Raw genomic sequence first — 134,742 nt, forward strand, 5'->3', positions numbered from 1 at the left:
CAGGATGGAGTTGGGGGTTCCGTGTGCTCCTGCAGACAGTGCCCCAACCTCCCACTCCGCCCCCTCCAGAACGCATGGCCCAGCTCTGCGCCCCTGGCTTTGCGCCGGGGGAGCCCAGTAAAGGATTGGAAGGAAGAGACCAGGGAATTCATTCCCGGACCCCCCTCCCCCCTGCCCCACCACCAGAGGGGCTTTTGGACTGTCTGCTTTGTTCAAGGCCCCTGCTCTGTGCAATTCTTTCTACTTTCTGGTTCCTATAACCCCTCTCCTGTCAACCCTCTGGGCCTGCAAGTCGCAGTCCCAGAGCTTCTGGCCCAGGTTACTGCACCACAGGCTGGCGGGCTCGCCCAGCGCTCCGCACACATGTTTTGGATTTAATCCCTTTTGTCATTAAGCTTTCTTCGAATTATCCTGGTCCAGGGGTGCCATCTGCTCCCTCCTGGGTCCCTGACTGCCGTGGAGAGGCCACGGCAGGTCATGTAGGGTTCCGCAGGCTGCAGCGAGGAAGTGGGGTTTTTCCCAGGAGTGTGTGGAAGTCGTTAAAGGATTTGAAGCAGAGAGTAGCCAAACCTTCTGAGCTTCTGAGCCTGGAATCCGTAGGCCTGGGTCTGGGGTTGGGGTCCCAGCAGGAAACCCAAAGGGACCGGGATTTCCTGGCCCCAGAAAGTGCCTGCCTCTGCTCCCGCAGGGCTGTATGTGCTGGCAGCCCCCGTGTACCCCCAAGGGTGCTTCTCAGATGTTCCTGGGACCAAGAGTCTGTACAAAATGAGGGCAGCCCATGATCTCAGGCAGAGGGTTTGATGAGTCCTACCTGGATTCTCAGCTAAGTCTTCCCCATGTCAAGTCAGGACTCTCGGGTGGCAAGCGACAGAAACTCAAGACAAACAGCCGAAGAAAAACAAAACAAAACACAAAGTTAGGAAGAGAGGATGTATTGGCTCTCACAAAAAAGCTAAGGACGCCCTGGCCGCAGGCAAGGCTGGATCCAGGAGCTGACGGCAATAGCTCGGGGTTGGGGCGCCTGGCCGGCTCAGTGAGTGATCTCACGGTTCATGGGTTCGAGCCCACATCGGGCTCCACGCCGGCAGTGTGGAGCCTGCTTGGGGGATTCTCTCTCTCCTCCTCTCTCTGCCCCTCCCCTGCTCTCTCTCTCTGTTTCCCTCTCTCAAAATAAATAAACTTTAAAAAAAAAAAATTTAAAAAGCCTCTGTCCTTAAGGGCACCTCCCCCTCTGAATGCCACCAACTTCATTTACAGCTTAAAGTGTAGGCCGCATCTCAAATTTCTCCAGCAAAAGTTCCAGAGTCCATTTTCATCGGCTCTAGTGGACTCACAAGCCCATCTCTGAACCACCACCCGGCCAGTGGTATTGGATCCGCTTTTTAGCCGGGCCTGGATCACGAGGACCCCGGGGACCAGAAGGTAGGTCACGTCCCCCGGACCTCGTAGACCAAGAGCTGGGGAGAAGAGGCTCCCCAAAGGAAAATGAAGGGGCAGCTTCCAAAAATAAGATTGGACAGGGCATTTGGAAGGTATAAACCACAGAGGGCCGCCACCTCCCCCGGTACCACCTAATGCTTCGTATTTCACACTGTTGTTTTTGATCTTCATCAATGCAACCTTTATCTTGACGCCATTATGCCCCAGCACCTGCAACCGAGCTCATTAAAGTTTTCCCAAATGGTTGAATGAATGACAGAGATTGATGCCCTCTCCTGGGGTCTCCTAACTGCAGCCCGGATCGATTTTCTAGGGCTGCCGTAACAAAGTAGCACACACTGGGCGGCTTAAAACCTCCAAAATTTCATCTCTCGCACTTCTGGAGGCTCAGAGGTTGAAAATCAAAGTGTTGGCAAGGGCCAGGCTCCCTCGGAAGGCTCTAGGAAGGATCCTTCCTCGCCTCGTCCAGGGTCTGGTGGCTCCAGACAACCCTTGGCATGCAACCGCATGATTCTGACCTCTTACCTTGATTATATCCGCGAAGACTACCGTTGACCCTTGAACAGCTCAGGGGGCAGCCAGGGTCACCCCACCCACCCCCCCGCCATGCGGTTGAAAAAACATCAGTATAACTTTTAACCACCCCCCCCCCAATAAACTCAGCTACTAATAACCTATCGTTGACCCGAAAGTTTACCGACCAGATAAACAGATTAACACCGTGTTGGTGTTATATGTATTACATACTATGTTCTTACATAAGGGAAGCTAGAGAAAAGAAAATGTTGTGAAGAGAATTGCAGAGAAGAGAAAATACATTTACAGTACGGTCCTGTATCTGCCTAGAAGTGGACCCACATGGGTTCAAACCCATGCTGTTCAAGGGTCCACCGTATTTCCAAAGGGGGACACACGTACAGGCACCGGAAGTTACGATTGGAACCTACCCTTTTGGGGGGACACCGTCCTACCCACGACACAGCCCCTCTACACCGACCTGCATTAGGGTTGGCTAGAAGATGCCGCGGTGACATAGCTCCAACTCTTGGAGGACGTCACGCGAAAGTAGGTCTGGCTGCTTTCCTTTCGTGGTTCTACCACACCAGCCTGGGGCTACCAGGATAACCACAACGGGTTCTTGCGGGAGAGAGTGAAAGGGGTACACAGGGATTTCATGTGTTCGCCCCCAAGTCCATGACCGCTAGAGGCGACCTGCGCTCTCCTGGCGCCCTGCGCTCTGGTCTCTGCAGGGCACTGCCACTTGTCTCTCACGGGCAGCGGCTTCTGCCAAGCGGCAGAAACATCGAGCACCTAGGCTGGACCCCAGCGCCCTTGGAATGCCAGAGCCACACAGGTCATGAAGAGGCACCGCGAAAGCTTCCCTCTGCCGGAGGAGTCCCAAAGCTCTGCTGTTTAGGCCCCAGCGTCTCCCAGAGCCTTGCGGGAAAAGGTTAAACCTTGAATGGGGCGAGCGACGTAAATGAGCAGAACTGAGCCGAGTCACGTGCGAGGCAGCAGAGAACGGTGGGGACTGTGGCAAACCGAAGCGCGTGCCTCATCTCAACCGGGCGGCTGCTATTTAGCGCCATGTGAAAACTGGCACCCAGGGTTGCCAGATCTTCGGGAATTTTTAAAAGAAACACCAGAAAGTCACATTTTTTTTACGTGAAGTTTCCCCCGTTTCAAAATGCTGCTGAGGCTGGATTCAGCCCACAGGCCACGGGTTTGCAAGCCCTGCTTTAGTGAGACAACTTTTTCCGTCTTGCCAGCTCTCCGCTTGACTCCCTGGCCGTTCGCGGGACATGGACGTGTGTCAGATGGGGCAGAGCCAGGAACAATCCCCCTCCCCCACCGCCCTGGGATTCACCCTCCCCCAAATAGCCAGGGCCTCTCCCTGGGTCCGGCTCCCTCCTGCGGGACAAAGCCCCTCTCAAGGGACCCCCTTCAGACCGAGTGCTGGCAGACCAGCAGCACAGGCCTGCCAGGCAAGCCTGAACATGCCGGGAGCCCACTGAGACCCAAGCTGCGGGGGCTTTTCCGGTTCTCAAGAGAAAGTCCAGACTTGTCACCGTGGCCTCCGAAGGCCCTCACTGGCAGACTGTTCCTGGCCCTTTCAGCCCGTGACTTTGTTCTTTACGTGGGTCCCTACTGACTGACCCCTAGTCCCATCTCTTCACCCTGCCCCCCAACCTTTTTTTAGACAGCGCCGGCTTTCTTCTCCAGGACGCCTTGCTCTCTTCCATCTCTGGACCTTTGCGTGTGTCATTCCCTAGACTGTGCCTGAACCAGCCCTCCCACTCCAGCCCCCCCCCCCCCCCCGCAACACTCCTGTGTCTCTGTAGGTAGCTCTTCAGGTCTCAGCTCAGAAGCCCCTTCACCCAGGAAGCCCTCCCTGACCACCTCCACTAGTTTAGGGGCTGAGGGCAGGTGTTCCCACAGTCTGCTGGAGTTCTCCTTCGCACCCAATTCTCTTTCCTGAGAGAGGGAGGTGACCTTCCTCGGGGACAGGGACCACAACTGCTGTGTTTCCGAGTGTATATACCTCTAGCACCCAGCATCATGCCTGAGGCCAGGCAAATGCTTAAATATTTGCCTTAGAAAGAAAGGAAGGAAAGGGAGGGAGGGAGGGAGGAAGGAAGGAAGGAGAGGAGGGACCCTCCACTTCTGTTTCCATCCCTCTGTCTCTTTTCTTTTCTGTCCGGCTCTCTCACTGCTCTCTGTCCTCACCTCTAAAGTTCTAAAATCTCTTCCTCTGACAATCTCTCAATCTGAAGATGTTTCGGGGTTTTCCTCCCCATCTCGGACGGAAGGCAGCCTTGCCCTCGCCCCCACCCCGGGCGTTCCTCCAAGAACCGCTGCTCTCCAACCTCTGGACGTCACGAGTCCAGAGTGGTCGCGCCAGATGTCCCCCCGCAGGGGGTCCTTAGTCTTGGCGCCCGCCCGGATGGGGGTAGGGGTGGAGAGGTCGCGCACTGCCGGTGCCCGCCAAGGCCGGGAGCGGCTGGCGGCGGGGCGAGGAGGCGGAGAGAGGAGAAAAGAGGAGGAGGGCGAGCGGGGGGGTGGGGTGGGGCGGAGAGGGCCGGGCCTGAGCGCGCCCCCCTCCCAGCACAGCCAGCGCCCTCCCAGCCCAGCAGGCCACATCTGGCGGCTGCCCCCTCCCTTGTTTCCGCTGCATCCAGACTTCCTCCGGCGGTGGCTGGAGGCTGCGCATCTGGGGCTTTAAACATACAAAGGGACTGCCGGGGCCGGCGGGAACGGGCGGCGGCGCGGGGCTGGGGCGCGGGGGCCGGACCATGCGCCGCTGAGCCGGGCGAAGCCCAGGCCACCGAGTCGAGCGGCCCCTCGGAGCGCAGCGCCGCGCGGCGGAGCAGGCGCCAGCCAGGCGGCGACGCGACCACCCGCACCGAGCCAGCGACCCCCGGGCGACGCGCGGGGCCCGGGAGCGCGATGACCGAGGCGCGAGGGGCCCGGGGCGCACTCGCCGGCCCGCTGCGGGCGCTCTGCGTCCTGGGCTGCCTGTTGGGCCGCGCCGCCGCCGCGCCGTCGCCCATCATCAAGTTCCCTGGAGATGTGGCCCCCAAAACGGACAAAGAGCTGGCCGTGGTGAGTCGCTGCGCTGGCCTCCAGGAGTCAAGTTCAGAGAAACTTCGGAGGCCGAGGATTTGGGGGGGGTGAGGGGGGGGGGTCTCCGGGTCTCCGGAAAAGCCACCCCCGCGGTGGGCACACGGCTTGGGGAGGAGCTTCAGGAAACAACTTGGGGGGTCTTTGGCTAGCTGAAAGAGGGAATCTCTTTTGCAAACCGTGGGGGATCCTCCGTAATTGGAGAAGGCCTTTGATAAACAACTTGGCAACTTTTAGGACACAGCATGGGGGGGGGGGCGAGAAACCAGCGGGGGTAGGGCAGGGAATGCTTTGGCAAACAGCTGGAAGGGACCCCTTTTGTAAATAGCAGGGCCATTGTGTAGTATCTGGGGGATTTGGCAAGGGGGCAGCTTTGTAAACAACTTTTGGACACATCTGGGGGGTTGGCTAACAGGCCCCTGGCAAGAGTCGGAGACCTTTGGCCAAAGGCCTAAAAGGGGTCTCTTCTGAAAATGGAGAATCTTTCGAAACCTCTGTAGGACTTCGGGAAGAGGGTCCATTGGCACACAATTTGGGTTAACTTTTGCACACATGTGGAGAGGAATTCAGGGTAAAGCAGAGCTTGGCCAACGTCGAGGAACCTTTGGCATACAACTGGAGAGAGGCCTTGGAGGGGATCTTTTGGCAGATATTTGGGGCAGGAGGGAAGCAGAGAGCGCATCGTTTTCACCTGGCTCAATGGACAAGTTGGTCAGGAAGGTCAAGGGTTGCACCTCGGAAAGTTTCCTCGAACTTCTCCAGAGAGGGTTGAGGACCCGAGGAGAGATCTGGCCGCCCGGCGCAGGGAGGGGCGGCGCGGGAGGGCCCGGGCGCGTGGGGCGGGGGCGGACTGAGCCTTGAGCGCCAGGAGCCCCGGCCGGCCGGCCGGAGAGCCGCCAGGCAGCCCTCCCTCCTGGCGGGGCTCCGAGCTGTGGCTCAGACGTTGTTTTGCCAGCGCGCTCACTCACTCGCTTGCCTGGCTGGAAGGGCTCCCTGACCGACCGCGGCAGCGTTACACGTTACACAAGGGGGCTGGGGGCCCCCGAGGGGCACCTCTCCTCACCTTGAGAGCCCCTGGGGCTGAGGACCCCTCCGGATGTTCCTTCCCGCTTTCCAGACATCTGCTCCTTTATTGCTTCACCTACCCCAGAAATCTCATTCTCCTTCATCCTGGTCCCCCATCCTGCCCAGGACAGGACTTTGGTCCCCTCTGGTCACCCTAGGTGCCCCTTCTCAGGATGTGATAACACCACTCCCATTTCCTACATATAGACCTCTGTCCCAGCTGGGTAAGTGGGTTGGGAGACCTTATATTTTTAGGGGGCTACTTTTTTTACAAGGGTCTGGAGCTGGCCGGCATGTTGATGTGGCTGTTGGTTGGGGGTGAAGGTGAGCTTTGTAGCACTGAAAAAGCTACCTGGGTCCCCACACCTCCTACAGCACCTGGAAGGAAGTCCGTGTTGCCCAGAGGCAATGCAGTGGGAGGCCTGAGAAGCCTCCTCTAGACTTAGACTGGTTAGGTTCACATCAGAGAGACTCTAACAACTGACCTGCTTGGGCAAGTGACTTAAGTTCTCAATCTCACCTGCTTCCGCAGACAAGATAATAGTGATGCCTGTCTCAGGGCTAAGGGGGAAGTCCTCCTAGACACCTTGAAGGGTACCTGGCACGCGGTAAACATTCAATAAGGGATAACTTTTGTTATCATTCTCGTTATCACTAATATTATACCCTCTATTTCCCTTTCCTAACTGCTCCCCAAACAAGGTTAGGGCCCCCGTAATAAGGTCTCTTGGTTGTCTTTACAACACAGATCACATATTTAATATTGCACCCACTATGGTCTGTCAGCCTCCCCACACTGGGATTTGAAGCCTGGAGACTAGAAACATCCGTCGTGTTCACCAGTTTATCCCCAATAATACTGGCACAGGGCTGGGCACATGGCAGCCGTCAAAAAAACATTTGGTGAGGAGACAAATGAGCTGGTTGGTCCCTGCGACTCCCCAGGGGTCTGTTTGGTTTAGGCCTCGGTTAGGGCAGAGCTGGCTGCTCAGATCCGGAAAGACAAGATGATTTTCTCTTTTGGAAATGACAGATCTAGGATTTGTACCCAGGTCTGTCTGCGACTGGAATCCATGCACATAAGCCATGAAACTCCTTATAAGAAAAGCGAAAGAACAATTTCTATGTCATCAGCCGTTAGGTGAATTAAAAGAGATGACAGAGGAGAAGAAGAGGGGCAGAGAGTTAGAGTTCCTAGTGTGGACCCAGGAGCCGGATTGCTTGGATCCGAATCTAGCTCCTCCGTTCATGAGCTGTGGGATCTTAGGCAAGTTTCTTAACCTCTCCGAGCTTTAGTTTCTTCATCTGGATGGTGGGGATAGTAACAATAACCATATAGGGCATATAGTAAGCACTCAACACGTGCTGCAAGCCATGCTTTACGATGTGACTCAACCAGTGGGTCACAGAGCTGGCTGGGGAACCCGGGATTCTACCCAGTGCTGTTGGATTCCCTGACTACTTTGGTCAGTATTGTGCCACCCTAACGTGGCTGCTTGTCTCCGGGTGTTCCTGTCTTTCAGCAATATCTGAACACCTTCTACGGCTGCCCCAAGGAGAGCTGTAACCTGTTCGTGCTCAAGGACACACTAAAGAAGATGCAGAAGTTCTTTGGGCTGCCCCAGACGGGTGACCTTGACCAGAGCACGATTGAGACCATGCGGAAGCCTCGCTGTGGCAACCCTGATGTGGCCAACTACAACTTCTTCCCCCGCAAGCCCAAGTGGGACAAGAACCAGATCACATACAGGTGCCAAGGCAGGGCCCCTGGGCCGTGGGGACAGTGGGTCTCCGGGCCTTGCTTCTCCCTTCTTGGGGACCCAGGGGGTATCCAGCGAGGGGCCTGGAATTCTTACGAAATGGAGTCAGATGGACCACAGCTTGAATCTCACAATAATAGCCTTGGGGCATCAGCCAACTTAGTTTCTAGTGCTCTGAGCCTTGGCTTTCCAGTCTACAAAATGGGGCTAAAACACAACCTTCCTAGTAGGTTGTTGGGAACTAAGCTTGGTCATAAATAAAGGGGATTTCACAACGTCCAGCATACGGTAAGAGCGTAGTGAATGCTAGTCGTTCGTCACATCGTATACACTGTTATTACAATAATACGCTATTATTATTAAGTGGGGTCGTTGGAGCAGGTGGAGGGAATTTGATGATTGGTTGCTAATTGAGTTTTATATGATATTAAAGAACTGTTATAACTGATCATGAACTGGGCTGCGAGCGCTGCTCTGTCTGGCTCGTGCTGGATTCCAAGGGGGAGATCTCTGCCTTGTGCCCCTTAACGCGTTATTCATGCCTCCTCGCCCGCCAGCCAGAGGTGAGGAGTGAGACTTCTGAGCCAGGGCATGGAGGCATGGGCTGGGCTAGGGCTCCACAGAACCCCAAGGCATTCTGGGTGGGCTGTTCTCCCAGCAGGCTCTGCTCAACACGCACACACATATACCTGCCCGTGCATCCAGGATCATACACGCTCGTATGTGCGTGCAGAAGTCTGTGCACCCCTCACCTGCTCAAGCACACACTCGCACACCTGTACTCATGCGTGCACATCCACACACATTCAGGCATGGTCACTCACACAATTGCATCTACACACTTGCACCTATACGTCCGTGCTCGTGTGCATATGCACACTGACATTCCTTGGTACACACAGGCACACTCACACGTGTTTCTATCTCCTCCAGGATCATTGGCTACACGCCTGATCTGGACCCCGAGACAGTGGATGATGCCTTTGCTCGTGCCTTCCAAGTCTGGAGTGATGTAACCCCGCTAAGGTTTTCTCGTATCCACGATGGAGAGGCGGACATCATGATCAACTTTGGCCGCTGGGGTAGGCAGAAGAGGGGTCAGCGGGGGGCCAGGGTGGAGACCAGGGGGGGCAGTCTGGCCATTAGAGGGGCACCGGAGTCCTGAGCATAGCTTAGACAGGAGAGTAGAAGATGTAGACACTGGAGAGCCACGCTGATGTGGGGGCAGGTGACATGACAGGGGGGTGTGCCCTGAAAGCAAGTGGTCTACCTGCATTGCCCAACATGGTGGCCACTGGGTACATAGGGCCGTTTAAATGTAAATAAAACTTAAAATTCAGCTTCTCGGCCACACTGGCAACATTTCAGGTGCTTAGTGGCCACAGGACATTAGTGGCTACTGAATTGAACAGCACAAAGAATATCCCCATCATCACAGAAAGTTCCATTGGCTAATGTTGGGGGGACACTGAGCAACTCTGGATGTGAGGGTGGCTCGGAAACAACGGAGCAGTGTAGACGCCAGAGTCAGCGGAATAGAACCCGGGATCAAGGACACCATGTGGGTTGGCCTTGTGAACACTGGCGGTAGTGTAGACGTGCAGGGAGGGAGCGTGGACATTGTGAGCGGCGTTGTGACGTGGGTGAAGGCACCGGCGCAGGCAGCAGTGTTGACGTGTGGGTGGATGGTGCGGACCTGGGCAGCAAAGTAGGCATGGGGGCTACTGTTGTGGATATTGGTGATGGTGTGACCTGAGGGTAAGCCCTAGGGCCAAAATGGCAGGGAACGTGCGGTAGGTGATATAGCCAATGGTGTAGAGGTGGGGACAGTGAGTGAGTGGGGAGGACGCCCGTGTGGCATGTTAGTCTGTGTGTAGGTGTAACGTCGTTAGTGAAGGTCGGTGGTAGAGATACTGGGGGCCACATAGACTTGAGGGGTACTGAAGACCGTGGGATGGTGACGATCAAGTTAGGAGCCCTCTGCGGAGATGCCGTGTTCCCGGTGCCGGATGACCGTACCGGGACAGGGAAGGGGACAGACGTTAGGGCAGCTATAGGACGGTGGTCTGGGCGTGGCTGGGTGTGGCCGGGGCAGCTAGAAGCTGAGACCCACTGTGTTGCAGAGCACGGAGATGGATACCCCTTTGATGGCAAGGACGGGCTCCTGGCTCACGCCTTTGCCCCGGGCCCTGGCGTCGGGGGAGACTCCCACTTTGACGACGATGAGCTGTGGACCCTGGGAGAAGGGCAAGGTGAGAAAGTGAACATCCGCACGCCCGGGTCTCCTCCCCAGTCCTCCGCGAGCCTCGCCGTCCCTAGCAACCAGGACCGTGGCTTCCTGGGCCGCCGTGGGCACCTCCATCTGCTCCGATGGGACCGGAGAGACGGCAGGGGGAGGGAGGTCACGTAGCCCGGTGAGTCAGAGTCCCGGTCTCCAAAGAAGGGCCCGGAGAGGCTCACACTCCATCCACCCCCTGCTGCCCTCAGTGGTCCGCGTGAAGTACGGGAACGCCGACGGGGAGTACTGCAAGTTCCCCTTCCTGTTCAACGGCAAGGAATACACCAGCTGCACGGACACGGGCCGCAGCGACGGCTTCCTCTGGTGCTCCACCACCTACAACTTTGAAAAGGATGGCAAATACGGCTTCTGCCCCCACGAAGGTGAGCGTCCACCTGGCCCCGGGGTTTCCACCGCAGCCTCCACCTTCCCAGGCTCCCCACTACCCCCTGCGCTCCCCCCCCACCGCCAGGCCGGACGCGGCCAGTGTGCCCCACTTCATTCGTTCGTTCAGGCCCTACCAGCCTCGTCTGAGCCATTGCTGTGTCCTTCTCATCGGCACGATTACGTACGTAATCCTTGCAGGAAATCAGTTGTTTTGTTTTGCCCTTAGCAGAAATACTTGTGAAATCACAGGTTTGACGTGCTAGTTATTTTTTTTTTTCTAATGTGCATAAGAATGAATTTAGAATTACTAAGATGCCCAGTGGTCCTCCGGCCAGAACTGGGGATTCAGGGACACGAGGAGAGGCTGGGGGGGGTGGGGGTGGATCGGAAGCCTAGCAGTGGGATTCAGAGGCGGGACTCAGACACCGAGGCCGGTACCCAATCTGGCTTGGGGACACCAGCCCTGGGAATTTCAGCCATCGTTTCCAGTTCTGATGCTGACTCTTCCAGTGTGTGTGTGTGTGTGTGTGTGTGTGTGTGTGTGAGTGCACACGTCTGGGTGTGGGACTGTTCCATGTGCCTCTCGGGATCTCTGTCTTCCCTTTCTTGTGTCTGCATCTCTGTGTCTCGGCAAAGGCATTAGGCTTGACTCAGTATCTTCGTGTTTTTGCTGATGCTTGTGACAAAATGTTTAGCTATTTTGAAGCCATATAGAGCAAGGAGTTTCCTTAAGGGGTAAGGGTATTGACATAACACACCCAACCCTTTTTTAGTAGATCCTTCACGATGACACACACTTCATAACCAGAAATCACAAAAAGAGTGTGTATACATCTTAATTCTAGATCATATCATCTTAGTGATCTGGAGATCAAAAGCCCAGAAAACTGGAAGGGAAATGGGAGAAAATGCAAAACTTACTTTTTTTAATACTTGGGAGAAAATGCAGAACTTACTTTTTTTATTACTTGTTTCTTCCTCATCCCTTGAAGGCTCTTTGATCTATATATATATGCCTCTGTCTTTTTGGCTGTAATTTTACATGTTTGTGACTTCTCCGACCCCATTGCAACTGAACACCAGCCATCTTAACAGAGGGAAAGAAACCAAGAACTAGTTAATGGCGTTCCTGTTTACACTTTTAATACCAAAGCTCACGCGATAGTTTGTATTAAGTAAGAGTTCACGTCATTGACCATTAATAAGTCAAATTTTTAAACAAAGATATTTTATGTCTCTTGCATTTCCCAGTAGGGATTCGAGCAGAGATAACCTTGCCATGTGTCAGTCCCTGTGATTAGAAGAGAATGCCTTGATCATGGAAGTGGAAACAGCTGTAATTCATAAGTTTGGTTTTTCCCTGCATCGGACATTAGCCATTTACTTGGTGTTTAGCCAGATTCAAGTACATACAACACGCACGTGTCCGGTCTTGGGATAGAGGTTCTGGTTACTCAGCCACTCCTGACTGCTGAGTCAACGATTGCTTTTCTTCATCCTCGTTGGGGGCAGGATCTGAAAGGGGATGGGGGCTTCCTGGGTGGTAGAAATGCAGCTGTTGGGAGACCAGAGACAGAGGCTGGCCTCCCTCAAGGTTAACACGTTGCCTTTCCCTCTCTGAGGCCACCAAGGCGTCTGGCTTCAGTTTTGGCTCTTCCCCTGGTGTCCTTGTTTCTGGTATTGCGGGGGGAAGGTCTCTTGGTTGGGGAGAGGGGAGTAGTGAGGATATGGGACCCTGATCCTGTGGTCCCTGGCCCCCTTTTTGGCCATGGTGGAGTTAATGAGGGCTGATGAGGTCACCTCTGGCGCCGTTGTGCACAGATGGTCCTTGTTACGAACTTGTGGTTTTGCTAGTTGGCAATTTCAGAGATACACCATTTTGTAGCTTTGGGGGTGGATGAAGGCATGGGGGAGCAGGGGGAAAACCCAAGACAGACAAGCCCAGACTCTGACTCCCACTCTCCCCAAATTCTCCAGGCATAACCTCTGTCTTGGGGAGGTCAGAGTGGGAGCTCGGAGGGCATATTAGAAGGTGTCTGGAGACGCCACCTCTTTTCCATTCTCCCCCTCCTTTCCTCCTCTCTCTCCTACAGAGACCACAGGAGGGCCGTCCAGGAAAGCGCCTGGGGTTGAAAGGGAGGTGAAGCTTTCTCTCTCTCTCTCTGTGTGTGTGTGTGTGTGTGTGTGTGTGGCAAAGGGTGTGAGCAAGAGAGAGATGACCATGAGCAGTTCCAGAACCAGCCTTCTCAGAACCTCAGTTTTCCTTTCTCTCGAATGCAAAGATTTGTGGTCCTGCCGACCACCATGGATGATATTTTTAGCAATCTGCGTGGCTTGGGCACAGACCAGGCAGAGTGGACAGTCACCTTGGGGTTGGGTCAGGGGCAGGGCTCTGGCGGCCCCATGCTGTGTGCCAGGTTTTAACCATTTCATTGGTGGGAGGAGGGGTGGCCCATAAGGTCCCAGGGGAGGGATCAAGGTGGCTGGGGAGACAGGAGTACCCTCCAGGGGACCAGAGGAGCAGCAGTTCAGCTACCAGCATAGACGGGTTTTAACATCTTAACAATGCTGTATCTTCGCTGGTGTGAATTGGCAGGTTGGCCCCCAGCCAGCCCTGCGCCCACGCAGGTGCTGAGCTCATTCCCCGTTGGGCGGTGGGTGGCCTCTCACATTCATGCTCTCTCCGTCTCTCCCTCACCTCCAGCCCTGTTCACCATGGGTGGCAATGCTGACGGACAGCCCTGCAAGTTCCCATTCCGCTTCCAGGGAACATCCTACGACAGCTGCACCACTGAGGGCCGCACCGACGGCTACCGCTGGTGCGGGACCACGGAAGACTACGACCGAGACAAGAAGTATGGCTTCTGCCCCGAGACCGGTGGGTGTCTCCACCTCTGATGGAAATGTCTGTCCTCTGGTAGAAAAGCTACCAGAGCCCCCTCCCCCTGTCCGGGGCAACTCATCAGAGTCCTTAGCAGCTGGTACAGCATGAGCACCAAAATCCGAACAGATGCTGATCAGAACAATAGCCAGTTAAGCCGAAATGGTGATCCCTAATGTCAGGCCAGCTCAGGACCCTCTGTGAATGGCCCATCCACTCTCAGCTTCCTTGTAATCGTTTCTCTCTCTCTCTCTCTCTCTCTCTCTCTGTCTCATCTTGAAGTATGTCTTCCCTGCCTTTCTTTGCTCTAGTCCGTGTCTCTGTCTTTTGGCTTCTGTTTTTCAGTAAGGACTCCCTTCCTCCCTCCCTCCCTCCCTCCCTCTCTTCCTCCCTCCCTTCCTTCCTGATTTTTACTGAGCACCTGCCTTCTGCAGGAGACACAGGTAGGTCTTCCACAGGAGCCCGCATGATGGAGCTCACTGTCTAAGTATGCTGGCCCCGTTGGCTGTGCCCAGCACCCTTTGCCTCTGGTCCCCTCCAGCCCCATCCACGGGAGGCTAATAAAGCTCTGGAATCTGGCTGCGTGGGTTTGACGCTTCCAGCAGTATCTGCTCAGGCAAGTTTCTTAATTTCTCTGAGCTCCAGTTTCCCATCCACGAAATGGGGGTGACTTACAGTCCCTACTGCACAGGATTATAGAGACATGCTTGCTCCAGTGCCCAGGGCTGAAGCGGGTGCTCCATAAGCGTGATTTGTTAATGTCCACATCGTGTGGTTCCCTGGTGGTGGCTTCAGATGCCTTACTGCCCCCTCACCCATGTCCCTTGCTCCACAGCTATGTCCACTGTTGGCGGGAACTCAGAAGGTGCCCCCTGTGTCTTCCCCTTCACCTTCTTGGGCAACAAGCATGAGAGCTGTACGAGCGCGGGCCGCAGCGATGGGAAGATGTGGTGTGCGACCACAGCCAACTATGACGATGACCGCAAGTGGGGCTTCTGCCCTGACCAAGGTACAGCGCTCTGCCCGTTGGGCAGAAACACCAGATGCTGCCCCGCCCCTGCACTGGAAACCTTCCTGGGCCCCCACCCACCTCTGGCATAGACATCACCCCCAGACACCCACCTGTGCTTGGCAGACACACTGTTTTGGCTGAGGCCCTGCCCATCCGTGGAGATGGCGCTCTTCTCCTCCGCCTTGACCGCGCCACAGGTGGGGCTGTGACTATGCGAAACATCCCAGTGCCGAGCGCAGGGTACCCCGTTCCAGAGAATGATTCCCCTGCAAGACATTCCCCTCCAGTGGGGAGCTGCCTGCAAGGAGTTGGGTGGGCAGGAAAAGAGAGGAAAAACAGGAGGAGCGTCATCCTTTCTCCAACACCACCCTCCAGGTAGCACAAGAGAGTCCCCAGAGCCCCCCGTGTCCCCTTGGCACCCTCTTTTGCCAAGTTGTGAATGGGTGGGGGGACCTTGACAGTGCTGCCCCCCAGGGCTCACAGGCTGGGGCAAGAGCATGACCAGGAGATAGGCCATGACCTTACTATGTGGTCAGTGCAGTGAGCAAGGTGTTTGGGGGCACTATGCCCACTCTAGTCTGCAGGGCCCAGTGGATTGGGCTTAAAGCTCCCCGATGGCGCCAGATGGCCAAGTGAGAGGTCTGGTCCGGGGCTGGCCAGAATTAGATCAGCCTCTTTTTATGTTACTTTTCTTCTTTTTTACTCACAATGGGGTGGTATTTGGGTAACGGCTAACCGACAGAGACTGGCCGAAAGACGTTTTCTTAACCCCTGCCAATGCCACTCTAGGACATATCCTGATACTACCTGCCCTGCTCCAGCTTCTACGTAAAGGTGGGATTCTCCATCTGCTGGAATGGCTTAAGACCCCAGAGCTATTGTGGCACACTTGCGTTCCCTAAGACTGTCATAACAAAGTGCCACAAACTGGGTGTTCTAAAACAACAGAAATGTATTCTCTACAAGTCTAAAGTCAAGGCATTGGTACGGCCACCTTCCCTCTGAAGGCTGCATAGCCCCAGTCTCTGCCTCTGTTTTTACGTGGCCTTCTATGTATCTTCTCCTCTTATAAGGACACAGGTCACACTGGATTAAGGGCCCATCCTGCTCCAGTGTGACCTCCTTTTAACTTACATCTTAATTTATCTGCAAAGATGCTATTTCCATATAAGGTCACACACAGTCACGGGAGCTCAGTCTTAGGAACTGAACCTATCCTTTGGGGAGACCCCCCTCATCCTACAGCCTGCCCTCTGTCTGTGGCTAAGCCTGGGCAATCATTCCAAGTGGGAATGGTTGTCATTACTTCCCCTGGGGCAGGAAGGGTGAGCCCACTCTCTTTCCTCTTCAGAGACCCTGTAATGCAAGTTTTTTTTTTTTTTTATCAAATGGGACCCCAAGTAGAGGATTTGCAGCTGCTATTTGTTCTTTATAGCACACAGCAGCTGCCCACCATGGGAAGGGACAAAGGGACTTTGGCTGACCCGACTTGGAAGCAATGGGCATAGTATCTCAGTCCCAGAGCATTCGGGAGAAGGAAAAATCAATATGTGCCATTTGCAAGGCTCTCGGCCCTACCATGGGGATGTCCTCAGAACCCTCATCCTCCCTTGTCTCTCTCCCCTTGTCTCTCTGCCCCCCTCCCCTCCTGTGGCCCTTAGGGTACAGCTTGTTCCTGGTTGCAGCCCATGAGTTTGGCCATGCAATGGGGCTGGAGCACTCTCAGGACCCTGGGGCCCTGATGGCACCCATTTATACCTACACCAAGAACTTCCGCCTGTCCCACGACGACATCAAGGGCATTCAAGAGCTCTATGGTAACCCTCCGTGTGGGGCTTCGGGATGGGGGTCTGGGGAGGTCACGCAGCCCAGGATGGAGGCCAGGGCTTGGGGACCAGCAAGGTCCCGTCTCTCCAGGACCGCAGGAGACCAAAGGCAGGAGACAGGAGCGCTGATCAGTCCTGGGGGTATCAGAGCAGCCCTCCAAGGGGACCCCTGGATAGTCCCTTTCCTTTCCAAATAGCACCAGTATTCATGCCCCTCTTGGCTCCCCAGAGCCACTCTGTGAGGTCGGCAGGGGAGAAACTGGCTCTCCATTTTCTAGGTGAGTAAACTGAGGCCTGAGGAAGGTAACCCTTTTGGCCCAGGGTCACCAGGAAAGCAACCCAGTTAGGTTTAGAATCCAGGAGAAGGAGCTACATACAGAGCCGAATGTGCCAGCGTATGGAAGATCCTGATGAGACCGGGAGGGGACCCAAGGTGTCTGGTTTTCATACCCAATTCTTTTATCTTGATGTGTAATAGGTGTAATTCAACCAGAGCTTGAAAACAGTGATTTATTTATTAATGCTTATGATGAGGTTAGAGTAGGTCCAGTAAGAAAAAAAAAAAAAAAGGTATCAAATGGTCCCGGTGCCCGGACCAAGTCAAAGGGAGAGATAACAAGTTCAAGTGCTTCTGCCCCTCACCAACAGCAAGAGATGGAGCAGGTCTTTACCTCCTTGGACTCACTTTTCTCTTCTCTAAACTGTGACGGGTTGCCACGAGGAACAAAGGGATGAATGCTTGAGAAGGTTCCACACCCCTGATGCTGGACACACTGGTGGCCGCTGTTGGCCTTGACTCTCTTTTGGGCTTAAGAACCTGAGCTCTGGGTTTGAATCCTTGGGAAGGTCGCTCCACCTTTCTGGGCCTCAGTTTCCCCGTCTGTAAAATGGCAATAATAACAGTGCCTCCTTGCAAGGGCCATGGTGAAGACAGGTTCGGGAGATGTCAGTGAATAACATTTGTTAAGTACCAACCAGCTGGTTGGGACCCTGGTCTCTCTTCACTGATCTGCCACGTCCAGACATCATCTCTGTGTCTTGCCCGGCCTCACTCCAAGGCCAGAATACTATTTCTTCTGACCCTTAGCAGGTTGGGTGGGCAGCTTTGGGGGCTCAGCCCGGTGGGGAGAGCCCCTGGAGCTGGCGAGAGTCTGAGGGCACGTCCTCCTCCAGGGGCCTCCCCTGACATTGACACTGGCACCGGCCCCACCCCAACTCTCGGCCCCGTCACTCCTGAGATCTGCAAACAGGACATTGTTTTTGATGGCATCTCTCAGATCCGGGGCGAGATCTTCTTCTTCAAGGACAGGTGAGTACAGGAGCTTGCTTCTCGTCCTTGCCTTCTGCCCATTTCCCGTTACCCCTGTGCCCCCAACCTCTGCTTCACAGAATGGCCCGTACAGACAGCTTGTCCTATGTATTGGACAGCCTCCAGATGTCAGTGGCTTACCGCAATGGGCATTTCTATTACTCTTTCCTAGTCTATGGGTCTTGTCTAGGTGTCTTGGCTTTGGGCTGCGGTTTGGGTTCGGGGATCTTCTGCGTATCACTCACTCTCCCGGGATTAGCAGCTGCTCGTGGCAGATGACAAACACAAGAGGCCAAATCAAACCACACAAACGCATTTAAAGCCTCCACTCACATCATGTCTGAGAATGTTCCATTGACTGAAGCAAATCACATGGCCAGGCCCAACACCCACTATAGACGGTGGTACTGAGAGGTCACATGGCAAATGCACATGGATGTGTAATTCTGAAATAGAGGTGGAGGGAAGAATTGGAAACAGTAATCCAGGCTCCCGCAGGCTTTCTCCTGGAATCGCCTTGACCTCAAATAGCCAAATCATTCTTTCTATGGGGATCAAGTAACCGCAGGGGAGACGTGGTATCCTTTATGCTGTAGATAAAGGCCTCCGCTCAATCGATCAAGAGCTGAGATTCACCCAGCTGCCCTAGCCCTCCTGGAGAATGGCAGACAGTATCTAGGACTGCATTAAAAAATATTTGCATCGTCCATCTGTACATACACATATACATACACCCATCCATCATTCATCTACCTGTCCATCATCTATCCATCCATCATCCTTTATCTATTACCAGTCAGTCATCATCCATCCATCATCCATCCATTCAACAGTCTGTCGACCCATCCGTGCATCCATCCATCCATAGAATGTGGTAGGTGACAGAATGAGCTTTGGAGCCAGATTCCCTGGGTTGGAATCTTGGACCTGCTCCTAACGGTTGCATGATTATAGGCAATTTAATTATGTATATGTGGTATGAAGTCCAGACATAGGGCTGCTTCCAGGGGCAGGACTCAATGATATCTTTGTCCACAGCCATCCTCCGTGTTGATTTCATCTCAAGGCTGGGTCCCTCATGGTCACACAATGGCTGCCAGTGGCAACAGGCTTCCTTGCCCACATCCGGCAGGAGAGAGAGAGAGACAGAGAAGTCCCCAGATAGGAAATACAAGTCTATCCAATCTTGTCAGGCTCACATGAATCATATAGCAACTACTGAACCAATAATAATTGCCAGGAAATGCTAAGCTCTGATAAGCTTAGACCAGTGGTTCTCAAAGGTTGGCACATATCAGGATCATCTGGAAGGCTTGTTAGAACAGATTGCCGGGCCCCAAGCCCAGGGAATCTGGCCCATAGGTCTCGAGTGGGACCCAATAATTTGTGTTTCCCAGTCCCCAGATGATGCTCATGCTGTTGGTCTGGGGAGCACACTTTGAGACCGGTGGCTTAAGCTAATCGGAATGGGGTTTGGGTCCACCGGTGGGCAAACTTGGATCATGAATACCGGAGTTGTGTGAGGAAGGATGCAATCTTGTGACATTATGAAGGTTTCGTTTTATAAGACACACAACGTGCCTGGCACTTAGTAGGTCCTCCAGAAGTAATAGTTGTCACTCTTGCCAAGGTGCACAAGTCCATTGCCTTTCAATTCAAGACATTCTGTGAATACCATAAGCCCCTGCCTCAATTGGCTTCTGATCTAATAAAAGATATTTGAAGATGTTTTTAAATAAAAGATATTTAAATAAAAGATATTTAAAAACAACAACAACAACAACAACAACAACAACAACAATCAAACTACTATTCCAGGCACCCAGTGTTGATGATTTTGAGAGACTCAGAGGGACAAGAATATGGTATGGACAGAGGTAGTTAGGGAGGGCTTCCTGGAGGAGGAAGCAAGACAGGGAGCAAAAAAGTGGTTTCTCTGCCCTGGCATCTTGCAGAGGGGGCTCTGCCCATTCTCTAGTCTTTCCAACCTTCCTTTTGATCTTGGCTCCTCCAAGGGCGTCATCTCTGGGAGTTTTTGAGTGGGCTTGGGGAGCTAATATGACCTGTGGTAATAGCTGCAGAGTGACCCAAGGTGTGGTTTTCTGTGTCCCCTGCCCCAATTCCAGGTTCATTTGGCGAACAGTGACACCACGTAGCAAGCCCATGGGGCCCCTGCTGGTGGCCACATTCTGGCCTGAGCTCCCGGAAAAGATTGATGCTGTATACGAGGCCCCACAGGAGGAGAAGGCTGTGTTCTTTGCAGGTGTGTGGGAAGGGGCCTGCCTCGCCCTCGGCGCCACGGGGGTCTGCACCGTGGTTCCTGTGCACCTGTGGGTGCTCCCTCTCTTTTATGGTTCCGTTCTCTCAACCATGACTTCCAAAAGCATGGGATTCATCTGGGAGATTGGCTCAGACACCCAGCATCAAATACATTAGCCCACGTGTGAACATTTCATTACTTTTTAATTTTCAATCCTTCTGATCCGTTTTCTAGAAGGAAAATTACAGTTCAGTGCTGGTGCCTCCAACGCTTTCCTAAAGCTAGAGCCTTTGACTGTTTTGAGTTAGAATTTTTTAAAAGGTGATTTCATTTTTAACATTCAAAACTTAGTTCAAGAAAATACATGTATTTTCTATGGATTTCAGGATGAATTCCCTGAAAGCCAAATACTAAGCAAACAATAGTAGAAAAAGTCTCTGTAAGTGGTTAAGAATCATCAAGGGAGCGTCACACGGCTGACATCGGGGAAACCCTGCTCCTTCGACATTCATTTGAACCTACAGCGTGCCAGGGATCCAGCCCGGCCCTCACGGAGCTCACAAGCTAGCAGGGTGGCGGGGGGTGCGGGGAGAGAAAAGCGGGCTGTCAGGAGGAAATGCAGTAAGGCTATGATCATAGGGGAGGGAGGACTGATAGGAAACTGCCCTGGTCCGAGGGGTGGGCACAGGGACTGCCTCCCGGAGGAGCTGAAGTCTTAGCAGCACAAAGGTACAGATTCCGCCAGCCAGCTCCCTGTCTCCTCCGTCCCAGAGTGCTCGTGGGCTGTGATGCAATATTAGGAAAAGGTCTTCATGGTAAATGTGGCACTTAGCGTGCGTGGCCTGGTGAGGGAGCAAGGCATGCACCTCCCCCCCCCCCCCCGCCCCTCCTCCACTCTCCTCCTCGGCCAGGCAACTTCTATAAGCAATTTGTGAAACCGTATATGTGAGTCTTGATTCTGGGCACTGAGCCCGAAGTGAGCAGGACCTGTGTCCCTGATGAAAATGGGCACGGTGGGGTCCCCGGCAGACAGAGGACGGGAGGGACAGGCCAGCCTGAGGGATTTCAGCACCAGTCACCAACGCACACTTTGCTTCCGCCGCAGGGAATGAATACTGGGTCTATTCAGCCAGCACCCTGGAGCGAGGGTACCCCAAGCCGCTGACCAGCCTGGGGCTGCCCCCTGACGTCCAGCGGGTAGATGCTGCGTTTAACTGGAGCAAGAACAGGAAGACCTACATCTTTGCTGGAGACAAGTTCTGGAGGTAAGGGGGGTGGGGCAGAGTAGAAAGGAGAACAGCACAGCCATCTGTGTGGACGAAGAGAAGACACTCTGTGGTTTCCTGTTTCCTGGGTCAGAGTCGGAGGTTTGGGGCCACGGGTGCCCCCTCCCTCGCCTCTCCTCTCCCAGAGCTGCAGGCCCTGCGAGAAGTCCCTGAAGGATGAAGCATCCTTGTGTACATTGCTGCTAGGGGTCTGGTCAGAACCTCCTTTCCTCCTCAGAAGTCTTTCGATTGGGCCCATGTCTGTCTGGTGTGGGGCCTCCGATTTGGGAGTGACTCACTGAAGAAGAGGGCAATAAAAATAAAGGCAGCAGCTGCTACTAATAACACTGGATGCCAGACATTATTCCAAGGGGCTTTATGAGATAAGTATTGTTATTATTCCCATTTTACAGATAAGGAACCGGGGGTCCAGAGAGGTTAAGTATCTGGTTTAAAGTCACACAGCCATGTCGTGGCAGGTTGGGATTCGAACCTGGGAATTCTGGCTCCTAGAGACCATGCTATTTATTCTTCCCTATTCTCTATAGTACCTGGGATAGTGGGGTCCTCAGAAATGGGGGTGGTGAAGGTGGGGGTGGCAGAGGGCAAAATATGATGAAGACAGAGATAGGTCCACCAGTTGCCCGCAGAAGCATCCAGATCAGGCCCCACGGGAAGCAGCAGGCACCCTGTGAAATGTCTGCCACGGGGCCAGTGTCTGTGGGTGCAGGCTGGCAGTGGGCCAGTTCAGAAGGAGGTTACTTACCGCTCTGGGTCATCAAAAGGAAAGGGTTCAATTCCAAGAGGCCATGGTCAGGGCCATGGGTCAGGGAGCCCAGTATCCGTGAATGGTCAGTGAAAGGCCACCCAGACTTCCGGAATTTGATTAGAAAGCTTCACATTTCCCAGACAGGGAAGCTGTGGTCCAAAGAAATTAAATACCTTGTCTACGTTATTTAAATGCAAGTGTGTTGGCCACAGAACCAGGATTGTAACTGCTTCTCCTGGCCCCAAACCCCAAGCCCCTCCACTCTACCCTCCGCGTCATTCAGTCAGTGGAAGGGGTGGTTGGGGCGAGGGGTGGTTGACACCTTCCTCCTGTGGCTGCTCCCGCATCCGGGCCCTTTGCCGGCCATCCCTGAAACAGTCCTGCTTCCCTCCCAGGCCTCCCCCTCTTCTCCCCCTTCCCTGCCCTTCCCACCCGCCCTGCCCCCAGCTGCCCTGCATTCAGAAGCTGTTTGCCTGTGTCAGGGAGGAAGTCCAGACATATTGCTAAGATACTTAGCGACTTAAGCTGATGGATATCTCAAGCCTCAAGAAAGAACACAGTCAGCCAGGAAACCTCGGAGCAGGCTTTCTGCCCGTAGGCTCCCAAACACTCCTCTGCACAAGCACGTACTACAAATAGCATCTCAGCGCGGTAGGCACCCTGAATCTCTAAATCTTAGAATGCGGACAGTGAGCAGCACAGACAACACAGAAAAGTGAATCTTCGAACCATAAAGCAGCACTTGTGTCTACAAACCATGGTGTTGGAAGGACTTTTGTGCTCCGCCTCCAGGGCCCCCTGTGTACGTGAACATATAGGACAGATGTAGCCACGTGTGAACGCGAGTGTGCCCAAGCGTGCATGCGTACACACACACACGGACACGCGGGCTGTGGCGGCACCTGGCTGGGATTCGGGCAGAGTTATCTGCTTCCCAGTCCCTTTCTGCAACGAGCCCACCTTCCGAAGCTAGGGTCCAGAATGCACAGGCTGCTCTGGAAGGTCAGTGAAACTGACTTAAAAGCAGCAGAGCTAAAGGCCTTTCTGGAAGCTCTGGACTGGGTTTCCAGAAGACGTAGTCAATGAGCTTGAGACGTTGTTTCTGGAGCCGAGGCTTCAGAGGCCTCAGGGGCCTCCCTGCTGGAGAAGGAAGGAGAGCCCCAGATGACAGAGGACAGGCATCTGCCTCCAGCCTGGCATGCCCTTGTCTGTGCCAGGGCGTTCTCAGCCCCTGCTTCTGGAAACTTCCACCAAGTGCACAAATGTATACTCAGTATCTCCTATGTGCCAGGCACTTAGCTGGGTGCTGGAAGACAGTGGTTAAGAAATAGTCACGCTTTTCCTTGTGGAGCTTACGGTCGAATGAGGGAACTAGATATAAACATGTTTGAAAAGAACAACGATGGCTTCCATGACAGGCTTATCCCAGGCCTGAGGTTGTGCATTTCACGTTTATTTATCTTTTTGAATGTTCACTTATTTTTGAGAGAGAGGGAGAGACCAGGGGAGAGACAGAGGATCCAAAGTAGGCTCTCTGTTGACAGCAGAGAGCCCGATGCGGGGCTCGAACTCACAAACCATGAGATCCTGACCTGAGCCGTAGTCGGACACTTAACTAACTGAGCCACCCGGTGCCCCTCACCTTTATTTCTTTTTAAAGGTAGATCCTATTTTAGCCCCTTTCTCCAGGTGTGGAAACTGAGGCTGAAGTACCTCAAGGGTACCCCCATGGAAAAGCTGAGACAGAAATGTCTGTGTTCTTAACACCTGCTCTGCACTGCCAGTTTCCACAGTGGTGGGGAGGCATGGAGTGTCACAGAGAAAGAAACCTTTTCAGGCAGTGTAGGAACCTGCAGACAGAGAGGAAGACGAAGAGCTTTGGGCCCCTTCAGAGCCAGCACCTTCTGATGCCCTGATGCCTTGTTCTTCCTGGCCGAAAAGAACTTGGAAGCAAATTGGTTCACTTCTCCGAGCCTCGGTTTCCACATCTATAAAATGGGCTTGCTTCCTGCCCTGCCTACCCTCTGTGGGTAGACTGAGAGAGAAATGAGGGCGAGTTCAAGCATAGGACCCAGAGTCGGAGCCGTTACCACTCTGGGAGAATGTAGTGTTGGGGGCCTCAGAGGGGGTGGTGTGGATGAGGTGCTGGGACTTTGGGCTGAAGACTTGGTTTTGGTAGACCAGGTCACGAGGAAGCATATTAGGTTTTGCAGGAAGTCTTATGATGCAGCTGGGGTTAAGAAGGGCTTTCCCGACGGTTCCCAGGGTGGTGGGCAGAGGGGGAGGTGGAAATGGTGGTTGGTGTGAGGGATGGAAAGGGAAACCCACAGGGAAAGCTATTGTTGGTGTCTAGGATCGGCTGGTCGGGCTGGCCTCGGGGAAGAGGGTCCGCTCTGAGGCACCACAGAGGAAAGCTCGGCTGTCCCCAAAATGGCATTTGAGCACAGATCTGTCTAGAAAATCAACTCCACAAGGGCAAGACTTTTATCTTGATTGCTGCAGTATCCACAGGCAGGCAGAGTAGGAGGTCATCAAATATTTAGAGAATAATGAGTAGGTTGAGTGTAAGTAGAAAACCAAAGGAATCAAAGTGGCCCCGGCATTTAAAAAAAAATCCCCAAAAAAGGAAAACGATGGAGGTATCGCTAGCCAGGAAGAAGACTATGCCAACTAATTCTCAAAGTATTTATCTGGATAAAAGGCACGGCCCAGGATAACTATGTGCCCTGTAAGCTACATCAGGGACGGAGGGGGCGGGAGGCCCGCCCTGTGACTAACAGGGCTTGGATTCGCGTGCCACTCATGTAACCTGGCTGTCCCAGATGAGATCATCTCCCAGGATGCGGACAGTCACCTCCACCTGGAGAAGCAGTGGTTTGTCAAAGCCTCTCAGTGAAAGAACGTGGAGGCGGGACCCCATCCCTGGACTCTCAGTCCAGTGCGCCCCACACTGCAGCAGGGATCAGAGTGTGTAAAGGAACTAACATTTCCCAAATACCAAACAGCAGACAGGGAGATAGGCATTTTGCATATGTTATTTCATTTCCTACATACGTTAATTAAGATGCTCGATACAACCCCATTTTATAGTTAGTAAAGCGGAGGTTCAGAGAGCACCTTGCAGCTGGGGGTCAGGCAGGCCTGGGTTGGATTACCACTTGGGAGCTGGGTGCACTTTCTAAGCCTCTGGTCTATAAAATGAGTATTCCGGTAATAACCGTGTCCTGGGATTCTCACAAAGATTGACAGGAAATATATGGAAAGTGGTTAAGGCACTGCTTACACATTAGCAGTAATCACAAGATTGCTTTTATGGGACTTTTAAAGGTCACATAACTAATGAGTAGTGGGGTTGGGATCCAGACCCAGTCTGGCTCCCTGGCCTTTGACTCCAGCCGGCCGCCTCCCTGCAGGGCTAGGTCTGGTTTTCCAGGCTCAGCCAGGAGCCAGCCGCTGGGCCTTCCCATCCAGGTTGGGGGGGGGGGGGCGGCCTTAAGGGACGCCCCCGGTTCCTCATCTGCTGTTTGCTTGCAGGTACAATGAAGTAAAGAAGAAGATGGACCCTGGCTTCCCCAAGCTCATCGCGGATGCCTGGAACGCCATCCCCGATAACCTGGACGCCGTGGTCGACCTGCAGGGCGGTGGTGAGCGGCCCAGCCCCCTGTCCGCTTTCTAGGACCTGCCTCCCCGCCCCCAGTCCCGGGGCCCAGCTCCTCACAAGCACACACTCCCTCATTGTGCAGAGCAGCAAGCGGAGCCCGGGGAAAACAAACCAGCCCCTTCAGCCCAGGGCTGGGAAGGCATCCAGACCCCTGACCTCTGCTCACTCAGCTGGCTCCAGGCAGTAAGACCCAGAAAGGCCCCTCACAGCTGCAGGGCCTGGAGCCAGGGAAGGGGAGGGCAGGAGGCCTGCTGGAACAAGAAACATGGGCTCTGTGCCCTGGATTCATTCCGGGGTTTGGTCCAGGCCCTTTCAGGTTCCACAGGAGGCCTTGTGACTGCCTCCCATTAGCAGAAGGATGGCTCCATTGGAGACAGGACAGACTTTTGTCCTGCCCTCTTGCTGATGTGGCAAAGTTCTCCCACTCAACTCAATCTGCCCCCGGTCCCTTGCTGAATAAAATACAACCCCGTATCAGCAAGGGATAGAATTTGGAGTTTGAAAACCATATTCTGAGGAGGCTTCTGTGAGGTCTGCAGGGTCCTGGAAATGAGTCCAGTTGGCTTTTTACAGGAGGTTTCAATTAAACTCCACAAAGATTTCTTTGGAGCCCCTATCATATGCTAAGCACATGGCCCTAAGCTCCGGTGGTGAAAGATCTCACATGTCCAAGGAAGAGCAGCACATAATCTAGGGATTAGGTTAAGGATTGTCTTCGAGAGTAAACATCTATTGAACACCTACTGTGTGCCGGCCTTTTGAAAGAAGGAAATGAGATCACGTACGTCAGGAATCGCACATTTTACAGCCCGTAGGGGCCAGGCCAATAGCATGAATGAATGAAGCAGGCAAGGCAGACGGTGGGGAAGGGTGAGGTCTGTGGTGAACCAGAAGGCACTTGGCTGATTTACAACCACCTCCTTCTGATGGCTGCTGCAAGAATGGGGGCCCAGTGTCGTTCAGATAGTCTAGCTGTTTTAAAAGGGAGCAAGAAGTGCGTATTTTCATGTGAAGTTTCCAGATGTTTGTACGCTGGCAACTCATTCAGAACAAAACAAAACACAGAATCTGTGTAAGCCAAATAGCCAGCTGTCGGCCTGAAAGGCCTGGGAGCCTCCTCATTTGCCCCCTCTGGGAAGTGCTTAGTTTGTGCCTGTGCTCAGTGGAGCGGGGTTATTTATATTAATAATAGCATGTATTAGCCGATTTAATCCTCGCCCAGAGGTCTAAGAGGTCCGTATCTTCACCCCCATTTTACAGATGAAGAAACAGGGACTCAAGAGAGCTTAGTTCCCCAGCCATTCCCCTTCCTCCGGCCTCAGAGGTTGGGGCGGGGTAGGGGTGGGTCTTCTCTGGTTTAAAGGCTTCTTCCCTACGGGAGGCTCCCAGGACCCTTTCATGTGCTACAATGTCCAAGGATGGGGTGGTCACCACCTCCCTTTGTCTCGTCCCAGGTCACAGCTACTTCTTCAAGGGCGCGTATTACCTGAAGTTGGAGAACCAGAGTCTGAAGAGCGTGAAATTTGGAAGCATCAAATCCGACTGGCTGGGCTGCTGAGCCGTCTCTGGCTCCTCCAGGCCCCGCGCATCCGTGTCTTCTGCAAAACCAGGCCCTGAGCGCCAGGGAAGGACCCGGATGGGCCTGGCAGCCTTCAGCTCTGTAGTTAATCAGCGTTCTCACCCCTACCTGGTAATTTAAGATTCTGAAGGGTGGCTCTGCCCTGTGCCCCAGGAACGGTGCTGCTTGTACCCCTGCCAGGTGCCCTCATCCCCCTTCCATACCCCACCAGCCCTCCAGAGCCACCCCCAAAGAGATGCTTTGATATTCTCAATGCAGCCCTGCCTTGGGCTGCCCTGGTGCTGCCACGCTTCGGGCTCTTTCTCCCTCCACAACTTTCTGTGGCTTACAGCACCCTCGGAGCCAACAGAGAGAGACTGTCTCAAGAGGGCACTGGTGGCCCGACAGCCCAGCCTGGCATGGGGCAGTGGGACAGGGGCATGGTCACGTGGCCACCCTGCACGCCTGGCTTCTCACTGCTGGACGCCTTAGGACCTCTTCTACGTTAGCAGTTTGCTTTGTATGCACTTTGTTCTTTTCTCTCGATCGACTTGATTGTTCCACTTTGAATTTCTTGACAGAAGGACTTCAGGTTGTCTGAAGTCACTCCATGATGCATCTCAGCCCACATAGTGATGGTTCTCTTGTTCACTCTGTTTAGTACGTCCCTGACCCCATCACTTCCTCCACTGGCTGGAGGAAAACCAAGCCATGGCTCCCGCTCAGCCCTCCCCCACCTTCCTTCAACAGTTCCCCATGGGAAATGTCAACAAGTATGAATAAAGACACCAATGGAGTGGCAGTGTTTGCAGGGGGTTTTTTTTGTTGTTGTTTTTTGTTTAATCTGCAGAGCCTAGAGAGGGGCTACAGCCCCCGGCAGAAGAAGAAACTTAAAAAGTCTATAAATCTCTGCTCCCTACAGGGCCCGGGAGACATTTGCGGCAAAGGTCAGAGCTGCCAAAATAAAGAGCAGGAGACCCTCCAAGTGGGTGAGCTGGAGTCCCTCTGTCCTGAAGGAAGAGCCTTTGAAATAACACTGGTTCTGTCACTGTGCTGGCAGGGTCTCATTCAAGGTCCCCTTCCTTTCTGAGGCTCAGTTTACTACTACTGAACCCCCAAAACGCCCCTCCATTAATAGAGTGCTTACTATGTGCCAGGCACTTGACATGCAGCATTTCATTTAACCTTTACAACAGCGTAAAGAGGGGGAGGCTATGATTAACTCAATTTTTACTGATGAGGAAACAGGCCCAGAGAAAAGCAACTTGCCCAGGGTACCATAGCTATCAGGTAACAACCCAAGTCAAGGCCAAAGATGACCTAGAGAAAGAGCTCAAGCCCCAGCCCAGAATCTCCGTCAGCAGCATTACCCTCTACTGCCCCCAAAGCCACCCTAAGTAAACATAACTAAGGGAGAAATAAAGTGGGCCTTCAAAACACAGCTTCTATTAATGTTTAAGCTCTTTATCTCTCCTTCCCACCAAGTTGCCCACCCCTAATCCCCTTCTATATAGGAAGCTTGGAGTTGCTGGGAAACGAATTGAAAGCCTGGGATTATTTCGGAGGCCTTTTCTGGCTCTGACAGACTGGTTGCTTCAGGCCTCTCATGGTGAGGCTGGTGATTGGACAGGACTCTCTAGAGGTGACCTTTGTGGAGTCATCTTTTCTCCTATGGCCTGCCCAATGGCTCAGGCCCTTGAGGGTCCTGAAGAGATAGCCTTTTGTGCAAGTTCCTGGCTAAAGAGACACAAGGGACTGCCAGCCCCTACTTGAAGACCCCCGAGGCTAAGGAAGCTTACATCATGACTATAATACACTATTATTAGCATGCTCTGTTACACTGAGAACATTCCACTGCTCCACAATGTAATACCTAAAAGGGGCCATTTCTTGACTGCTTTCCTATGGACACTACATGTTTCATTTTGTTTTAATTGTTACTACAACTTTATGGAGTAGAAATTAATTTTTTCCCATTCTTAGATGAGGGTACAAGCTCAGAGGTTAAGTGATGAGCTGAAGGCCACACATCTATCCGGTAGGGTTGGAAGATTCTGAGATTATGCAGTAGCTAAGTGTGAAGCACCAGCTGTCCCAGGGTCCTGATTCGGATTCTCACCAGGCCCTCCAGCCTGGTGTGAGTCGTTGACCAGTAATTATAAATTACCATCTCCAGTATTTGCTTGTCTGCACCCAAGGCTTGACCACCTGGCCTCAGGTCCTGGGAAACTGTCTATCTTCCCCAGCCCCACCACTACTCATATAGTTCCAGATAGGCCCTTGAACTTCCTCAGGGTAAAACAGAGCCATGGCCCAAGTGATTTCCCTTTTGGGGGCCAGGTTCCTCATCAAGCGTGGAAGGCAATAGTTGGCAATCATTGTCTTTTTCTATTAACAGCATTGGGAAAGCTCGATTTTCTTTTGGAGAACCATCTTCCACTGTTGGTCCATGTTTTGAGGGGAAGATTCCACTCCAGGTACCAATATCTCTGTTGTCATGACTCTTTCAGCTGTAACTGGCAAACATCCACCTCAAACTGGTTTAAGCAAAACCGAAACATATACCAGAAATTAAACACATAAAACAAAACCTACCCTGGATATACTAACTCACTTAAATGGTACATCCTAGGGATGGCTGGATTTGGGTTCTGTTTATCTGAGTTCTGTTTATCCCATTTTACAGAAGGGGCCAACTGAGGCTCCTGGAGCCAGCGATTTGGCCAACAGGCCCCGTAAAAGAGATTGGTACTCCAGGTGGGCGTGACCCTCAAACAGAGAACCCTGCCTAAACTGTCTCTCATTGGGGTGCCCTGCTCTGAAGGAGAAACTTTCGGGGCGGGGGGGGGGGGGGGGTGGGGAAGAGTTGTATGACCAAAGAGGAAGAGCCAGATACCTAAAGGGGTGGGGCTAGCGCTCAGGGGGCGGAGCCAGAGCTGGGGCGTTCGGAGCCAGAGGCGAGGCCGGACGGCCTCTAGGTGACTCGCGCCTGCGCGGTGGCCCCGCAACAGCGCCGCGGGCTGGGACTCCGGTGAAGCTCCCCCTAGGAGGTCTCAACCGGTGCTCGCTCCGGCGTTTCGCGACGGTCGCTGGGTCCGGCCCGACGCCCTGCTGAGCCATGAGCAAGTGCGCGGAGGCGGCGGCGGTGGCGGCCACGGTGCCGGGCGCGGGCATGGGGAAAGCCGGGCTGCGGCCGTCCATGGTGCCCCGCCAGGCGTCCTTCTTCCCGCCGCCGGTGCCCAACCCGTTCGTGCAGCAGACACGGATGGGCGCGGCGAGTCGCCTCCAGGTGAGGGAGCCGGCGGAGCAAGGGGCGAGGAGGAGGAACAAGGGGAGAGGCGTGGGTCTGACGGTGAAGGCAGAGGTAGGTGAGGGGCTTGAGACCGAGAGGAAGCAGATCGGGGGAGGGGCGTGGATCTGACAGGGGAGGCGGAGCCAGGAGAGAGAGGTGAGGGTTGTGGGTCTGAGAGAGGAGGCAGATCCAGGGGAGCGGTGTGGGTCTGAGAGGGGAGGCAGATCCAGGGGAGGGATGTGGGTCTGAGAGGGGAGGCAGATCCAGGGGAGGGGTGTGGGTCTGAGAGGGGAGGCGGATCCAGGGGAGGGATGTGGGTCTGAGAGGGGAGGCGGATCCAGGGGAGGGATGTGGGTGTGAGAGGGGAGGCAGATCCAGGGGAGGGATGTGGGTGTGAGAGGGGAGGCAGATCCAGGGGAGGGGTGTGGGTCTGAGAGGGGAGGCAGATCCAGGGGAGGGATGTGGGTGTGAGAGGGGAGGCAGATCCAGGGGAGGGGTGTGGGTGTGAGAGGGGAGGCAGATCCAGGGGAGGGGTGTGGGTGTGAGAGGGGAGGCAGATCCAGGGGAGGGGTGTGGGTCTGAGAGAGGAGGCAGATCCAGGGGAAGGGTAGAGATCTGACAAAGGAGGAGGAGCCAGGTGAGAGAGGTGAGGGATGTGGGTCTGAGAGAGGAGGCAGATCCAGGGGAGGGGCGTGGGTCTGAGAGGGGAGGCAGATCCAGGGGAGGGATGTGGGTCACAGAGAAGAGGCAGGTCTAGGAGAGGGATGTGGGTCTGAGAGGGGAGACAGATTCAGGGAAGGGCCCTTGATATGACAGGGTCAGTTGTCGAAGGGAGTGTGGGTGTGGCAGGGGTGGAGGGTTGCGAGTCTGAGAAGCAAAGGCTCTGAGGAAGAACGAGATGTGGGATCTAGGAACTGAGGGCTTTTGAAGGGACCACGAGTCTGGAAGGGGCGGAGGTGTAGGTGTGAGAATTGAGGACAAGTGGAGGATGGTCTGAAGGTGTGTGAGAAGAGCAAATGCAAAGAACATGTGGGTCTGAGAGGTGAGTCCTAAACAAGAGAAGACTGAGCAGGCCAGTGGCACAGGAAACATTCCGTGCTGAGAAGGGAGATGAATCTGTGACAAGAACTTCAACTCGAGTTTGTTAGTGTGGAGTTGGGGGGGTGGGCAATCTATAGGAGAGTGGGCTTGGGGAAGTTTTTTTTTTTTGCCTTAGGGAAGGAGAGGAGGCAGTCTGGGATGTGAAGAGTGAGGGAGAACGCAGAGAACCCGGGTCTGGAATTAGAACAAGGAAAGAAGTAAGGCTGGGATGATCTAGCTGAACAGGGGCATCAAGGGGAGGAAATCCGAATCTAGGAAAAGGGATAACGTGGGTCAGCTTAACGTGTTTCAAAAGTCATCACCCTGGATCATTCTTCACTCAATCACTTCTAGAGTCAACGCTTCTTGAAACTTTTTTCCACTGTTAAGAATTGCTGAACACAAAAAGGAAGTTTCCTTTTCTTTCCTTTTTCTTGTAAAGCGCTGCTTTTACCATTAGCAGTTACAACTCCCTCTTTGGACTTCCTCTTTGGTAAAGTTAGCGATCAAAGAACAAGATAGAATGTGCAAGCTACATTTGTCCTGTGTGTTCTGCATGAAAAAAGAAGGGGGGGGGTTCATGTTTTCCTGTCCATCTCACACGTTTCTTTACTGCAACTTTGAAATCGTGCAATATTTGCATAGCCCTCTTACATGTGCTGAGACCATTGTCCTCCACAGTGGAGGCAGGTTAGAGTAATGGGCATCTGTTGAAGAAGGGTGCGAGAGAGGAAGAGGAAGACAATGTAGTAATACCTCTTTGTAAAGAAGCTAAATGTTTAAAAATTCGACCCTAGTGTCTTTAAATGGACAGATAGTCCCTTTGTATCTTAAAATTTCTGAAACACTTCTAAATACATTGACTATCACACAGGATTAATTTTAGTCTGATTTGGTCAAATCAGTCATTCTTCAATGAAAGTATGTCTATTTGGCTTTATATTTTGGAGAGAGGGTCAAAGTGGTATATATTTATATTTATTTATATTTATATTACATCTAGAGTAAATTGTTTTGTTTGTTTTTCTTTTTTATACATGACCTGTTATTGTTTGGAGAGCACTTTCAAATAACTCTACAAGAGCTGTAGTATAATGGAAAGATCACTAGTCTTAGAAAACCTGCTCAGGCCCTGCCATTTATTACTTGTATGACTTTGGCCAAGTTACTTAACCTCTCTGAACTTCACTTTCCTCATTGATTAAATTGGGATAGTCTTACATCAAAGGAGGGTTAAAATTAAGTGGGATAATGTGTGAAAGAATCTGGACTGTTTGCTGATCTTAATATTGATAGCTATGCTATTTGTTGTCTACAAATTTTATACTCTACTTAAAATTTACTACTTGTATTGAACGGAGTTGAATATAGTCTAGGTTTTTTGTTTTGTTTTGCTTTTGCTATTTAAATTAAAAATATAGACCAGAGATACCAGAGAGGTTTCAATGTCTTCAACAGTCTGGGCAAAGGGAAGATTTAACTAGACTTGGTTGAAAAACAATGTTATCTATATTACCAAGTTTAAAAGGTGGATATACTTTCATTTACGTATGACTTACTATGATCAATTCAGACTCAACTTAACCTTGAATAATGATCAATATCTCGCTTAAGGACTGTTGTCACTTGTGTATCTCACTGTAAGACTTAGCTTTGCCCTTCCTCTTCTCTTTCTGACAATTTAAGGGTCTGCCGCTTAGTGGCATGGAAATAAGTTGCCTGGCTTTCATTTCCTCAACAGAATATGGAATTGAAATGAGTGTTTGGTAATAACTGTGGGGTACTTACCATACCAACAATATTTTTTGAATGTCTATTATGTACCAGGCACAACTCTAATTTCTGGAGATACAACAGTGCACAAGAGAAATAAGGACCCTGCCTGTCTAAAGCTTATGTTTCACTGAAAAAGTTAAACAAATACAAAAAATATGAAATTCCATGTTTTAGTAGTCCTATGAAGAATATCCAGAGGAGATAACCCTGAGAGTGTTGAAAGAAGGCCTCCCTCCAGAGATGATGTACCAAATGGAAATATGGTGGAGAATCCTTTTAATTTGTCAAAAGGTTCCTCAGAAATGGTTTATTTACTGTTAAATACCATTATTTGTTGCAGACCTGGAAATGGCACATAAAAAAGTTGCCCAATGTTTGACAACTTAATTAAATTTTGTATTAGCTACTAATTGTGAATGTGAGTAAATTGTATGAATATACTATAACTTCATTCTAACTGTCTGTTCAGGGTCTATGCTATGGTACTTTTTTGCAGTAAAGGTTATTTCTAGGTCATTTGCAAGACTGTTTGCAAGGCTTATTTGACCTGCCTTGGAGGTCACCCAGTGCAAACAGTCTTTTCTCCAGTGGTGTTTGTCAAAAACAATCAGAGGCAGTTGCTTAACATGACAGCTGCCTGAGGCAGTGAATAAAGATTGGAACGAACAATAGGCTTAACCAAAAACCTTACAAGAAAAAGCTAGGGAATGAGATGTCCTTAGGGGACTTTAAAAAGATTTGACATATTCATAGGAATCTAGAAGGGCATCCACTTATATCGGTCTGTGTGTATACCCAAGGCTATACATCTGACCTGAAAACAAAACAAAACAAAACAACAGAATACCCTAAGCTCTCACCTCTAGCTAATCTTTAGGCTTTGTACAAACAGGAAGTAAAAGCTAAGGCAGAGCTGTGAACTTCTTCTTGGCTGTGTGTTGAAGATATGCTCCAACATACACACAAGAGACTCTTTGCGAACACTGGGAAACTTATTGGTTCTAGGCATGTAAGGAAATCTTATTTAATCATTAGCTGACTACTAAGCTAACTGGTCAGAGACTTCAGTAGCCACACATGACACATGACAAAAAATACAGGTTTTATAGAATTAGTTCATAAAAGTCACTGAACAAACAAATAACAACAACAACAAACAGCAACAACAATAAACCCTGGTGATGGAAGAGAATATGATTTTCAGAGTTGTCATATTACTTAAAATGGTTTTTAACAAAAACAATTGCAAGATATGCAAAGAACAATAAAGTATGTCCCATAAATAGGAAAAATAGGAGTCAATACAAACTATCCTTGAGGAAGCCCAGATATTGGACCTACTATCCAAGAACTTTAAATTAGATACTTTAAATATGTTCAGATAACTAAAGGAAACCATGTCTAAAAAACTAAAGGAAAATATGAGACAATGTATCACCAAATAGAGACAGAGATAGAAATTATAAAAAAGAACCAAGGGACACCTGGGTGACTCAGTTAGTTAACCATCCAGCTTCGGCTCAGGTCATGATCTCGCAATCTATGAGTCGAGCCCCACATTGGGCTCTGTGCTGACAGCTCAGAACCTGGAGCATGCTTCGGATTCTGTGTCTCCTTCTCTCTCTGCACCTCCCCCACTAGCTCTCTCTCTCTTTCTCTCTGTCTCTCTCTCTCTCAAAAATAAATAAACGTTAAAAAAAATTTTTTTTAAAGAACCAAATAGAAATTGTGGAATTAAAAAGTACAATAGGTGACATGAAAAATTCACTAGAGGGACTCAACAGCAGACTTGAACAAACAGAAGAATCAGCAAATTTAAAGATAGAGCAATTGAGATTAACTAGTATGAGGAATATAAAGAAAAAAGGATACAGAAAAGTGAGCAGAAAAAAGATACAGAAAAGAGACCCATAGAACATCATCACGTGTATCAACATAAGCATAATGGGAGCCACAGAAGGAGGCAAAGAATAATTGAAGAAAAAATGGCTGAAAACTTTCCAGATTCAGTGAAAAAAACATTAATTTACACATCCAAGAAGCTTAATGACTTCCAAGCATAATAAACTCAAAGATAAACTATACCCAGACACATCATAATCAAACTGTTAAAAGCCAAAGAAGAAGAGAGAATCTTGAAAGCAGACTCATCATATACAAAGAGATCTTGAATAAGATTAATGTCTGATTGTTCATCAGGAACCATGGAGGCCAGAAGGCACTAGGATGATATACTCAAAGTGTTGAAAGTAGAAGGTTGTCAACCAAGAATTATAGAGTCAGAAAAACTCTCCTTCAAAAGTAAAAGAGAAATTAAACAAAAACTGAGAGAATTTGTCCCGAGCACACATTCCCTGAAAGAGATACTACAGGGAGAACTTTGGTTGAAATAATACTAGAGAGCAACTCCAATCCAAATGAAGAAATAAAAAAAATACTGGTAAAGATAACTACATGTATAAATATAAAAGACAATATAAAAATATTTTTTACTTGTAAATCCTTTTGTTTTCTATGTGATTTAAAAGACAACTACATAAAGCAATTAGAAATATGTGTTGATAAACATATAGTGTATAAAGATATAATTTGTATGACAATATAAGCAAACAGGAGGAAGGAGGAGATAGAGATACAGAAGCACAATTTTTGTATACTATTACAATTAAGTTAGTATTAATCCAAACTAGGTTAGTGAAGATGGGAATTTTCTTAGCAACCACTAAGAAAATAATTTTAAATGAAGTGACAAGGGAATTAAAATGGTACACTATAAAAATATCTGTTTAACATAAAATAACTTTATGGAGAAATATAGAAATGAAAATATATAAGATATGTAGAAAGCAAATAGTAAAAGAGCAGATTAAGTCTTATCAGTAATTATATTAAGTATAAATGGATTAAACACACTAATTAAAAGGCAGAGATTGGAAGAATGGATTAAAAATATATAATCCAACTCTATGCTATCTAAAAAGACACACTTCAGATTCAAAGACCCAAATAGGCTGAAAATAAAAGGACAGAGAAAGATATACCATGCAAACAGTAACCAAGAGACAATTGGAGGGGCTATATTAATATTAAATAAAATAGACTTTAAGACAGAAATTGTTACTAGAGATAAAGGAGGACACTTTATAATAAGAGGGTTGATTCATCTAGAAAATATAACAATTAGAACCATATATGCACCTAACAATAGAGCCCCAAATACACAAAGCAAAACAGATTGAAGGGAGAAATAGACAATTCAACAATGGTAGTTATAGACTTCAAGTCCCTACTTTCAATAGTAGAACAGTGAAACAGAGTATAAACAAGGAAAAAACTTGAACAACACATTAGCTAGCCCTAAGATATATACCTGTATATATACATGTCTATATATATACATATGTATATATATGTATATATATAGACACTCCATCCAGAGGCAGCAGAAAATGCATTTTTCTCAAGTGCTCATGGAACATTCTCTAGGACAGAGAATTACAGTAGGCCATAAAACATGTTTCAGTAAGTGTAAAAGAATTACAAGAATATAATGTATGTTCTTCAACCACAATGTATCTAAATTAGAAAAAAATAACAGAGGGGCACCTGGGTGGCTCAGTCAGTTAAGTGTCCGACTTCAGCTCAGGTCATGATCTCACAGTTTGTGGGTTTGAGCCCCATATCGGACTCTGTGCTGTCAGCTCAGAGCCTGGAGCCTGCTTCAGATTCTGTGTCTCCCTCTCTCTCTCTGCCCCTCCGCCACTCACACTCTCTCTGTCTGTGTCTTTCTCTCTCACAAATAAATAAACATTAAAAAAATTTTTTAAAAAAGAAAAAAATAACAGAAAAAAACTGGGAAATTCACAAATATGTGGAAGTTAAATTACTCCTAAAAAATCAATGATTCAGAGACGAAATCATAAAAATTAGTAAATACTTTGAGATAAATGAAAATGAAGACACTATACAAAAACATATGTGGTTAGCATCATCTTAATACCAAAATCTGGGGGAAAAAAATGTTATAAGAAAAGGAAGTTACACACCAATTTCCCTCATGATCCTGATATAAGAACTCTTAAACTATTAGCAGGTCAAATATAGCAATGTGTGGAAAGGATAATATATCCTGTCCATGTTTGGTTTATCCCAGGAATACAAGGTTGGTTTAACCTACAAAAATTTATATTTCAATGGAATTTATCTTATTAGCCAAACATATGATAAGAAGTATATGATCATTTCAATGGATGCAGAAATTTTGATAACTCATTTGACAAAATTCAACATCCACTGATGTTTAAATAAATTTTCAGGAAAATAGAAATAAGAGGGAACTCTCTCAATGTAATAATAGGTATCTATGAAACCCCTGTAGCTAGCATCATAATGGTGAAATAGTGAGCCTGTTCCCCCAAAGTTTGGGAGCAAGACAAATATCTTGTTCAACACTTCAATGTTGAAGTGGGGGTCCTAATCAGCGCAATAAAATAGGAGGAGAAAGAAACAAAAGACATACAGATTAAAAAGGAAAGAGAAATAAGCCAGTCAGAGAAAGGCAAATACCATATGATTTCACTTATATGTGGAATCTAAGAAACAAACAAACAAAATGAGCAAAGGGGAAAAAGAGACAAACCAAGAAACAGACTCATAACCATAGAGAACAAACTGATGGTTACCAGAGGGGAAGTGAGTGGGGAGGGTGGATAAGATAGGTGATGGGGATTAAGACACCTGTCTTGATGAGCATCAGGTGATGTATGGAATTGTTCAATCACTATATTGCACACCTGATACTAATGTAATACTGTATGTTCATTATATTGGAATTTTAAAGTTTTAAAAATTAAAAATAAAAAAAGCAGAAAAGGTATAACTGTACTTATTCACAGATGTCATGTTTGTATACGTAGAATATCCTAAAGAATCTGCAAAATGACTAACAACCAGAATTAATATGTGAAGTTGACTAGGTTGTAGGGTATAAGCGTAAAACTTAAAATCAGTTATAGGTCTATATACTAGTAGCAAACAATTGCCAAATAAAATTAAATGATTTTATTTATAATAGCAATAAAATAACGTTAAATAACTAGGAATGTATTTAACCAAAAATATGTAAAACCAGTACACTGAAAACAACAAAACACCATTGTGAGAAATTAATGAAACTTAACATAAGTGGAGAGAGATATATCATGTTTATAAATTGGAAGAATCAATATTATTATGGTGATAATTCCTTCCAAATCGATCTATAGATTCAATAAACCCTATAGATTCATTGAAATCTCAAGAGACTTTTTTGTTTGTGTGGAAACTGAAAAATTAATTCTGAAATGTATGTATGGATGAAATGCAAAGGATCTAGATTAACCCCAAAAAAGTTTGAAGAAAAACCTGCAGAACATTTACTACCTGATTTCAAGACTTACTAAAAAGAGTGACAGAAGTGGAGAGGATGAGGTATTGACAGAATAGATGAATCAATCATATCAACCAATAAATGAACCATAATAGAGAGCCCACACATATGTGTTCAACTGATTTTTAACAGAGTTGCCAAGAAAGTCATTATGGAGTATCAGGTCTTTTCAACAAATAGTGTTGGAACAACTAGATAAAGCTGTGGACAAAAACAAACCATGATCCCTACCTCACACCACACACAGAAAGTAATTTAAGATGGGTCATAAATCAAAACCATACAGCTTCTAGAAAAGAATGTAAAATATCATCATGACCTTGAGATAAGTAAAGATTTCTTAGAAAGGACACAGAAAACTAAAACTAAAACTTGATAAATTAGTCTGCGTCAGAATTAAAATTCTTCTCATCAGAAGATAATCATTAAGAAAATGAAAAAGCAAGCCATAGAATGGAAGAAAATATTTCAATATTTTAATACATATAATGACAAAGGTCTTGTATGTGGAACATATAAAGAACTCCTACAAATTGATAAGAGAATGACTAACAACCCAATAAACATAGGCCAAAGATTTGAACAGACACTTAACATAAAAAGAGGAATGACCAGTAAGCACATGAAGAATGTGCTCAACATCATGGTTCATCAAGGAAATGTGAATTAAAACCACATTGAGATATTATTTTACGCCCCCTTGAATGCCCACAAAGACTGACAGCACCGAATATTGGTGAGGATATGAAGCAACAGAAACTTCCATATTTTGTCAGTGGAGACATAAAATCATACAACCCGTTTGGGAAACTGTTTGGCAGTGTCTTATAAATTTATCCATTCTGACCCAATGGCTTCACTCCTGGTGAAGTGAAAATGTATGAGCACCAGAGATTTGAGATTTAATGTCCATGGGAGCTATATTCATAATAGCTAAAAACTTGTAATAGGCCAAATGTCCATGAGCAAATGAATGGATAAATGAATCATGATATATTCATACAGTGGAATAATACTCTGCAATTTAAAAGACTTTACCATGTTATGTATTGACATTATGTCTTTTCGGTACATAATGACGACAGGTAGAATCTCAAAAATATGAAGGGAAAGAAGCCAGACAGAAAAGAATGCATACTGTGTGATCTCTATGTGACAATCTAGGACAGGCAAGACTAGGGTGAAAAAGAGCCTGTCAGTGGTTACTGAGGACCAGGGAGGGTATACTAACTGCTGAGTGGCACAAAGGAACTTTTTTGGGTGATTGGAGTGTTTTATATCCCAGTTGTGGTGGTGTTTGCATAAGGATATATTTGAAAAACTCACGCTGTCTACACTTAAAATAGGTGCATTTTATTTTATGTAAATTATGCCTTAGTAAAGTTGATTTTTTAATATTTATCTTAGTTTCGAGAAAGAGTGAGGGAGAGAGAAAATCCCAAGCAGGCTCTGTGCTGTCAGCACAGAGCCCCATGTGGGACTCGATCTCATGAACCATGCGATCATGACTTGAGCCAAAATGAAGAGTTAGACGCTTAACTGACTGAGCCACCAGGCACCCCAGAAGTTTTTTTTAAATGTTCATTCGTTTTTGAGAGAGAGAGAGAGCATGAGGGGCAGAAAGGGGTTCAGAGGATCCGAAGCAGGATCTGACAGCTGTGAACCTGATGTGGGGCTCAAACTCACAAACTGTGAGATCATTACCTGAGCCGAACAAAGTCGGGTGCTCAATCAACTGAGCCACCCAGGAACCCTGATTTTTTTTTTTAAAAAGAATACCACCGGGGCACCTGGGTGGCTCAGTCGATTAAACGTCCGACTTCGGCTTAGGTCATGATCTCACGGTCTGTGAGTTCGAGCCCCGCGTCGGGCTCTGTGCTGACAGCTCAGAGCCTGGAGCCTGTTTCAGATTCTGTGTCTCCCTCTCTCTCTGACTGTCCCCCGTTCATGCTCTGTCTCTCTCTGTCTCAAAAATAAATAAACATTTAAAAAAAATTAAAAAGAATACTAAGACCAAATGTTGGTAAGGATGTACAAATGACTGAAATTCCCATACATTGCCAGTAATACTTTAAAATGATACAACCACTGTGGAAAGTGGTTTGGCAATTTCTGATGAAGTTAAACTATCTATGACCCAGCAGTTCCACTCCTAGGTAGTTACTTAAGAGAAATGAAAACCCACATCCACAAAAAGTCTCCTAGAAGAATGTTCATAGTGGCTTTAGTCATAAGAGCCCACAACTGGAAACGACCGAAAGATTCATCAACATAATAATAGATAAACAGATTGTCATGCAGGCAATACACTGGAACTATATTCTGCAATAAAAAAAAAATGAATTACTGATTTGCAAAATCACATAGTTGAATTTCAAAACACATTATGTTAACTGGGAGAGGGTAGACGCATAAGAATGCATGATGTATGATTCATTTATATGACGTTCAAGAACAGACAAAACTAATCCATGGTGATGGAAATCCAGAATTGGTTGCCTAAAAGGGTAGGGATTCACTGGAAGAGGCCCAAGATGACTCTCTGGATGGTAGACATGTTCTGTGTCTTGATTGGTGTTGCAAGGGTACATATTTATCAAACCTCACTGAATTATGTACTTAAGATCCGTGCATTTTCCTCATATGTAATTTTGACTTCAAACATGCACACAGGCACACAGATAACTTGATAGAGATTGAATTGTATGTTAAATCTTTCGATAGAAAAGTGGAACAATTTTGGTGTCTCTCATAAATTGTTTGATGATGCTCAGATTTCCATCAAGGGGCAATAGAGGCAGAAGGACAGCACTGTGTGAGTAGTGTATTTGGCTAATAGAAGAAAGGTGATCTGGAATGCATAAGGGCTGTGTATTTAAAAGTCAAGATGGTATAGGATGAAGAGCAAGGGCTTTGTAACCAAGCTGGGTTCAAACCCTGGTGCTGCTACTTGGTGACTGTCATCTTAAAGTAGCTTCACTTAGCTTCCTCTTTGCCATCCCTTCCTGGAGGTAAAACAAGCTAAGGTCATAGGAATCAAATAGGTCACCACCTGCCAAGTGCTTAGAGTGCCTGCTTCCTAGTAAGCCCTCATGTGTTGTTGGTTATTTTTAGTTTTCATTCTTCTTCCTTATTTTTTTATTGTTATTTGTACTTTTCCCTTCTCTGTCTCCTTATTGTTATTAATTATAAAGGACTGGCAGGTATAAAAATCATGCATTTACTCCTTTACACTCTAACACCTTCATTAACACTCTTCCTTCCACTCAGCTCTCAAAAAGCGATTTCCCCTCTCACCTTGCTAGCTTCTGCTTGTCTTTCTTTCTTTTTTTAAAGTTTATTATTTTGAGAGTGAGAGAGAGAGAGAGAGACAGAGAGAGAGTCCATGAGCTGGGAAAGGCAGAGAAAGAGGAAGAGAAAGAGAGGGAGAATCCAAGCAGGCTCTTGCACTGCCAGCACCGAGCCCGATGCGGGACTGAAACCCGTGAACCGTGAGATCATGGCCTGAGCCAAACGAAGTCAAGACCCGGATGCTTAACTGACTGAGCCACCCAGGCACCCCTGTGCTTGTCTTTCGAGACCATTCAGCCTTCAACTCCTCCAGGAAGCTTTCCCTGACTGCTAAGTCAGATACTTTGTTTCTATCACCTTCCTTGATAAATAGATCAAGTTGTCATTATAGTACCTGGTTTTATTCACTGTTGCTTTTGCCAGATGTAGTTTCTTTTCCCTTGTGCTTAGATTTTCATGTCTGGTGCATGTTAATGTTCAGTTTATCCTTTAGTGAACACATGAATAACACAAAACTTTCCTCTGACGTGTTTCAGTCTGATAGCCAGAACATTACAGTATTGTCCACTCATCTTTTTTTTTTTTTAATCAATTTTGACTTGTAGATTTTCTTTCTTGGAATTATCCTGCTTCCAATCCGTGTCTTACTGGTTGCATTAATTATATTATTGGCATGGCCATTTGCTGCAATTTCAACAGCATGCTGTCCTGAAAAGCTGACCCATCCAATAACTGGTTGGAGGAGGTAAGAAAGAATAATGTCTAAATGTTAGCTACATCAAGATTAAAGAAGCAATTACTGTGGTTTAGTCATCAGTCAGTGGTTTTATCTAATGTTGCCTACTCACTATTAACCATTTATTTTCTTTTTCTCAGATGAAACGGTTCTCAAATTCATCACATATAGAAACTTTTGCCCAAGCGCCTTCTGATAATTGTCTGTTGAAGTTGTAATTTCCCAATATTAAAATATTGTTTTCCGAGTCATTGCCAAAAAGTGAGAGGTCCCTGATTCTGGGAAACCCAACTAGTATACTTGAAACCTTTACAGCTGAAAACTATGTGTCTTTCCTCTGCTGTCCCCCAGTCATGACATTTACTTTTGTCCCTCTGTAGTAACTACATTCTTTCTGCCGTGGTGCAAGTATGAGCTATAGTGTATTTTTGAATATTTATCTAATCAGCAGGGTATTTGAGAATAAACTCATCACCAATTGATAGTTACTGGTAAAAGTTCATTCCCACTGGACAGAGCCAACTTGTTGCCGTAAGTATGTCCTGAGAGTGAAGGTTTGTAAGGTGGACTCCTTGGAATAGAAAGCCGGAGGTGAGGTGCAGGGCACCATTGAACTCTCCAAAATTGTCCACCTTGCTTAAAATTTGTATGCTGCATAGGGTCTATTCCTTTCTTCCAAATCTCAAATGAGAATGTCCTCCAAAAATTTTGAAAATCACTGTTCTAGAAACTTTTAAAGAAATACGCAATTTACTATTCAGCTCATGTTCTAGTGAATAATGTCAACATTCAGCACAAGACTGGTTTCCAGTGGAAGTGAATAGAAGGCTGGCAGTGTCCCCAGAGAATAACACCACCTCAATCCTTGCAAATCATAATCCTTTGCTTTATGATTCAAGGCCGTGTGTCCCTAAAAAATACTTTAAGAGAGATTTTTTTTCATGACTCGCCAATTCCTTTCAATTATCTCTTTGGTTTCTGTTGTTAACAGCTTATGAAGCCCTATCATGATGGAAGGAGTAATCTAAGAATCCAGAAAACAGATTAAATAACTGTTAGAAAAGAACGTTCTGGGGGCCTGGGTGGCTCGGTCTGTTGAGCACCAACTTCGATTCAGTTATGGTCTCAGTTTGTGAGTTCAAGCCCCACGTCAAGCTCTGTGCTGACACCTCAGCCTGGAGCCTGCTTCAGATCCTCTCTCTCTCTCTCTCTCTCTCTCTCTCTCTGTCCCTCCCCCGCTCATGCTGCCTCTCTGTCTCTCTGTCTCTCTCTCTCTCAAAAATAAAATAAATATTAAAAAAAAGAAAGTTCCATTTTTTCCAATTAAGTATTTCTACTTCCTCTCAAACAGGTAACATTGAAATTAATTATGCAGCCCCAAACTTTTAGCCCTTTTAAAATCCTTTAAAAAAGTATTTAACAGCTCTGAATATGGGATATTTTAGAATGCGGTTGTCAAAATCTACACCGCTTTAAATCAAAAATAAGTGTGGAAATTCGGTAAGGGGGTGAGCTTTTTATCCTTATGTAAAATAGACTCTGAACTCTAAACAGCAAGAAGGAGAGAGACGGTCATTTCCCTGTGCCCTCTGGAAAAGTACATTGGCTTTCTGTGTCTCACTTCTCCTTACTGTGGAATAAAAGTCAGAGAAACTTCCTCAGTGACTAGTTGCTTAATAGCCCCTCGCTGTATTGTACTGAGAGAATTAGACAGGAAGTCTACTTTTTAAAGCTCTCATTAGATGTGTTACAGGAAAGACACAGGTTTTGTTTTTCATGAAAACTGCATGCCTCTTCACATACTCAGATATCCGTCCTGTGTTTGCATTTCTAGGAATGTGTTTCTGTTTCCCAACTCAGCTGAGCTTATCAAGGACAGGGACTGGATAGTCTTAGTCTTCTGTGTCCGGCAGAGGTCCTGGCACAGTTTGATGAATTAATTAGTCTTTAATGGCATAAATTTTTAAAAATTTTTTTTAATGTTTGTTTATTTTTGAGAGAGACAGAGACAGAATGCGAGTGGGTTAGGGGCAGAGAGAGAGGGAGACACAGAATCTGAAATGGGCTCCAAGCTCTGAGCTGTCAGCACAGAGCCCGACGCGGGGCTGGAACCCACGAACCGTGAGATCATGACCTGAGCCGAAGTCGGACGCTCATCCGACTGAGCCACCCAGGCGCCCCTGACATAAATTCTTTTTAAAAAAGTAAGCAGTTAAATTTCTGAAATTGTGTAAGTGCATCTACTTCCAGGAAAGCGAGCTGGTGACTTTAGCTTTTAAGATTTTTGATGATGTCTAAGAGCTATAATGACATAGGTAATAAGGCTTTAAAAAATTATTCCTAAAATAACTGAGGACTGATGCAGCATGAGTGTTCTAAAAGTGTCTGGGGAGATAGCATCATTGTTACACAAATGTACATTCCCAAGGTCACTCCTGTGAAGAACAATACTGATTTGGATTTCTCAGTGGGGGACGTGTGTTGAAGATTCATTTTTATCCGTCTGTAGTCATAGAATCATGGAGCCACTTAGTAGCCATATGTCCTTGGGAAATTGTACTTCTCTGTGCCTCAGTTTTCTGATCTGCAAAATGAGGATGCTAAAAAATAAAATCCATTTCATACAATTGGGCTGAAGATTAAATAAATTAATAAATGTAAGGTATTTAGAATAGTACGTGGCAAAAAGAACCCCATGTAACTGTTAGCTGTATTCTTCTTAGCTACTATCTTAAAATGAAGTGTTCTGACATGTTTGGGTTTTTGTATTGTGTTTTAGAGTAAAGCCCTGCTGTTAGTTGAGATTAACAAAGCTCATTGTGTCTTTTTTTTTTTTTTTTTAATATTTATTTCCAAAGGAAAATTACTCAACCAGTTTTGAAGTTTCTGGGTCATGCCATGTTCTTATCCATGGGATTCATGGTCACCGTGAAAGGAAAGGTGGCGGGTCCTGCGGAGGCACCAATATTTGTCGCTGCCCCTCATTCAACATTCTTTGATGGAATTGCCTGTGTCGTAGCCGGGTTACCTTCCATGGTGTCTCGAAACGAGAACGCACAGGTCCCTCTGATTGGCAGTAAGTACTTGTAAGACAATATAGATATTTTCATGCTTGGGGTTCACATTTGCAAAAAATCATATATAGTTTATCGATAGGCTTTTTAAAAACTTTAAAATAGTGAAACACTTCAAAGTGATTTATTCACTTTTTAAAAAATGTTTATTTATTTTTGAGAGAGAGAGAAATAGAGCAGGGGAGGGACAGAGAGAGGGAGACAGAGGATCCGAAGTGGGGTCTGTACTGACAGCGGAGAGCCCAATGCGGGGCTCGAACTCACGAACGTCGAGATCATGACCTGAAGCCAGATGCTGAACCGACTGAGCCACCCAGCTGCCCCTATTTTCTTACTTTTAATGAGGAACTATATTTTCAGAATGAGTTTGTGATAAAGTTTAGAGACTCCCCTACCTGTACCCTTATAATTCTTATTAAATTCGTATCTTTATCAGGGTCCAGTCACTTCCTTTTGTTCTTATATTGCTAGAAAGACCGAGTTTCAAGTACCAAACATGCTTGATTTTCTGGAGGGAGAATTGAACCAAAGAACTGGTGAAAACACTGTGTTATGTGCTATTTCACGAATTTCTCTTGAGAGTATTAGGCTCACACTCACACAGAGTCTTTCCTCTTAACTCCATTTTCTTATTATTGCCCCAGAATCTCCATGAGGGACCTGAAACTCTTTGAAAATTATGATGTAGAACAATAAGTACTTCCTGCCGTATAAAATAATGAAGCAAATGAAATGCTTATCCCACCAGGTGCTGTGGTCTCTCCCTAGGGTGTGAGTCCCTAAGTGACTGGTCCCGGTTGCCCCAAGGTTATTGCAAGCCGCAAGTGGTGACAGAGTGGGTGTGGAGGTTGCCTGAGGTTGCCTTGGCGCTTTGGAGAAACAGTCGTGTCCTCAGCTTTGTCATTCAGCTCAGAAAAATTCTCTTTGTCTCTCTTTCCTTCGCTCATTCTTTTTTTTTTCCTCAGTGTAGCCGCAGTGCTTTGTATCATATGGCATTTTCCTGGAAAGCTGTTTAACAATGGAGTTTTGGCAAATTGAGGTTTATTTTGCGTGCCTGAGGAAGCTACCTACTCAGAAGACTGTCGTGCTGAAAATTTTAGTAAAATTAATAATTGCCCCTTATTCGTATGTACTGTGAATTCACATAATCAGTTTTCTTTTTTTTTTCAAAATTTGTTTAATGTTTATTTATTTTTGAGAGAGAGACAGAGAGACAGAGTGTGAGTGGGTAGGAGCAGAGAGAGAGGGAGACACAGAATCCAAAGCAGGCTCCAGGCTCCGAGCTGTCAGCACAGAGCCTGATGCGGGGCTCAAACCCACAAGCTGTGAGATCATGACCTGAGCCGAAGTCTGACGCTTAACTGACTGAGCCACCCAGGCGCCTCTGGAAGCTAAATTCTTATAAACTTTAAATTGGAGGTTTTTTTTAAAAAGTTCTCTTTGATTTGCTGTATTTTAATTTTACATAACACTTGTTTTATGATTCATACAGTATCATTGCTGTGATAGCTTTAGCCAAAAAAAAAAAAAAGACTCAGTTGTGACCTTTTGTTTGTTTTCAAGGACTTTTACGAGCTGTGCAACCAGTGCTGGTGTCCCGTGTAGATCCGGATTCTCGAAAAAACACAATAAATGAAATAATAAGGCGAGCAACATCAGGAGGACAGTGGCCGCAGGTAAAACACAGGGGACGTTCATTTAGAATACTGTGAGTTTGTTTCTTGTTTGTGTGCTTGGAAATCGTTTGGCTCCACAGATGGCAGTATCTGGGGACACCTATGCTAGGTGTCTTCAGCATAATAGAAGCAGAATAAATGAGTGAGTATTCAGAAGTCTTCTTCCCCAGGAGATATCCCGTGGGATTAAATATATCATTCTTTCTTATTCTCCGGACTCTTTGAACCAATTTTTACTTTGTGTCATAAAAAAATACGTTCTCTGAATTTATTTATAATCTTAAAGACAGCCTATCAAAGCTCAATTATACTCAACAGTATGTTTAAACAGTATGTTTAGTATACTAAACAGTATACGTTTATTGGGGGAAAAGAGCGATTATGATCTTAGTCTTATCCAAAGTATATTTAGACAGAGCTTTTCAGATCAAGGGGTATATAAGGAATCACCTATAGAACTTTTCCAGACTCTCCCATCTCACGACCTCCAACCCCTGGAATGCCTTTGGAAGGTAAGGGGAGGGGCAGCAGTTACTGGATAATTCCGATAAGTATCGCTCTACCTTGGCCCTGTGATCTGGCCACCCATGATGATGCGTAGATGTTAAAATACTAAGAGGAGTATTACCCAGCAGGAGGTTTCAGAAACCCAGGGATGTGAGGAATGATTTAAAAAGTGACCAGGAAGAAGTGACACTTGGAATAAGGGTTTGACTCTTCTCTTTGGATCCAACGACTATATCTAGGATTGTGGGCAAAAGTTAACAAATAGGTAAGATTTCAGCTCATTTCACCCACCTCAAGGAACTCTCTGTCCAGAGGCAGAATGATCTGATCTGAAATCCTTTTCTTTTCTTTTTTTTTTTTTTTAATTTTTTTTCAACGTTTTTTATTTATTTTTGGGACAGAGAGAGACAGAGCATGAACGGGGGAGGGTCAGAGAGAGAGGGAGACACAGAATCGGAAACAGGCTCCAGGCTCCGAGCCATCAGCCCAGAGCCTGACGCGGGGCTCGAACTCACGGACCGCGAAATCGTGACCTGGCTGAAGTCGGACGCTTAACCGACTGCGCCACCCAGGCGCCCCTGAAATCCTTTTCTAGAATTTTCAGGCACTGGCTAAGCAACAACTTGAGCGGGGGGAGGGGAGTGTTGTAGAAAGAATTCAAGCACTGGAAAGGCTATATGGCTTTTAATGCCCCTTCCAGATCTGAGAGTTTATGATTTACTCTGTATCCGTTCATTGTTAATGGAGTAGCTGTAGAATTTCCGTTGAATGAACCACGTTTGATAGTGTATCTTGTTGTAATAGGAAACCTGTTTTGTTTGTTTTTAAATTGGGGGATGAAATTGCACACACTTACAATTTTTATTTCATAAATAGCCTGTCATTGTGGCACATTAGGCTGATTAAGTTTTCCCTTTCTAATTATTTAACGATACAAATACTAACTAAGTACACGCACTAACTGCTGTGGGTGCAGGATTTTTCTTTTTTGTTATTTTATGTACTTGGCAATTTACTCGTTGCCCGATCCTGAAATCCTTAGCAAATCCAGCCTGTTCCGTTAATGGGGAAACTAACTGTGCTCTGTGTCTTTCACTTGAAGAACACAGAGGCCTATGTTAAATGCTAAAAACACTTTCTCAAACAAGGTACTAAACTCTATTCCATATGTCTACTAATTCAAGGGAGCATAAAGCATACTGCAAGTATTTCCTCCTTTTTGCTTCCTCCGTATATCCTTAAACTATGTGTTGTAGGAGTGAATATCATTTAACAGGGAAAACAGAAACAAGGAAGTAGGAACGATTTGGTTAAGGATGTATAGCAGTAGAGGAAAGAATCTAATGTGCTCTTTGACCAGGTCTCAGGGTCTATATCTTCTTTTAAGTTTATTTCAGATCATTAGCATCATCATTAAGAAACATTTGCTAAGTGTATTTTCTATTCAAAGCTTTAATCCGTTTTCTAATTACCTTAATGGTCAGACGACAGTTCTTTTAGAGGAAAACTGAATAATCTGATTCTAGTTTTCGGTAGAATCAAGTGTTAGCCTTTTATTTCATTTTCGTCTTCTAAGAATTGGCAGCTATTTGTGAAGTCGTAAGAAACTGAGTAAAGAGGTAACCGATTCATTAGACTGAAATATTAAATCTACGTATTCCTTTTCTCCCAAGATACTAGTTTTCCCAGAAGGTACTTGTACTAATCGTTCCTGTTTGATTACTTTTAAACCAGGTGAGATCAATTAAATTATGTACTATAACAAACTGTGGAAGATTTCTCAAATGATTTGATACTAATACACAAAACAATCTGTTAGTTTGTTCTGGGCATTTCTTTTCCGATAAAAAGTTTTTAACACAGTGAATCTGCAGAACTCCTTTACTTTCTCTTTTGGTATCACAACCCCTTCTTCCTTGGATAGTTGTGTGTGTGTGTGTGTGCACGCGTGTGTGTGTGTGCATGCACACGCACACACATGCACACACATATCCATGCACACGCAGAAACCACTGGCAGATTCTTCTTTTCCTTCAAGGCTACCCTCACAGACACCCCAGGTCCTGTGTTTTCTAATAGAAAACAAGTGATCATTGTAATGCCTTCAGATGCCTTCTATACTTCACTCTTTTCTTTTAATATTATAAAGTCATAAATTTCATAGCGATGTATAATTTCATACGTAATTTCATAGTAACTGATAATACTTTAACATGTGTTTGTATTGGCTGCTGGAATGCTCAGAGCCCAAGTTAGAACTCACTTCTAGCCAGTGGGGCTCGTTCTTGCTACAAGTATTTGCTTTGATTTAGATTTTCTTCTCCCCATTTTCTCTTTGTCTTGACTTTGCCATTATTTTTATTTTTTTAATCCTGTTGTATAATAAGTATTTAGAAAATGAAAACACGTGGGGATGTACATAAATCTTTTCAGTGACTTAGGCATAACATTTAATGTCTTGGTTTCCTAATTCTGAATTTTAGAACTCTCTCATTTTGGTAAAGCACTGGGGATTCTACCAACATTTCACAGTTTGTGTGTATTCTTAAAGCAGTAAAGTATATGTGTACCGTTTATTATTAATTCTCTTTATGGTAATCCTCATGTCATATATGAAGATGTAATGTCTCAATGTGGTTTTAGGGGCCTTCATTCCAGGGGTTCCCGTGCAGCCGATCCTCCTTAGGTACCCGAACAAGCTGGTAAGCATAGTGTTTGACCGTGGGAAAACATCTCAGACATTCCGAACAGCACAAATCCTCTGGGACCCCTTTTAGAATTTGAAGAAAGCTCTGAATAGACAGAGGTTGGAAGCACATGGGTAGACCCCATTCCCCCTGCCACATTTCATTTCTAGAAGTTTGCCAAGAGAGGCACGTGTTTGTGGACACCAATATTACACGATGTCTCTGGTATTCCTAAGCTCCAGGAAGGCATTTCCCCAGTTTCTCCTCTGTTGTTACTGTGATGGTCCAATGAAGTCTCAGATTCAGGCTCTTATTGGCCTGGGTAGCAGGAAACGTGCATAGATTTGTGATTTGCACTGAGCCTACAAAGAGACTTTTCCTGATTCAGCGGTCATTACTGGAGGGATAGCTGGTGTCGCAGATAAATCTGGGACTGGCTTGGGGTTTCATTACTGGCTCAGTACTTCCTAGCTGTGGGACTCTTGGCAAGTAACGTGAATAAGAAGATACATGAAAAGAAGCTGTCATCCTATAGAAGGTGCATGGTTGGCTCAGGAAACAGGGACTTCCACTCCAGCTGGGCACACCGCTGTCTTCTGGATATTATTGTGCCACCGTTTTCCTAAAGAAAGAATTTTTGGAATCTGTTTTGTCTTGAGAGGAGCTTTCTCTACTAGAGACTTTCCATGAACAAGCAGAATGTAATGATTCATTATCTATGTCACTTAAGATCAAGAGTTCTCGATCAATTCAACTTCCTTTCAGTGGCTGTCTTCTCACCTTTGGACATCCCCTAGTTAAAAAATTAATATCTATCAAGATTTACTTAATTGTACTTCTGCCTATTTGGCATTTATGTAAATCCTTTCACTATGTACTACTCTAATCTTTTCTCCCAAGCATGTACCCCCCCTCTTTTTTTTTGAGAACTGATATATTCTGGGCTTTATAAACAAATTAATTATCCAGATGTGTTCACATTAGGAGAAAAAATAGCTAACCGTGCTCAGAATTCTATTAAGAATTAAAAGCAACTTAATTTCATGAAAAGATAGGTGGCTACGTATAGAAAACAGATTTTTGCCATGTAGAGATATAATCCAAGAACTCATAGAGCAATTTGCTGTTGTTTAATAGGCTTGTTTTACTTTTCAACATACTGCTTTTAATTCAGCAGGGATGTATATGAGTACCAATATGAAAATAAGATTTTGATTTTATTTAGCTTTTTTTTTTTTTTCTCTGAACTAACAGTCTAAACACCTTTGTTATTGTAGGATACCGTGACGTGGACATGGCAGGGATATACATTGTAAGTTGCTTCTCTCTATTATTGGTTTATATAAATTTTGTTCAGGGAAGAAAAAGAAAAATTATTTATTCCTTTTTTTTTTTAAGCCTTGTTTTTGTAAAAGTAAAGATTTCTAATCAAATCCTAGAATCTTGTAAAGGAGAAAGTCTGTAGAGAGCATCACTGTCTTTCCTGTTAGCCCCCAGCGCCGGCCACGTGCAGAATTCTAGCTGTCTGCCGTGTTCTTGCGGGTCTCACGTGTGTAGCTACCAATCCTTAAGAAACAGTCCAGTGACCCAGTTTGCACCCTACTTAGCTTTAATCTTGTAGTTTTATTCCCTTTGCAGATTTAGCATGTTATCTGGTGTCTCCATTGTTGTTTTACTATATCGGTTTAAGCAGTCCGGAGTCATTGCGTCATATGGCCTAAAATAGCTGTGATATGTCTGATCTGAGTTGAGAAAATAGCTAAGCTTTCAGTTCCGTTCTTGGATTTTAAAAGCAGAGGGATCAGCAGTTTCTATAAACATTTAAGACAGGAGAGGAATACAGCTCGCCATTAAGCAAGCTGCACTGAAACAGGCCTCTAAAAAGAACAGAGCATGTACAATCGTACTTTCTCTCAAGACGTTTTTGTCGAGTTCCCCCTGGATAAGTCTGAGCTGGTTTATATTTGGTGAGAGCCATGTAAAATGCCTGGATGTGAGGACTTTGCCTGGGGCTTACCCAGCAATGCCTTTTGATACTATTACATAGAGAGTTTACATAACGTTGTCGATGCACAGACAACCACTTGGACCTATTTAAAAGGGAATCTTCATTCGCCTTCAAGTATCTTGTGACTTCCTTGCATACCTCTTAGATAATCCAAACAATGTATGAAAGTCAGATTTTTTTTTATGGTGCATACCAATTTTCTCCATTTTGTATGTGTGAATTGCATCAAAATAATAAATTTAAATCAGAATAGGTAACTGATGGGCCATTCACATGTGTTAGTGTTTATTAACATGTGAAACATGTATGTTCCTATTACGCTTCAGTCCTTCATAGTTGAAGTTAAGTAAACGACACTCAAAATAAAGACCACAAATTGTAAAGAATATCTAGGCATTATGTGGTCTTTAACTCTTCAGGAAATCAGTTTATTTATTTGGCTAGAATACGTGTTTTGTGCCACTGTTGATCTCGTGTTCTTGGTTTTCAGCTTTTTATACGAGAGCAAGTGAGAAGAAACAAATAGTATGAGAGTATTTTAGAAAAAGGAGTGCCTACAAACTGGATATAGTGTGTCTTTATAGTTCCTGAGTTGTGTCATCCTTAGGGCCCTGACAATTTAAATGCCTTGCAGAGATAGTGACTTCAGATGCACAGTGCGCTCAGTATGGCTTTTTCAAACGTTTTCAGCAGTCCAGGTAGGCATGAAGGTCAAGTAGGAGAAGGCCTTCTTGGAAGGGGGATCAGGATAGAAAATGGAGTGTTCTGGTTAAGCCAGCCTTCTAACAAGTGTGACAAAGGGAAGAAGAAAATAGGAGAGAGAATTCAGAAAAGAGAGGAAAACACTTTTTGAGGAGTTAAAGATTTCTTAGGAGTGATAAACACAAAATCTTTAAAAGGCACAGCTTTGTTTTGTCCAAATGCCACATTGTGCTTGGCCTGTGGTCACTCTCATTTCTGCCTGAATCTTCCAGTGGGCTTCATACGATATTTAGCACTGAATCTGTTACTCTTAAGTCAGTTTTCTCAGTTGCTCCTGCTCCCAGGGCTAGTCTAGACTCAGATTCTAAGGAAGAGATTCTATACCAAGACAGACAGCCTAAGGGAGAGAGTTAATAAACTTGGGGAATACACTCAGAGAAAGGGCAGCTATGGAAAAGCCATTTTGTGTGGGTCTGAGAAGTGTTGTTTGGACAACAGGTTCAATGAGATCTTATGCCTGGTTTGTTTCGTTTTCCTTCCTTCCTTCCTTCCTTCCTTCCTTCCTTCCTTCCTTCCTTCCTTCCAGCATTCAGAATTTTCAGAACAGATTTGTCTGTGTGAATCACCAAATTCAAAAGTTCAATTTAAATAACTCAGGGACAATTTACTTTATAGTCAACAATGTGGATTGATTTTATTTGCTTGGGGTTAATAGTAAAATATTTTTTTCCTCTCAGATGCGAAGTTTGACAACCAATACTTAACAACTTATAATTATATACGGAATTGGTACATCTATTTCTTAAATTCCTTCTTTTAACTAAGTTCCTTGTTTAAATTTCTAAATTTCTTGTCTTAAGTAAGCCCCTTTAAATAATTTTTATAGCTAAATCATATTTTAGCTTCTTAAACACAAAAAAAGGTTGGTTGATTTCTTTCATGTAGTATGATCCACTCTGCCAGATTTCTGGGTCATCTGTCTAAATGAGGTGAAATAAAAATCCCATAGAAATCCTATCCAGAGAATCTAAATATATATTAGAAAGGTACATAGAAACAACTATTTCAGAAATTATCTTTGAGAGGGTTGGTTTTAACCACTTTAAAGAAAGCCTTTATCTGGTTTTGCAATGAAATTTGAAACATTTCGGAAAATTTCTCCTTAAATAAAATATTGATTATTAATTGGGACAATTATGATAAAGTTTCTGCTTTTAGGGAAAGGCCCACTGGTTTTTTTTTTTTTTGTTTTTTTTTTAATATCAGAGAAGGGTTTCGAAATGTAATGTTCACTTCAGGAGTTTTCCTATAAGCACATGTATGTACCTTAAAATGTGGCCTCGGTAGTTTCTCTAGGCTCGTAGGCCTACGAGCCTGAGTTGTCAAGGAGACTTCACATTTGGGGTTTAGTCTGCCGAGCTGCAGCTCTGACTCACAAGTACATATTTGGTGTTGTACTTGGTGATTTAACTTTGGAATATCAAGGATACTTGCTTACGCCCAAGGAGTGTTACAGCTGCCGTGTGGCATTTATAAGCACAAAATATATATATGAAGCGTGACGTGGCAGTGTTTGCCTATAAAGAAAGGATCGTCGGGTAATATAGATGATGCTTGTATTACCGTATAAAGATGGCCTGTTCTTTTTTCTCCTCAGCATTCAGCTCTGTATGCTCACTTTCTGCCAGCTCTTCACAAAGGTGGAAGTTGAGGTAAGTCATTCACAAACAGTCTTGGAACTGGAGATTTGGCCTCTCCTTTTATTTTGCACTTGTAGTCTCGAGAGCCCCACTGTACAAAGGTTGGCGGTTAAATCCGCCATCTTTAAAATAGGCGCTGGTCTTTTACAAACTGTCCACCTGGCTGTCAGATCCAGCCCTTGGAATCCTATCAGGAGAAACCTCTGGCTTCTGGGAACTTTCATAGGCGACCACCCTGGCTGACCAGATTTGCATAACTGGTTTCCATCATCCTCCTTTCAATGCTGACCTCTGCCCGGTTGAACGGTGTGGTATGCTTCACATCTTGACAAAAGGGGCTACGTACAGCAGCCGATGGAGCCCCACGGCTCCTGGAAGAGTACGTTCTGTCAGAGCGGAGAGGTGCTACTTGGACTCTGGGGAGAGGCACAGACGTCAGAAGCCCTCACTTTGGACTCACTCTGCACCTGGAAAGCCTGCGGAAATCCTCTCTGGGAGGCAGCTCACGTCAGCATTCTTTTGGTCTGGTTTGGCCGTCTTTGGGCTTGAGTTGCAGAGACAGGCAGGGAGTGCGGGAGCAATTAGATGGTTCTGAAAATCCTGGCCCCAGATTTTTAAGACTCTGAACGAAGGTTCCAGAACCGTTCTTAGATGCGAGCAATGATGAGGAATGGACTCATCAATGCAGAGTCAGTAGAGTTGGCTCTAGTGATGCCCTCAGGGGGCCTCTGAAGAGAGAAGGGTCCGAAGAGTGAGTCAGGCTCTTGCCTTCATCTTCCAGTTGCATCCGTAGATTGTGCAATGAGAACTCTAAGTTTGCATATGTTAATTCGGAGTCCTGAGTGGGGGCCCATGCTCCCAGTGACAGGACACGGAATTTAAGTCACAAGAATACTGGTTTTTTGTTGTTGTATAGCTTAGTCATTTAGCCACGTAGAGGTCAGAAATACCAAATGATGTAGGGGGCAAACTGCATTTCAAAATGAGTTTCACTTTGGTGAAATTTTTCTGGAGACTTACAGGTTGTCTGCTTGCCAGGAAACGATCTATTTATTAATTGTATGCCACACTTCCCCACCTCTAAAACCAGTTCAGTCTCTCTCAATGTGATCAAAAAAACACTACTTCTTAGAATATACTTAGATGTTTCTAGAGAAAAACAGTAATCTGTGCTCTAGTAAGTTTGAGAAATACCAGTGTAAATAAAATCAATCAGATTTCTTTTTCTCAAGACCTGTCAGTGCCTTTGAGATGGTGTGACCACCATATGCCTTTTTCTCTGGATACCCCCTGGAAGCGGTGTTCCATAGGATATATTTTAGGAAGCCCTGTCAGGAAGAAATATTATATTATTTCTAAGTACTCCAAGCGTGTTCTTCCATCTTCCATAGAGCTGTGCAGATAGACTAGCTCTGTTTGCTTTCTCTAAAAAAAGGAAGGAAGGAAGGAAGGAAGGAAGGAAGGAAGGAAGGAAGGAAGGGAGAGAGGGAGGGAGGAAGGAAGGGAAACTCATACTTAAAACACCCACCCTGTCTTCTCTGCAAAATTGGAAGATATTGTTTATATAATATATATGCTGCCCCTTCCTCTAAATTTACCCTTCCCCAGCTAAAACGAGATCTAGCAACAGATGTGGAAATGTACCTAGAACTGTCTAGCACATGTCTCAGTGGTCAAACTATTACAACAGAGGTATGCAAAGGCCTCATTTTTTTGTCCTGACCATTATTACCACATTTCCTTTCTGTGTCATAGCCTTTTTCCTTTTCTATCTTTCTTTCTTCCTTTCTTCCTTTCTTCCTTTCTTTCTTTCTCTCTCCCTTCTGCTCTCCCTCCCTTCCACTCTCCCTTCCTTCCCTTCCCTTCCCTTCCCTCCTTCCTTTTTCTTTCTTTCTTTCTTTCTTTCTTTCTTTCTTTCTTTCTTTCTTTCTTTCTTCTTTCTTTCTTTCTTTCTTTCTTTCTTTCTTTCTTTCTTTCTTTCTCCCTCCCTTCCACTCTCCCTTCCTTCCCTTCCTTCCCTTCCTTCCTTTCTTTCTTTCTTTTGTTCTTTCTTTCTTTCTTTCTTTCTCCTTTCCACTCTCCCTTCCTTTCCTTCCCTTCCCTCCTTCCTTTTTCTTTCTTTCTTTCTTTCTTTCTTTCTTTCTTTCTTTCTTTCCTCTCTCTTTCTCTCTTTCTCCCTCTTTCCCTCCCTCCCTTCCCCCTTTATTCCCTCCTTCTTTCTTTTCCATTACAGTGTTTGCATTCTCCAGCCAGTTCTTAGACCTGTTTGAATAATATTTGCTGGCAAAGAGAGAATATATCCTTTGATAACTTCACAAACAAAATGGCTAGCACCTGGTTTAGAATAGCTGAATTGGTAAGATTCAATGTGTTCGAATTGTGGTGCAGGGCAAGAGGATGGGACTCTGTGGCCTTCACATGTAGTCTTCTTGTTTTAATTATGTTTATTTTAGATTCATGATGCTACCTTTCACCTTGGGGACTTCTCACCACTTTATGACTTTTGAATATTTTAATTCCCCCCGGTTGGGCACAATTGAAAAATGTATCCCACAGCCCGTCTGGTGCTCTCTGTGTCCACACCCTGGCTCAGGGCCCTGGAGAGTTGGGCGCTGTGTCAAAACTCCGGCTTCTGCACCACATCTGGGGATGCCCGACTTGAGCTGCCACACATGTAGCTTAGTTAGAAGGCTCGGCGTGTTTAGTTGTGCCAACTACAGTCGTGTTGGTTGTTCAGAAGCACCCCCTCCCAGCGTCCATGTTCATTACAACTGATGGAAATCCTAGTTATTATTTTTTACATATGTTTTTAGAACTTTAGAACTTCTAGTAACCAGTTAAGCTTAATTAAGATGTACTGTTCAAGAATGTGGTCTTAAGTTTTGCGGTTTTTATTTTTATTTATTTTTTATTTTTTTAATGTTTATTTATTTTTGAGAGAGAGAGAGAGAGAGAGAGAGAGAGAGAGAACAAGCAGGGGAAGGGCGGAGAGAGGAGGGGACAGAAGATCCAAAGCGGGCTCTACAGTGACAGCAGCAAGCTCGATGTGGGGTGGGGCTTGAACTCGTGAACCGTGAGATCATGACCTGACCTGAAGTCAGAAGCTTAACCGACTGAGCCACCAGGCACCCCAAGTTTTGCAGTTTTTAAAATGAACTTGAGTGGATCGTTTGGTATCCTTTAGACCTGTTAGACCTCACCTTTTGGTGAGTCATAGGACATCTCTGGATGCTGAAGGCTGTATTCTTTCCTTTTACAACTCACTCCTCACTGATGATGATTTTCCAACTCTGTAGTTACCAAAACCATTGGATAGCTAACACCTAGGGAGTGTAATGTCTCCTCCCCTCACTCCCTCTCTGCTTTCTCAAGCAGAGAACTTGTTTTTGAAAAGGCCATTATTTCCTTGACTCTTGAGTCTTAAAAATACAATCAGGTCCAAACCTCACACCCTCTATAATTGGTCTTCCGGCATCCTTGAACAATGATGCCATGTGTGTCCGCAGAAGGTTCTCCTGAAAGTTATTCTCTGGATCATAGTGGCATAGTGGATGTGTTTAAACTGTCTTTGAGTGGTTACTTTTATTGGCCAGCTACCTCACACGTATGTCTTTATAAGCATCTGGCTTAGGGGCATAGGGAAGAAGATAGCTAGTAGGAAACATCCCCAAATGTGACATAAATCAACAGCCTGCTAGTGAATCTCATGAAAGAGAATCCAAGCAAAGCCAGATTATAGGGCCCTATGTGGACAGCAGCTGTTTTATGAATGGAAACAGGGCATTCACAGTGATCATCAGTCTGTTTCCTCCTTCATAGGTTACATCTCTATTTGTATTCAGAGCTATCCATTATAATACAGGTACAGAAAAATGATTTGTAAGCAGACAGAAACATTTTGTTTTAGTAAATTCTTTTGCAAAGCTTAAAGCAAGCTTCTAGCGGCTAAAATTGGACTTAGAGTACTTTATGGTGGGCAGTCCATTGTCACAAGTAAGAGAAGGCCTTTTTTTTTAATTAAAAAAACAATTCTGATTTTGGAAAGGATTGTAATAGTGAGTGTTATGACCAATCCCTATAGATACATACAACTTTTTATTTATTTAAAAAAATTTTTTTTTAATCTTTATTTATTTTTGAGAGAGAGAGAGACAGAGCGTGAGCAGGGGAGGAACAGAGAGAGAAGGAGGCACAGAATCCATAGCAGGCTCCAGGCTCCGAGCTGTCAGCACAGAGCCCGACACGGGGCTTGAACCCACGAACTGAGACATCATGACCTGAGCCAAAGTCAGACGCTTAACCAACTGAACCACCCAGGCGCCCCAATACAACTTTTCAAATCTCCAAAGAGTTTATTACTTAGGGAAGGTTCAGGTATGTTTATGTAGTTTATTTAATTATCTAAACACACTCATATGACTTGTAGTTTTGAATCTAAAACAAACAAGCCTTTTAGAAAACCTCTATCATGCAAATATACACACACACATAAAACCTATATATGTGCTTGTTTTAACAAAGCTAATTTCTTCTGGAACTCGGTAGAATTCTGAAATTTCTAAGTAGTAGCAGAGAAGTAGAATGTTGTATGTGTTGCCTAGGTGACACAGTCAGTTAAGCGTCCGACTTCGGCTCAGATCATGATCTCACGGTCCGTGGGTTTGAGCCCGGCGTCGGGCTCTGTGCTGACAGCTCAGAGCCTGGAGCCTGCTTCTGATTCTGTGTCTCCCTCTCTCTTTGCCCCTCCCCTGCTCACACACTGCCTCTCTCTCTCTCTCTCAAAAATAAATAAACATTATTTTTTAAAAAAAGAAATAGAATGTTATATAAAGAATATTAGCTGGGGTTTTCTTCCAATTCTGCTGCTACCAACCTGTATGTGCTCGAGTGAATGACTTAAGCCTCTCCTAGCCTGTGTTCTCAGTGGTAAAATGGGGATAATGGCACCTCTTTTATAGGGTGGTTAGCATTTAATAAGGTTACTTACGTACTAGCACGTGGTAGGTGTTCAATAAACATTCACTTGTATTTCCTTATCCTCTAAATGTCTCTGTTCTTCAGGGAAGAAAGCAGCGAATGTTAGTTCGTAAATGCCTTCCTTGATTCGCATTTGCTCTTTCTTGAAGACTTAAAAGAAGAATCACGAGAAGAGCCAGAACTCCACGTTTGTTGAGAGTGATTCGTTAAAGTCCTTTCCTGTTACTTGGAAGAAGAAAAGACTGATTGTAGTATCGTCACCCATCAGTCTTTCTCTTTTTCACGATGGTCCATTTGGTAGAAAGGAATGTGCCCCGCGTGGTCAGGAAACAATGAATAAGGCAGTTTTGCTGGGCCTGAGTAGCCATGTAAAGGGTTGGCTCTGGATATCGGATCGCCTTCAAAATGGGCTGAAGAATTCTGACTTTATCTTGTGTACAGCCTAAGGCCCCGGAGGAGGTAGGGCACTCCCAGACCAGCAGGACAAATGAGGTGTTAGCATGGGAAATATGTCGGTTAGCCTCCCCTTAGATGGGGCAGGGTGGTGCCGAGCCTGCAGGGGGGAGGAACAGAGCACATTGAAGCGAGGCCCCGAGCCAGTCTCGGGAGCAATGGGAAAGAACTGGGAAAGCTCACTTGGGCTGTTGTGGGGAGGCAGTGCCTGCCGTCTCCCCACCGAGGTTCCATAGCTGGATCTGTGAGATAATCTCATGGCGGGCAGATTAATAGGGGAAAGGATACACACATCTATTCATTTTTAATATGTGTGCAAGGCGTCATGGGGAATAAAAAGTGGATACCACAAAAAGGAGTGAGGAAGGGGAGGGAGGGGGTAGGCCATGCAGGGGAGAGTCAGTGGTTTTTAGGAAAGACTGGTGGGCCCTGGGAAGAATAGACCGGGAGCTATGATAGCGTGTGATCATGTTTGTCTGTGTGTGATGTCAAATTCCAGTCGTGTCACCTGTGGTAAGAGTCCATCTTTCCTGTTGGATGAAACTCCCCAGGAGGGACTTTAGGACAGATGAGGGACAACTGAGTTCCTTTCGGAGTAGCTGACTTTAGGGAGGTAAGGGAAGTTCAGAGAAAACGTCTCCCCACGTTGGCTATTTTCCAAGCGCCTTCAGCTCAAAATAATCAGTATACCAAAGCGGTATGTTTTGGGGTCGCATGTCCTTAACTCTTTCACTCTCTTCCTTCTAAAGTTGAGCGTGAAGTACCATTGGGATGAAAAGCAGGACTGCAACCTGAGAAGCACAGACCGTGTTTGAAACATTTAGATATGACGGCAGCAGGTGCAGCACAGATATCCAAGCCGCAGTGAGGTTCATGTTAAGTAACTTGATCCTCACCTGTCACACAGACACTAAGGAAACAGACTCAGTATTGAGATCACATTTGGGGGCACACTTGCATGATTAAAAGGAAAAGGGAAGACCTTCAGCAAAACAAAACTATTTCTGAGTCTGGAGGCGGTATGGTCACCTGGGGAAAATCACATAATTTTCAAGCAGCTGTAAGGACCCTATGGAACTTCCCATGGATCGGAGGAGCCTCAGCCCGTAAGATTGTGCACCTTTCTTTAGCATCCCGCAGTGGTCTCTAACAGGGATGGGAAGGCAGGAGCAGGAGAGGCGATCATGGGTATGTGGTTGGCGCCATGGGTGTGGCAGAAGGGGGAGATTCTGGATGACAGAAAGTCCACATGGAGGTGTCTGACTCCTGAAGGGCAGTGGGGACAGGCAGGCAGCTGTTGCCAGGAAGGGAGGGACGAGCATGTCCTGAGGGTCACTAGCAGGTTCTTACAGTCTGTGCCGGACCAGGTTAGAGAAGTAAAAGCTAATAGGCGACGAAGGGAAATTCTCATGGAAGAACTTGCCAGAGAAGGTTAGCGTCCTATGTTTGTCACCCTGGCTGAGGCACAACTGAGAGCACCTGTGACCAGGTGGAGAGCCGTGAGATCAACATGTCTGACGAACCGTCCATGTGGATACTCGGGATGGTGAGAGAAGGTGAAGGTAGAAAAGAAAATTTGGGGTCCTGAAGACCCTGCAGTATTGAGCTGTGTATTAGGGGACAGTAGCAGACAACGACAATCACGTTTTCCTGTCTTCAGCCAGTCTCCCTACCCGCATAGAGGACACGTATATGCTGTGAGCCTTGAATGTCTACATGCAAAATGGAAATGTGTTAAAGAGGGCTAGGTCCGCTCCAAGGAGAAGTGACTTCTTACGAGAATTTCCATTGAATTGCTTCTCAGGAGGCATGGGAGGCCTCCAAGGCCCGTGAGGGTCAAATACAGGCTTTTAATTATTTTGTACTCCCAGTGGGATTTTCTTCATTGAGAATAAAATGCCATGCCAATATGAGAGTTATTAAAAATTCTTTCACGGAAAATATTACCTGCAGTAAAAGGAATTAAACCCACAGTTCGTCGTATTATGTTTGGTTAACAGTGTAGCCATAATTTGTTTTTCAGGGTTCTCAAGGATGTGCTTTTATGACCTACAGATTAAGCGTGTGTCAAATGATCGTGTGGCTTTTTTTTTTTTTAACAAGTGAAGAATTATATGGCAATTTAAAACGTTTTTGTATTCTTTCGTTAGAGGTTTTATGAACATTGATTTTTAACGTCCTGTTTGCTTCCTTGGATTTCCTACTAAGCACGCATGAGAAATTCAAATCTAGAACAGGATGGAGGGACACTTGAGAAAGATTTATCTGCAAAGATCGGATGTTGCTCTGGATACATAAGTGATGTGGGGACCTCTGGTGGCTTAGCGTGTTTTTCCATCTTAAAGAATAACGATCCTAAGTGGAAAGCTAGCCATCGAATTCCAGTTGGAGAGGGCTTTCGAGAACGTCGAGTCGAACTTCCTCACTTGACAAGAGGGGGAACTGAGTCTCATCAGGGCTGAATGACTTTCCTGGGACCTCACGGCGGACACAAGACGGCAAGCAGCCGAAACAGTGTTCTTTGCACAGCATGCCACCATCCCCTGGGAGAGGCTGTGTCACCTAGCAGTCAATGACGGTCAATGTCACCTAGCGCACGGTCCTACCATTCCTTCCAGTTTGTCCTCCCGTACCACTTGCATCCATGCTCGCCTCTGCACCCTCACTCCCTCTGTTCGTGGTCTTTCCTTCTCTCACGGGGTGATTCCAGACCCCCCAGGGCTTCTCCCTGCTCTTAGCCTTTTCCTCTTTGGTTTGTCCACTCCTACCAACCGATGTTTCTGCTCAAAAGCTTGGACCTGGTCACGCCAGCCCCTGGCTTACACTTCATTTCTGAATCACCCTTGCCCAAAGGCTTCTTGATGCGATGAACAGGATTTGAAAACAGGTCGACATGAGTCCAAAAGTGGTGTTCTTTATACAGTCTTCTTTCTCTTTCAAATCGTGATCCTGCCACTGGTGTGTGGTCTTAACCTCTTCAAGCTACTTTCTTCGCCCGTCAAGTGCAAGTGGTAGAACTGACCTCAAGGAATTGTGGAGAGTTAATCTTATAAAGCCCCTAATATACAGTACCCGGCACGTACCCAGCCTATGGTACGTGCTTAATGGATGGGAGCTCTCGTTGGTAGACTGCACTCATCTGTCATAACTTTTACCCCACCGCATGGAGAGCTCCTTGAGGGCAGGGGCTTTCCTGTCCTGTCTTCTGGGTTTAGTGCAATGCCTGGCATACAGGAGGTGCCTCAGCAATATTTATTGAATGAAAATGGGCCATGAAGTCTTAAGCACGTCTTTTAATGTGAGTCCCAATCCTGTGACTAAAATCAAGAGGACTGGTGGAATGAAAATAATGCATATAAAACCCCTAGCACGGTGCCTGGTTCATAGTTATAATTCAATGAACAGTAGCTATTGGCGAGATCATGTTTATCCTTAAAAAGCCAAGATCAAGTATTAGCTCTTCCCTAAAGCTTCTTTGGCTGCCTTTCCCTGCCCCCTGCCAAATTAATCATTTCCTATCCCTTGCTCTCATACTCCAGGAAGGATGGTTGAGTGGGGAAAACAAGGGTTTTAGAATCTGATAGGACTTGGGCTGAGTCCCGGTCATGTGACCTTTATAACTTGAACCTAAGTTAGTTGGTCTATCCTAGTAAAATACAGATCTTTTTTGGAGCAGGAATAGAGTCCTGTTAATCTTGCCTGGTATGTAGTAGGTGCTCAAAAAATATGCAATGAGTTCAATATAGCACCAAAATCTTGTTAAATGTTAGAAAACTGTAAATAAAACAAGAACAGTACAAATGAGACATTACGGAATATCAAGTAGAGAAAAAAGGTACAATTTAAAATGATAACACATGATACTCTGCAAAAGCTAGAAAGCCGATGCTAAGGGTTAAAAGAGAGCAGAAGAAATGCAAAGCGTGACATTTGAACAAATGATAAAAATACGGCTGACACAGGCGTGGGTAGAGAAGATAAATCATAAGAAACAGGTTGCTTCTGGTACTAACATTTTCACACAAAGGGCTGGAAGTGGTAGGAAGTACAGCTTGGAGAATAAGGTCTCAGAACCTACAGCTTTACAACTTCCAGAATATTCCAGGCACTGGCTTCTTTCATCCTCATCGCACTGAAGTGAGTGGGTGATCACAGCCCTCTTGTTAGGGTCCAGGCAACAGTGAAGAAAACTCCAGAGACCTACCAGTTAACACACAGAAAGACGCAGGGCTGGACTACGGATCCGCTGAGTCTGCACACAGTGTTGTTCCCTGTCTAGCATGTAACCCATGTGCCAGGAAGGTGGGGGATTTAATATAATGACAGACAGCTTATAAATTAATGTATGTAGCATTTAATGCTTAGGCCTAACAGTTGTAATGGAAAGGTATGTTTGTCTTTCAGTTTATGCCTGTTCAAGTACCAAATGATGAAGAAAAAAACGATCCCATCCTTTTTGCCTGTAGAGTCCGGAGTCTAATGGCAGAGTGAGTTTCTATATATCATCATAATCAATAAATAGTTTTTAAATGATTGGTAAATATATGGTTTTTATATAGTTTTAGGATTTGTTTTTTTGTTTGTTTGTTTTTTGTTTTTTTAATTCCGAGGGTCTCATTTCTTAACTCATTCTGGTTAGAAATTTTAAATGTGCCCAGGAATGTGGTAAAACAATCTACGAATATTTTCCCCAGATGCAGCCCCAAACTAATGGATATGTGTCTTTGCCAGAAAGGGAGCAGGGAGGATTCAATAACCAGAAGAGACCAGCCAGTGACTTCCACGGGGTGGATTCTCCTAAGCTGGCCTGTGGCTGTCTGACAAAGCCTTGTGACGGTCTGAGCCCTTCATGGTCCGCTTCCTATGGCCCAGCCTCCCCAGAGCTGCCAACGCTGGGTGTTTCAAAGGCATTAATGAATACAGCAACAAAAAGGAGGAAGTTTGCAAGGGAACGTAATGGAGGCACAGAAACGGGGGGGAGTCACCCCCATTCGGAATGGCTATAAGTTTAAGATTTGTAAATCGCAAAACGGGAGGCAAGTATTGTCCTGAGCTTAAGGGAGTTTTAGCTGCCCATTACTCTGATTAGATCAATCTCCTCCCGTCCTATAATGAAAGCATGCGTGTCATACTGTCCGACCTCCCAGGCAGCCCTACGGGGTGCTCACCCTCATGCCAGGTGCCACCTCTTTCTGCCATTCCAGTAGGAGGGTTGACACTCATAGGCCGGCGATATTTATCCCCAGTAAACATTCAAATGAGAACTCTGAATTTAGCTTCATGACTGAATTTGGTATTATAAGCAAGATTATATTTTTTATTACGTATATATTATATATATATTAATATTTCACAGGAGAAGAACTTTATTTCCAAAACAATAAATTTTCAAATGTTCAAAAAAATTTTACTATGTGTACCTATAGGTACTTGATTTTCCCAGTTTCTAGATTAGCTACAAAATTTGCTTTTATATTGTTTTCTTCCCTTTCTCCTTATGTTTTCATATGAGCTCATGTCCAAAAGTTAGGAACTAAGATACATTTGGGGAATGGAGGGAATTTATACCAGGTATTTTGACCTCCCAATAATTTGCCTAAAAACAGAGCAGGGATTTGATTAGGCAGCCGTTTTGGTTTTTTTTCTGAATTTGGAGCCGTGGAGATTTAAGGGTCTTGGATAAAGAGTAGGAAAGACCTCCATTAGCTGCACAACCATGGACAGACAAGTCCCTCGAGGGGTCCTTTTCCTCCAGTGTAAAGTGGGAGTTAGAATACTCGTCTCTCCTCTCTGATGGTTTTGCTTATCCTGAGAGTCACCTAGGAAAGTGTATGACAGAAGCATTTGAAAGTGGTAAAGTGGGGTTGCTACTACTCTTGATAAATACTTACCGAGTACTGTGCCAGGCTGTTACTCTGGGTAGCTAACGTGACCCTCACAGCACTTCTAGGAGGCAAGCGAGGGACCCGAGATTCAGAGAGGGAAGTCGTTTGCCCAAGATCATAGCAGACAGTGAGGGTCTGGGCTGGGACTCAGATCCCCACTTGCTACCCAAACCCAAAAGCTCTTAACGAGCATGCTATACCCATGGAGCATGATAAATTATACATTCCTGAAATAGTTAAAATGTTCATTTTCCCGCTTACGTATTCTTATACCAGAATGTTTACTCATCAAAAATAGCCTAGTTGTAGATAGAAAAAAATATTTTATTCGTATCCCATTCATTGAAAATGTCACGTTCTTCACGGTGATTCAACAAAACCAAATACCGTTGAAGATCTAACTTCATGAGTCTCACTGAATATTTGTGAATGAAAGTTTTGTGAAGAGGAATCTTCAGGAAATTATTTCATGTTCTGGCCAGGCTTTCTTCTCAGTACTCAGTTTTTTTTTTCAAGTCATTATATATATATATATATATTTCCAATCTAATTCATTATCAGATCTCTGAGCAGGAGGGAGCTAGTAGGGGTTATGTGCTCCTTCGAGGGTGGAGGATGTTTAGGTTTGGAAGAAATCTTGAGCTTATTATCAGTTCTCTTTAGTCTTTTCAGAAGATTATGTAGCAAGAAGTCATCTCCAGTTTCGAGAGATGGAAAAACGCAGATGGCTAGCGATTTGGGTAGATTACTCACTTACACTGTGTACAGACAAATGTATCTGTTCAAATGGTACTCCCACAGGCATTTTCGGCCCATCTTTACGATAGATAACCCTGTAGAGTAAGTAGGGTAATTATTCCTATATACAGATGACAAGAGCGAGGCTTAGGTTAAGAGCCAAAAGGTCCACAGCTGGTGAAAGACTCCACCGGACTGGAACATAAGCCTTATTCCTTTCCCTGAGACTGAAGTCAACTATTGTCACAGTTAAAACACAAAACAACCAGGAAGTCTGTGCGGAAGGAGAGAAATACGTCTCTTTTGCAATAATAAGCCAAAGCTACTGGTTTAAAAAGTAGTAAATACTTCCCTGTTTACTGTTGTTCGTTCACCAGCTCAGGCCTAATGAAAAAATCATTACCTTTCTTAAAAAAAAAAAAAAAATTGAATTTGTTTGCTTTGAAATGCCGTTTAGAGCTTTGGGAATTCCAGTAACAGACCACACTTATGAAGACTGCAGATTAATGATCTCAGCAGGACAGCTAACATTGCCCATGGAAGCTGGGCTGGTGGAATTTACCAAAATTAGCCGGAAATTGAAGTAAGTATACCTTTAAATTGCTACACTTTTGTAAAGGTGTCCCAAAGAGATCTGAACTCCTCTACGCTTATTTTCCCTGGTTTCATTAATGCTCGGCTCTCGAACCTCCATGGTGTTTATTAAGGAAGGCAGAGTTGTAAATTTATCTCCTGCTTAGTTCATCCAGTTGTGTTTTTTCGAGGACAGTTAACTCAGAGACATGTGTGTTGGTCACAGGAGGAGACTGAGAGAGAGTGGATATGGACCAGCACAGATCTGCCTCCGCCCAGAAGGGTCTCAGAGCAGTCAGCCTACCCCGCTGCCCTTTGCAAGGATGGCGTAATTAGATGGGACTGGCATGCGGCGGTCAGAACTTCTCGTGTGAAAATGAATTGACTTGTAGAGAAGCAATTCTGACCATCACTGAATTTTAAGTACTTACCCTCAATCTCCTTTTTCTTCTGGGTACATACTTTTTTTTTAAGGCCAAGACACCCCTTTGTGCTTTTATGAACAACCCATTTGAACCATCTGCTATGAAAGCTGTCACCCCTCGTTTCCCACTTACTACCAGTCACTCTGTTTTCACTCCTATTAGGGATTTGCAGAATGTATTGATTCCCTTGGCCTTGGCATCCTCCTTAGGAGGGAGCTGCAAAACCAGTTATTGTGTTAAAGGTCAATATTTACTTATTTTTTTAAATATTTTTTTGATACTTATTTATTTTTGAGAGAGAGGGACAGAGTGTGAGAGACAGAGAGGGAGACCCAGAATCTGAAGCAGGCTCCAGGCTCTGAGCTGTCAGCACAGAAACCCACAAGCCACAAGATCGTGACCTGAGCCAAAGTCGGATACTTAACCGACTGAGCCACCCAGACACCCCAGAGGTCAATATTTAAAGATAATAGATCAAGTATTATTTATATCTTCTAGATAGCAAACACATTTTGATGTTATATTTACAAAATTCGTATACATTTGAAAAGTTTAGATAGTTACTGAAATTGGATACAGAAGAAAGCAGTTATGTGTTAAGTCACCCGTTTAATAGTACAAGACAAAGGCAGATGTGCTGTAAGCTACGGTACGTTTTCTGGTGTTTTAGTGTTTTTATAACTAATATCGGAGGAAGTGTGTCCTATCTAATGAATCTCGGACACAACATTTTGTAAAATGTGCGTTCATTATCAGCCTGGAAGCTCCTTAGAAATTAAGAGTGGTATTTTTTTTTTTTTAACAACTCAATAAGTACTTTTGACTTAATTAGTAATATTTGGATTACAATACGATTTCTTATTTTCTTTTCATGAGTCATTTCTTGTTCTGTCACATTGCTCTTCTCAGTTACTTTTCTTTCGCACAGATATTCGGGGGAAATTAGTCTTACCGATATCCTTTAAAAGGCTCAGAAGCCTGGGGGGCTCCTGGGTGCCTTAGTCGTTTAAGCGTCCGACTTTGGCTCAGATGATTATCCCATGGTTTGTGGGCTCGAGCCCCGTGTCAGGCTCTGTGCTGACAGCTTGGAGCCCGGAGCCTGCTTCAGATTCTCTGTCTCCCTCTCTCTCTCTGCCCTTCCCCCTCTTGTTTTCTCTCTCTCAAAAATAAATAAACATTAAAAAAAAAAAACCCTCAGAAACCTGTATACATGTTCCATAAGTATCCCAAAATACCCATTTTATCTTCATTTTCAAATGTAACGATGTACAATATTTTTTCCCTCAGACAAACGAATGTTCGTAAAATGTCCTTGTGGATTGTAAGGGGCTGACAACACGCATCTCTGATTGTTTGTTTGCTTAGGTTAGATTGGGATAGCATTCGTAAGCAGTTGGACGAGTACGCAACCATTGCCTGTTGTTCCAAAGGAGGAAGAATTGGAATTGACGAATTTGCAGAGTATTTAAAGTTGCCTGTTTCAGATGTCTTGAGACAACTCTTCACACTCTTTGACAGGGTATGTTAAAACGTGATCTTCAACTTGCTAACATTCATACTCTGCCCGTCTCCACGGGGCATAAATCAGTACGGCATTAGAAGAACTTGGCAGGTCGCTGTTAGAGGAAGCAAGGCCGAGTGTGTGGTTTAATTTCATGATTTTGTTTGTTCCCCTTAATAAACGAGAGCAGTAGTAATATCATGATGTGCGTGTGTGCGTGCACGTGTGTGTTGCAACAGTTATGATAGTATCTATTTATGTTAAACACCAAGTCAGAAGTAAAGATTGTGACCACACAAAACCGTGTTTGTAATATGGAAATTGCCAAGGCCTCTTTAACTGACAGGAACTTAAATATTTATGTCAAAATTCATACATTGATGACAGGGGTGGTACTGTTCTGTTCTGAAGGTTTTGGACTTCCCCCAAAATGTGTGACCACCGAGTAGATTTTCTTTTCAAATAACATTTTATGACAAAGGCTTCAATTAAAGCTTGGCTGTTAGCCATTGTATTGGGGGTACAATTTTCTGCTTATGAATATGTCAGTACACGCAGTCAGATAACTGAATTGTCACGGAGTCTCCTTAGGAAAAATGTATGAAGGTTTCAAGTTCTCTATTTTTAATGTGTTTTTTAACATATAAAATTGACAGTGAAGTTTCCTCTCTTGGTTACAGTTTTACGAGGGTTCATAAATGCATCGAGGCATATAACTACCACTCCATTCAAGATATATCACAGATGCAAAAAAGTATCCCCTGGGGCTATTCTTTTACAGTCAAATCCTTGCCCTACCCTTAACCCCCAACAGTCACTCCAACCCTACAGCTTTGCCCTTTCTAGACGCCATATAGATGGAATCGAAGGGTACATATCCTTTTGAGTCTGGCTCCTTTGGCATAATGCATCTGAAATTCAGCCGTGCTGTTGTGTGTATCAGTAATTTGTTCCCCTTTCTTGCGGAGTGCTATTCCATTGTATGGACGCAACATTCTTGGCGTATCCGCTCCCCAACTGAGGAGGGTTTGGTTTGTTTCCAATTTGGGGCCATTAAGAATACAAACTGTGAATATTCCTGCATAGGTTTTTGTGTGAATGTAGGCTTTCGTTTCACCTGGGTACATACCTAGGACTGTGGTCTTGTTATTCCTTATCTGAGAGTGACTTTATGTTACGTGGATTCCTGAAGGCTATTTGCGTGGTGAAGAGAGCTGAGTTGCTAGCTCTTCCCTTTCGACAATTTAATGATGACGTCGTACTGCCTTCGGTCTCCCACAACTTTGCTCCTTACACCCCTTGTTCTTTCGCTGTGGCTTTCCTCACCAACCCTCCTGCCGTGGAGTCTTGTCCAGAGGTAGTTGCTTTCTGTGTTTTGATGAGAGTTTCTAATTATAATTGGAAGGAGAGGGAGGCTCAACTGGACTTAGTCCCTCCTGGCTGGCACCGGAAGTCCCCGTTCTCTATTGACCGCTGGGAAAAGATACTTCACGAGGAAATGACAGCCTGATGACAGCAACCAGGACACGGCTTCTTTTTCCCTTTACCCAGAGCACACGCACGTTCCTAATGAGCTAGTCTGTGATCTCTAAGACTCATCATTCTTTAACGTGACTCACTTCAGCCACCTTCTCTGGGTAGTGCCCAGTGCCCTTTCCTTGGCTTGCTTGCGGCACACAAGCAATCTTTCCCTGTCCCTGACACTGCCGTGGCACTACTAGAAAGCATGATGAAGATTTAGGAGAAAGGAGAAGTAAGTCATCAGCTCCACCCATGCAAGTTGGGAAAACAGAAGAACTTCTCGCTTGGACTGTTACAAGTCTTTCTGTGGGATTTGTGTCGCATCCTCCTCTTTGACTCTAGATACCAGGCAAGTAATTTTAAATGAAGCTTCTATAAATATGAACATGGTGACAGGAAAGAATATGGCAGGGATGTACAAATGAGGACAGGAGATGGGGAGATGATGGGAAGCGCCGTGAAGCAGGAACCAAGGAGGAAGTTTCGAGCGCATCTTAGACCTTGTGCTCATCGGGATATTTGATCAAAATTAGACACAATATCTGTCGAGGTGGCCCTCCCTTCAGGTGTCAAACTGTCACCGCCAGCAGTGACCTGACCGTCGTCAGGACAACAGATCATGAGGATCTGGCTGTCGATCACTGATAGTCCCTGCCGGCCGCCCCGTCGTTTCTCTGACAGTGTTAAGTATGGGCAGGTTGGAAGTGGGGAAGGGAGCAGCACAAGGGTCACAGTAACCCCCGGTGAGCCGGTTCCCTCTGAACTAGAGGGTACAGTGGGCTCCAGGCACTTAGGAGACTGGTGAGTGTTGGCAGCCAGTTTGGGCAATCACATTCCCGCGTGGACTGCTTCCACGGGTTCACACATCACTTACAACTGGGTTTGTCGCTTCTTTGTATAGTGCGACTTGGCTTTCGCTGCAGACAGTGAGATGGTCTCTCCAGCACTTTCCTTTTGATCTCCAAAGGTAGACAAAATAGTCTGGGGAGTTAGTGACTAGCGCCCGTGACCTTCCTTTCCTCTTTCCTTCTTTTCTCCCCTTTCTGTCTTTGTCTTTCTTTCCTTTTTTTTTTTTTTTTTTTTTTTTGTCTTTAACACATCCGCTTGTCTGTGCCTGTGAAGATTTGCTTTGTTTTGAGAAGGCGAATTATGCAATTGTTGCCACGCCCTGTGCGGGTGAGCTACTCCCACCCTAGGCTTGTTTTCTCAGTCTCTCTAAGCGATTTAGCTGGGGAATGTTCCAGGGGAAAGACAAGAAGTTCAGTAACGCCATAGTTTGTTTCCCTCAGAGTAGCTTATCTTGCTAAACTCAATGTTTCATGGGGGGGCGGGGGGGGGGGAGGAGGAGGGGAGGGGGAGGAAGGGTGGGAACGAGAAAGGGCGGGGTGTTCCTGTGGCTCTTCCAGGAGCTGGAAATGTTTGCAGTGCAGACAGCTGCCCGAAGCCTCTCTCAGTCTCTCCCAGAGTCTAATGTGGTTGTGTTGGTATTTGGGGGATGGGGGAAGAGACCTATCTCCCCACATTCCCTTACTCTTTCTATGTGCATTCTTGGCTAGTCTATAAAAACTTTGTAATTTTTTTTTTTTAATTGAAATTCAAGTCCGTTAACATACAGGGTAGTATTGCTTTCAGAAGTAGAACCCAGTGATTCATCCCAACAAGTGTCCTCCTTAATGCCCATTACCCACTTAGCCCATCCCCCCACCCGCCTCCCCTCCAGCAACCTCCAATTTGTTCTCTGTATTTAAGAATCTCTTATGGTGTGCCTCCCTCTCTGTTTTTATCTTGTTTTGTTTTTCCTTCCCTTCCCCTACTGCGTGTTTCTTAAATTCTGTTGTGTTTCTTAAATTCCACATGTGAGTGAAATCATGCAATATCTGTCTTTCTCTGCCTGACTTATTTCACTTAGCATAATGTACTGTGGTTCCATCCGTGTTGTTGCCAATGGCAAGATTTCACCAAGTAGCATTCCATTGCATATAGATACACCACATCGTCCTTATCCATTTGTCAGTCAATGGACATTCGGGCTCTTTCTATACTTTGGCTATCATTGGTAACGCTATCGTTGGTAATAATGGTTTTGTCTCAGTTTCGTCCCTAAAAAATACACTGTTGGTCCGGCCCCCTGTTGACACTCTGACAGGTCCCTTCAGACTCCCAGGTATGTATGTGGCAGCAGGTAAGGTCCCACAGAAGCATGGCATTCGTGATCCAAAGCGCACCAGAGTTACCTAGTTTAGGATCATTTCCTTCGGAGAGGTCTGATCTCTTTGAAAGATAGAAAAGACCTTTTTCATCTTGGCGTCGAATTTAGCTTCTTTATTTTTATGAATGCCCACTGAACTCTGCCTCCGATGAGTCGGGTGTCCAGATGAGTCAGAGTCGAAGGCTGAGACGATGGTGGTGTCTCAGCATTTTTTATATTCACAATCCCGTTTTCAATACTAGGGGGGTTTTTTGCCAGCACTCTTGAAGGGATTGAAGTGTACTTAATGGGATTCGGAAACCACACTGGCTCAACCAGAAATCATTGGAACGCCGTCGTGTTTACAGTTACAAAGGGGTCTCGGAGTTGTCGATTTCGTCTTCCTCCAGCGCGGAATCCCCAGCAGACCCGTGTGCCGCCGCCTCACCAGCAGTCTCTGATGTACCTGTGAGACGGAGTCCTCACGTCCCCCACAGCACAGCTCACCTTCGTTGCTAGCTTGACAGTGTGCCATGTCATCTGCCCTTTACCTCTCACTGGTAGCGAGGCCGGTGTCTCCTCCCCGCATCTCGTGACACGCTCAGCTTAGTATGTCGTCGGCATCCATCACTCCAATACTATGCAAGCTCACTGGTGGCAGAAGCTGTATGTCAGGGGTCAGCAGACTTTCCCTGTAAAGAGCCAGATGGTAAATACTTTTTGCTTTGCGGGGCATATGGTCCCAAACTTTCAGGGCAACTTGTACAACGGAACAGAAAAGTTCATCTCATCCTACTCAGAAAGGTTTCTCTATTTACGGCCAGTCACGTCAGCTGCGCAAGCGCCCGGTCCTGACTCTCAGCGTGAGCAGAAAACCCGCAGGCTGCAGCACCCCACCTTGTCTGACAGGAAGGGGCAAGCCGAGATGCTTGTTATTGTTGGCACTCGTGATTTAACGCTGGCACTAATACCGAGAACCGGGCAGACAGGAAAGAACTCGGGATAAAGGAACGCATTCATTCCACATAATGTGAAACGGCAATAAAAGATCTACAGAAGCTTACAATAGCCAAAAATGCCGGAGTGTCAAAGAGCTGAAGTGCACACACGCTTTTCCTGTCTAATATTTCAACAAAGGACATAGTGAATGCCAGAAGAACTAAGTACCAGTTAGAAGGCGGACAGAAAGGGGAAAAAATCACGACGGTTTTCAAAACTTTTTTACCGAATTGAAAGAATCACCACCTACCTAAATTTTAGCAGGTGGTGGTCTGTTAGGCAATGTTGTTGGTAAAACAGATAATGAGCTCATGTTGGACTATCTATAGCTGAGGAATTCGAAATCAGTCTCTCTCATCTCTAAAGACAAATAACACGAGTAGCACCAAGGGAGGGTATCAGCAAAAGGCAGACAGAGGAGATGAGAATAAGGATTCAGAGTGATCGCTTTTAAATCAAATGTGGGGCATCCTACAAATTAATATTGGGCACTCTAAGGACGGACTCCAGTCTCTCAATCAGTCCTTAGACCTTACCAACATGCTTTGTTTTCATCAGCTTAGGAAATAGAGCAGTAGTCAGCAGACTACAGCCGATGGACCAAATCCAGCCTGATGCCTGTTTTGTTTAATAAAGTTTTATTGAGACACAGCCGTGCCCATCCGTCTATGGATTGCCTGTGGCTGCTTTCTCTCTACAGTGGTAGAGGTGAACACTCACCAACAGTGAAGTCTTCTATCCTTTAAATTTCCAGTTCTGGTTTGATTTGTAATGTAGTTTCTCAGAGTTCCTGTTGATTCTAAACAACTCCTGTTGATTCTAAATCTCAGTTAATCAGGATTTGTTATACGAAATGTACCTATAGCGTATATGACACAATTAACAGAAAAAGGCCATAACCTTCTTCCTGTGCAGTCATACAAGTCGTCCTAAATGTTTGGTGGTCCTGTATGTCTGACCATTTCCTTCTTCACGTCTCAGGTTGACTGAGCTGCTCCATTCAATCCATTATAGTATTTTCTCTCACTGAGTGTTGTTCCGTTAGGAATATCCACTCAAGCGTGAGAATTATACACTTTATTTTTGGCTCCTCAATGCAAGTATACCTAGGAGGTGCTCAGAAGAAACAGAAGGGAGGCTGCATGAGTTAAAGCTTAGCTTTTTTTATTAGCACAAGCGAGCAATTGCTGGCCTCCTCTGTGAGCATCAGGAAGTAAAGAACAGAGCTTTGTAAAGAGCAAATTGCGTCCGACCAATTTAATTTCCTCCTATGACAGAGTGACGGTCCAAGATGATAAAGAAGAAGGAATAGATATTATCTATATGGGCTCTAGAAAGGCTTTTGATTTCATCCAACATGACATCTTCATCAATAAATTAGGCAGGTCTGGTCCAGATCATGGTGCAGTTAGGTGAAAGCACCCCCCACCCCGCCCCGCCTCCAATGGAAAGGATTCCCTGCAAGTGGGAGCTTGTATGTCCTGGGTTCAGCAGCCCCATCTCGGCATTCTCTTTGGAGGAGGAGCACCATGCTTGGTGGGTCACCACCAGGAATACTTCTGAAAAGCAGTGTGTCAAAGTGGAGGTGAGGGTAAGTATGTCCTTAAAAGTGGTGCAGCCAGACCCAAGACAAAGGAAGATGAAGTCAACATGTAGCATAAAAACACTTGGGCACGAGAAGGAAAGGAAATGCAAGGTAGAAACGACACCACCGTCACCACTGCAGGACACATGAAACTCTAGACTCCTAGAATTCTAGCGCTGGCAGGGCCTTCCTGTCAAACTGCCCACCTTCCTCATTTCGCAGAAAGCCGCCAGCCAGAAAGAAGAAGTATGGTGCTCAGGGCTACAGAGCTGGTCAGTTGCAGGACTGAGACTAGAACTGCTCGTCGGTATTCTTTTTACTTTAAACCATCGCTGTTGACTTTTTTATGTATGTCATATATGTATGTGTGTGTGTGTGTGTGTGTGTGTGTGTGTGTATTTTTTTTAAATCAAATGTGGGATATCCTACAAATTAATAGTAGGCACTCTAAGCACTGACTACAGTCTCTCAACCAGTCCTTAAACCTTACCAACATGCTTTGTTTTCATCAGCTTAGGAAATAGAGCAGTGGTCAGCAGACTACAGCTGATGGACCAAATCTAGCCTGATGCCTGTTTTGCTGGTTTTACTGAGACACAGTTGGGCCCTACATGTGTATATATGTATATGTATATGTATATGTATATGTATATGTATATGTATATGTATATATGTGTGTGTATATATAATTTTCTTGAGGCATTATTTTGCATATCATACCATTCACCCATTTCAAGCCTACAATTCAGTGATTTTTAGAGTCAATTTGCCAAGTTGTGCACCCATCACCATAAATCAGTTTGGGAACATTTCCACTGTGTCTCCTCGTGGCATTAAGTGTTAGCTCCTGTCACCAGCTGTCTCCCAGCCGTAGGCAACCACTACTGACTTGTGAGTCCTAAAGTATGATTCTAGACCTAGTCCAGGAGAAAGACTTTCTGTCTCTACAGATTTGCCCTTTCTGGACATCTCCATACATTGGAATCATACAGTATATGGTCTCACGTGTCTGGCTTCTGTCACTTAGCGTAATGTTTTTTGCAGTTCGTCCTTGCCACGGCATGGATCAGTATTTGTCCTCTTTTGTTGCCAAACAGCCCTCCAGTGTATGGATATACTGCGTTTGGGTTATTCACCAATGGTTGGTACACGTTCAGGTTGTTTCTATTTTGGGGCCATTACAAATAATGTTGCTAATAGCATTCACGTATTACTGTTTACGATTTGAGTTTGGTAGCGTTTCCCCCTCAAATGGAGGCTAAATTTTCCAGCAGATGTGTCTTCTTCCCTTACTCTTTCTTCCTCCAGATATGGACAGTAGAGTTCCCACAGACAGCAACCAAAGTTACTATTAATGTTCTAATAAATAGCCTCAGGGGGTTAAATAGTCCAGAGAAGAAAAGGCCTGTTAATCTAATAGCAGTGTTTTATTCCAGGATGGCTTATGAGAAACTGGTAGCCAAATGCCCTCCATCCTCATGGAAAGTAAAGGAGGGGAATTGGATTTAAACCTCAGTGAAAACCACTTCAGCCGGGCCTGAGGAGGCGTGTTTTATGTGGCGGTGGCTGCTATCAGGTTAATTTGCAATATTATAAAAACAAAGCCCATGTAATTTCCTCTGAGAGGAGCTCATGTGAATGGATTCAAATCTGTCCGAGGCCAGATGGCCCTGTGATCCCCTATAAGGAAGATGGTCCTTTTGTGGTGCTTTCTTCTGTGTGGTTAGGGAAGACATTCGGCCTTTGGTGTTCACAGAGGCCATTTCATTGTGCCCATGAGACCAGTTATTGGAGTCGCTGTGTCATAAAACCAGTCGTTGGGAGTGTTTTACACAAACCACTGGGTGTGGCAGAAGGAGACATCGCTCCCATGTCCTGAACAGAGCAGTGTCCCCCAGCTACTGTTCTCTCCCTGACACTGGCTAGAACAATCATAATTCAGTTCTAGAATTGCACAACTTACAAAGTAATTTCACATCTCATCTCCTTTCGACTTTATACACGAGCTTCGGCAGCTCCCGCTGAGAGGTAGACTGTCACCTGGCGGTTCAAAGCCCTTGCCAGCCTGAGTCTGTTCTGTGGATCTGCCGTTATGGCCTGTCGTGCCGGGCAAGGGACTGTCATCACGTTGGTCTGTCACTTAAAGACCACGCATCCTGTTAGCTCCTCTGTATTTTTACTACGCTGTCCCTTCACATCCGTCGTCTGTTTGAAGCACTCTGGCTTGCCCTGTAGTCAGGCCTGCACATTACCTCGTGTGTAGGTAAGTGCTCTCCTTGGCAGAATTCATTGCACCCCTTTCGGGCACCCACCATGCTTGATAATACAGCACCATACCTTTCCTCAGTAGCCTACCTTCTCTGAATTTTTCTTTACTCATCGCGACTATTTTGTCTTTCAAAGGAATTCTGTGATACCTAAATACCAAAGAATACTATATGCAGATGTAATAGTTTAGTATTAATAGTAGAAATGTGAACATAGATGTCAGGTTATAATTACAACTAGTTTTTGGGGGGCGTCCTCGATCCTTGAGCACAGCAGTCCTGATGGATTCACCTCTGGATCCTAAACACTGAGCCCACGTCCTGATACCTAACAAATGACCCTGAGTCATTAAGAAATAGGCGGAGAGATGGTATTAACCATCATTTTGCAGATTTGAAATTGATTTCCAAAATGCTAAGCAATGTGATGGTTTAGTTATTATGTCCTGGCCACCTTTCCTAGAGTTCACTGGTAGACCTTCCAGAGACTTCTGACGGGCTGGTGCCTTCCCTCTCTAGCTAGCATCAAAGATAGGGTCTCTCAAAGTATTGTGCGGGACTGCTCGTCATAGACTGACTTTGGATACTCATTGAAAAAAATCAAACCAAATCTCCCAAATGCAACAAAAGCCAGACCCAAGATCAGAAATGAGAGGACAGTCTATTATCATTAGGGAAACGCACATCAAAACTGTAATGAGATGTTAGCACCTCATACTCATTACGACTGCCACCCGTCAGGATGGCTGGAGGAAGGGAGGGCAGGAAGGAGTGTTGTGGAAAAGAGTATGGAGGTTCTTCAAAAAATTAGACACCGAGTTACCATATGACCCGACAGTTCTGCTTCTGGGTATATATTCCAAAAGAACTGAAGGCAGGAACTTGAAGAAATATGTGTCCACCCACATTCGTAGCATTATTCACAAAAGCCAAAAAGTGGAAGCAACCTTTTTGTTGCTTCCCAACAGACGAGTGGATAAACAAAATGTGTTCCGTACATACAGTGGAATGTTGTTTAGCTTTGAAAAGGAAATAAATTCTGACACATGCTACCACACGGATGGACCTTGAACACATCATGCTGGGTGAAATAAGCTAGTCACAAAGGGACAAATCCTATGTGATTCCTCTTACACGAGGTACCCTAGAACAGTCAAGTTCATGGAGACAAAAAGTAAGAATAGTGGTTGTCGGGGCCTGGCAGGAGGTAGGAACAGGGAGTTAGTGTTTAATGGGGACAGAACTTCAGTTTGGGAAGATGAAAAGTTTTCTGGAGATGGATGGTGGTGATGGTCGCACGATAATATGAAGGTGCCTCATGCCATGGAATTGAGCTCTTAAAAACAGGATGGTGAATTCTATGTTATATGTATTCCACCACAGTTTTTAGAAATTTAATTCAAATTTTAAAAATAGGGCGCAAAGAGGTGTGTACTGTTTGACTCCATATATTTAAGGTACAGCAATTGATCGATGGTGTTCGTCATCAGAATAGTGGTTACCCTTGGGAGGGACGAGGCTCTGGGGGTGGTAATATTCTATCTCTTGATCTGGCTGTGAAGATATGGGCGTGCACAGTGTGTGAAATTCTCTGAGCTCTACATATGCCTGTCACACTTCAGAAAAGACTCCAAAAATGTACATCATGAGCCCGACAGCAGGCTACAGAATCAGAATCTCTGAGGATGGGACCTAGGGACCCTGCATCTTAATCCCCCTACCCTCTTCCAAGTTTTTCTTGGGAACACTGGACTTGGGGAATCTTTGCTAAAGGAGAGGGATTAGGGAACTATCCTCCCGATGATCAAGAATTCTGTTCTGCTCTAACAACAAATCTTCCTTAGGAAAGACATGCTTGACATCTTTGAGTCATTTAGCTTCTGTTGGGGAAATGCATGGTCATCTTTCAGATGTGGAGAAGTCAATGATGTATAGAAGCATGTATTTTAATATATTACATTTTAAAATAGTATTTTTGGTAATTCGTCATGCACACAATAGCTTACGAATATTTTACTGAGGTGCTGTAAAAACTGGCAGGTGCTAGGACCTAATGGAAATCAAGTATTCAGTAGGAGGGGAGACATAGCACCATGGGGCGTGGTGCCCTGTTAGCAGGTACAGAAAAGCCAGTTCTTCCACCTATAAGCTAATGAGACTCCATTTCAGCTCTCTCCACGCCATCTGCAAGGTATCAGCAGCTTTTACACTTGCTTGTTAAACCAAAAGCATGTTTCTGGCAAAGGCTTTATTGGAAGGGGCTGATCGGGGTCTTGGGGAAGCTCTTGGAGGCCTTCTTGGAGGAGGCGGTCAGAGAAGAGGAGGAGGAGGTGGAGGAGGAAGAAATATTGGCGGGATAGTTGGAGGCATTGTGAATTTCATCAGCGAGGCTGCCGCAGCTCAGTACACCCCAGAACCCCCTCCCACTCAGCAGCATTTCACCAACGTGGAGGCCAACGAAAGTGAGGAAGTTCGTCGGTTTCGGCAACAGTTTGCACAGCTGGCTGGGCCGGACATGGAGGTGGGTGCCACCGACCTAATGAATATTCTCAACAAAGTCCTTTCTAAGCACAAGGACCTGAAGACCGACGGCTTTAGTCTTGACACCTGCCGGAGCATCGTGTCTGTGATGGACAGTGACACGACCGGCAAGCTGGGCTTCGAAGAATTTAAGTACCTCTGGAACAACATCAAGAAATGGCAGTGCGTTTATAAGCAGTATGACAGGGACCATTCTGGGTCTCTGGGAAGTTCTCAGCTGCGAGGGGCTCTCCAGGCAGCAGGTTTCCAGCTAAACGAGCAACTTTACCAGATGATCATCCGCCGGTACGCCGACGAGGATGGAAGCATGGATTTCAACAATTTCATCAGCTGCCTGGTCCGCCTGGATGCCATGTTCCGTGCCTTCAAGTCTCTGGATAGAGGTGCAGGCGGCCTGGTTCAGGTGTCCATCCAAGAATGGCTGCAGCTGACCATGTATTCCTGAAGCGGGCAGCGAGAAGCCAGCGCCCTCCCGGAGGACGGGACCGCCAAGAGCCTAGCCGCGCCGCCTGCACGGAGGCTGATACCCTGCCCAACAGCTGTCATTTCCTGCGAGCTCTTGCACCGGCCTGGATGCTTCTGAACTGGGGCGGCCCTTTAAACAGCCTCATTAAAACAGATTTTCTTTTTTTTTATGAAGGATGTTCTGAGTGGTTTGTATGTCAGCTTTTTGAGGTAGCGGACATATATGGACATATGCATGTGTGCTGTGGGGCGGGGCGGGGCAGGGCCCCAGCGGAGTAGATTTTAACGGGCCGTCGCTTATTTGGCGAGTGAGTTCCAAGGAGCAGGAAATTTGTTGTTATTGAGAGTGAAATTTTGAAAAACTCCTGGAACAAATCAAAAAAGCCCTCCAGAGATCTGTTTTCCCTTTAAAAAGGTGAGGAGGAGGAAAGTTCAAAATCTGTTTTCCTCTCATTTCACATCTGCTCTTTACATTATGTAAGAAAAAAAAAAGATGAATTCCTGGAAACCTATTTAACTGTATAGGAGCAGGTTCAGAAATGAGGAAAGAAGCAGTTTCACAGGAGGGGGGTAGATACATGTAGCTCTCTAACATTCCAGAATTCTTTTATTCCTGTTTCTCTAGTAAAATAAGCATGCGACAACCTTGCTTTGATGTATTTGTAAAGAGGGTCAGGGCATTGGAGAATGAAGGGCGGACCTGTAATCCGAAATGTCACTCTTAATCATTCTTACACGCACGTATGCAAAATCAGGCATGCCACGTTCATGTTGGCTGGCTCTTGTCACGTCTTGCCCTGCCTCAGAGCTAGGAATATTTGTTTTGCTCCTCTTAGAAAACGGCAGATGGAAGAGAAGTAAGCAAAGAAAAACAAAACGAAACAAAAAGTAGAGCTTATTGCCGTCAGTTATTTGGAATATGAAGCGATATAGAGATACGTAAAGATTTATAAGTATTGCTGAGTTCGCAGCCCTGACTGCAATTCAGAATCAGAGAGAACTCTTCACGGATACTGATATCTGGCTCCCTTTCCAAATGAGTTAGAGAAAAATCTATCTCTAGAGGTAGGGCCCAGAGACGAGGTTTTTTATTATGAATATTATTATTATTATTACTATTATTATTATTATTTTTAAATGTTTATGTATTTTTGAGGGAGAAAGAGAGACAGAACACGAGTGGGGAAGGGGCAGAGAAAGAGAGAGAGAGACAGAATCCGAAGCAGGCTCCAGGCTCTGAGCTGTCAGCACAGAGCCCGTAGCAAGGCTCGAACCCATGAACCATGACCCGAGCTAAAGTCGGACCCTTAACCGACCGAGCCACCCAGGCGCCCTGGAGAGATGAGTACTTTTAAAGCTCCCCCAGATGATTCCAGCAAGCATCCACGGTTGCCAGGCAGGGCAGCCGTGCTTTCTTGCGTGTGGCCCTCGGTTTGGCTCTTTCATTTTGATTCAGGTGATTATGGTGGGGCAGGCAGGATCCAGTAGACTCAGCTACGGGGGCTGCATGGGCAACCGCTCAGTCCCCTCGCCTGCTGTTTAATTGGCTTCTACCCCTCCTGCTTCTCTGGCTTTTCATGCGTTCCCCCTCTCTCCAAGGCTACCTTGGAGGGTCCTCCTGAGATTGAAGATAAATTCTTCCTTCCTCTGTTGACTCATTTAGAGGAGAGCTTAACTATAGACCCGACGTAACTCCCCTGTTAACAGCCCGCGGCTACCTGGGAGCAATCCCCGGTGAAATTAGGAGAGGTCGGCATTTGGCCTCTTTGCTCACCATCATCACCATCATATCATATTTATGCACCACCACGTGCGTATAATCCTGCCCTGAACCAAGCACAGAGACCGCCACGTCCACCTTCCGCCGGGGGCTTTGTAACTTAAGCCTGCTCTGGTGTGCTGCTTAGACCAGGTATGGTCATATCAGAATGAGGCTGCCGCCAGCAACCACACGTTAATGTCAGGATCCCTATTTTACAGTCCGCCCATTCAGATGTTAGGCATGAGTGTAGGAATATAGCCAAGAAAGGGGAAAGCCGCCAAGATGCCTTTTAAGGTCTCAGAATGTTAAGCTTATTATTTAACCTTTCTGCGTGATGGTTGTAGAAAGGGCAGCATAACTGCACTGCACTTTTTTTTTCCTCGCTTAATTCTAAATATTTTTTGGAAGTTAAGACAGTTACCTCAAGTGGGAGGCGGTATTAAGTATTTTTCTTGCTCCTCACGGGTCAAGGGATTATCTGCCCTTATGATTCTCTTCCTGACTGCACAGGGCAGAACATCCCACAGTTACTTACATTTCTCTTCTCTTCTCTTCTGAATTTGTAGAACATTTGTACAGATAACCCCAGTCACTAGAGTAGACATTGGAAAATCCAATCCAAGCTCTGGATTTTTTTAAGTACCCCAAACTTTGGCATTGTGCAGAAACAATAGCCACAAGTAACTGAATTTCTTAGTTTTTATCCAACAGTTGATGTTTTAGTTTTTTTATGTTTATTTATTTTTGAGAGAGAGAGAGACAAAGAGCATGAGCAGGGAAGGGGCAGAGAGAGAGGGAGACACAGAACCTGAAACAGGCTCCAGGCTCCGAGCTGTCAGCACAGAGCCTGATGCGGGGCTCGAACTCGTGAACTGTGAGATCATGACCTGAGCTGAAGTCGGACGCTCAACCGACTGAGCCACCCAGGTGCCCCAAATGTTCTTTTTTCTTAATGTTTATTTATTTTGAGAGAGAGAGAGAGAGAGAGACAGAGCATGAATGGGGGGAGGGGCAGAGAGAGGGAGTCGCAGAATCCGAAGCAGGGTCCAGACTTTGAGCCATCAGCACAGAGCCCGATACAGGGCTTGAATTCACAGACTGTGAGGTCATGACCTGAGCGGAAGTCGGGTGCTCAACCTACTGAGCCACTCAGGAACCCCTAAAGGCACATTTTCAATGTAAGAGGGAGTATATATGTGATACACTTTTTTAAATTTACCATTTCTACATGGAAGACTACATGTAGACAGAGGTCTTTGATTCATATCATTTCATCCCATTGTTTTTCAATTTCTAACATTAAGCTATACGATCGATGTTTTAAGTTGAAAATAATACCCAGTGGGGCGCCTGCGTGGCTCGGCTAAACATCTGATTTCTTGATTCCAGCTCAGGTCATGATCTCATGGTTTGTGGGACAGAGCCCCGAGTCAGGCTTTGCATTGACAGTGCAGAGCCTGCTTAGTATTCTCTCTCCCTCTTTCTGCCCCTCCCCTGCTCACACACACTCTCTCTCTCTCTCTCTCAAACTAAATAAATCAATAAATGTTTTTTAAAAAGAGAAAAGAATACTTGGCGATTTTAAAAAAGCAAGTGAAATTGTACCATCTACACTTTTTAATTTCAAAATCTGCCACTTGATTTTGAAAAACATCTTTATCTTGATATAATCATTGGATTCTGTAACCTGTAACAGCAGGAAAAAGAACAACACGCTCTGTACCTAAGGAAAGCAAACCTCTGAGAATGTTCAAAATGTATACATCATCTTAAAGGTCACTTAAAATATCTTTTGAGTAGTAGTGCTTGTGTTTTTAAAAACTGTTTTTTTAAGTCAGAAATTCCATCAGTAATATTGCGCAACTAACCCATAGTGGGGCCTTAACAAATATTCACAGATGCACCTGCAGGGTCCTGATATTTAACATGTTTATTGATCTTGAGGTGCTTTTAGAATCACTTCTTAAAAGTGTCTGCATTTAATGCTAAGTGGATTAATGCAATTTAATTCCTGGAAAATTGGTAATACAATTACATATGTGGGTAGAAATACGCTCTTAATAAGAATATTTGAGCCAACAGAATGCCTCTCCCCAGAATCCTCTGGGAAACTGAGAATTTACTGTATTTTAATAATAGAACTCCTTTGGATTTGTAGAGTATCTTCAAGGACTCAAGGCCTTTTTCTGTTGACTGCTGCATAGTAAGTTCTGTTTTTATGGAAGCATTTCTAAATTATTTTGATGGTATTGACGATCTCTCACCTTCAGGGGTGGTACACATGATAACATACCAAAGAGAATATAGTCCTGTCCTTGGGGGTTTGCCATTTCAAAATGTATTGACACCCATATCCTTAAATGTTGCTGGACTTCAAATGTTGTTAAACATACCTGCTTCTGTAGAAATAAAAATGTTGAACGAATCCAACTATGAAAAGCTTTAGGGAACGGATACCTGAGAATCAGATGCAGGAAAATCACCATTTGTCCCTTCTGCAATTTTAAATGGGCCGTGTTTGAACATGTGGTTTGGAACTTCCCTCTGGTCCTAGAAGCTAGTGTCGAGTGACGGTGGGACTGGCAGGGCGCTGGGGTGCCGTGAGGTCACGGTGACCGTCAGCCCTCACTTCCATGCTCTTCTGATCCTGCTGACCACCAGGGAAGGGACGGGGCCCACCGTCTGGAGCTTCGTCCAGGCTTGGTCACCCCTTCTTTTTGCAGTGATCCGCACAAATCCGTGGTTCCTACTCGGGGCTGTCCTGGCCTCCAGATTAGGACAGATTATGGAGGGATCAGGGTCTCCTTCCAGAAAGCTGGTCTCCTCCTTCGAAATGTGGCCCTGAAATATTCTCAACCCTAGATTTTTTTTTTAAGTGTATAATTTTTCCAGAGAAGTTCAATAGGTTTTTAAAGAATTAACCCCACAGATTTGAGGGTTAACCTTTACCCCGGAACTGATTTGAAATTAAAAAATGAAAGGAGTGTCCCTCATCGTATACTTTTTTATTATTTGTTTTTGGAATCTATTTTATTAAACTACTTGCTTTAATTTGAATGATTCGGAATCCAGTTACCTAAATTTTAATTGTAGTTGATGATAATAGCAAGTTCTGTGATGTCAAGTGAAGCGGGATAGAGCCCCACGTCGGTGCAGAGCCTGCTTGGGATTCTCTCTCTGCCTATCCCCTGCTCGCACTCTCTCTCTCTCTCTCTTTCTCTCTCAAAATAAATAAATAAATAAATAAATAAATAAATAAATAAATATTTTTTAAAAAGAGAAAAGAATACTCAGTGATTTTTAAAAATCATGTGAAATTATGCCATCTACATTTTTAAACGTCAAAATCTCCCAATTTTTTTTATTAGTAAAAATGAATTTGTTTTTTTATTAGTAAAACTGAATTAGTCAAATGGATGATTTCTAAGGTTCCTTCCAGTTCCAAGTCTTATTATTTTTTAATTTGGAACCTTAACAATGTATCGTTTTATTCATCCAATAATAAAACACCTAAGAATGATTTCCACACTGCTTTTCCCTCCTTACACTACTACGATGAAAATTTAACATATAATTTCTCATGTGTCTGATTAGCAAGGTCTGCTTTAACATCCTTTATCAAGGGTCTGCTTCTTTTTGTCAGCCAAGACCACTCCTGGAGAAGAGGTCCAGAACATTACCTTGTTTTGTGAATAGTGGTAATGTGAAGAGTCCTTTATATTTCTCTTTGTCCCTCCGAAAAATGAGTTCTGATACTTGACCTGTGTTTTACGTAGGGTTCGGTGGTAAAGATAAAAATTGGATGCCTCACAATAGAGAGACAACATAAATTTAAAAGCACAGGCCCAGGCACACAATCTATGACGTCTTCAGTGTCCACAGACCATTCTTCTGTCCGTTTTTCCAAACTTCTATCCAAGGCCCTGTGTTGCTTCATCAAGAAAGCCACCTGCGGAATAAATGTGCCTATATTGAATAATGCATCTACGGTTTGGAAAGCTGCTCTGCTCGGCCTCTAAGGCTGATGAACAGCAGCTCTCCATGGTGCATAAGGAAGTAAACTGGTGCTGGCCCAAGAAGAAAATGATGTCACTTAAAACTCTACCGTCTCTAAAATTTCTGGGGTGATGAAAATGTCATAGATACTGGTTGTGGCAGTGGTGGTTACCCTGGTGTATGCATTTGTCAAAACACCTTAACTGCACATTTAAAATGGGTGCTTTCAGCACTTTCAACGATAGCCAAATGACAGAGCCTCAATGTCCATCGACTGATGAATGGATAAAGCAATTGTGGTTTATATACACAATGGAATATTATGTGGCAATGAGAAAGAATGAAATCTGGCCCTTTGTAGTCATGTGGATGGAACTGGAGAGTGTGATGCTAAGTGAAATAAGTCAGACAGAGAAAGACAGATACCATATGTTTTCACTCATATGTGGACCCTGAGAAACTTAACAGAAGACCATGGGGAGGGGAAGGAGAAAAAGAAAAAAGGTTAGAGAGGGAGGGAGCCAAACCATAAGAGACTCTTAAAAAGTGAGAACAAACTGAGGGTTGATGGGGGGGGGGGTTGGGAGGGAGGGTTGGGTGGGTGATGGGCATTGAGGAGGGCACCTGTTGGGATGAGCACTGGGTATGGAAACCCATGTGACAATAAATTTCATATTAAAAAAAAATAAAACGGGTGCTTTTCATCAAATGTAAATGATACATTTTCTTAAGTCAACTTATTTTCAAACAAACTGATTCAAGAAAAGGAAGAAATCGCCTTTGTAGATAACCAGACAAAAATGGAAGTCAGAGGACCTGAGTTTTTGTCTCCGGAATAAACCGTGTTACTTAAGGGAAGTCTTGAAATATCTTTGTTTCTATTTTCTCTGATGGGAAAGGGAAGTTAAATTGCTTCTCCTTTTAGTTCCCACCCTGCAGTAAGATAAAGCAGCATGCTAAAAGTGACTCTTGATCCTTTGAGTCCTGGTTGCTTCCAGAAGCAGGCAAAAGTTGCAATTTTCTTTCCTAGAAAAATGCACACACACACACTGCACACCGTTTCAGGGGCTTCACGGCCTCCCCTTTCCCCAAGCTCATCCGTGGAGCCCCAGTGAAGAGCACTGACTTCAGTTCTATTTATTTGTTTTTAAAGTTTTTACTTATTTATTTTTTAGAGAGAGAGAGCGTGCAAGGGGGAGAGGGAGAGAGAGAATCCCAAGCAGGTTCCACACTGTCAGCACGTAGCCCGACGTGGGGCTTGATCTCATGAACCGTGGGATCGTGACCTGAGCTGAAATCCAGAGTCAGACCTTCGCCATCTGAGCCACCAGGCGCTTTAGTTTTTAAAGTGAACTCAAAGTAGGTGAGAGTCAAGGAGAAAAAGCAGTATTGTTTTTAGTGCCTACCTATGTGCGCTAAGCACTGGAAACACAGTGCCGCACAGAGAAAGCAATCCTTGCCCTAGAGGAATTCCTCATGGTCGAAATGTAGATACTCGGTCACAGGTAAAGCTTACGCTCTTGGTGATGCCGAACACCATTTGTTCAAGTGCGAAGTACCACACTAGCTCTATTGTTACCAGTTCACGCTTTATCTGGGAATTCATCGCTTGAAGACTTTGTGCCGCCCAAGTGCTTCTAAGACCCTGGGGTTATAATCGTAGGGGCCTCTTTGCAGTTCTCAGAATCTCCTTCTCCCCACTTCGGCCTCAGCGTTCCTGTCGAGACGAGTAGTTCATGTGTAAGAAACAGTGCACTCAGTCAACCTGGCTTAGAATTATCCATGCCTTCTTTTATATTGCCATGCCACACCTCCTGAGGTACACAGATACGAACATAGTAGCTAGATGCTTCGGAGTTCTGGATCTTCTGGGGCCTCACATCATCATGGGGCCATTGAAGTGGCTCAGATTTGCACACTTGCTTCTGGCTTATTGCAGACAAAGCCTGCAAGGAAGAAAGAATCTGTCTGCAATTGTTGCCTGAGTCTGCCCTTTCCTTCCCTTCCCTTCCCTTCCCTTCCCTTCCCTTCCCTTCCCTTCCCTTCCCTTCCCTTCCCTTCCCTTTCCCTTCCCTTCCCTTTCCCTTCCCTTCCCTTCCCTTCCCTTCCCTTCCCTTCATTTCCTTTCCCTTCCTTTCCATTGTCTACACATAGAGAGTTGCTTAGTGACCTTGGTCACTCTCTAGTGACCTGTTGGTGTTGGCCATCATGGCGGGGCCACCACCAAGATTCTAGATCCTGCCTCGAAGAGGGGCTTCCATCAGGCCTTCGCTCAAGAACCCACGCCAGGTGCCCCAGAGCCGCTCTACATGGCCTCAGTGATTAAATGTTTCTATTTCTTACTAAGCAGAAATAGATTTTCCTTCCTTCTGAACTGGGAACGGGCAGGCCACTGGCCTGCTGTTCCCTCTCAGTAGGAACTTTTTTTCCAAGTAAGCTCAGCACGTGATGATGCCAAGCTGTGTGACATACCTGGAGTCCACCTTTGCCCTGTGATTAATGGTCATTCAACTGGTGGCTCTCCTAATTGATTTCTCCCCTCCTTTCACAGAACCATGATGGCAGCATTGACTTCCGAGAGTATGTGATTGGCCTGGCTGTCCTGTGTAACCCTGCCAACACGGAGGACATCATCCAAATGGCATTTAAGGTACTGTCAGCCCCGCTGAAAACATCTTCGTCTGCCTCGTGAACAAGTGTTGACTCTAAGTGCATTATGTGAAAACCAGTGAATCCATTACCTGAGTTTATAGATCTGCTGGGACGTGTACACAGGGGTAATGTGATTAAGACAATTGCCACTGAGACTAAAGAAACCACAAGCATCCGGTTAAGCAAAAAGGAAGTCTTTGGGAGAAGCTTAACTAATAGCATCGAAATTGAAGAGCCGGTGAATTTAACAAATTCGCTTTAAAAATTCTTTCTTTCCAGCCTGTCTGTTTTGGAGCCCCGAAGTGCGGTGTATAAATAAACACCACCTGCCACTAGTCATCCTAATTCACCATCCGGAAAGTTCTCCTCTATCTTCACATTTTCTCCTTCTGTGTGTCAGAGCTATTTTAAGTGCTCTTTTCCTGATGGAATTTATTTTATTGTGGGATGTCAGGTGAGCGTCATGCTAAATGTCCCAAGTTCCCACCCTGTGTGTTTTCCTGGGGTATCACGTGTACTTTCACAGCAATATCAGGGAAGGGGGGCGGGGCAGAGAAATAGCACACATGGTCCCGTGCTCAGCAGAACCTGGTGGAGGTTTGAGCTGTGACGACCCCGACTTCCATGCCTGCCCCAAGGACCCTGCGTGCCCCCAAGAGGAGCTGGAAGAAGACGTTCCCAAAGTGTTTTTCGTTTTTCTGAGATAAAAGGTGCTGCATCTACTGAGTATTTATGCAGGATGTTCCCTTCCCGTTCTAAGGCTGTGTCGTCTGCTCTCAAGTAAAACAAAAACTTGATCTCCCTGCTTGTCTTGGTACCTAGCTGTGGGTATTGACTCATCCTTCAGCTTCGTGGAGGTCTCCCTGTTTCCACCCACCATGACCACCGAGGACCTTCCCTGTTCCTGCTCCTACTTCCCTCTCTTCCGGATTTTCTCAGAAGAGCATCCCACAAGGTTTTCTTTCCCCTCTATTGTCTAGAAAAGACTCTCTTCCTCTGAGAGTCCTTTCTCACGTTTTAGGGGCCACCAGGGCAAGCCTCAGGAATGTTCACGTGCTCTGTCATCGACGGCGAAGTCCCCAAGCCGGCTTTTTATCTCAGATTGGTTAAAACTGAGTTAACTGTTAGGCCTATAAAGAACCCAAGTGGTTGATGCTTAGCAGATGGTCAGAAGGCAAGGGCCAGAACTTTTTCCAAGTTTAAAACGTTTGGCTTTTACAGACTTATTCATCATAAAACCTAAAATTATACACATAGCTAACTGATTCCAATTCAGATATTTCTGTTTCTGTTTCGGGACTGCATACATAATTGTAAGTTTAGCTGAGTAAATGGTCACTTTTGGTTCACCGATGAAAGACCGGTAGAAAATTTGGCCCTCAATCACAGTAATTATTGTTTTTAAAGACGCCGAGAGATTTTTCTCTGGACTAGACCTCGGTTTGGTGCAGAGGCAGGCAAGGAGGACCTGAAACTATAATTAACTCTTTTTCCAGTAAGACAAGGGTCATGCTTTCCTGTGGTTATTTTTCAACCTCCTTTTCCAGGTGTGTTTGGTGTTTAAAGAAATATTTTGGCACACTTTTATGTTTCATTTAGAACTATCCGTTTATACGTACGGGATCCAATCCTTTACTTGGGAAGCACTTCCCAGGTAACTCCCCGTCCTTGATCCCATTCCGTGATCACAGTGACCTTCAGGGGTAGAGTGTTAGCTAGCGTTCTCTAGCCCTGAGCAAACAGGCGTGGACGGTGGCTGCAAAAATCACCATATGGCCGGGGAGGGGGCTCAAGGGTAGACTCAGAGGCAGCGACCCCAGAGGCCAGTTAGAATGAGCACCTCCGATTCTGTCCTCTGTCCTCAGTCGCGTTCCAGGGAGGGTCCAACTGGTCCTGCTGTAAAGAGCGTGTGCTTGCTGGAAAGACGGGGTGTTTTGGCTCAGAGTCCCACCGTAGTCCATGCAGTGGGGAGATACCACTCCCCCTAAGGAAATCGGGGTGCTGAGCTCTCTACTGGAGTCCAGAGTGTGGGATTTACTCTGCAGCAGGGAGACTACTGGGAGCGATGAGTAGTTGAGGGAAATTGAACATTTCAGTGAGGGGCGCAATCTGGAGTAGTGATGACAGAGGCCAGATGGAGAAGAAGTAAAGGCCCCCAGTATGGACACGTGAAGGGAACTGTCACAGAAGTGAGAGCCACCAAAGCACCAAATGTGACAGATGAATCGCCGAGGATTGTTTAGGGATGGAAGGCCCGGGAAGGAAGCCGCGCTCGCACTTGTGAGGAGCTGGGTGTGACGAGATCCTTGGTAGTTACCGCTGAGCCCCGGGCCACCCTTTGCAAAAACAAATGCTCATTCGCTTTTCACTTTGGTGCTGTTCTCCCTCCTATTGGGGCTGAGTCGCATGCTCTTCATTTCCGGTTGTCCAGCTCTCTGGCAGCTTCTTCCAAAGTACTTCCCCTCGTGCTGTCCCAGGGCTTTGCCTTACTGTGTGCCGTTCCCTGCAGATAAGCTCCGACACACCCCTCGTCTCAGCTCTTTGCTGAATTCCCGGCTCAGGCCTCGCCACGGTCCTGAGCTGAGGCGCTTCATCTCCTCCCACTCAGGTTTTACGCCCCCAGGTCCAGCTCCTAGGTCTCGGGGGACCCCTGTTCTCCCGTTCTTGGTAGGGCACCCACTTCATCCCAGGTGCCCAGGCTACAACACCCCCGCCCACTCACACTCCTTCCCATCCATCCCCGACGGCCCAATTGCCATGCCAGTCCTGCCCCTGCTTTCTTATAAATCCTGCCCCTTCCTGTCCTTCCCACTCCTCCCCCTCACACTCTTTTTTTTTAAGTTTATTTATTTATTTTGAGAGAGAGAGCATGCGAGCATAAGTAGGGGAGGGGCAGAGAAAGAGGGAGAGAAAGAGAATCCCAAGCAGGCTCTGTGCTGTCCGTGCAGAGCCTGAGGCAAGGCTCCATCTCACGAACTGGGAGATCACGACCCGAGCCGAAATCGAGGGTCCGAGGCTTAACTGACCGACCGAGCCGCCCAGGCCCCCCTCCACGCCACACTTAATTGGCTCTCCCACCTCTAGTCTTTCCAACCTTCTGACCCCAATCCATCCTCCTTGTTCTGAATTCACATATGATCACAGCGCGTCCCCCACTGTCATAATCCCACAGGGTTAGGTGAGGTGTCACACACCCATCATGGCGTGAGTCCTGCTTGTCCGTCAGTCTCCTGGTTCCAGCCCCCGACACTCACCTGCCAGTCCTTGTATGTTCCAGGAATATCCCTTTGTGCTCTGAGACCCACCTCACGTGTCAGCTGGGTCAAGCTTCCCCCGACCTCTCCCGTAGGATTCATCTTGTTCTCCACAGGCCTCCCACGTCCTCTCTACTTACTGTTGTTGTCACCCCTGTTTTAATTCTGTCTCTTTCCATGCCCAAGCTACATGGGCAGCAGAGACCATTCTAACTTCACGTACATCTCCCTTGCCCCTGGCACAATAACGGTTTGAATTATTAAAGATTTTCTGGGATTACTCCATCGCATTTCTGTTCTGCCGGCACTCATTCCTATATTTTATTTTCCTCTTCCTTCAGCTCTTTGATGTTGATGAGGACGGCTTCATCACAGAGGAAGAGTTTTCCACCATTTTGCAGGCCTCCCTTGGAGTGCCCGACCTGGATGTTTCCGGTCTCTTCAAGGAAATAGCCCAGGGGGATTCTGTTTCGTATGGTGAGTGGGCAGCTTGGTTTCTGCTTTAGTTTACCAGGAGCCATCCCTGACTACAGATGGACCCTCGGGCGGGAGGTCCCTCCACTAATTCTATCAACAACAGAAATAACGGTAATAATGATGTTGACAGTAATAATAACAGGGGTAGTGGTGTAAGAGTAGCTAATTACTGAGGGCTTAGATGCTAAAGCATCTTCTAAACATCTTCTAAACATTTTTTAATAAATCTTTATTTATTAGCAGGCCTATTTAATCAGTACTCTTATTTTTTACTTTTTTATTTTTTTTAATGTTTATTATTGAGAGAGACAGAGCATGAGCAGGGGAGGGGCAGAGAGAGAGGGAGACACAGAATCCGAAGCAGGCTCCAGGCTGTGAGCCATCAGCATGGAGCCCGACGCGGGGCTCGAACTCACAGACCGCGAGATCATGACCCGAGCCGAAGTCAGACGTTCAACCCACTGAGCCACCCAGGCACCCCTAATCAGTACTCTTAATTATTATTTGATTGAGATGCATAACATTTAGCTAAGTTACCTAAGGGCATCAGCTAGAGAATGTCAGAGCCAGGATTCAAAAGCCACGACAGTCTGGTTTTAGAGCCTGCCCTCTGCCCTCCCCACCTTACCTGTCATCCGCTGCCCCTCCCGGAAGGGTCTTTTCCCTTCCACCGTCTCCGTGGCTGAGCAAAACTGAGCAAGTCAACTGAAGTGGGTGTAACCACAGTAGAGCGGTGGGGACTGAGGTGCCAACAAGGATAATAGCAGCTAAACCATCTATTGATGCTCACCGTCAGCAGCTTAGCTAAGCTTTCACGCAGGCTTGTTTTCTCCCATCATGTTGATGGCACCGCTGTGAAGCTGGGACTTGCACGGCAGAAGAAGACCCTGTGGCCACACGGCAGGTCCATCCATCAGTGACCAAGCTTTCTCCAGATGGCTTGAGTCCACACATCAAAACAAGTCCCCTAGGGCTGAAGGATGGTCCCTCGGTTTCCGCGTTATTTCCCGGTACAGTTGTTGAGAAACAGCTGAGTGGAGAGGCCCGGGTGACTCCTTCCCTGGCTTGGCTCAGCTGTGCCATTCACGTCAGGCTGGCGTACCTCCCCCAGCCTCTCCTGCAGGCTGCAGGGGGATTCCTCTTGAGGGCCTCTTTCCTTATGGTGCAGAGAGTTTCAGCTTGTTAACTTTCATGGGATGGGGGAATTAGATCGCAAACTTCTTTTACTCTCTGTTTTTAATTACTATCATTCTGCCTGCCCTTCATTCTAGGTTAGGTAATTAAATGCCTAGGGCACTTACTCTATTGAGTTCAAGGAAGGAAGGAAGGAAGGAAGGAAGGAAGGAAGGAAGGAAGAAAAGAAGGAAGGGAGGGAGGGAGGGAAGGAGGAAAAATGGGAAGTACATACGGCGATAAAATGTATGAGTCATAAACCCCCTGGGTACTCATTCTCTGACCATTTTCCTTTCACAAGTAAGACTGCTTACTGAGCTGCCAAATTCAGAACAACTATTTGGAGTAACTATTTCAGTGGCAGTTATACCAAAAATGATTTGTTAGGTAGTCATAACTTTACCTGACAATTTTAATAATTTTATCTGCTTTGTTTTTCGGTGTTTAATCTTTTTCTTTTTTAGAATACACACCGTATCTCCCTTTCCCCGATATTATACCAGTTTCCTTTTTTTTGCAAAAATGTTTGGAAGCATTTAAGTATGATTTTATAAAAGAATAGCTATTGAAATGTATCAGAATGTGACCATTTAAATTATTTTCCTTCTCGGTTTTCCATTAGCCAAATTAATGCCCAAATTCCACGGATTAGCCAGGTCACAGCACTTCTTCTAGAAACGAGTTACTTTTTAATGCCACTGACATCCCCAAAGAGGACAGAGACCTTGACTTTTTGAATAGAGCACAAGTCTTGAAAGATCTTGGTTTCAGTAGATCAACTCTCCTGTTTACTTTCCGTAAAAGTTACTTAAGTCCCCTGTGCCTTCATCACTGAGACAGACTCCTGCAGATGAACCTTTATTTTGGATGTTAAAAAAGAACATTCAAAGAACATGTTAATAGCTTGCCTGATTCAGAAACATGAAGTGGTCTATTAATGCAAAATAATGTTGCTGTTGCAAAGCATGATTTGGGCTCAGTCTGGTAGCTTTCTCATCACTGAGACCTATTTCTTTCTCCAGGAGTTGTTTGTTAGTCTAACGTGCTGTGAAATAGACTCTGGGTTATCAGAGGATTTTTAAAAAAGAAATAGAACTAGAACATGGGGTTAAAAATCCTTTTATTTGGAGAGCTAGCTGATTCAAAGTCTAGGCTCCTTTTGCTGTGTAAACTCAATAAAGTTCTCTCCATCCAAACAGAAGAGGATAGAGGGGCTTCAGAATTGACGGTGGCATTATACTTCAGAAACATCAGGTTATCGGAGGCTTGACATGCAAACTCTGATGGTTAACTTAGTTAGCCTTCTAAACCTCTACCTCAGTTCGTAAATCCAAGACCCCAAAGATAGAAAGAGGCCCACGACTCAGGGATCTCATGATAGGATGATTATATATTGTACCTTCTACTTGTCTTTATTGATCATAAGTCGGGGCTCAGCTTCTCAAGACTGTGAATTTGTATACCAGAATTAAAGGTTAAAATCGTTTGAAAAGCCAGTAAGAAAAAGTCATGAGCAATAGCCTTTTTAAGCATTTTTTTATTATAAAAAATAACAGCAATAGAGAAAATTGAATGAAACATAAACATAGAGCATCACAAGCTTTTGTAAAGTGAACACTTATGTTACCAATGTTCAGGTCAAGAAATAGAGCTTTTCGGGGAGCCTGGGTGACTCAGTCAGCTGAGAGTCTGACTCTTATTTTTGGCTCGGGTGACGATCTCACACAGTTCAGGTGCTCAAGCACCACATGGGGCTCTGCGCTGTCAGCTGGGGAATCTCTCTCTCCCTGTCTCTCCTCCCTTCTCTCTCTCTCTCTCTCTCTCAAAATAAATAAACTTAAAAAAAAAAAAAAAAGAAATAGAGCTTTTCAGGAAACCCTTGTGCACCCCTTCCCAGGGACAACCCCTTTCTCTCTCCTAAAGCGGGCATGACGGACCTGACTTTAAAAGTCCAACATGGGGTTTGTTCTCACGAACCATGAGATCATGACCTGAGCCAAAATCACGAGTGAGACGCTCAACGGACTGAGCCACCCACGTGTGCCTAGCTAACCTGACGTTCAAAGGACTCTCTACCTCGCTTTACTTGTTAGCATCTCACCACAAAGTACCATCGTTAAATATCATGTGTTAGCTTTGGCCGAGCTTTTGAACTTCATCTAACGGACTCATACGAATATGCATTCTTGTGTATCTGGCTGTTTTCATTCAACGTTATGGCTTTAAGATCCGACCACATGGCTACAACACAGCTGTTTGTTTATCTTCTCTGCCGTAGAGCTGCTCTGTTCCATGAAAATGCTACGCATCCCCATGTCTGCTGCCGACAGACTCGGGTCGTTGGCACTGTCACCCGTCATAACTAAGGTCGCTGTGAACAGTCTTATTCATGTCTCCCAGAACACACCATGCACAAATTTCTCTAGGTTATAGACTTCGGAAGAGAATCGACAGGTCACGGCCTATGTACATCCTCGACTCTACTAAATGATGGAAAAACTGTCTTCCAAAGTGGCTGTATGATTCCTAAGAGTCGAGTAACGGGAGTTTGCAATGATCCTATCATTAAGGTCCTATATTAATCGGCATCGTGCCAAAAGAAGATGCGTCTCTATTTACGGGGCTTTTTTTTTTTCTCTCTTCTAGAGGAATTTAAAAGTTTTGCCCTAAAGCATCCACAATATGCGAAGATATTTACAACCTACTTAGACCTCCAGACGTGCCATGTGTTTTCATTACCAAAAGAAGCCCAGGCAGCTCCCTTGATCGCCAGCAATAAAGTCAGTCCCGAAAATCACGACGAGAGCACCTCAGACAAAAAGGATGATTAAAAGCAAATATTCACAAGGAAAGTCATTTACTTGAAGTTGTAAAGGCATTTATTGATAGCGTTTTCAGTGTGATTTTTGAGTAATGATGATGTTTAAAATGGAAAGCTTTTTTGAAATAAAAATGATAGATTTTTTTATTAAAAGGCTTTTATTCTTATACGTATATGAAGTAATATACGTATGAAGGGAATACGTATATTCCCTTTCTTTTATGTTGTGCTGTGCTGGTTGGTTTACTGGTGATAAATACGTTTTTATGGATTTCCCAGCTTAATTTGCATATGCAAATGAATGCAATGGTCTCACTTATTTACTGATGAGTGCTAATCAACACTGTAAAAAGTCTTAAAGAGGGTAAACACTTTTTAAACCTACTTCCCTCTAAAGAAATGAGGTAATATTGTAATCTCGAATCCCTTCCCGTTCTGGAAATGAGTGAGAAGTCTAAGGAACATTGTGGAATTTCATGCCTTTAACTTCACAGATGCATTATTTCTATTTCCAATTCAGTTTCTTGGATCACTGAATTTGCTGGATTGGAAGGGAGGGAGAGCTTCGTTAATTCAGTGAGCCTTCTTAAAACTCATATTCTCTCTCTTGCACCTTTATGGAAGATTTCCTTAACCGCCTGCTAAGGAAATTATACCATTTTGCATGACCTACAGTTTAGAACCTTGTTTTAAAGACCCAGGCTACGGCCAAAGGCCAAGTGGGAATTGCCTTATTGCAGGTAACCTTAATTACCTGCTGAGAAAATGAATCATTTGCCACAGGGTCTAGTTTGAGTTGCATAGTTCAGAATGTAGGGCTTGCCCACTAAATGAGTCAGATCTGCCTTCCTTATATAGTATTAGAATTGACATATTTTACAATCCAAGTGGGATGGTAAGTGTCCTCACAAATTTTACAGCTTGTCTGAGATGTCTACAGGGAAAACACAAAGGGTTCCAAAATATCGAAAGTTAGGGAATCTGAAAACCTACTTTATTAGTGTAAAGAATTTAACCCCCATGCGGGAATCTGGCAGTGACATCTTTCCTTTAGGTTAGGCAGCAACTTCCTTCAAGTGCCATTTTGATTGGATGTCATGCATCCTACATATGGTTAATATCGCCTGTGTTTGAAATTTTGAACGAAGACCCAGTTACTATAATGTACAAAAATAGTTGGCTCACTTCTGAATTCTGTCTTTGAATCCAGTCTCTTTGTTTGGGCTGTGTTTCCGAATATATTGGCGATTTACCCCCGAACTCATTTTTTAATGCCATTATTGAAGTTGGAAAGCCTCACGAGAGGTGGGTGATCATTTCAAGCCGGTTTTACACATGAAGCAGTTGGTGCTCTAAGTGAATGAGTACATTCGGAGCATCGCTTCCCGAAATGTTTTATACTTAAGCACGTATGATCGTTTGCTTTTTCATATGCCTTAAAGCTGCTTAGACAAAGTATTGAATGAGCTGGAAAGCATTGCTTAAGTAATTAGAAAAGTATCTGTCCCGAATAGTGTCTGAGTGTGCGATAGAATGCATGTACTACTCAGGTACCACGATCGCTGTTTATCATAGAAAGGCTGCATATTACTCCTATTAGTTACGAAAAAGTAACATTAAAAATGGAAAGTTTCCTATGAACCTCCTGAAAACGATCCCACTGTTTTCCCATTTTAAGCTAATATTTTGTGCTCCTTAAGTCCACTTCTGCCAATGTAATATCCCTATTTTATTATGTTACTGAATAAATAAACTTGCTACGTAAATTCTTGGCAATTAAAAAGTTCTGGTTTTGCCATTTTGTCTCAAAGGTAATACACCTTTTTAATATCATGGTTTGAATGTGTTTGCATATTTATGAACGTGATTAATCATTCTTGTTTGCCTTTAAGCTTTATGAAATGTCAGGCATGATCTTACTCTAATGAAAAACTGAAATTTTAGCTAAAGGTGCCATAGTTCCTATTCTTAAAGAAGTTGACTTTGGCCAGTGGGGTGTGTATAACCACAGTCACGATCATCAGTATCCCTACAGTCTAGGTTCTTCTTGAAGCCATCATAGCAAAGATTGCCTTCAAAGAGACTTTTCTCCTCTTAGAACTTGAAGTAAGGAATTAAATTTCATTAAATCAGTTAAATGCACTGTGGTTTCCTATAATAGCTTGAAAAAAAAAAGTTATTTTTTGAAAGGAGAAATACTAGATCCTAAGACCTAAAAACTACAGGGGCGCCTGGGTGGCTCGGTCGGTTGGTTAAGCATCCAACTCTTGATTTCAGCTCAGGTCACGGTCTCGTGGTTTCATGAGTTTGAGTCGCACATTGGGTTCCTCACTGGCAGGGTGGAGCCTGCTTGAGATTCTCTCTCTCTCTCTCTCTCTCTCTCTCTCCTTTTCTCTCTGCCCTCCAGCTCACTCTCTCTCTCCCTCTCCCAAAAATAAATAAACAAATGCAACTGAAAAAAAATTATAAATCCAAAAAACTCGAAAGTTTTCGATCAGAACAGTTCTGTTGAAGAACAATGATGTGCTGAATGCTTGTAGACCAAATTGCTGGCATTATGCGTATTTCATACCCGTCTGCCGCTGCTTCTCGAGTTTCGGAGGGCTGGCCGTGCCTGCTAGTAGGGGTACCCATCACGGATATTTCAAAGAGACCGCCTCCCTTTTAGAAGACGTACGGTCTGCGGTCCGCGTGAGGCACAAACAGTACAGAAATCTGATTCCCAGACTCGGGGACCCTCCCCTTCACGCTACCGCAAATGCAAGATGGGGAATCGGCCCACCGGGCGAGGTGGACAGGTGGGCTCCCTACCCCAAAACCCTTTGTGTGTTTGTTTGTATATACCAATCACCAAAGTGGGTAAGAAGCCACCAGTGAGAAACCACTCCGCAGGGAAGCAGACCTACTTACCATCTTTCCCCTCTTCTTCCTGTTCTCCTGAAGAGACTTCAATTTTTGTGGTTGTTGTTATACCAGAGTATTAAATCAGCACTCCTTGTGGTTTGACAGAGGTGAAGGCCCTCGCGAAGTTCTTGCTATGTTGCCAATACACACGTCACAAACCTGAGCAAACAGGGTAATGGCCTGAAGAGCTCATGTCCCTTTTAGCCCTTTCAACGTAGTACTTGTGTCTAGGTCACCCGTCACCTTGTCGAGTGTGTGTGTAAGAGGCTCTAACCAGCTGTCTCCCCGACACTGGGATACCAGCTCGCTAGTTTTTCTAACGTGGACCTTATCGTTTTCTTATCATTCCTCTGAAAGAGTCTCTGTACATTAGAAAACATAAAAACAAAAAAAGAGAGAGAAGAGAATAAACAGAAAAATCACGGTTGCTTCCACCACCCCAAATCTGCAATTACGCATGTTTTGACATGTTTTATTTCACTTTTTTTTTCCAAATATTCTTACATTCTCAAGATAAGAGCGTGCATGGTATTCTACACTCTACTGTTTCACTTGGAACATGACATTTTCCAAGGTCATTCGATTTTCCTGCAAATGTGAATTTTTCGGTGTACCTAATGTCTCTTCAGATAGCACTAAGATGACACGTGTGATCGTTCTTCCATACTGAACATGTGAGTTGGGTTTTCGCTTTGGGTTCTGTCTGACTCCAAAGGCCAGGCTTCTTAATTTTTTACATATAGCATCACCATTGCCTGGTTTACAGAATTGATAGAGTAATGTCTGCCGTATGTGTTCCTACTTGTGGGGTCTAGATATCAAATTTTGACTGAGTTCATAAATGGAAGAAAGACAGAGGTGGTTGGGATGGGAAAAGATGGGTGAACTGAGGCCCAGGATAGTCGGGCTGAAAATCCAGAAACCTTCCCATATGAATAATCGAAGGGACTGTCAATCAATGGCAGGGCCAACTTCAGGACGCTACAGTAATCTTTTTCCTTTGTGGGTAGTGAAGGAGCATAAATCCCCTGCTTCTTCTGGGTCCCTCTGCTGTGGGACACAGTACGTCTCTGCTCGCAGAATAATGTCATATGATCATCAAGGTCGAGTGTAGGGAACTGAGCACTAACTCACAACTGTAGTATCTAGGACCTTCACCCGCACTGTTGTGGAGCACCCCCTTTGCTGTTCTCGCCTACACCTTCGGCCTCCTATAAATTCCCTTGCCGGGCAGAGAGAACAGCGACTGTTACAAAGCACAAACCAGTTATCACTTCTCCAGTTAAATTCTTTCTAATGCTCCCCATTGCAGTTTGGATACAATCCCAATTATTCCACATGGCCCACAAGGCCCCACGTGGTCTGGCCCCCCCTGGAGATGTAGACGTCAACCGTTAACTGTCTTCTGTCTCTTCACCTGGTTCGCTTTTCTTCATTCAGATTAAAAAAGAAACAAAGGCTTCGTTGAGATCATGATTTACATACATCATACAATTTACCCATTTAAAGTGTACAACTCAGTGCTTTTTTTAGAATGTTCAGAGTTGTGCAACTATCACATCTAATTTTTAGAATGTTTGAGTTTATTTACATTTTATTTATTTTTTTAATGTTTATTTTTGAGAGAGAGAGAAAGAGAGACAGAGCATGAGTGGGGGAGGGGCAGAGAGAGAGGGAGACACAGAATCGGAAGCAGGCTCCGGGCTCAGAGCTATTGCACAAAGCCTGACGCGGGGCTCGAGCTCAAGAACAGTGAGATCATGACCTGAGCCAAAGTCAGATGCTTAACCGACTGAGCCATCCAGGCACCCTGAGTTTATTTAGATTGTAAATCGAACATCAGGTCATCAAATAGGAATCCCCCACTGCCCATCAAAATAGCCCACTCCACCTCTACAGGCATTCTGAATCCTGCTGCCCTTGAATTTAAACTTCTGTGACATTATTTGTTTGCATATTTACTGTCTCTTATTCCTACCACTTAACAGGTGTGCCTTACACAGAGCAAACACTATTTTGTGAATGAACAACAATAACATTAGGTTTCATTTCATGCGCCTCGCATTGTATGAGAACCGAGATCATCTTCACAATAAACCTGAAAACCTGGCGTTATGAGATCCCTAGACGCACGCAGAGAGGTTCTATCACTTGGTCAAGAGTTACATAACTGGCGAGTACCCGGGCTGGAATTCAAACCCAAGCCTGTCTGGCTTTAAAAGAGGGGACTTTTGATTGGGCCAAGGTAACTTGAGTGCATAAAATAACTAGAGAATTATGTGGCCGGTTTCAGTTTCCAGAAACATGGAAACTAGATAATCTGAGAACCCTCTGGCCACAAAACCCATAGAATGCTGAGCAAAATGTCACAAACATGTTCAAAATGCTAGCTGAGCATGCAGAATAGGAAGGGAAACCCTTGCCGGCCAAGAATGGGAAGAGAGTTGGAAACCAGAACTATGTGAAGGCATAAAAGTTCCAGGTCACAGGCGGACATTTGTCAGTCTCAGTAACAAGGGGCTTAGTATTTTGCTGCCTTACGAGGCAAAAGACAAGGTTTTTAAATGAGGTGAGGATCTGGGACCAAGGTCTCAGGGGAGACACACAGATGCCTGAAGGGCTATACTCTCAGGAGAAGAATAAACCAGAAAAATGCAACTTCTGGCAAAGGAAGACTAATGAGGGAGTTTTTCTGTCTTGGCCTGGGTTCTAGGCTAGGGGTGAAAACTTTCCTCTGGTCTTTCTTCTTCTTATTTTTTTCATGTCTGTCCCTTTCAATGTTTTAAGACTCATTTTATGGTTCAGCCTACGGTCCATCTTGGTGACTGTCCCATGTGTACCTGTAAAGAATGAGGATTCGACAAGTGTTGGGGGTAATGTTCTCTAAATGTAAGTTAGGTCCAGTGACTTGACAACTCGAGATGTCCTCTCCACCTTGCTGATTGTTTGTCGATTCCAGTAGTTACTGAAAGAAGGATGTTGAAAACTCTGACTGTTATCAACTGTCAGTTTGTCTGAAGCTTTGCCATTAAGTTCATGACCATTTTTGATTGTTACATCATCTTGATGAACTGACCCTTTTATCGTTATGAATATTTCTCTGTAATTCCAATAATACTACCTATTCTGTCAGTAAGTAACTGCTTAACCATGCCAGCTTTCTTAGGACTAGTGTTTGCCTGGTTTATCTTTTTCCTTCCTTTTCCTTTTAACCCATCTGTGTCTTTATACTGAATATGCATCTCTTAAATAAATAGTTTGTGTGGGTGCCTGGGTGGCTCAGTCAATTAAGTGTCCGACTTCAGCTCAGGTCATGATCTCAAGGTTCGTGAGTTTGAGCCCCGCATTACAGGCTCTGCACTGAACAGTCAGGAGCTGGCTGAGGTCGCTCTCTCTCCCTTGCTCTCTGCCCCTCCCCCACTCGCTCACTCTCTTTCTCTCAAACTAAATAAGCTTTAAAAAAATGAGTATTTTGTGGTCCATTTGGATCTTACTTTTTATTTATCTTGTCTGGCAATTTCTGTCCTTTCATTGGAACATTTAGTCTCCTTCCATTTAATAGAATTATTGATGTGATTGGATTTGAGTTCTATATCATCTGGCTTTTTGTTTTCTATTCCATTTTTTCTTTGATCGTTTTCTTTCTGACTTATTTTGGACTAATTTTTTTTTTTTTTTTTTTTTTTAGTATCTTGTCATTTTATATTTTCTTTTGGCTCATTAGCTATACTTACTTACTTTTAGTAAGTAAATAGTGGTTGTTCCAGAGCTTATAATATATACTTTTCCCTTAATATTGTCTACTTTCAAATACAAGTACATTATTTCCCTTATCATGTAGGAAGCTCGGTGTGCTTTCATTTCATTCTGTCCTGCCATTTGGACCTTTGTCATGTATCTTCTATGTGTTTTCAACACCACAAGACACATTTATCATTTCTGTTCAAAACGGTCAAGTAAAAACTTGAGGAAAAAAGGTCTGTCTACATATTTACTATTTCCGGCACTCTCTATTTCAATTTCTTGGTATGATTCTACCTTTCCATCGTTTTTCCCCAGCCTGAAGAATGTCCTTGAGCAATTCTTAGAGGGCAAGATGCCTGACAATAAATTCTCTCTGCTTTCTTTTGTCTAAATATGTCTTGATTTTGCCTTCATTAAAGACTCATTTTTGCCAGATACGGAATTCTGTGTTGACTTCCTTTTTCCTTTCAGTTCTGTAAAGATTCCATTGACCTCTTCCTTTCATTGTGTCTGATGAGAAGTCAAAAGGAATTCTTTTCGTGGTTCTCTTGTGTATAATGTATTTTTATCACTGGGCTACTTTTTTTTTTTTTTACATTTTTTCTTTATTACTAGTGTTGAGAAACTTTAGTATGATTTCGCTCAACGGTAACATCTTGTAAAACTACTGTAGAATATCACAGCCAGGGTAATGACATTAATACAGTCAAGACACAGAATATTCCACCCACTGTAAGAATTCCTCATTTGGCCCTTTACAGCCACCTGGCCCTTTGCCCCCACCCCCCATTCCCATCTCCCCTTAGCCTCGGACAACCACGCATATTTTCTCCATGTCTGTATCTTTGTGGTTTCAAGAATGTTACATCAATGGAATCGCACAGTATGTAACTTTGGGCTGCTGATTCTATCAGGAACGTGTTCCTTTCTATTCCGTGACATGGATGTACCACAGTTTATCTCACCTTTCACCCACTGGTGGACATCTGGGTAGTTTCCTGTTTATTATCATTTTCCGAGTAAAACGGCTATAAACTTTTATGGGCAGGCGTTGTGTGAACATAAGCTTTCATTTCTCTGGGATAAATGCCTGAAGGTGCAATTGCTGAGGAACAGAGTGTTGCACAGAGTGTTGTTTTCTTGTTGTTGTTGTTTTTAGTTTTTTGGGTTTTTTTGTTTTTGGTTTTTTTTGTGGTTTTTTTTTTTTGTTTTTTTTTTTTTTTTTTGGAAACTGCCAAACTATTTACCATAGCTGTACCATTTTACATGCACACCAGCGATGAGTGGTCTAGTTTCTCCACATCCTTGTAATATTTGGTGTGGTCACTCTTCTTTTTCTTTTTTTTTTTTTAATTTTTTTTTTTTACATTTATTCATTTTTGAGAGACAGAGAGAGACAGAACACAAGTGGGGGAGGGGCAGAGAGAGAGGGAGACACAGAGTCTGAAGCAAGCCCCAGGCTCTGAGCCTTCAGCCCAGAGGGACTAGAACCCACGAACTGCAAGATCATGACCTGAGCCGAAGTTAGATGCTTAACCGACTGAGCCACCCAGGTGCCCCTCTTGTGCCCATATTTTATTTTATTTTATTTTTTAAATTTTTATTATGATTTTTTTTAACGTTTATTTATTTTTGAGACAGAGAGAGACAGAGCGTGAACGGGGGAGGGGCAGAGAGAGAGGGAGACACAGAATCCGAAGCAGGCTCCAGGCTCTGAGCTGTCAGCACAGAGCCCGACGCGGGGCTCGAACTCACAGACCGTGAGATCATGACCTGAGCCAAAGTCGGACGCTTAACCAACTGAGCCACCCAGGTGCCCCTCTTGTGCCCATATTTTAATTGGATTATTTTATTTTGTTTTTACTCTTGGATTTGGGGAGGTCTTTATATATTCTAGATACTTCTTTGTTAGATATGTGATATGCAAATATTTCTTCCCCAATGTGTAGCTTGTCTTTTGATCTTCTTACCAGGGTCTTTCACAGAGAAAAGAGTTTGACTTTGATCATATCCAGCTGATCAGTCTTTGCTTTACAAAATTTCATTCCATTAAGGATGAAAGCCAAGTCAAGACATTGACTAAAGAGAAATCCTGACTAGCTCTATAATCGTTATAGAAATTTAATAAGTAGCTTAAAATCAACCCCGCCCAAGGAACCCTTAGATGGTGCTCCAGACAAGTTTTAAATCTTTAAGAAACAGATAATCCCAATATTATACATCCTTTAACAGAGGAAAAATAACATTGATATGAGGGCAATAAGGGAACAATCAGTAACTTTTCTGCTTTATGTATGAATATAGATTCTCTTATTAAGTCCAATCCAACAATGTATCAAATAATTCATGATCGAGTTGGATTTATTCTAGGAATGCAAGGATGGTTTAATATTAGAAAATATTTTTAAGTAAATTGCATTCATACTATATCAGTTTCTTATTGCATCTATAAAATTACCACAAGTTCAGTGGCATAACTGATATAAATTTTTTATCTTATTCTGGAGGTCACCAGGTCTCATTGGGCTAAAAGCCAGGTGTCAGTAAGGCTGTATTCCTTCCTTCTGGAGACGTGAGGAGAGAAATTTTTTTTTTTTTTTCCATCTGAGGCCACTGACATTCTTTGGCTTGTGGCCCATCTCCATCTTCAAAGCTACCAAAGACAGAGCTGTTCTCACATCACACAATTCTCTCAAAAAAAAAAAATATACATATATATATATATATATATATATATATAAATTTAAAAATAAAAGGAAATAATAGATATCTGAAAACAAATCTAAAATACATTTGCAAGAACTTGGACAAAATGATGAAATTTGATTAAAACTCTGTTAAATAAGGGCTAAGTGGAAAGAATAATTACATTTATAGGCTGACTTGATATGATAAACATGTAAAATTTCCACCAATAGTTCTATAAATTTGAGCAATTGCCGTCAAGATCCCTCCGTGACATGGGGTGTGTGTGTGTATACCAGACAAGCTGATTCTAAAAAGCTTATTGTAAAATGTATTTAGAAGTACAAAGAGTTACACATAGCAAGAAGTTCTGAAGATAAAAACCCCCAAATTGCATGTGTTTGAGACGGAAGAATTGCCACCTCAGGTATAAAACCGTATTGTAAAGCCGTAGTGATACCCAGAGAGATTATCCGAGTATAAGGTGGACCACGGGTGAAAGATCTCCACCGTACTTTCCTTACCTTCTTCATTCATTTAGATTCATTTCATAAATACGTATTAAGCACATAACTAGTGCCAGGTCCTGGTATAGATCCCAGGATACAATGGTGAACAAAACAAACAGTTCTCATCCTCATGGGATGCACAGCCTTGTGAAGACAAATCACTAAAACGGTAGTAACGCTACACGTGATGAAGTTACAAAACAGAGGAAAACAGGTACTTTGGGAAAGTGACAAAGGGCAGCGATAACTAACATTGATGGAGGAAGCCCTCCGTGCCAGAAAAGAGGACTAGAAGCTAAAGAGTGAAGGAGGGAGTGTTTCTTCCGGAAACAACAAAACGTGCAGGAGAAAGGAAGGCTTATTCACGGAATTAGCAGAAATCTAGTCTGGTTGCGGTAAAAAGATACCAGGGTGACTGGCCTCTTTAAAATTCATTGCAAGTCTTTCAAAGAGACGTCTTCCACATTTACATTTCCTACACTTTACAGGAAAAAAATGTGTGCCTTGCACCTATTCTAAGTCTTAAAATCACACCTTACTCTGGGGGTATAAGAATACTCTGGGCATGGGACAAAGGAACGATTTCAAATACTGACAGAGTATTAAGAAGGAGAGTGGGGAAATAATTGGATAAGAAATACTTAGCCATGTTATTTGACTAATTTACGTATGTATTTAATGGTAATGGTTTTAATTAATTGCTTGCAATAAAATTGAAGGAGGACCAACCGGTTTGTTAGCTGGTGGATCATTACAAATAATCTTTAATAGTAGATACTATGTGATTTTTGGCAAATGACTTGAAAATAATCGAAATAATTTTCTTTAAAGAATGTTTTTTTAACATGTATTCATTTTTGAGAGACAGAGAGAGACAGAACATGAGTGGCAGAGGGGCAGAGAGAGAAGGAGACACAGAATCCGAAGCAGGCTCCAGGCTCCGAGCTGTTAGCACAGAACCTGATGTGGGGCTCGAATGCACAGACGACAAGATCATGACCTGAGCCAAAATCGGACACTTAACTGACTGAGCCACCAAGGCGCCCCTAAATAATTTTCTATAACAAATTCTTCCATTACTACCTTTTACACAGGTAAATAAACTCTTCAGGGCTTACATCCATAAAAATAAAAATGGGAATAATACTGATGAGGAACCATGAGGTAGAAAGAAAACCTACCCATCTTATTAACATCCATTTCCGATGAGTTCGATGTTAATTTCCTTTGTATTCGATAGTAGTAAGAATTTATAATACATTCAATTCACTACATTCAAAGTAGAAGATCTAAAACACACATAAAGATTAAAAGAATTGTGGTAAATGATTAATAATAGGCTTTTGAGCATTCATTATCACGTAACCTAGAAATGCAAAGAGAAAAAAGTATATTATATGATATCTGAATCTTTAAGGGATCTTGTTCATGTATTTTATTATTATTTTATAGTTATTTTAAATAAAATACAGACACGATGCAATGCACAGATTAACTGGATACACTCATATAAACCATACCCTTGTCTCAAAAAATTCCTATGAATCTCTTGACATTCAATAATCGCCATCACCACAGAGATGACTTACTAGTTTGATTTCTATCACTACCGATTAGCCTGTCCGTCCTAAAAATCCATATAAATGAAATTGTAAGGTACATGCTTTAAGTACATGAAGCCTTCCAGGTGTCCCATTTCTTTTGCAGATAGTAACTGTGATTCATCTATATTGGTGAACACTATAACACAGTAGGGTCCTAGTGTAAGGCTTGCCTCAATTGTCTTACCCATGCTTCTGCTGACAGACACTTGAGTGGCCTGAAGTTTCCCCTACATTTATTTTTTAATTTATTTTTATTAATTTTTTTAAGTAGGCACCACACCCACCTCCACGCTGAGCATGGAGCCCGACGCAAGGGCTTGATCCCACGACCCCGGGATCATGATCTGAGCCACAATCAAGAGTCGGACGCTCAACCAACTGAACCACATAGGTGCCCCTTAAATATTTCCTTTTCTAATGATGGATTATGTAGTGCTCGAACTCATGACCTGGAGATCAAGAGTCACACACTGCACCCACGGAGCCAGCCAGGAGCCCCTCCCCTAAATTTATTACACACACACGCACACGCGCACACACACACACACACACACAGAGTTTTCTTCGGCGACAAACATTCACAATATAAACTTGCACAGTTTCCCAGATTTCTTGGGTTCAGTCCTCTGCTTGTCAGGGTTTTAAGTTAGAAGGAGCTCCCAATTAAACTGAAATAATGGAAGCAACATCTCTGTACTCCACACAGTCGTCAGGAAAAAGCCATTTCCTTTGAATGGTAAACACAGGCCCGACCGAGAGGGGCGTTGACGGGGCCGCCGAAGTCCTTTTACACTCCCTTCAGGGTTACTTTCAGACAGGTAGGCTGACACATGACTTGTCGAAGCTCCAATAAAACGGACAGGGAAAAGTTTGGAAAGCCAAAAGGGCCTTCTGATACAGCTAATTTATTTGAACCCAGAAAATCGGGCCGATCTGCAACAGGATGCAGCCCTTGTTCACTAAACCCTGAGCCCTCTCCTTCCGTCTGGGCCTTGTCTCGCCATGCCACGTTTTCTTTTCGTCCAGCTATTACCACACACGTAGGCCTAATGCTCCCTCCTCCATTCGGCCATGATATTAGATACAAATTAGTAACCGAATGCTCTCAACCCGAGAGTTTCGTAGTGAAAAACCAAAACATAGAAATCCCAAGAGAGAAGTGCTGTCACCTTCCCCAGCGACAGCCTGGCTCTTAGTTTAAATTGTACGTAAACAGGAAGCCAACCTGCCTTGAAACCTGAGCAGACAGCCTCTTTCCCCACCATCACCCTGCAAGGCCTGCGTCATGGACATTACTAACAACTTTGGCAAATGGAGAAGGGTTGTGGGAACGTTTAAATATAATCCACAAATGGTTCACAAGAGAAGGAACCAGATAATTGGTCTTGTGGAATGTTCTATGGCTCTCTGATCCTCAGAGGATATTTTAGGAGAATGATTTTGTTGTTAGCTGGAGCTCGTTCACTCAGAACAGCCACAAATATACCTTAGTTTTGCCTCCATTCATTCACTGATTCAGTAGGTCATTTGAATACTGGGGCCAGAAAGTTATGTATGATTTTTTTTAGTTTTTAAAAAATACTTATTTCGGAGCGCTCAGTTGGTTAAGCGTCCGACTTCAGCTCAGGTCACGATCTCACGGTTCCCGACGCGGGGCTCAAACCCACGAACCGTGAGATCGTGACCTGAGCTTAACCAACTGAGCCACCCACTCGGGTGCCCCCGTATGATTTTTTTAAGCTTATTTATTTATTTTGGGAGGTGGGTGGGGAGGAGCAGAGAGGGAGAGAGGCCAATGCAGAGCCTGATGTGGAGATCAATCTCATGCACTGTGAGATCACGGCCTGAGCCAAAATCAAGAGTCGGACCCTTAACCAACCGAGCCACCCAGGCGTCCCTGTGTGATTTAAGAAAACATAATAATTCTCAAAGTGTTGTCAAAAAGAAGCTACCTCTTTGGACCCAAGAAGTGTCTCAAACGAAGCAATAGCGCCCTTTTTGCAAAGGAGGAAGCTAGACCCTGGGAAGTGAAGTCACTGCTAGGTCGTGCTCTGGGGGCAAAGCTGGCCTAGTCCCCTAACCCCCGGTCAGCTCTGAGTCTCATGCAGCACCCTTAAGCCACTGCAATCTCTCTGCACTTCAGTTCCTGCATCTCTAAGAGGAAATCATAACTGTGGCTTTGTCTACCGCATAGGACCCTTGGAGAGAGCCAACGAGACCAGAGGGCTCATGAGAGGCCACACATAAGGGGTACAAAGTGGTAATATGACCTGGAATGGAGGCCCCCTTGGCTCTGATCCCCCACATGCGGCCCTCAAGCCACATGAAAGGCCTGCACTTCCTCAGCCATTGTCTGCGTTTATGGATGAATTCCTGTGGCGGTCACCCAGCCCCAGTGTGTTGACAGCAATGACGCATGGCTCCCCAGGGTGGGGTCGGCACAAGAGGAGAGATCGAGTGTTCTGGGGTTGGAGGAAAGGCCTTGTTTGTTCCCAGAGAGCTTGATGGCCAGGCTTGGGGCCAGGGCTTCCGTGCGCGTCTGAGGGAGGGGAGACCTGCTCGTTGCCAGAAGAGGCTGCAGAGGGTGATGGCATGGGAGGGAATCCGGGAGGCACCTGGGGGCTCGGGCCTTTCCCATCCCACCCTCCATGCATGTTTGCTTGTGCTCACCATTTTCTGGGTGGGCCTGTAGTGCAGAGAAAAGAATGCCAGGCTCAGGGCACTTAGGTTCCAGTTGCTGTGTTCATTCACTGACTTACTGTCACATCCCTTAGCTTGCTAGGACTCAGTTTCCTCCTCTGTAAAATGGGGATATTACTTCATCTACATACCGTCACGGAGCTTTAGGGAGTCAGTTCAGACCAAACATGCGTGCGCGCGCGCGTGTGTGTGTGTGTGTGTGTACACATGTGAAAGAGAGAGACAGAGGCAGGGACTGAGAGAATGAGAGAGAAAATCTTTCGAAGTGTAACATCGTATGGAAAGTATTACCTTGAATGCTGGCATTACTGTCTGAGCTTTGGAAAATCAGGAGACTCAGGTGGATATAATCTGATATTTTTCTCCCAAGGATCTCAGAGCTCACACCTAGGGCTGTCCTTCTGATACCCTGGGACGCCCATTTTACAGATGTATCAAGAAAAGCAGAGGTAAGACCAAGGAGACCTAGAGAGACAGGTGCTCGTTCTTCTCACCACCTCCAAATGGCAGCCAAGGAGAAACAGAATGAAGGGGCACTTTGACAGAGCCCTGATTTGGTCAAGCGATGGCTCTCAGTGCCATCGAATGGGTGGTGGGGGGGGGGTGGGTGTATTCCACATGCGAGGTGCTGGGTACTCAACGCCCTACTGACAACTTTAAAAGAGTCTAGATTGCTTTGCTCAGAACAAGCATGTTTTCAATCTTGTCAAACAGTATGTGACACGCACCAGAATTCCAAACTATGGGGTGGGGGTTGGGGGGGGGCATCAAACTCATTTTCTAAAGCTTGAGCCAAACCAGTAATTTTTTTCCCCTAAAGGAAAGCTCACGTATGACTTCTTGTTCATCCCCAACACCTACTAATAAATCCATTCCAGTAGAAATCAACGTTTTCGTTTTTTTTCATAACTCGTATATGGGGGGGGGGGGTGGAATCCAAATGTCAATACATCATTTGAACTGAGTGGGTTTAGTCCGAGGCTGAGGTTATGTCTTGCCAAGGAAAAAATAATACTCCCGATTAGGATACCACCGGAGATCTGCGGTTCTGAATCTGAGCTCGATCAGGAAAGGCCACCAGAGAGCTTCCAGCCTACTTCCGGAACAACTCACAACATTTACTCTTCTTTAGGGAACCAAAAGTAAATGGCTGCTCTCAGGGTCCTCAGTGCTGGCACGCAGCCACGTCCTGCCCAGATCAGCTGGTTTCGAGCACCAGGCTTGCTCAGACATCCTGGCTACAGCCGTGGCTTACGGCCTATGTGGAATAAGGAAACACCTAGACAGCATCCAGGTTTGCCCCTTCGTGGACCTCTGGGAGGACCAGAGTTGGCTGAGGAGCCCTGTTAGTCTTGGGTCATTCGTGGCAATACCTCGATTGACTTTGTCACTGAGGTCAGCCTTCGGCCATCGGCTGGGAGACGGCAAAGGCTAGGAGTGACGGAGATTCTGGTACTTGTTACGGATTGAAATGCGCCCCCCCCCCCAAAAAATACATGCTGAAGCCTTAACTCAGAATGTCAGAAGGTACGCAGAATGTCACCTTATTTGGAAATAGGGTCTTGACACACGCAGTTAGTTAATACGAGGATGGGTGCTGATCCAATCTGACTGGTGTCCTTAGGAGAAAAGAAAACAGTGGGATGCAGACAACCACGGAAAGAAGACACCACATGAAGACAGTGGCAGAGATTGGAGCCACGCAGCTCCAAGCAGAGGAATGTCAAGGACTGCCTTCAAACTCCAGGAGCTGGAAAAGGCAAGGAAGCGTTCTCTCCCAGAGCCCTCAGACGGAGCCAGAGCCTGCCCACACCTTAATTTGAGACATCCAGCCTCCAGAACAGCGAGACAACAAAAGTCTGTGGTTGCCTGCGGCAGCCGTAGGAAACTAATACGGTACTTTTTTGTAAACCGATGGTTTCCAAAGATGGCTCTGAAGAAGCTTTGGCAACAGCCCTCCAGACCCTCCGTCTTCTGCGGGAGAAGCGGGTGACCACACCTTGTCAGGGCAACCAGGTAACACGCAGATGGGACTGGTCACCCCCAGGATCCTTCCTGCTCCCTCCTGTTCAGCACAACATCTGGTCAGGCCCAAAAGCCGTGTCAGACGGTCAACAAAACAGGGTGGGGACGGCATTGCCTGCAGCCGGAGGTGGAGGGGGTATACGGTGAACGAGACCCCGTCTCAGCCCTCAACAAGCTCGTCCCCTGGCAGGGGGCACCGGTGTTATCACTGGCGTGTGGGGTAAGGCCTGTCACTCGAGGTATGGGGACAGCTGGAACCCAGACCAAGGGGGTCTGACCCGGCTGTGGGGTCTGAGGAGTTGGAATGAAGTCCCAAGGAAGTGGGATTCTCCAAGCAAAGAGGAGGAAAGGAGGGCGTTTCCGGACAGAGGGACCGACCTGTGCGTGGAGGAAGAACAGGGAGGCCCAGCTTTCGGGGAGTGAAGGGTGTGAGGAGAGAGGAGGGGAGAGCAGTGCCTGGAAAGACTGGCAGGACCCTGACCTGAAAGAGCCTAGTGGCCGACTGGCTGATGAGTCCTCCAGGGTCAGACCGACAGCTGTGGCCTCTGTCCTCCAGGCCAAGGTCTCCATCGGGAAGAACAAGGTGCCCTTTTCTGCCTTACCTTTTGTCCCCAACCAAGACTCCATTCTCTGGGCATCTGTCCTGTATTTTCACCATCCTGGTGCCAAAGAGGTGGAAATTCTGGGGCAGGAGAGGCAGAAGTGCCCCGGGGCAGGGGCTGCAAACACTCCACAGCACAAAAGTGGGCAGAAAGGGGAGTGAGTGGACCGAGGAGAAGTAAGGAGTCTGGGTTCAGCTGGAGAGATCGTGCCTTCCCCCAAACTCAGAGTGGCCGGAGAGAGCTCCCGATGCTTTAGAAGAAACCAGAGACTCTGAGTTTCGTGTGAGAGTTCCTGATTTGCGAAGTAGCAGGTGCATCAACCACAACTCCACGGCCTCCAGGTGGCCCACAAGGTGCTGGCTGGTGGCTCCCTGTCCCAGGTAACTCCTTCCGCCATTCACCCGGACTGGCTGGCTGATGCCACAGCTGCTTTAGTGGCCCTCGGGCACCTTCCCGAGTGATCACAAATGGTTTTGGTCTGGCCCCGGTTCGAGATGACAGGCGGGTCTCTCGGGGGCGGTGAAACCGTGCAAGTGTCTGCGTTTCACCGGGATGCAATCGATACAAACTGGATCAACGAAACCCGAGAAAGTCAATGACTGGGGAGGGGAAGAAATGTGTCCCCGTGGCCTCTTAGGCAATTAGCTGTGATGTCCCTGGCAGCTGCTGAATTCCAAAGGCAAGGCCAGGAGTTGTGACTTGGAATCAAGTCTCTTGTAAGACTTAAAGGCATTGGGGCTGGGTGCTTGGCCTAGACAAGAGAGAACCCGAGGTGGGTGGCAATGGCATTGGGGTCGGGGAGGGAGACTCGCTATCCCTGTCCTCCAGTATCTGCCGTGGTTGTGCGGAAGGAGGGGGTCACCATCCTCCGTGTGGCTCTAAGGGCTGAACCCAGGGCCGGCAGCTTGACCACAGGACTCCCTACCAGTCGGTGAAGTCTAAAGGTGCAGTCGTTTGCCTTTGCAAGAAGTAAGCACTCCGTCAAGGGAGGCATGCAAGCACCTGTTAAATGGCCACTGCTGAGGGGGTGATACAGTGGAGAGGACACGCTGCTTTGGATGAACTCTGGAGTCTCCTCCGTCCTAAAAATTTTGCGGCTTATCTTGTGATGTTCCATTGCCCTGCTTTATTTGGGGGTCTTGTTGTTTTAGAAAATATTCAGCGACTTCAGAATTTTCTGTCTACACTAGCAATGGGACTTGGAGCTGTCAGCACAGGAAATCCACAGACCCACGGTACTTCAGAGAGGAAGGTAGCAGGGCATCGTGGACAGCATTCGCTGCCCGCGAAGAACCAAAGTGCGAGCCGGGCTTCTGAGAAGCAGGAAGGAGAATGGGCAGATAGGACACAGGAGCCTGGAATTAATAAGGAGCCAAAGGGCTGAGTCATTGAGCTAATATCAGTGTCTGAAGGTAACAGGAAAAAAATGAAAAGAAAAGGAGAAAAGAAAATCAGACAATGGAAAAAGAACGACGAAAGCTTTGCAAAGCCCTCAGGTGACCAAAACAACAGGAGAAGTCGGGAAAATGTAATTACGCGCTGGTATGCGGGTCCTTTGTGGCAGCCAGCCCATCCTCCCCCTGGCCCTCCCCTCTCATCGGATTCTTGCCTGGTCAGTGGCAGCTCCCCACCCCGGGACACAGTGAGATGGGCAGAGGGCCCACGATTTATTCAGAATTGTCTACTTTGCCCCCTGTTATACTGCCCCTAAGTTTACCCCTCATCTCTCCCTTTCAGGGAGGACATAGGCGTCAGACAGGAATGAACACTGGAAATCATCTCACCCCTTATACAGAAAGGAAAGCTGAGGCCCAAAGAGTAGACCCTGTGCCAAGTGCAACGGGGAGGACTGAGGTGTGCAAGAGTCAATTCGTGTTGTCTCCTGAATTCACGAGAGAAAGAGGTTTATACTGCCCAAGTTCAAGCTTGCACTTCTGCTTTCAAAGACAGGAATGAATACGGGAGTCTCTCGGACTCGGTCACAGGCTTTTGAGGAACAGAGATCTCTCCTGTTCCACAAACTGAAAGTCACCTGTTTGCTGACAGAGTGAGGTTTGGAGATGTACTTAAGAGCAGTCAAGATCTGTGCTCTGCCCTGTCCACAGACCCATTCGAAGAGCGGGTGTTTCAGAGGCCCGCGGCCCCTGACGCTGATCCCGTCTGTCCCACTTTGAAAGACACAGACAGGCTCCAAGATGGTTCCCAGCAGGACGGGCCAAGGTGGGCAGTTTTCTGGGCCAGGACAGTCAAATCTCTAAAGAACTGGAGAGAGCATGTCTGTTTACTCCTTAGGTGTCTCTTTATGTTTTTCAGGATCAGAAACTGTCCCCAGACTGTCCTTTCCTGCCAGCCCTCTTCCTCCTGCCCGGGAGGGGTCTCAGCTGTTCACAGCCCCTCTTCTCCCCTGGTGACTCCAGAGCCATTGGACCAGATCCCTGCCCCACTCTGCACGCACCGGCCGGACAGACCCTTTCAATACAACTTCGATCATGCGCTCTCCCATTCAGCCATTCCCAATGCCTTCCTTAACACACACCATCCTTCTCACCTTGGCCAACAGGGGCCTTAAAATCAGGCCGTTGCCCACCCCTTCCTTCCTTTTCCCACCGTCTCTTCTGGAAGCCTCCCCTTCCTGCTGGTTCTGTCTGCTCCAACCCCGGCCTGTGCACTCTCTGCCTTAGTCTCTCCTCCCTGCTCTCTGGAGGGCTCAGCCCATCTCAACTTCTGATCTCTCAATTTGGGAGGCCCTGGAGAAGCTTCCCTGGGTACCTGCTTGGCCCGGGGCCCTTCCCAGCTTTCTGAATTAACTCACACTCTAGTGTAGTCTTCAAGCACTTGTCAGTATGCCTTGATATCTTATTTATTTGCTTGTTTATTCATTTTAGATGTTTCCCCCTCCTTGAATGTAAGCAGGGGCCTTAGCCATCTTGTTTACCACTGTAGTCCTGTGTCATAGAACTGTCCCTGACACATAGTAGTTGCTCAGGAAATATCTATTGGAAGGAAGGAAGGAAGGAAGGAAGGAATAAAGGGAGTGGGGAGAAGAAAAAAAGAAAGGATGGTGAGAGGGAGGAAATCCTTTGTACTAAATATTCTAGTTTGTTTTTTTAATTTTTTTAATGTTTATTTTTTGAGAGAGAGACAGAGTGCGAGCAGGGGAGGGGCAGAGAGAGGAGACATAGAATCTGAGCAGGCTCCAGGCTCCGCACTGTCAGCAGAGAGCCCGAGGTGGGGCTCGAACCCACAAACCACAAGATCATGACCTGAGCTAAACTCGGATGCTTAACTACTTAACCAACTGAGCCACCCAGGCGCCCCCGTATGCTAGTTCGTTTTTAACCTGGAGAGTGACACAAAGGAAACAGTCAACAATATCAACAAGCAACGTAGGGAATGGGAAAAGTATTTGCAAGTGACATATCTGATTAAGAAGTTACTATCCAGAATATATAAGGAACTGACACAATTCAGCACCAAAGAAAGCAAATAATCCAATGAAAAATGGTCAGAAGACATGAACAGGCATTTTTTCCAACAGACATCCAGATGGCCAACAGACACATGAAAAGATGCTCAACATCACTCCTCATCAGGGAAATGCAAATCAAAACCACAATGAGATATCACCTCGCGCCTGTCAGAATGGCTAAAATTAAAAACACAAGAAACAACAGGGGCTGGTGAGGATGTGAAGAGAAATGAGCCCTCATGCCCTGTTGGTGGGAATGAAAACTGGGGCAGCCACTGTGGAAAACAGTATGGAGGTTCCTCGATAAATTAAAAAGAGACCTACCCTGGGGCGCCTGGGTGGCTCAGTCAGTTAGGCATCCGACTTCAACTCAGGTCACGATCTCCCGGTCGGTGAGTTCGAGCCCCGCGTCGGGCTCTGGGCTGACGGCTCGGAGCCTGGAGCCTGCTTCCGATTCTGTGTCTCCCTCTCTCTCTGCCCCTCCCCTGTTTATGCTCTCTATCTGTCTCAAAAATAAATAAAACCTTAAAAAAATAAAAATAAAAATAAAAATATAAAAAAAGAGACCTACCCTCTGGTCCAGTAATTCCACTACTGGCTATTTAAACAACAAATATGAAAACACTGATTTGAAAAGATGTATGTATCCCTATGTTTATTGCAGCATTATTTACAGTAGCCCAGATATGAAGGAACCCAAGTGTCCATTGATAGATGAACGGATGAAGAAGATGTGGTGTATAACATAATGGAATGTTACTTAGCTGTAAAAAAAGAGTGAGTTCTTGCCATTTGCAACAACATGGACGGATCTACAGAGTATAATGCTAACAGAAATAAGTCAGCCAGAAAAAGACAAATACCATATGATCTCACTCATATGTGGACCTTAAGAAACAAAACAAATGGGGGCACCTGGGTGGCTCAGTCGGTTCAGTGTTCGACTTCGGCTCAGGTCATGATCTCGCGGTATGTGAGTTCGAGCCCCGCGCTGGGCTCTGTGCTGACAGCTCAGAGCCTGGAGCCTGCCTCGGATTCTGTGTCTCCCTCTCTCTGTCCCTCCCCTGCTCGCTCTCCGTCTGTCTCAAAAATAAACATTAAAAAAAAATTGCTTAAAAAAAAGGAAACAGAACAAGTGAACAAAGAAAAAAAGAGACAAAAACAAACGAACAAACAAACCAACAAACCCAGACTCTTAAATGCAGAGAACAAACTGGTGGTTATCAGAGGGGAGGTGGGTGGGAGGACGGGTGAAACTGGTAGGAAGGGGATTAAGAGGACACGTATCATGATGAGCGCTGGGTAACGTATAGAAGTGATGAATCACTATATTGTACACCTGAAGCTAGTACAACACTGTATGTTGACTAACTGGAATTTTTAAAAAGATTTTAATTAATTAATTTAGAGAGTGTGAACGGGGGAGGAGGGCAGAGGAGAGAGAATCTTAAGCAAGATTCCCACACTCAGCACGGAGCCTGACTTGGGGCTTGATCCCACCCCAGCCGAAATCAAGAGTCGGTCGCTCCACCCACCGAGCCATCCAGGCACCCTGGAATTTTTTTTTTTTTTTTGAAGTTTATTTGTTTATTTTGAGAGAGAGACAGAAAGAGGGATCAGGGGAGGGGCAGAGAGAGAGAGAGAGAGAGAGAGAGAGAGAGAATCCCAATCTCCATGTGGACAGCACGGAGCCTGACGTGGGGCTCGAACCCACAAACTGTGAGATCATGACCTGAGCTGAAACCAAGAGTCGGATGCTCAACCGACTGAGCCACCCCGGTGCCCTGGAATTTTTTTTTTTTAAATAGGGTTAACTATGGGCTTGAAGGCATTAGATGCAGCAATATTTGGGGGGAGTTTGGGAGCCCCCACATCTCCCCTTCCAGGCAGCCCACTCTTCGCCTAGGAGTAGGACACACAGGAGCTCTGGGAGGCAAAGGGGGCTGAGCGGACGAGATAGATGGATGAGGTGAGAAGTCTCTGCCCTCACCGGTTAGCAGGGAGACTCCTGCCGACAGCATCTGCCATTGAATGAACAGCACCAGGACTGACATTGCCCACCCCGCCCCCTCTTCCCCAATGACGTAGAACCAAGGGTTCTCAACCGAGGGAAGTGTTGGTGGGATGCAAACACTTAAGCCGGAGAGGAGATATCACTTCTCTCCTTCAGCCAGTCAGCTCCCTGAACACCAGGTCCTCTGCCATTGTGCAAACGCTGCAGCCCCGTTCGAGAACTGGTCTCAGGCTGGCACTGTGCCATGATAAATGGTGGCACGGGAGGTCGGGGGAGAGCTTGTTCCAGGGAGGTTGGCATGGACCTGATCTTTGGTGCTCCAGGGGGCGGGACTCACGCGGGTGGGCACCGGCCACACGAAAGCAGCTGGCCAGCCACCCGCAGAGAAATCTCTCGCACCCAAGAGTGAAGACATTGGACAACCTGCCTAAGGGGATAGGGTGGCGTCAGCTCCCCCATTTGGGAGGCTGGGAAGAGCTGGAAGGATCCAGGTACTAGGCAGGGGATGTGAGGATGGTGCTCGGGGGTCCCAAAGCTCAGATTCTCTGAGCTCAGACTGGGTCCACTTCCGGCTCATGCCCCAGCGGACTCTCAAAGCCATCAACAAGGAGGGTGTTCAGCTCGTCAGGAAAAAGTCAATTCCCTAGGGCTTTTACTTATAACTTTGTTTGCAGATAGCGAGCCTTTTCCGTCCGGCTCCCAATCCTGATCCTTTCTGCCTGTGACAATCACATTATTTAATTGAGACGAGTGAAGTTACCTTAGATCAATTATACTTATTTTTCCTGTGTAATTTCTAAAGCTTAATCTCTCCATTCAGGCCCAGCCTGGGGGACAGGTTGTCTAGCAGAGTCCTAAACGATTTCAGCCCTTAATTCGATTGTACTTTTACCGCAGCCCGGGCAGCGAGCATAATTCTTTTAGCCCTAACATGTCTCATTAGCAATAATCTAATAGCACACATTAAAATATAGGTCACCGAGGTGGGCTGCCGAGTGGAAGACTTGTCATAACTTTGAAAGCTGGACAGCTGACTTGTCCCCACAACACCACACCGCCCCCACCCCAGGCTTCATTCTAAAACAATTCAATGAGAACAGCTTAGTTTCTGCAGTTCAAGGTTAAGAAGTAACCTTGGCTAGGAAATAGAGTTGCTATCTGTCGCCATGGGGTTGCGTGGAGGGAGGTGTTCCTTGCCAACATGACGTAGTGGAAAAGATCTCTGGCCTCAGGCATTTGGGGCTGGGGCCCTTGTCCCAGCAGTACATGAACTTGCAGAGTGGCCCGGCGGGGTATGGCTCTTCTTCTCTGGCCTCAGTTTTCACACCTGTAAAAGGGGAAGATAGCGGAGTTGGATCCAATGTTTCCTAAGTTCTGGCACCCTCTGCTCAACTTGTCCTAGTATGCCCTCGGTGTTTTCCTTCAAATCAACTCACTCCTCTTAATTAAATACATTTGTTTTTAAAAGGAAGTTCAAGTATCAACATGGAAAAATCTCAAGAACATTTGCAGAAAGATTCATGCAGAATGATGCCATTCATATCAACTTTAAACATGCACAAAACGATACTTTCTATTGTTTAGACAAGCAAAACTAATCCACGCTGTTAGAGGTCAAGAGAGTGGTTACCTTTGTGGGGGCTGGAGTAGGTAGATGTTCACTAGGAGGGGGAACAAGGAGAGTCTCTGGGGTGCTGGTCATACTTTTTAATGGTCCGAATGGTGATTTTGTGGATGTATTTACCATGTAAAAAGTACCTTTATGATTAGTGCACTTTTCTGTATGTTAAGCCTCATAAACACACGGACATGAAGGCGGTTGACCCAAAGGGGGGAAAAAAAAGACAGTTGACCCTGGAGCTATGCAGGAGTTAGGGACATTGACCCTTCCACTCCATCGAAAATCCATGTGTAAATTTGACTCCCCCAAAACTTAACTACTAATAGCCTACTATTGACCAGAAGTGTTACTAATAATGTAAACAGTTAACACATAGTTTGTATGTTACGTGTATTATATAGCATATTCTGACAATAAAGTAAAAATAGAGAAAGAAAAGGTTATTAAGAAAATCCTAAGGAAGAGAAAATATATTTACTGAATGGTACCGTAAAACATCCGCATATTAGTGGACGTGTGTGGACAAACCTGTATTAGTCAAGGCCCAATTGTTAGTATATGATAATTTTAGAAATACACATTTATAATTCTAGGGATTTATATATCTCCTATGTATATATCCATATATATCCCTATATTTGTCAATCTCTTTATATCTCTACCTCTATCTACCTACCTACCTCTATCTATCTATCTATCTATCTATCTATCTATCCATCTATCTATCCATCCATCCATCCACCTAGAGAAAACATTGATAGATTCATGACTTTCATGCCTGAGAATAATCAACCTGGTTGGCCATGTAGGAGGGAGGACAGGGGCACACCTGGGGAGTAGAACACAGGACCATCGGTCATACGGCTAATGTTTTTGTTTTTTAAGCTAGCTCGCTGTTTGTTACACGATGGGTATCTTTTTATGTAAGTCTGCGATATTTCATGATTTTAAGATCATAAAGTTAGAACTCACAAATTATGAGAGAGACTCTATATCACCATCAGAAATCGAAAACCCGTTTCAAGGTCATAAATAGATGGTAAATGTAAAAGTAAACGCACAGAGAAGAAAATGCTGTCGTTCAACTGTACTTGGACGCCACTTGGGCTGGAGGATGGCCCTGTCCCCCACCCCAGCCACCAGAGGGGCTATTCCCAGCAAACTGATTAGCAATGATTGGCAGAATCTGCCCTCCCCTCCCGCGGCCCCTTCCCCAGCTTCACGGAGGCCTGGAAAACTGTCAGGCGAACAGGCCCCACACTGTGATTTCTTACCACAAACCAGGGGTCACTCAGGCCTCAGAAGGCGGCCTCCTCCGTCCGTGACATTGCCCGCTAAACTCCTTCCTGTGCTCCCAGGAGCCGGGCTCTGAGGCCCCACAGCAAACGCTTTGGGCTCCGGCCCTGCCCTTGAGCCGCCTAGAATATGAGTACAGCCTCCCCTTTCTGACAGCACACCCTCCCTTCGGGCCAGTGGGTCCGTCCCTCACGAGTCCCCTCCCCACCACCTCTGCTCACCCCCCGCACACACGCACCCAGAAGTGGGTTCTGTTGGACTGTTGGACGGGGTGGGGGGCGGCACCCGGACGGAATGGAACTCAACAGCCCACAGCTATCCATGCACGGTGACAACCCGCAACCTTGTCTCCTCACCAGGAAAGCGGTGCCTTGTAGGGCTGATGGGTGTGTGTCTGTGTCCCTTGGAGCAGGAAAGGAATGGACTAGGGGAGCCTGGGTGGCTTAATCAGTTAAGCATCTGACTTCAGCTCAGGTCAGGATCTCATAGCTCATGGGTTCGAGCCCCGCGTTGGGCTCTGTGCTGACAGCTCGGAGCCTGTTTGGCATTCTTTCTCTTTGTCTCTCTGCCCCTCCCTTGCTCGCACCCTCTCTCTCTCAAAAACATAAATTAACTTAAAAAAATTTATTTAAAAAACTAAAAAAAAAAAAAAACAACAACAAAAAAAGAAAGGAATGGCCTCTCTTGGACCCTGCGAGCACCCAGATCCGGCCAGTCTGGACCCTCCTTCCCAGCCTCCTCTGCTTCCCTGTCCCATGTCCTGTGCCCTCAGGGTGTGCCCAGTCTGATAACCACTCCACAGAGAGGATGTGGGCTGTGGGAAGAGCCTTGGACCATGTGTCAGGAGCCAGGGCCTGGGCGCTCGTCCTGCCACTAACCTGAGTGACTGGGGGAAAGGCCACCGACGCAGCTCGGGCTCTTCCTTGAGCCACGGGGGAAATGGAGTGAGCGGGACACAGCCGTAAAGAGGGGAGACCTGGATAGGTGGGTAGGATGGAGGGGAGGAGACAGGAGAGGGAAAGCAGGAGAGGGGCAGGGTGGTGTCGAGGCAGGTCCCAGAAGTGGTGGGCAGGGTGGGTGCATCAGGGATCGGGGTGGGAGGAGGGGAGCCTTAGGGAGGAAGGACTCTGGTTCAGAGGGGAAAGGACGGGAGAAGACTGTGGCTCCTGAAGGCGCTGAGGTTCAGAACTGCATCAACCACAGCCTCCAGGTTCCCAGCCACAAAGGGACAAGGGTCCTCCTGAGATGGGGAGGGGGCCGTGAGGAGGCGGGGAGGATGAAGACGGCCGGGACCCAGGAGGCAGACGCTGAGCCACCAGAAAGAGCAGTGATTAAGAGCAGGTGCCCTGGAGCCAGCCCAGATCCGGGTTCAAATCCCACTTCCTGTCCCATCCTACCCACGCTGCCAGGGACAAGCCATTTGACCTCTGCCAGCGTTAACTCATCTGTAAAATGGGGATAACCACGGTGAGTAGTATACGCAATCATACGTGGTCCTTACAACCAATAGATGCTCCATCAATGAAGGCCTGCCAGACATGTAGCAAATGCCCACGTGTATTTCGTATATGCCGCACACGTCGGGGGCATTTCAGAGTCATGATGCTTCTGCGCCTTCCAACTACGCTGCGAGATAACTATGATGATGGACCCCACTGTGTAGAAGAGGAAACAGGCACACATCAGCCCAAGGTGACACAGCTACCAGGTGACAGAGCCAGGATTTGAATGAAGTCCCACTCAGTGTGAAAGTCGAGTGTCACTGTGCTGGCTTATCACACTACGGCCACCAGGGGGTCTGCGGTCTCCTAAAAAACTGGAAGGGGATGGTGATGGTATTTACCATGAAGAGGGGCAGAAAACCACCCCCTGAGCCCAGCTGACTAGTTCCCCTGCCCTTGCCCTAGGACCACTCAGCTTTCGCCTTGGGGGAGGAGGAGATGGCAGGCTTCACATAAGGACATGCCTCGGGCAGGTGTTGTCTGTGTGTGGTCTACACAGTGTGGACCACCGCCTGCACTGCCATCAATAACTGCCTTCGGGTTCCTGGGCACAAAGGCAGAGCAGGACCAGCCCAGACCGGAGGCGACATCCCCAGCCCTTGGCTTCATTGTGAACAACCCCGTGCTGAGGCCTCTCGACGATCACCTTGATGAGGGTGCAGTTCCCACCTCTGTCCCCTCACCCATCCGACGCATCTGCTCTGCGTGTTTTATGGCCGTGACAGTGGCCCAGACAATGAGCACGGAGCAGCTCTTCTCACTTGCATGCCCTAGAGGGCACCCGTTCACCCCTCCCAGGGAAAACACAGCTCAGCCAGGAAGTGGCTGTGTGCTCTTTGCTAAGCGGCCACAGCAAAAGGAAGAAAAGTGCACCAGTGCGAGAGAAAGAAGGAGCTCGGGTCAAGCAAAGCAGGTGGAAATTGCTGCAGCCACTCTCCGCCTGGGACTATGTTTATGAAACGTGTCACTAACACCGGAATTCTATTTTTTTAAACAGGAATTAAACACACTGTAAACATGCAGATTCCAGGCCCCTGCTGCAGATCCCCTGAATCCAAATCTCTGGGATGGGACCAAGGAATCTGCACCTTTGCACGGCCTGCTAGCCTAGTGGGATCTGGGATCTGGGAGAGTGGCAGAGAGGGAAAGGCCTCTAGGAAGAAGCAGTGACCCCTGGGGACACGGCGGCAGCTGGCATCATGGAATCTTGAGAAATGGGTCTCTTCCAATAATGATATCAAAGTCCTTCCCATTGGTTATCTTATCGAACAGGTATGTTACCCCCATTTAAACATTTTTTAAAAATGTTTATTTGTTTTTGGGGCTCCTGGGTAGCTCAGTCGGTTGAGCGTCCAACTTCAGTTCAGGTCATGATCTCACAGTCCGTGAGTTCAAGACCCATGTCAGACTCTGTGCTGACAGCTCGGAGCCTGGAGCCTGCTTCGGATTCTGTGTCTCCCTCTCTCTCTGCCCCTCCCCTGCTCGTGTTCTGTCTCTCTCTGTCTCAAAAATAAATAAAAACATTAAAAACAATTTTTTTAAATAAAATGTTTATTTGTTTTTGAGAGAGAGTGTGTGTGAGCAGGGAAGGGGCAGAGAGAGAGGGAGACACAGAACCTGAAGCAGGCTCCAGGCTTCTAACTGTCAGCACAGAGCCCGACGAAGGGCTCAAACCCACGAACCGTGAGATGATGACCTGAGCCCAAGTCAGACGCCTAACAGACAGAGCCACCCAGGTGCCCCATGTTACTCCCATTTTACAAGCAGGAAAACTGAGGGGCACCTGGGTGGCTCAGTGAGTTGAGCGTCTGACTCTTGAATTGGGCTCAGGTCACAATCCCGGGGTTGTGGGATCAAGCCCCGCGTTGGGCTCCATGCTAAGCGTGGAGCCTGCTTAGACTCTCTCTCTCTCCCTCTCTCTGTCTCTCCCTGTCCACTCCCCACCCCCTGCTCATGCGCTCACTCTCTCTTGAAAAAAAAATTAAAAATTAAAAAAAAGTGGGAAACCTGAGGCTCAGAAACCAAAGGCACCCAGCACGCAAGTGGTGAATCCAGGCTTTGAACCCTCCCAACTTTCTCTAAAAAAATTCCAATTCCACACTCATCATTGTCATATCAACGTATATTTGTGATTCCATCCCAGGCCTGAATGGTGACGTCCGATAAACCTGATTTAAAATTCTGGAGAAGACCCCTATCTCCCACAGACATAAGAAATAAAGGTTTTGAAACAACAGAAGTAACACGTTACGCCGTGCTGGTATATGGCTCTAAGTGCTTTGCATGTATTTATTCGCTTAATCCTCTCGACAATGCTGTGGATGGGTACGGTTGCCATCCCCATCTCACCCATTTTATAGATGAAGAAACTGAGACACACAAAAGAAATAGGGGAACTTGGCCAAGATTTCCCAGACAGTATGGGGCGGAACGAGGATTAGAGCTCACGCATCGTGGCTCCTAAAACCACGCTTTCAGCCAGTTCACCGTCTTGTATCTCCAAGCTGCAGAAGAAGCTGAGGCTGGTCAGTTTCTTCGGAATGGATACCAGAAGGACGAACCGGGAGGGGGTGAGAGGTAGCTGTAAGAATGGGGTCACGTGTATGACACGGAGAAAAGAGAGCCTGGAGGCTAGCAGGAGGCAATGTCAAGGGATTCTGAGATGGGTTGCATGTGGGAATCTGAAGATCCCCTAACCTCTGTTTAAAATGCTTTGTACGTTAAAGATGACAGATACACAGAGGTATGCACTGTGTTCTTGGATAGAAAGACCGAATCCTATAGAAATGTCAGGTCTCCCCATATCAATCTCTACAATCAGTGTAATCGCGGTGGAACCTCCAGTGGGATTTTTCAAGGAGCTCAGCAAGCTGATTCTGAAATTCATGAGGAATAGCACGGCCAAGACACTCCTGAAGGAGAACTGAAGCATCTTGGCCCATCAGATAGCAAGAACATATTACAAAGCAATGCTGTTCGTCTGTTTGTTTTCCTGGCTTTATTGAGGTACAATTGACAGGTAAAATTGTATGTATTTAAAGTGTACGATGTGATCATCTGATATACATACACATTGTGATACGGTTGCCGTAATTAAGTTAATTAACATATCCATCACCTCACATAGAGTTCTCTTTTTGGGGGTATGGTCAGAACACATTAGCTCTACTGTCTTAGCAAATTTCAGATACGTAACATGCTGGTGTTACCTATGGTCACCATGCTTTACGTTAGGCCCCAGCACTCATCTTACAAGGGAAAGTCTGTACCGAGGCAGTAACGTTAGTTAAGCTATTGAAGGGGAGTATAAAGGGAAAACCTGGCAAATTTTAAATTGTAATTTAGGAAAATATCAGGTAGGGAAGGATTTTGGTTTTTTTATGTTTTTATTTTATTTTGAGAGAGAGAGACAGAGTGCAAGCGGGGGAGGGTCAGAGGGAGAAGAGACACAGAATTGGAAGCAGGCTCCAGGCTCTGAGCTGTCAGCACACAGCCTGACTCGGGGCTCGAAATCATGGACTGTGAGATCATGACCTGAGCCGAAGTCGGACGTTTAACCGACTGAGCCACCCAGGTGCCCCCTAGGTAGGGAAGGATTTCTTAACTGAAACATAAATACTTAAACCAAAAGAAAAGTTAAATTAAATGAACATTACATTAACATTAATAACCTTTATTTATGTGAAAATAAAGGTTTTCCTTACCACGTAGGGAAAAAAGACTTACAATGCAACCAAGAAAAGATGTTTGCAATAAAACTGACAAATATTTGTACCCAGAATACTAAGAACTACTATGAATCATGAAGAAAAGACGAACAAGCCAATAGAAAATAACAAACAAACAAGCAAATTGCACCAACCACGTCATCATTTTACAGGACAAAAAGAAACACACATGGACAATACACATGTGAAAGGATACTCCACGTCATTAGAAGTCAGGAAGATGCGGGTTAAAGCTACATGTAAAAGACTGGCAAAGGGGCGCCTGGGTGGCTCAGTCTGTTAAGCGTCCGACTTCAGCCCAGGTCATGATCTTGCGGTCTGTGAGTTCGAGCCCCGCGTCGGGCTCTGTGCCGACAGCTTGGAGCCTGGAGCCTGCTTCTGATTCTGTGTCTCCCTCTCTTTCTGCCCCTCCCCTACTCATGCTCTGTCTCTCTCTGTCTCAGAAATAAATAAACATTAAAAAAAAATTTTTTTTAATTAAAAAAAATAAAAGACTGGCAAAAATTCAGGGGCGATTGGGTGGCTCAGTCGGTTATGCACCTGACTTTAGCTCAGGTCATGATCTCATGGTTCATGGGTTCGAGCCCTGGATCAGGCTCTGTGCTGACAGCTAACGCCTGGAGCCTGCTTCAGATTCTGTGTCTCCCTCTCTCTCTGCCCCTCCCCCATTCACACTCTGTCTCTCTCTGTCCCTCAAAAATGAATAAATGTTAAAAATTTTTTTAAAAAATAATAAAAGACTAGCAAAAATTCAAAGTGTAAATAATACCCAGCTTTGGGGAGGATGTGAGAAACTGGAAGTGAAAAAATAGCTCCGCTGGAGAGAGTGGTATTTGGTACAACCATCTTAGAAAATAGTTTGGCATTCCTTGACAAAGCGGAACAGACACATACACTACAAACCAGCGATTTGCTAAGTATAGAAACTCTAGAAACCCATGCACACCTGCACAGGAGTAGTCTGTACCAAAGTTTATGGGCAGCGTTGTTCAAATATTAAACACGTGGAAATAATCCAAATGTCCTTCAACAGTTGAATGAATAAATGAATTAGTTACTCTTCCTCCGATACAACGAATATATCCAACAATAAGAATGAGTGAACTACAGCTCACTCCATCACGGATGAATCTCAAAAATGTTGTATTCAGCCAAAGAAGTCACCGAAATGTCTGTAGTGTGATTCTTTGTATATAAAGTTCAAAGAGGGACAAAAGGAAACTATGTATTGTTGGGGAGATATCGGTAGGTGGTAAAGAAAGACAAAGAAATGATTACTTGCTAAGCAAGGGGTGGTGGTTGCCTTGGAGTGGGGCAGAGCAGTGAAGGGGGCTGTTGAGGAAGGGCACACAAGGGCTGATGGGGAACCGGAAACGCTTTTTCCTTTTTTTTTTTTTTTTAATGTTTATTTCTTTTTGTGCGTGTGAGAGAGACAGGGCGTGAACGGGGCAGGGAGACACAGAATCCCAAGCAGGCTCCAGGCTCTGAGCTATTAGCACAGAACCCGATACGGGGCTCGAACTCACAAGCCGTGAGATCATGACCTGAGCCGAAGTCAGACGCTTAACTGACTATGGAAATGCTCTACTTCTCAACCCATGGAGGTGGGTTCTTCTATGTTCATATCATTAATATTATTTAAACTGTAAACTGTTCATACCTGTTCTATATGCTTTTGCTCACGTGTGATACATTTCACACTAAGTTAGAAATGCTGTGTGTATGTGCATATTTCTGGGAGAATCCACATTTCATCAGATTACCTAAGGCATTTCTGGTCTTCTAACGGAGGGTACCTGGGCCTGAAGGTTCCTGGGGGGGGTCCCCCCTTGCTCTGGTATTCCCCAGGGGTGCAAAGTCCTTGTGCCAACCTGGCTATGTATGGCTCATTCTGCTCAGCTGAGCACAAATCCCCTCTGCCGTGGAGATGGGCGCAAACTAGGTGTGAGCATCATGTCGCCATAACTCATGACTACCTTAAGGCCAAGGGATGTCTTAAGGGGCTCTTGCAGAGGAGGGAGGACCACCTTTCTTCCCAAGGGAAGGAGTCCCTTTGCCTTGAACCCCTCCTTTCCTTTTCTCCCTCCCCAGCTCCTCTCCTGACCTCCCTTTGTTCTGTTTTTCTTCTTCCTGTGGTTCATCCCCATGTTGTCACTGGACTTGGCCATTACCCCAAAGCCTGAAATCAAGCCGAGCAGGAGTCGGGACCCTGGGTGCTGACTCCCAGCCCCGGGGGTTCTTTCTGCCATACCACCTGCCCGTCCCGTTCTCTTCTTGCCCAGGGCCTGTGTCCTTGCCTGATTCCCACGCCTCGGGGGCCACAGGGCTTAGCTGGGCTTGCATTGGCGAGTCCGCAAAAGGATGTATTTACTTGTTCATCCACATCACCCTTGGAAGGACTTTGGTTTCCCCCCGAGTAAGATGAGAGCATGGAGATAGAGGGACAGGATCTGAGCTCGTCTCCAAAAGGTCTGGCAACGGGGCAGGGCTTAAACTTCAGGGCAAAGGGGAGAGTGAGGGAGGCCACTCGGAGACTGCACCGTAATCCAGGTGAGAGACGGCATGGCCTGGAGCAGCCCGGTCCCCGTGGAGGTGGGGAGGGGTGAGGCCACTTGGACGCAAAGAGTTCGCAATAGCATTGGATGTGGAAGAATGAAAAAGAGGAGTCAGGGCCAACTCCAAGGTTTTTTGGCTTGAGGACCTAGAAGGAAGAAGATGTCATCACCTGAGATGAGGGAGAAGGGGGAAGAGCATGTTTGTGGGAAAGTCAGGAAGGGAATTCCAGGTGCCTTTTATCACCCACGTAGAGACGTGCAGTCTGTGGTTGGATTCAGGCGGAGGATGTAAACGTGGACGTCAGTGACGGATGGATGCTCTTTCATGCCAGGGCCCGGATGTGGCCAGTTGGGGTAGGTGCTCAACAGAGGAGACTCCAAGGTCTGAGCCGCCTGTGGGTGAGTTAGAAGCCTCAAGGACGGAGGGGCTTTGGTGGGAGGTGTTCTGGAGGAGACCGATTTCAGCTTCTCTGGGTCTTTTATTAAGGGGACTTTTATGCTATTTGTAAATACAATGTAAGTTATGCCGGTGACCAATGGCCCCAGGGCAGGTCATGTGCAAGGACGTAGGTCTAAGGCCCCTGGTTAAAAGACAAAACAAAACCAAACAAAACAAACAGGCAAAGAAAAAGGAAGGAAGGAAGGAAGGAAGGAAGGAAGGAAGGAAGGAAGGAAGGAAGGAAGTGGGGGGCACAGAGGGAGGAAGAAGAGAAGAGAGGGAGGGAGGGAAGAGGGAAAAAGGAAGGAAGGAAGGAAGGAAGGAAGGAAGGAAGGAAGGAAGGAAGGAAGGCAGGCAAGCAGAAAATTTACAGGCAAACCTCTCCTCTTCTCTGGCCTTAGTTCCCCCATCCGTGCAATGAAGGTCCAAGTTCTGACAGTGTTCTTGAGACACCTCCAGTACCCAGACCCTTGGCTTCCAAATGTCCTCCAGCCTATCCCTTGCGTGTCAGGGTCTTGGCGTCTGCCGGGAGATGTCCAGAGCTGGACTGACAGTACCAGCCATCGCCTTGTGCCCATGGCCTGTGTCACCAAGTGCCATGGTAAGTGGAAGTGACGCCTCCCCCGAGATCAAGTTAGCTCTGATAACGCTCCAGCCGTCTGCCCACCCACTTGCCCTCAGGCCACCTGGAAGGGCAGAATGCAGGGTATGGAGAGAAGCCACATGGCCCCGTGGCTCTTGGAGAGATGCGCAGGGAGCCTGGGTCAGAAATGGAGAGAGACGCCTTCCCCTTCGGCCCAGTCCCAGCCTGGTGTTCCCACTGCTGTCTCCCAGAAGTCTCTGAAACCACCAGGTGGAACCCTCTGGGCTTGCTGACTGGCCCTCTGATGGTGTGCATGAGTGGGGGGATGCCTCCCCCCAGCCCCGTGGCTCACTTACAGCACCCCCGCCCATGCCGTGCCTGCCAACGCAGACCCCACCACCAGCTCCTCACCGCCGGTACCCGGACTCTGCTAGAAGCCTCTTCCTGGCAGCTGGAACATGTTCAGCCCACACGCCAGGCAGGCTGGAAATGCTGGCAAGTTAGCACCCTGGGAACAGCCTTAATGGGTAAATACTCCAACTTCCTTGCCCAGGAGTGGGACGACAGAGGCCTGCTCTACGCAGCCTCCCGGAGATCCCTAGCAGAATTAAACACCAGCTGCCCACAGCTGTAACTGCCCCTTAACGTCCCCTCTCTTGGTTCCTTTTCCTTTCTCGCCTCTCCTCCCCACTCCTATACCAGTGCTTCCAGGAATTGCCTCCTAAGTAAACTACTTGAACTCAAATCTTTGTTTCAGGTTAGGCTTCTGGAGGAATCCAACATAAACGACCGATAACCCAAACCCAACCGATGACTGAGATCTCTTCTAGTTCTGTTTTGTACACATCTCCATAGCACAAGCTGTGTAACAGGAAATATTGGGCACTTTCCTTACCCCTAGTAGGGAAATCACACCGATAACTGTACGAGACAAATACACAAAGCAGTATAAAGAAGGAGGTGGTTACCAGGAAAGGCTTTACAGTGGGCATGACTTCTGAGGTTTTGAAGGATGAATAGGAGTTCTCCGGGTAGACGAAGAAAGGAACGGCATAGTTAAAAATCCAGAGGCACAAGGTATCCAGGGTACCTGAACAGGCGGACAGAGTCTTGTCCGTCATGCTAAAGGTGTTTCGATATTATCTCGAAAAGATTGGAGGATTTCGAGAAACTGGGTTATCGTCTTCTGATTGCACGAGTATCAAATGCTCATTGTAGACAAGTTGGCACACAAAGACAAGTATAAAGAAGAAAATAAAATGACCTTCAATCCGCGGTTAATTACATCACATTTTGTGTGTCGTCTCTCGGAGGAGACAGAAGAGGAGACGGAAGAGGGAGGTGATCAGACCGATACTGGATGTGAGGTGGCCAGCCGGGAGGCTTTTGCAGTGAGGCGATGGGGATCCTCCATAGGGGTGCTACGGCGGGGGGAAGGCTGAGGTGTTCAGAGGTGGGTGTTCAGGGCCAGCTGGGTGGGGCATGGGGTAAAAGGAGAGGAGGGAAACGTGATCACTAGAGACATTCTGAGTGTCTCCCTCCATAAACTGGTGGAGGGGACAGGGGCTGGGAGCCGGGAGGCCTGGGTTCTCATTTCAACTTTGTCATTTCCAACCTGTGGGACCTCAGGCAGGTCCCTTGGATCCTCAGAGCCACAGTTTCCTGACCTGAGAAATGGAAAGGTGTTTTCTTCCCTGCTTTCCTCACAGGCTTGTCAAGACTGTCCATGGGCCAAAGAAGATTAACATCCTTGGTGGATGGGAACCTGTGGTGCCGGGCACTCCTGAGACCTTTGCTCAGTCCTTTCCCTGACCTTCTGCCTCTACCCATCATCAGCCCCCAGAAGGCCAGGGCAGGCTCACCATCCTTCATTTCCCGTCCTCTTCTCTCCACATCCTTCACAGAGGATATTTGTCCTGCTGGTTCCCCTGGCGAAAATGCTCTAAGCACCTCCATGCATTACCATTAATCCATTCAGTTTCCATACTAATTGGTGCCCTAGTATGTTCCAGGTATTAGGAACACAGTGGTGTGTACGACAGCCAAGGTTCCTCCCCTCACGGAGTCATATGCTACCCAAGAGAAGACATACAAGAAATGAACAAATAAATTTGTGTACTGATGTAATGAAGGGAATAAAACAGGGCAACATGATAGAGAGTGGGGGTGTATTTCAGGTTTGACTGGACAGGAAGGGACCACTGAACTGAGATCTGAACAACTCAGGCAAAGGAAACAGCAAGTGTAAAGGTCCTGGGGTGGGTCTGAGCTTGGAATGTTTAAAGGACAGAGAGGTCAGCACGCCTGGGTTTATCCAAATTCCTGTCCATCCCACTTAAGTGTTGTCACTTTTGTGACGCCTTCTTGGATTACCACCTCACCCCTTACTTGCCGACTCGGCTCCAACCAGTTTCCATACCCCTGTGGTTACAACCGGCCCTGACCAATCTGGGTCGTGATGGACTCTTTACACACTGGACTGTCAGCTCCTTGATGGCAGGAACTAGCTCCATTAGCCAGCACTGTTCAGGCATGTAGCAGGTGATCGTTGGAAGAATGGATCAATTAACCAATAGAAAAGGGAATGCATCCGTGAATACCAGGTCCATTTACTTGCTTAAACGTCGCCTTCTCAGATTCCCTGACCCAACTGCCTCCCCACCCTCCCCGCACGCAGCACTGCGCATCCCCTACCGTGCTGTTTTTCCCTATGCAAATATCACCTCACATACCATAGAATGTGTGCATTTATTTTGCTTCTTGATTCCCGTCTCTCCCTGGCAGAATATCAACGCCACCCGGGCAGGGATTTTTGAGTTAAGTTGTGCAGGCCTAGAACAGTGCCTGGCACATAGCAGGCACAGATAGGAACAAATGAGTTAGGGGTAAATGAATGAGTGGAGAAATGAATGAAGCCCGATAGAACGAGGGTCAGAACTGCAAATCTGGGCTAGCCTGCCGGTAACAGAGATGTAGGAGTAAGGGTTGGGGCGTGACCTTTCAACCCCGAGCCGGCCAACTGGCCGGCCATCGCGTTTGCCTGTTTGCCGACCGCGGCAATGCGCTGAGCAGAACATTCCCACTTCGTTGACGGAGAAACTCTGGCAGGGTAAGTTTCAATGGCCTGCGGCAGATGACAGAGCCCGTGCTGACTCGGGTCGTTTGCTCTCCCGGCCCCCTCTCAGACGCGACTCTGACCCCAGTTCTGGGCGTCTCGCTCTCTTCCCGCGGTGGGAAGCCAGAGCCCGGTGGCCCCCGGGAGCTGCGCCTGGCGCGCCGGTGCGTGCTGGAAAGGGAGCGGGCACCCGGGTCCCCGAGTCGCCCCCCGAGCCCGCGCCGCGCCCCCGCCCCTGCCCGGCCCCGGCCACGCTGTCAGTCTCCATTAGCGCTAACAGGCTCCAGACGGAGCGGGCCCGGCGCGGGCTTAATGCAATCGGCGCGTTACCTGGGGCGCAGGCTA

At 46.0% G+C, this 134,742-nt stretch overlaps 3 protein-coding genes across 4 annotated transcripts; all 3 read left to right on the top strand.

Annotated features, from left to right (window-relative positions):
- Positions 1–4,844: 4,844 nt before the first annotated feature.
- On the top strand, positions 4,845–27,894 carry MMP2 (matrix metallopeptidase 2). Its single transcript, XM_042969653.1, has 13 exons — positions 4,845–5,043; positions 7,650–7,876; positions 8,820–8,968; positions 10,010–10,138; positions 10,374–10,547; positions 13,256–13,429; positions 14,268–14,441; positions 16,106–16,261; positions 17,444–17,579; positions 19,706–19,842; positions 20,945–21,104; positions 25,408–25,517; positions 26,989–27,894. The coding sequence occupies exons 1-13, from the start codon at positions 4,888–4,890 to the stop codon at positions 27,090–27,092; spliced, it is 1,986 nt and encodes a 661-aa protein (XP_042825587.1). The 5' UTR covers positions 4,845–4,887; the 3' UTR covers positions 27,093–27,894.
- A 2,168-nt stretch (positions 27,895–30,062) lies between these two features.
- On the top strand, positions 30,063–99,097 carry LPCAT2 (lysophosphatidylcholine acyltransferase 2). Of its 2 annotated transcripts, XM_042970598.1 has the most exons (14): positions 30,063–30,381; positions 42,565–42,704; positions 45,554–45,771; positions 47,333–47,445; positions 49,626–49,686; positions 50,596–50,654; positions 51,917–51,951; positions 55,007–55,061; positions 64,884–64,966; positions 67,560–67,685; positions 69,466–69,619; positions 89,477–89,575; positions 93,173–93,308; positions 97,128–99,097. In XM_042970598.1, the coding sequence occupies exons 1-14, from the start codon at positions 30,211–30,213 to the stop codon at positions 97,310–97,312; spliced, it is 1,635 nt and encodes a 544-aa protein (XP_042826532.1). In that variant the 5' UTR covers positions 30,063–30,210; the 3' UTR covers positions 97,313–99,097. The 2 variants fall into 2 exon arrangements, with proteins under 2 accessions (XP_042826532.1, XP_042826533.1); XM_042970599.1 differs by lacking the exons at positions 49,626–49,686; positions 50,596–50,654 and having other exon boundaries at positions 30,064–30,381.
- Positions 73,027–82,059, top strand: CAPNS2 (calpain small subunit 2). Its single transcript, XM_042970601.1, has one exon. The coding sequence runs from the start codon at positions 80,392–80,394 to the stop codon at positions 81,145–81,147; it is 756 nt and encodes a 251-aa protein (XP_042826535.1). The 5' UTR covers positions 73,027–80,391; the 3' UTR covers positions 81,148–82,059.
- Positions 99,098–134,742: the final 35,645 nt, after the last annotated feature.

Source organism: Panthera tigris, chromosome E2 (assembly GCF_018350195.1).
Source record: "Panthera tigris isolate Pti1 chromosome E2, P.tigris_Pti1_mat1.1, whole genome shotgun sequence".
In the NCBI taxonomy this organism is placed as follows: Eukaryota; Metazoa; Chordata; class Mammalia; order Carnivora; family Felidae; genus Panthera; species Panthera tigris.

What these genes read in the sequence shown, in the direction of transcription:
- MMP2 (XM_042969653.1), top strand. Translation starts at nt 4,888, where the DNA reads ATGACCGAGGCGCGAGGGGCCCGGGGCGCACTCGCCGGCCCGCTGCGG. An exon ending in CGGACAAAGAGCTGGCCGTG is followed by an intron (nt 5,044 to 7,649) that starts GTGAGTCGCTGC and finishes CCTGTCTTTCAG; the next exon opens with CAATATCTGAACACCTTCTA. An exon ending in GGTCGACCTGCAGGGCGGTG is followed by an intron (nt 25,518 to 26,988) that starts GTGAGCGGCCCA and finishes GTCTCGTCCCAG; the next exon opens with GTCACAGCTACTTCTTCAAG.
- LPCAT2 (XM_042970598.1), top strand. Translation starts at nt 30,211, where the DNA reads ATGAGCAAGTGCGCGGAGGCGGCGGCGGTGGCGGCCACGGTGCCGGGC. An exon ending in GCGCGGCGAGTCGCCTCCAG is followed by an intron (nt 30,382 to 42,564) that starts GTGAGGGAGCCG and finishes TTTGACTTGTAG; the next exon opens with ATTTTCTTTCTTGGAATTAT. An exon ending in TCATCCAAATGGCATTTAAG is followed by an intron (nt 89,576 to 93,172) that starts GTACTGTCAGCC and finishes CTCTTCCTTCAG; the next exon opens with CTCTTTGATGTTGATGAGGA.
- CAPNS2 (XM_042970601.1), top strand. Translation starts at nt 80,392, where the DNA reads ATGTTTCTGGCAAAGGCTTTATTGGAAGGGGCTGATCGGGGTCTTGGG.